Source organism: Phodopus roborovskii, unplaced genomic scaffold, assembly GCF_943737965.1.
Source record: "Phodopus roborovskii unplaced genomic scaffold, PHOROB, whole genome shotgun sequence".
Classification (NCBI taxonomy): domain Eukaryota; kingdom Metazoa; phylum Chordata; class Mammalia; order Rodentia; family Cricetidae; genus Phodopus; species Phodopus roborovskii.
In genome coordinates this window covers 22679-166857 of record NW_026126967.1, presented here as the reverse complement: position 1 = coordinate 166857, position 144179 = coordinate 22679, and the positions used below count along the sequence as shown (strand labels likewise).

At 41.5% G+C, this 144179-nt stretch overlaps 1 pseudogene; it reads right to left on the bottom strand.

Annotated features, from left to right (window-relative positions):
* Window positions 1-31947: 31947 nt before the first annotated feature.
* On the bottom strand, window positions 31948-136105 carry LOC127214739 (sodium- and chloride-dependent transporter XTRP3-like; annotated as a pseudogene).
* Window positions 136106-144179: the final 8074 nt, after the last annotated feature.

The window sequence follows — 144179 nt, the reverse complement described above, 5'->3', positions numbered from 1 at the left end:
GTCGTGTGGATATTCAGCAGTAATGGATACTGCTCAGAGTCTCTCCAGTTGCCAACACCGAAGAAGAGCTTGTTTCTGTGTATGTTTTGGAGGTAAAACAGCCTATCCACCGTGTCTCACAGAAGAGAACAAGGGTTAACTCCAAGTGTTTGCAGCAGGGCCACTGCTAGGTAGGGCTCGGTGTCAGCTGGACCAGAAGCAGGGATTTGGGAGTGTAGGTGAAAAGAAGGAAGGGTAGAAATTTTGTTCTATATAATCCTGAGATGTCAAATGAGGTATCAAAAAAGGGGTAAACATTCAAGTCCCAACCTCAACAGCTTGGTCTGGATTAGAAACAAAGCAATATGAGCATCCATGGAGGAATTTAAGCCATGGCAGAGGCAGTCTCACCAAGGGAGTGAGTAGAGATGACAACACAGGATGCCCTGTCACCATGAAATCTGGGATACGGGAGAAGCAACAAATACAAAACAGTGAAGCCTGTAAGGCTAGGGGAAGCCTCAAGCATCCTTGAGGCCTGCTCTGAAGCACATCTGGAAGGAGAGATTAGTCCAGGCAACACAGGTCCAGAGGAAGATTGACAAGTTGCCATGTCAGTTAGGCATGTGCACAGGGCATTGCTAAGACCATGCTAGCTTTGGCATCTCCCTCCCCCTCCCCCAGTGAGAATGGCCTGAGTAGTGGAGGAAGTATAAGAGAAATAGGGCTGCCACTAGGTGCACATGAGAATGTGCTCTAAGCAAGGACATGAACGCAGTAAGGGAGCTCGCCATGGGATGTCTGAAAAGAGGACACAGCAGTGTAGACATGAAGTATCGATGGAACAGCAGGTGGCATGCTGTGCCTGGAACTGTGAGCAGGGAAAATAGTGGGAAAGTTGGCCAGGGAAGCAACGAAGGGCCAGGTCACATAGCCTCTCAGAGGTCACTGCAAGTGCTTTTGTCCATTGTGCCGAAACGGGAAGCTCCTCAGAAGTTTAGGGCCCAAGGGTGACATATTTTGTCTTAATTCGATAAGCTTCAACATCATGATTAGTAGTGATGTGTCACATGCTTCCACTTTAATCTCCAGAGTACAGTGAGTTCTCCTGTTGCCCCTAAGTCCTATCAGCATTGTGCTGGGGGTCTAAGCCAGAACAGAAGGCTAGAAAACAAAATGGCCAGCATTCATAGATGGTATGGCTTAGAGATGACAGGATTGTGCATGTTAAAGGCAGCACTGCAGGGTTATAAAAAGGAGAGCCTGGCACTGCTAGAGCCTACCATACCACTTGGTGGAAGTTTCCATCTGTAGGAAAACCACAGTTTGATTTGAGTGGCCCTTACAGCACCAGTTGACACACTGATGGAAGCCCACAATCATCACAGAGGATGTAAGTTTTCTCTCTGACTGACAGATCAAACTCACAAAAGATTCGGTGGGTGGAGCAACACATTGGACCCAGTAAATGTAGCATGCACACCCTCTTTACTCAGTATCCCATCTTCTTAAGCACAGCATTGGTGTGCTATCATGGAAATCAAAGCCTAATGGCTGGTTCTAAAACAGTCTAGTTTTATAAAATCCCCCAAATGCTATGTCCAGAGTAGTGAAAATGTACAGGTTATAGCCTACATATAGCATGTCTGACAAGTAGAGAAAGTAAAAAACATAGAAAAAGATGTTATAAAATTCAGATCTACATAAACCAATGGTATGTGGGAAGGTATGGTAGTATCTTGCCTTGTTCCTGTGACCAAATACTTGACATAGCAAACCGAAAGCAACAGCAGAGAAAAACCCATAAGGGAAATAGGGCTTATTTTGGATATATAGTATGTCTTGGTAGGAAAAGCCTGGTAGCAGGAGTGTAAATCCCTTTCCATTGCCTCTGTAGTCGAAGTAAGTGAGGCTAGAGCATAAAACTTCAAAGCCTGACCCTAGTGGTCCTCTTCCTCCAGCAAGACTCCACCTCCTAGGGGTTCAACAATGTGCCAAAACAGACTACTGAGGAGCAAACTGCCCATCACACAAGTCTATGGTGGCAGTTTACATTCAAACCACAGCAGAATAAAAATCCTGAAAAAAAAGGTAATAAAATTCTAAAATCTGTATTTTAAAAAGTTGGATTATATAATCTGGGGGGGGGGAGGACTGTGTAAAGTTGAAGTAGATAGGGTATATCCTTGAACCCTGAAGGCTTTGTATTTTGTTGCATGTGTGTTAATTATGTAAACATTTGCTTTGTTAAGTTATTCAACTTAATGTGACTTTTCAGAGGTTGTGACATGCCACAAGGAAAAATACTGCATAAATGAAAACAAAACAATAGACATCAATAAAAAATAAAGAAAATGTATATGTTATATATTAAGAAATGGAAACAAAAATCAGAAGAGAAACTGTGGAAGAGTATCGTTCCTTGTAATACTGCAGGAAATATGTTTAACAAATTGCTCCTAGATAGTTCTTGAGCTATTTCCAGGCAATGTGGCATCTCAGCAAGCAGGGGAAAGTTTTGGACTCCTTGAATGCATGAGAAGAAATCTGTGTGGCATGTATAACAAAACTATCTTCAATGTAATTCAGAGTGATGGTGCACACTTATAATCCTAGAACTCCCAAGGAGAGGCAGGATATGCAATCTCTCTCTCTCACTTTCCTCTGTCTCTCTCTCATCTCTCTCTCCCTCCTTTCCTTCCCCTCCCTCCCCACTTACTTGATGATCTGAATTTATTTTGCAGAGGAAATTTTAAAAAGTAGAAAAATCAGAAGTTGACGGTAAATGGTGGCAGTGATGGTATTGGGAGATTGGAAAATGGAGGAGTGGTACAGAAGGGAAAAGTTCAATGATATGCATAAAGGTTAATAAAATGATTGATGCAGATGGTGGTGTAGCACCTTTAATCCCAGCACAGAGAGGCAAGCAGAAGGCCAGCCTGGTCTACAGAGTGAGTTCCAGGACAGCCAAGGCTTATACAGAGAAAACCCTGTCTCTAAAAACCGAAAATAATTAAAATAAGATGAGTGACAGGGAAGTACTGATAGGACTCTTGCTTCCTGAAAAGGGCAGTATGTACCTGTTGCCAAGGACATCCTTAAGATGCCAGATACTTAGGGGACAACCTATCAACCTCATTTTTCCCCCTTGAGACAAGCATCTGTAGATTTGGGATGTTGAGGTTATTGTTTTATTTTTTAAGACAAGACTGCTGTTTAATCCAGTTTGGATGTGATTGTGATGATATCTTGCTTGCACAAATAAGGGCTGTCTGAAGGTCAGAGAATGGAGCTTGCCACTAGCTAACCATAGAGATCTGGAGGTCTGTACAGACAGAAAGGAAGTGAAGTAGCTAGGCGGAAACAGGATATAAGCTGGGAGAAATTGAAATTGCTCTCTTGACTGCTGAAGCACTAAGGAGATATGGTGTGGTGGCGGCTTTCTCCTTCTCTCTGATTGCTCAGCATTTTCCTCTATATATGACTCCAGGTTTTTACTACTTAGACCAATTAAGAGCTCCATTTACAAGTATGTGATCTCTTGATTCTCCTAGTTTGACTTCCCAAGTGAGTGCTGGGAGATCAGGTGTGTGCCATCTCTCCCGGCTTGCTTTTTATTTTTAAAAAGTCTCACAAATGATTCTGATGTGCAGTCAAGTATAAAATCTAATATGCCCAGTTGGGATGCCTATGAACCGAGAGAGAGAGAAGGCCAGCCTATAATCACTAAGAGTACAAAAAGCGGCACACGTACCTTGATAGTAACCAAAAGCTCTCTAATTGAACTTACCTGCTCAACAATATAGAAAGCATGCCTGGTACTAGAAACGTAGCCAACTACCCAAGGCTTGTTAAGTTGTGGTCTTAGAGGATAAATTACAACCACCACTGTACTAAAACAACATAATTCCTAACTACATTATAAATATTTGTTCATATACTCACATATGTAAGTGTAGTCCTCACCCTCATCCAAGGAACTTCTTTTTTGCAGTCAACAGAAACCACTACATAAAAACCACAGCTAAGTAAAATGCCTAATTGTGGGAACACAATCCCAAGGAGTACATGTACAAAACAATTCCTGAAAGTAAGGCTTTTGGGGACTTTGCAGAAGGAGGGGTGGAGAGATTGATAAGAGTCAGGTGTTGAGAGAATGCTGTGAGAATGTGCCTCCTAGTAATGTCAGAAGCTACACCTATAATTTCTCTCCAACATGACTGCCTAAGTATGCAGCTACAGTGGCCTGGAGGAAGCTCCCAAGGCTTCAACTCTATACAACTACAGGCAACCAAGGAATACTGAGAAATAGTCTTCTCCAGGGAAGAGCACACCAGTTGATTATCCAATACTATGTGGTCAACACTGAAAACATAATACAAGTAACACTATACTGACTAAGCATGCTGTATTTAAGAATGTATATGTGCATGCATATTTTCTTGTATGTATGTGTGTGCATGTAGCAACCACTGATAAAAAAAGGCCATGAATTCTAAAGCTAAAGGAGGGGGTATATGGGAGGGCTTGGAGGGAGGGAAGGGTAGGAGAAATGTTTTAAATATATTGTAATTTCAAAAACTAAAAGATTTTTTTAGGCCAGTATGTTTTTAATATCTCAACATGCCTGTAAAATCCCTGGTACTCTTTAAAATGGACCTGAGTGTCTGTACAAGCCCCCCCCCCCCAACACACACACACACACACACACACACACACACACACCATGATGCCCACATTTTATGACATTTATTTTGAGTATTCAGAGGTGAAAGGGATCCAATATACTTTCAGCCCTGAGCTTGTGAAACAAAGCACATGTGTTTCCTGGCAACGTGGGTCTTACAGCTTCTGCTGTTGTGAGATGAAAGAGCAAACACACCAGCCCAGCAGGACTCAGTGATACTCCTTGGGGCTTACTAGTGGAGCCAGCATGGCCCCAACAACATTTTGACCCTGGAAAATATTTCCACAGTGTTCCAGCCATTTTCCCTAGCAGACCATGCCTTCAAGTTAGTCTTGATTCTTGTTCCCATCAAAAATAGTTGAGGTGAAGGAGTAAATTTAGCCAAGACCAACAAAATCTCTGAAGGCCTCACCACGGTTCTCTCAGTCCCCTGTTTCCATAACACGTGGCTGGGTCTTGCCAAACCCATCTCAATCAGCTGGTGGTCATGGTGAGAAGCCAGAGTGTTTTCTAAATAAGCTTATTCCTACATCTGCTTGAACTGACCTGGAAAATATATTTGTTCCATTTGGGCCTTTCTGAGCAAACAATGTCCACTTTGTGTTGTGTATACCACCTAATTATTTCAGATTCCACAGCGTCAATTCACAGAAAATGATCCAGGCTACTTATACTCTTTTCCAGTTGTCCTTTGGAGGCGAGTATACACACAAAGGAACACACTATACTGAAGTTATCTTAGTTGAAGTCTTAGAGAGCCATGCATTTTTATGTCTGTATGTTAAAGAAATAGATGTTTATTGTAGCATTTCCCCCACATTGTTTTTAGATTAAGACCTCTTTGCTTTCAATCTTATAATTGTTTGATTTTTCTTTCCTCAACTTTGTCAGTCTCACAGCAGAAACAGCAGGAAACAGCCAGAGCCTGTAGCTGTCACCCCAGACCCAACTCTGTGGTTGCCACCTTGCCTTCAGTTCTGGCTAGCAATTTCTTGCTGCCCTGGGGACTGTCTGCCTCTTAATACTTTTTTTTTACATAATCTAAATTGCTTGGAATTGTTCAGAGAAGAGTCAGGACTGACTGTCCCCCCATTTTTAAAATGCAAAATATAGACTGAGAAAGGTTATATACTTTTCAAAAAGCATGCATTTTCCCCTAAATTTTGTCAATAACAAGTACAACTATTATATAAGTGAATTTTATCCTGTCACTGTGTGCACATACATATGTCATATGAAGATTAAATTAAACAATACTCTACAAATAACCAGAGGAAAATATAGAAAGAATAATATTATCTCAAAATGAAACAATTAGACCCTAGAATCTCCTCAAATTTGGAATGATCCTTGTTCCTTTGCCTTGCTGAGTGCTGGATTACAGGCATTCCATCACACTCAACCTTTCTTTTGTTCTTTGTATTGGTGATGAATTTTTAACAATGTTTCCTTCACCAGACTATGTAAGAATATGAGCAATTTGCCAGGCATTGGTGGCTCATGCCTTTAATCCCAGCACTCAGGAGGCAGAGGCAGGCAGATCTCTGAGGTCCAGGCCAGCCTAATCTACAGAGTTAGTTCTAAGATAGGCTCCAAAGCCACAGAGAAACCTTGTCTTGAAAGACAAAACAAAACCAACAAAAAAAGCAACATTTTTCATAACAGCATGAAACTGTAAGTAATCCAAATATATGTCAGTAGCAAAGCATTTAAGTATAAAGCATTTAATTGTATAAGTACTGGCATAAAAAAGAAAGTAAGAATGAAAGAAAAACTCTAAAACTATAGCTCTAACACCAATGTAAATGTGAGGTCAGTTACCAAAGAAAAACCCACTGCCATAATGTGAAGTTTGAATGTAGATAAAATTAAGACGTTTTCAGGAGTTTGTGCTTAGTGGATTTACAGAAAAGTAAGGAAGGATCTGTAGAGACCTAGATGTCATTACCACCATATTCCTTTGTAAAATAAATAAATAAATAAATGCATAAACGGAGTGATGAACAGAGGCTACAAATGTAGGCTACAAATTTATATAAAGAGTTGGTGGCCTGTAGACCTAAGAGGTTTTAAAAGTTGTTAGTAGACCTTGAGGGTATGTGTAAACAGAGAAAGGGAGGGAACATGGAGGAGAAGGAGATCTATAAGTAATTCCACGAAGAGAAAGGTGACTGTTAGGGAGTTCCTGGAAGCCCAAGAAAGAAGTGAGAGCACATGCCGAAGATAACAGGAAAGGAAAAGTAATCTTCAGGTAGGGGAGAGAGTTTCCCCTTAGCCATCTATGTAATTATATGGGACCTTTGCTAAGCAATAAGTGGGATAAGAGATGTGGGAAGTATCATTTGAGGCACACAGAGATAAGATGACCCAGAGCCACAGGTCAACACCTCTAACAGAGATGCTGACATCTTGCACCTGGGCTTGCCCAAGGATCCAGAGCTCTTGGGGTTTGTACTGCAGAAGGAATGGGGGAAATGTGGGTAGGAGCAAGATGTTTAAACTGATGGACTACCTGTGAGGTCTAGACAGAAATGGAAACTTTGGAAAAACAGGGAGGGCCAGAAGCAGGGTTTGGTGAGACAGCAGAACCTGGAGCCCATGAGGACAGAAATGTGAAACAGGAGCCCAGGTCTGATGAAGGGACATGAATTTCCCATCCTGTAGTGATTGTTGCCTTAAGGGATGGAGTCACCTTTGATACATGTGACTGACCTTCCTGGCAGAGGATGAGGTGCTGTAGCTCTGGAGAACCCTGACATGCCCTTGGTCAGCACCCAAAGAAGGAGCAGAGGCAATGAGAAAGTCACATCCTTTTCTGAGGAAGCAGTGCAGCATGCAACATAGGGCTCCATCCCACGCAGCTGCCTGCAGTCTAAACATAGAGAGGAATACTGCATGGCAGGTGTTATCACTGAACTTCCAGGCCAGGACTGCCTAGTGGAAATTGTACAATGATGTTCTATGTCTTTCCAGTCCACACACAGAAGCCACCAGCTACAAGTGGCTAAATGGTTGCTATAATTAACAATAAATTCCAGGCTCTTTCTTGACAAAAATAGGCTGAGCTGCAAGTTTGTGGTGCTGAGGAACACTTGGCAACTGAAATTCCAAATGAAAATGCAATGTACACTAGTTACTGTAGTGAGGCTACTCTGGACGTAATATTAAAATCCTGGAGACTATAAGGATTTGGGAATACCTTCTGAAAATGTCAGAGTACCTAGTGTGAGACATATGACCTAGGAAATACAGGAGAAGAGCCATTTTAAAATTCTTAATATCTATCTAAAAATACATAAGAAAAACAATAGCCCCATATACATAATAATATCAATGTTTCAGTTTTACTTTCAAAATTTTTTATTTATTAAATGTGCATGCATTTGTTCCTGAGTGACAGGAGCCTTCCAGAACCGAGAAGAAGGTATCAGATCCCTTGTTAAAAGAATTACAGATAGTTGTGAACCACCATGTGGGTGCTAGGAACTGAACCTGGGGTCCTCTAACTGCACTTAACCACTGAGCTAGCTCTTGGTGCCCCAGGCCCTGCAGAACTGCATTTGTTCTGAAAAGTGAATTGTATGTGTTCCTTTGGGACTGTGGCTGATATGTCCTATTCATCCTTTGAGGTAGGTTTCTCACCTGCAGCAAAATGCTATGTATTTTTAGACTTAAGAGTTAAAACTCTGTTTTCTAGAACCCAGGTATGCAAGGGTCAAATTCCTCAGGGCTCATTTAAAAAAAATCCTCAAAACTTTCCAAACAAAGCTAAGGAGTGAGTTTGGACTTTATCTTGTGGGGAACTAGAAGCTCTAGATAGTAGTTAGGTAACAATGAAAATCAGCAAGATGAGCAAATTTTTGAAAGCTGCATGGCCTTCATATTAATAAGGTAAGAATTTAGAATCCCGGGATGCACTTAGTGGCCCACACCCATGCAGTCATGGCCCCTTCTTCTCCTCTTTAGGAAAGTGCATAACATGAACTTCAGTGTTGCGATTGTCATAGATGCTGTAAAAGTAAAGTCTGAAGAAAGGGTTCTCCCGCAAGCCAGAGTAGGCTTCTCTGAGCACTAAAGCTTGTCTGAAAACTCAGCTTCTGGGACACCAAGCACCCAAAGGAGAAACAAACACATCAAAGAGCTGAGTTTGCTCTACCGCCCAATCCTCTACAGAGCTCTGAGTAACCAGTTAGGGCATGTGGAGTGATTTTGAGAATTTGTTTTATTAAATACAGTCATTGCTGAGGACTAAGTTATTGTATAAATATCTAAAGCAGAAGTAAAAGTTAAAAATCATTTCCAGTTATTTGCTACTCTTTACTATAGGCTAAGCTCTTGTGGCTACCCATGTCACTGTACCTGCATGGGGAGAACTCAACATGATGGTTTGCCACTAAATGTCTTCTCCCCAACCCCAACTAGTGATATATTGGAAGCTCAAAATAGCACAGAGTTGGGGTATTTGCACAAGCAGATGAGAGATTTTTCTGCAAAAGGTAATATACATCTGTCAGTCTACCATTAATGTTCACACAGTACATCACTCTCTCCGAGTAGAGGTCCCCCACGACCACCCACTTTGTAAGTATAGTATTCCATCACTCAATGAATCATCTCAGATAAAAGTTACCAAGTGCATGTTTAGGGTGGTGTGGTGATGTGATTACTTTATTTGCATTTACTTGGACTGGGTAGTTTTTTATATTATACACACACACACACACACACACACACACACACACACACACACCCCACAGAGACACAAAGGCAGAGATTTTCAGTTACTGGGCCTCACATATTGGGATCGCTTCCCAAGGAAGGCTAAGACCAGATGCTGGCCTGGTCCCTGGGGTAAGGACTAAAAGAAGGGCACTGCCACCATTGTACCAACAAATCCCATGGTAACTGTCCTGGGTATCTTTCTGAGGTGTCCAGTTCCTAAATGTCACTATGTGGCTAAGAATCCTATAGGAGAACTTATTTGTGATACACAAAACATAAGTACATAGCTGGAGGCAGCAACAGCTGTTTTTATACAAACTATTCACCATCGTGCCATTAGGTAGACCCTCTACCAGGATGGCTGGGGCTGGAGATGGCTCATTGGGTAAAAGGTCAGGGACAGTGGCACATGACTATTTCTCCCAATACTGAGGAGAGGGAAAATATGGAGACAGGAGGATCCCTGCAGTGCATTAACCAGCCAGCCTAGCAGAATCCTTGAGATCCAGGTTCAGTGAAGGGCAGTTTGTAGGCAGTAACTCATTCACTGCTGAGATTAGCTTTGCGAAGGGTTGACTCCTCAGGAATGTCTTCATAAACTTGGACTTGATAAGGAAGAAGTTGGGCTTTTTGTTGTTGTTTGGGATTTTTTGTTTTGTTTTGTTTTTGTTTGCTTTTTGTTTTTGTTTTTTGAGACAGGATCTCTCTGTAATCACTATGTTAAACCAGGCTGGTCTCGAACTCACAGATTCTTCTGTCTCTCAAGTGCTAGAATTAAAGGCATCTACTACTCTCCTGGTAGGAAAAGATTGTGTAAAGTAAGACATGAGGGGAAAAAAAGGGTCATGAAGACAACTATTTAAAAAAGATTGATAGATTTGTGTGTTTTTAATATTTATTTTTATTTTTGTGTATATGTCTGTGTGTATATACAAGCACATGCATACAGGTGCCCTCAAAAAAAAAAAAAAAAAAAAAAAAAAAAGAAAGCCATCAGATCCCCTACTACACCTGGAGCTACAGGTGGTAGTGAGCTCATCATATGGATGCTGGAAACTAAACTCTATTCCTTCTGCTTACTTGTTTACTTTTTGAGATAGGGTCTCCAATAACAGGCTAGCCTTGAACTTGCTATGTAGCTGTGTAGCTGAGGATGACCTTGAACCTCTGATCTTCCTGTTTCTACCTCCCAAGTTCTGGGAATATAGGTATATACCACCATACATACACAGTTTATGGAGAGCTAGGAATAAATCCCAGGGTCGAATGCATATTAGGCAAGTACTCTAAACACTGAGCTACACACATCTCCAGCACAAATTGAACTTTTTTGAAGTTAAGAATTCTCTCCAACAGAATACACTTAAAATGGGCCAGAAAGGCAACACAGTAAGAAATGAAATAGTTGGTATATAAAGCAGACATAGGGCCATTAGCCAAAGTAGGGAAACAAATGCAAATCAGTAGAAAAAGACAGCCCAGTATAAACCTATCAAGGGCTCAGGCAGACATTTCAGAAACCCCGTGCTGTTTTGATGGCCCAGTAAGCAAGTGAACAGGTTGCAGACTTGTCAGTTGTCAGGGAAATCAACAGGCAAAGGAAACATCAGTGCACAGTAATAAGTCTACACAAAAGTCTAAAACTGGAACGGAACGGCAGTGCCAGTAAAATGGTAAGGTCACTTGCTTGGCTCCTACAAATTGTCTCCTGACTTCAACTCATTCTGTGGCTCCTGCCCCCAATAAATGCTTTTTTAAAACACACACACACAAACACATACACATACACAAACACACACACACACACACACATACACAGAGAGAGAGAGAGAGAGAGAGAGAGAGAAAGAGAGAGAGAGAGAGAGAGAGAGAGAGAGATAGGAACATGCTACAATGTACACACTAGTTCTGTTCATAGTAGCCGCAAACTGGAACAACACAAATATCCATCAGCAATAGACTGGAACTAGGCATGGGGGGAAGCAGACAGGGGTGGGGTGGGGAAACGTATAATCTGAAGCATAAATAGCCTGAGTGCCTTCTGCTCTTTTGTGCCTGCTTTCTTTACTGTTTGAAGGTGAAAAGTTCTGGGATAGGTAGTTTAAGCTTGTGGGGGTGGAGTAGCAGGGATTTCTTTTTGTTTTCTATTGCAGACGAAACAGTCAGAGGTATTAAATGACTTGCCCCAAGTCAGAGAACTTAACCAGTGGTGGAGTGGAGACACAGACCCAAAGCCATAGTCCCTACTTCACATGACCTGTCAGGCCTACATGACCCAAAATGGATGACATTCCCCTATATATGGAGTTCGGGTGGGGGGGATGGGGGGGAGGGTGATTAGGGTGCATGTGAGAGGGCAGAGAGGGAAAAAGGGAGGGAGGGAGAGAGGGAGAGGGGACTGGGATTGACATGTAAAATAATCAATTAAATAAAAAAATGCTTTGACTCCAAAATTTAAGGTCAAGGACAAGTTACTGGGCAAAAGGATTTCTATTTTTGTTTCCACAGAAAATGAAAAGCTGTGGATTCCTTCCAGACTAATGTGGTTTGATCAAGCCAGACTGCCTGAAACAGAGTACCAGGTGATCCTACATTCAAAACAGCTGGACAATGCAGACTTACAGACTACAGCCAGGATTTCTGCATCTTCTTAGAATCCCCCTAAGACAGCACCCCTTACCAGCAGGAAGTAGTTTGGAAAGAACGATGTCCAAATTCCCAAATATTGTCTATACATGTTTGTTTTCATTTAAATGGACTTGTTTATAAAAAATAAATAAATAGATAGATAAAAATTTAAAAATATATTATTATGCTCTATAAAACAGAAATATTGTAAAAAGAGTGAATACGGTAACTTCCTTCCACTTTTGTCATATATATCTCTCCTCCAACTAGAATGCTTCCATTTGCATTGCTAAACTCACAACATATTCCTCTGTCTTAGATCCCCACCAGCTCCCAATCACTCTGAACTGACACACCTGAAATTTGGCTTCCCTTGTAACTCACTACAAAGGGTACTCAATTCTTCCTGAAAGATGGATATTGTTGTTCATTTGCTACAGCAGTTAGCAATGAAACACAAACAAGAAACTCAATGAGGCCACCTGGAGTTCATTGTTGGAGGGAAAAGAAGGGTGGTGAAAAAAGTTAGCCAACACAGAGCAGAGAAGAGGGAGAGAAGAGGTATCCATGGTGTGGCCATGTTGGGCATGCATGTCCTGCCCATAGTTTGGGGGCAAGGTCAGCACAATGCCAAGATTGCAACATATATGCTTTTGATAAGCTGTCTCAAGAGGCTTCCCTCCTCTTCAGTAATAACCCTATCCAGAATTTCCTGTGATAAAGAAAATGGTTGGTAAAGGTCTGGAGCCAATCGGAATAAAGCAAAACTCAACACAACAAAACTAACTAGGATGTTAAAACTCACGTAAATTCAAATTTTGCAGAAAGATCTCTAAATAATCAAAATCAGGAAGAACCTGTGCTATCCCAGTAAGAATGACTAAATATTATTCTTTCTATTTATCATTATGTTTGCTCATGATGTGCATTTGATGAATGCAGATGCCATAAGATATATCTTCTATGGATGTTTTCTGGTGATTGAGCTCATGTCTTCAGGCATATATCATGGAGGTGCAGATGCCTATACCTACTAAGTTTCCCATACAAGCCCCTAAATATCTGTATGCCTGCTGTCTCAAATAAGGCAGCAACACCCGTACCTCTTGTTCTCACTGCAGAAAGATCAGTGCCATTCAATTTACCCTGATATGATTATTCAGAGCCTCAGCGATTTGTAATAACTATTCCTCATGTATCCCAAATGGTTTTATATTTCCCAAAGGTGAAAATTTAATCCCGGCCCTCAGGAGGCAGAGGCATGTAAATGTTTGAGTTCAAGTCAGACTGGTCTACAGAATAAATGCCAGGGACAGGCACTGCTATACAGAGAAACTGGGTCTTGCAAAAACAGCATATCTTTCATGGGGCTATAATTCAAACAGTGGTATGTGTTTAGTCATTGTATCCTTGTCTTTTTTCCACAGGAATTCCTTGAAAACACAGAATAGCTATGTGACATTGTGGTACTTGTTTGTGAGAAATTAAGAAAAATCAATAAAGTTTAAGCTGTGCTCATGTACACTGTTGTTTTTATGTAAAAGTTGCATGAAAAATTAAAATTGTTTCAGAGGTTAATTTGTATAAATTAATGTATTTACCATTCACTTTTTCTAGAACGTTGACAATGTTCTTTAATAGTAAATTCTTCCCAAAAGTAGCCTGAAATATAAGACCAGAATATATATCATATATTAATTGAAATAGTACAGAATGTAAGTTAATATATTAAAAAATTCTAAGAACTATGCCTTATTCAACTAATTTTGTCTTTACTCAATTGAAATTAGACAATAGTATCAATAAGCAAGGATACATGTCCCCTTATTTTCAAGCAAGAAGGAAAATGCAATCTTATCTTTAGCAGTGAGATTTCTCTAAGTGGGCAGCATCACATACTTGTAGACCATTTTCTGGGGCGTATTCAGCAAAGCCCACTCTTCCTGAGTTAAATTGATGTGCACATCATCATAGGTCACTGCATCCTAAAATAACCCATACATGTGTAAAAGAGTAAGTGTGATACTCACATTAGAAATGTCTTCTTCTTTTCCAATATAGTTATAAAATCCTGGTACTTCTCACACTTACATCATGACATGGTCTTCATGCTGTATTCACCTAGTCATTTTAGTGGGAAATGAATGGGAGTTAAACATGCACCATTTCTTGGCTCTTCAAATTGCTTATAGCCCTGAGAAAGAAATCACAATGAAGAGTCATAAAGGGAGAGGAAAGCTTGCAGAACAACACTACTGAGAACTCATCTGAGAAACTATATCATAGGCCCAGCCTATCACAGCAATACCCCAGACCCTGGTAGTAACTTCTGTCTTTGTGAGGTTTGTATTGTTGTGAAGAGACAACACAGGCCCTGACAACTTTTAAAAACAAAACAAGAACAAACAATAAAATCATTTCATTGAGGAGTCTCAGTTAAAATATCAGAGGTTCAATTAATCATCATTATGGCAGCATACAGGCAGCTAAGGTTCTGGAAGTTATAGTCCTAAAAGCTTAAGCAGTGGCAACAGGAAGTTGACTAATAACACTGTGCAACACCCTGAAGATAAGAAACCTCAATTGTGTGACCCATAGAGTCATACTTCATCTAACAGTGAAAAGCCAACTCTAAAGAAAAAAAAAAGGGGTACACTTCCTCCTACTGTCACTCGTATGATCACAGACTGTGGACTGAGAGCTGTGAAAACTTCATGGCACCAAACTAGACTCCCTGAATGTGGGTGACATTTATGTGACTGATATGCTGAGGGGCCCCTGTCAGTGAAATCAGGATCCATCGCAGGTCCATGAACTGGCTTTTTCGAGGCCACTACCTGTGGTGGGATAATTTGATCATTCTTGATCCATGATGGAGTGCCTTACTGCTTTCTCAGCTTGGTTTGTCAGAGTTAGTAGACTATTGAAAATAGGTCTTTTCCCTTTGAGGAGTAGATGGGGGACCGAAAAAGAAAAGATACTTTTCTAGATTAGGCCTTGCCTAGTATCTAACATCCAACCCTCCTTCATCCACCCCAGTTTTGAGATCACAGTGTCTAATGTCATGCATGGGCTTCTCAAATTTTTAGGAAGTTTTGAATGAAAAACCTAACTATACGGAAAAATTTTAAAAATTAACTCTTTAAAGAAACAACAAAATTGTTTTGAACATCACAAAATTTAAGCCTAAACATATATCATTTTTTACTTTTACAAAAAAGCCCCATACATTTAGGTAGCTATGTGTAGTGCAAGCTTATAATTGTAGCACTTGGAAGTATGTACCGATGACTGCTATTACCTCCAAGCTAGCCTTGGCTACAAAGCAAGACCCTGCCTCAAAACAAATAAATATAGATAAAGAAACTTAAATGTAACCATCTCATATTTAATTAGTGAAAATTACAAACCAGTGGGATGGTACACGCCTTGCTCAGCATTCATAAACTTGAGACAGGGGTCACAAGTTCAAGGCCAGAAAGGACTGCATTGCTAAGAGCCTATCTTGGAAAAAGAACAAATAAGATGAAAATAAACAAAACATATATTTACTTCACCACAGTTAAAAAGAAGAAAATCATATCTTACCATTCTGGCTGCTTCTGTTGCTGTGCTAAAACACTGACCAAACACAAAGCAGGCCAGAAAGGGGCTTACTTAGCTTACACTCCAGGTCACTGTCCCTAATGAGAATTACAGCAGTGACTCAAGCAGGACAGTGGGAAGAAACTGTGGAGGAATGCAGTTGTCAGCTCATCTCTGGTTCTCTCACTTGCTCACAGTACCTTCTTTATGCAGCGCAGTTCAACCTGGTTCACCCTATGTTGATCAACATAATCTCACACAGATGTAACCAAAGCACAATGGATGAAAACTCAGCCATTAAATTGACAGCTAATGTGAATTACAGCATATTGTAAATTTTCAGATGTCCAAAAAGACCCCAATACTAATTTGCAGCCTACAATGACATACTTCTGTGGTAATTGTCTATAACATTCTGCCTTTAAGTAACTGTCATATTTTTAAATATGTATTTACCACTCTGGAGCTCTAGCGAGGAAACCTGTTATGCTCCTTCATGCTGATAGTTTTTTCTACACATTTCAGGACACAGGACAACCTCATGTCATACTTGAGCAAGTGGGCCAGTGGACAGAGGTATTTAAACTAACAAAATATTTATGCCATACAGTCCTTCCTGTAAGCTGTTTATAAAGGTTAATCCTCTATTATCAAAGGGAGTTTTCTGTACCTCTTTGTCCTTTACAGGTGTAAGTCTAACCGACTAAGTTAAAACCAGTTACAGTCAGGCTGCAGGGCTCTGAGTAAAGCATCCCTCCACAGACTCTCACCTTTTATCCACTTTTCCAGACACATTAATTAATTACAGGGATAAACCATCACTCAGTCACCTATGTGTTTAAGGCAAGTAACTAAACACAAATTTTGTATACTAAGGTATGCTGAACAGTAAGACAGCCCTCAAATGCTTAGAGATCTAGAGAATAAGGCATTTAAAATGTTTAATTAAAAAGCTCTCATAACAGAAAGACAGGCCAGCTGCTGGCAACACACATTTCCTCCAAGACACTGATGAAGCTCCACCCACAAAAGTTGCAACACTAGCTACTGAGCAATACTGCCTTTCATCTCAACTGCTGCCAAGGGTTCTAAGGACCATGGACAAGCTGGCAGCTGACTTTCTCCACGTTGCTTGGGCCAATGGTAGGTAAGTCTTCAAGCTTCCTAATCCACATGTCTCATGCCATCAGCAGAAGGCAGACATCCTTAAAACCTCTGACTTCAACAACCGTGGAGGACCTAGGGGTAGCTGTCTATGCCACCAATAAAACTCACTGAATTTTTTTGATCTTCCCTCTTTCTCTGGAAGGGATGGGCAGAAGGGAAAACACTGTCCTTGTTGCTTCTTTTAACTCAAGAGGTTGAGAGGAAAAGATGCTTATGGAGCTGGGCAATAACTGCTCGCTCACCTTGCCTTGGTGGAAGGCCGAATAACACTGCTGTTTCTCACCATAGAAACAGCACTGGTGCAGGTCTCCAGTGAGACCACATTTTTCTGTGAAAGGGTAGCCTAGCTCAGTCCCATTTGGGTAAGTGGAGGCCCCCAGTTCTTTGCTTTGGTTTAAAAAGAACCCAAACTGGAGGAAAGGCTGTGTCACACAAACAAGTTCTCAGGTACGACTCTCACCAAGTCCAGTACATAAAGCAAGATCAGCATTAAGAGGAGAAACTAGCAAGTGTCCTGAACAATCTCAGCTCTAGAAGGTGAACCCAAGTCTGGTCGTCCAAAATTATCTTTCATTATATAAACTTTAGGGTCAGACTGGACTTCAATAGTCCATCTCTTGGAAACAAGTAAAACAAATATCAGAGGCAGCAAGGAAGGTTTCCCAGGGACACAGGCAATCACTTCACCAGAAAGAAAAAGAACAGGTGATGTGGCCCTTTGTTGTTGAAGCAAAAGCTTTGCTCCCCAATGCCTCACCACTAGCAGGATGCCAGGAATTGTCAGCATTCACCTTTCTGCCTTCAATTCAAAGGACATTCCACAGCCTCATACAGGCTCCCCTCAAGACCTGTACCAGCTCTTCATCATCCATTTGAATATCTCATCCTGCAGGTATCTCCACCTGCCCCCATGTCTATTGGAGATGCTGCTAGTGTCTTTTCCTCGGTGGGAACCTAAAATACAATTTTATCCTTATTCTGAGATTTAATGGATGAAATTTTTATATTTCTATGCAACAGACTCATTAGATTTTGCAAGGTTTACCATTATCTCCATACACACAGAGAGGATCCTGCAGGACACTCTAGAATAGCAGTTCTCAACATCTTTGTATGGACCATTTTGGGTGTTCAAATGACACTCTCAATGGGGTTGCCTATGACCATTAAAAAACACTGACATTTGTGTAGCATTCACAACTTGAATATTTACGATTGTGAAGTAGTAACAAATTATGTTATGGTTTGGGATCGGCATGCCAGGAAGAAGGAAGCATTATGAAGTTTGACAAACTCTGTTGTAGAATTACATTGGAAGAGCCTCAAGAGGGCTCTGTGGATGAATTCATTCTGCCCAGCAGAGATTCCAAGGGTTGCTTCAAGTGAGGAAAAGAATTCTCAAGGCAGGGTGGGCATTATTTCCCTGGTTTGAGTGAGCATTTACACCTTCTAACATTTTAAAAAACACATTTATTTTATTATGTGCATTGATATATTGTCTCTGATTTGACTTATGAAATAAAGAAAGGTAGAAAAAGAAAGACTGACTTTGGAATCAGAATCCGAATTTCTTCACATACTAAACCAAGTTCAAACAAGCACCACAACTTGTTTGTTCTGTGTAAGCATACACTACTAGACTAGTTCAGCTGTCCAGCAATTCAGGAAGTTTCATCTGAACCCCAGGCCAAGCTCCCTTTGATCTTCTTCATTTATTTTTGATTTTTACCTTTATGAAGGCCAGGTTAATTATTTATCTCTAGTTATTTTTGATTGTGTAGGGAGGTTGGAGGATCTGGATTTCCAGGAGTGAGCAGACAAAAACACAAAGGGGTTAAGTAATTAAAAATTAAATGGCTAGATAGAAAGACTTGAAAGGCAAAATTACTGGGCAGTGCACATGAAACAGCACTGAAGAAGCTGTGTGAGTTTGAGTTCAATGGAGCCTCAGGTCAGTAAACCTGCATAGAGAAGCCTCATCATGAAAGAGCAAAAGAAATTAAGGAGAAGAAGAAGTAAAAGAAGAAGATGATGAGAAAGATAAAGAACAAAAAGAAGTCAAAGTGGGAGAAGAAGGAGGAAAGGAAGAAGTTGATGTGGTAGAAGAAAGAAAGCAAGGAAGAAAGGAAGAAAGAAGAAAACGCAGTATGGAGCAGGAAATGTCCCCACATGCCTGGAATGTAACCACTCTGGTGGCAAGAGGACCTATGAGTTCATGGCCAGCATGGTCTACAGACTGAGTGCTGGGACAGTCAGAGCTACACAGTAAAATCATAGCTTGAAAAATTGAAATCTATCTTTTTGCACTAAATCTAACTCTAAATCTGAACATTTTCATGCTCAAACTGAGTAGGCCCGTTGGCAGGGAGGTAGATGAGATGCACACACACACACACACACACACACACACACACACACACACACACACACTCACACACACACTAAATGATATATCAAAAACAAATAAATGACAATAGTTCAGTGAAAATCTAGAGAGTGACAAGGGGACTAACAGGATTTCAATGATTTTAAAATTCACAATGTATCCATGATTACAAGTACAAGAGAATTAGGGCCAAGCTTTGTTAAGCCCTGCAGCAAGAAAGGTCCCCTTTGCTCTTTGACAGAGCTGGACTTTCATGCATAGCTTGCCCTGCCTCTGCTGTATAGTGAGAGCAACAACATTAGTAGAGGTAAACTAATTTGAAGTAGCTCAATGCTTTCATATCTGTTCTCAGAAAGAAGACCTGCTCCATGTACTAGAGTACAGATAAAGGGACACGACCTGTCTTAAAAAAACAAGTGAAAATATAAAGTAAACAAAATAAAATTTAATTTTCCTCAAAAACCTGAAAAGAACTGAATTCCTATCAGCAATGCAGGCTTTCCCTCGTCAACAAATGTTTAACTGGAAAGTGTGGCACATGCATACCTGAGTATGCCAGTGGAGATTGGTGCATAGTGTTTCTGAGGCAGAGGCAGAGAGTCTGGTTGATTTCCAACTTTCATTTCTGCCTGGCCTACAAAATGAGATTCAAGACAGCTCTAAAGGTACAAAGACAAAAAACCAGTTTCAAAAAGTAATGAAAGGAAGAAGGAAGGAAGGGAGAGACAGTGGAGGAAATGTAAATATGGAGACAAATAATACAAAAACAAACAAAAAACAAAACCAAAAACAAACAAACATCAAGACAAAAAAGGACACACAGTCCCTAAAGCAGAACACCAACTGATTCCTGAGTATTTTTCTGCTGCTATTGTTCTCAGGTCTCATATATTCAAAAAAAAAAGTAACAAAATTCCAACTTTTAGTGACAGATGATCAATCAAGCCTCTGTTCTCAAAAATCTGAAAGTGGAGATTTGTCAGCTCACCAGGACATCAGTCTGAGTTCTAGAAAAGAAATGGCAATAAAGAGAAATGCTGAAAGTAAAAAAAAAAAAAAAAGGACAGATAGTCTCTCCACTACTAAGCCATCTCCCAGGCCTTTTCTTGTTTTTTTGTTTTTATTTTTTTTTCTTTATTTTAAGTTTCATATATTTTACTTCTGCTGGAATTGAAGCCTCGTCCTTAAATTTTCACTCTATCTTTCTCTACTTTCCTCTATTAATATCACTATGAGTACAACAGAATGATTGGCTAGGTTATTTGAAAGTTGGCTTGATTCTGTGTAATGCTTTGGTTATGTAGCAGCAATTGTAAAGGCTATAACCCCAGTGAAAAGAGCTTGCCCTTTCTTGACATACTCTGCTTATAAGTTGAAATCCTTGTAAAAGTTCTTCTGCACTGGCAGGTGGTACTGAGATTTCACTGATTTTAATCATGTGCATGGCTAAACCACATGCATAATCTAAAAACTGATAATTCCAAGATCCATGGAGAAAATAATTACAGCTGATGCTTTAACACAGCAGTGTGTGAAAGAGAGAGAACAAGAAGCCTAATGCTAACACCATGTGGATTTGGCTGAGGGGATGGAGTTGTGGGAAGAAGGGAAACTGTGGTCAGAACACTTTGTATGAAATCAAACCTGAAGGATGTAAAGAAAGAAGTGATAAAGCATTCCCACCATACTCCCTTCCCCCAAAACCAAAATAAAATAAAAACTGTGGGGTTGTGTCACACATCATAAATCCCAGCCCTTGGGAGGCAGAGCCAAACTGTTTTCTGTGTGGTTGAAGCCATTCTGGTCTCAAGAGTGAGTTCCAGGACAGTCTGCAAAGATGCATAGAATCCATTTGGCCAAACAATCAAAATAAACAATAAAATGAAATAAAATAAAAACAAAAGACAAGGGAGCAGAACTCTCTGACTGTAAGTGATTCGTTTCTTTATATCCAACCGCACTCAGCTAGCAATGGCACTGTGATGACCCAGGTGAGGATATATAGGGTATTGATTTTATGCAAAGTGGGCTCCAGCTGTATGCTTATGAAAAGCCATCATCAATACTTGGTTGACTTTCCAGTGAATACAGCAACTCTCAGTCCTCCCTGAATGGTCCAGGTTCAGCAAAGAGGAATATAATCCCACACTTCCAAAGAAAACCATGTCCTAGTTAGACTATCCATTGATTTACCCTCATGAGAGGAGAAGAGAGGCATTAATTTGTAAAAGGAAGGCAGCAGGAGCCACAAGTATGATGAGGATGTTGATGAATAACAACTCTGGTTCCCTAAAAACAAGTACAATATATACTTAAATGGTTCATTCACATTCCTCAGAGATAATACCTTGCCCACTGAGATGATGTTACTTGGATATCTATCATTCAAGAATGTTTGTCTTCCTGACAGAGAACATTCTTTCTGGAAGATCAACTCTCACAGATGTCTTCTGGCACGTGTTGGAAGGAGGTAAAGGAGCCATGGAGAGTAAGAGGGAACACGGGAGTATAATGCTAAAAATCACAAGGCCAGCACAGTTGTTTGAGAAATTCTAGCAGTGATGGGCCACTTGCCGGCTACCCTGCCTACTTTGGTTTTCATTTCCACAACTTTGCGTTAGTTAACTCAACGAGATACCGAGATGGACGCAATCATATTTTGTACTTTTCAAGGTCCTTTTTGTTCTTTGTGTTTCCTAGTGAGAACGAAAAACCAATTTTCACGTGAAAAATTGTGAGGAGGCACTCATATTGAGAAAGCACATCTTACGTGTAAAGGAAAACACCACCCAGGTTTAGATTCCTATTGTGTGTGAGGGGAAAGAAAAAGAAAATAGGAGAGAAGAAATGGGAGTTTACAGAAAAAGGAAAAGGGACAAAAGGAGAACACACTATGGTCTGTTGGTGACATTGGCCTTCAATCCCATCAGCAGTAGGGAGGCAAACAAAAATTGATCTGTTTGGATTGCAAGCCTGCTTTATTACAGAGAGTGTTCTAGGACAGTTTCCAAAGGAAAGCGGTAATGTTGTCTGAAAAATAATCATAGTAAAGATAATGATGATAATAGTAATAATGATTTAAAAGTTAAATGCTCCTATATTGATTTTATGCATGAGTATTCTGTCTGCAGGTATGCCCTTTTACCTAAAGAGGGCACTACATGCTACCAAGAATTTATAGTCTATGATCCTGGGCCCTATTCTTTAATATTTGTGTGTGTGTGTGTGTGTGTTGTGTGTGTGTGTGTGTGCGTGTGTGCGTGTGTGTGTGTGTGTGTGTGTGTGTGTAAATTGGTAGAAGACTATGCACTTGTATGATACAGCAGAAGACAATGGAATGGGGTGTGTATGCACAATGCTTCCAAACCCTGTGTGCCTGGGGGACCGGCAATATAAGCTCTATGCCAACCGGTTCTCTGATTTTACTTATGAAATAAATAAAGGTGGACAAAGAAAGATTCACTTTGGAATCAGAATCTGTGTTTCTTCACATACTAACCCAAGTTCAAACAAGCACCACAACTTGTTTGTTCTGTGTAAGCATACACTACTAGACTAGTTCAGCTGTCCAGCAATTCAGGAAGTTTCATCTGAACCCCAGGCCAAGCTCCCTTTGATCTTCTTCATTTATTTTTGATTTTTACCTGTATGAAGGCCAGGTTAATTATTTATCTCTAGTTATTTTTGATTGTTTAGGGAGGTCTGAGGATCTGGATTTACATGAGTGCACAGACAAAAAGACAAAGTGGTACGTAATTAAAAAATTAAATGTCTAGATAGAAAGAATTGAAAGGCAAAATTACTGGTCAGTGGCCATGAAACAGCACTGAAGAAGCTGTGTGAGTTTGAGTTCAACGCAGACTCAGGTCAGTAAACCTGCATAGAGAAGCCTCATCATGAAAGAGCAAAAGAAACTAAGGATAAGAGGAAGTAAAAGAAGAAGGTGATGAGAAAGACAAAACAAAAAGAAGTCACAGTGGGAGAAGAAGGAGGAAAGGAAGAAGTTGATGTTGTAGAAGAAAGAAAGCAAGGAAGAAAGGAAGAAAGAAGAAAACGCAGTATGGAGCAGGAAATGTCCCCACATGTCTAGAATGTAACCACTCTATTGGCAGGAGGACCTATGAGTTCATGGCCAGCATGGTCTACAGACTGAGTGCTGGGACAGTCAGAGCTACACAGTAAAATCATAGCTTGAAAAATTGAAAGCTATCTTTTTGCACTAAATCTAACTCTAAATCTGAACATTTTCATGCTCAAACTGAGTAGGCATGTTGGCAAGGAGGCAGATGAGATGCACACACACACACACACACACACACACACACACACTAAATGATAAATCAAAAACAAACAAATGACAAGAGTTCAGTGTAAATCTAGAGAGTGACAAGGGGACTATCAGGATTTCAATGATTTTAAAATTCACAATGTATCCATGATTACAAGTACAAGAGAATTAGGGCCAAGCTTTGTTAAGCCCTGCAGCAAGAAAGGTCCCCTTTGCTCTTTGACAGAGCTGGACTTTTATGCATGGCTTGCCCTGTCTCTGCTGTATAGTGAGAGCAACAACATTAGTAGAGGTAAACTAATTTGAAGTAGCTCAATGCTTTCATATCTGTTCTCAGAAAAAAGACCTGCTCCATGTAGTGGAGGACAGATGAAGGGACAGAACATGTCTTAAAAAAACAAAAATAACACACTTCCAAAGCTAACCATATCCAAGTTAGACTATCCATTTGATTTATCCTCAGGAAAGCAGAGGCATTAATTTGTAAAATGAAGGCAGCAGGAGCCACATGTATGATGATGATGTTGATGAGCAACATCAACTCTGTTCCCCAAAAAACAAGTACAATATATACTAAAATGGTTCTTTCCCATTCCCCAGAGATAATATCTTACCAACTGAGATGATGTTACTTGGATATCTATCATTCAAGAATGTTTGCCTTCCTAACAGACATCACACTCCCTAGAAGATAAAGACCTACAGATATCTTGTGGCACGTGTTGGAAGGAGGTATAGGAGCCATGGATCTTAAGGGTGGACAAGGGATTTTAATGCTAATATTCACAAGGCCAGCATAGTTATTTGACAAATTCCAGCAATGATGGAACACATTTCGTCTTTTCTACCTACTTTGGTTTTCATTTCCAGGTCTTTCGGTTAGTTAACTCAACAAGATACTAAGATGCACCCAATCATGATATACTTTTCAATACCCTTTTTTTTTTTTTTTGTTTTGTTTTGTTTTTTGTTGTTGTTTCCTAGTGAGAACTTAAACCATTTTTCACATTAAGAATTGTGAGGAGGTTCTCATATTGAGAAAGCACAGTCTTACATGAAAATGAATTTACCACCCAGGTTTAGATTCCTATTGAGAGTGAGGAGAAAGAAAAAGAAAATAAGAGAGAAGAAATGTGAGTTTATATTCCAAGGAAAAGGGAAAAATGTAGTATAGACTAGGCAATGGTGATATTGTCCTTCAATCCCATCAGCACTAGGGAGGCAAACAAATCTTGATCTGTTTGTATTCCAAGCCTGTTTTATTACAGAGAGTGTTTTAGGACAATCTCCAAAGGAAAAAGGAAATGTTTGTCTCAAAAATAATCAGAGTAATGATAATAATATTAATGGGCCAGCAAAAAAAGCAGGCAGGATAATGGGGAAAAATATTCTACATCCAACTGAGGCAAACCAATTTTGCAGATGCTAGCTACAAAGAACAGCACTACCCCAGCAATGCCCCTGTCTCCATCTTCCCTACTCAGGCAAGCTGATCCTTCTTTGCCTATATCTGCCAATGGTAACAGCTTGTTTAACACCTGACCCTGTGCTGCTGAAAATTCACATGAGCTTCCCAGGTCGGTTATCTTAGTGCTGGAGGCTCAGGACCAGATAAACTGGAAGTCTCCTTTAGCTTCAAGGATTGATAGTAACTTCACTGGGAATGCAAGCCTGGGGCTCAGGAATGTTTAAGATTTCAGCAGCCCTGCTGGACTTTGGTGATACATCCCTTTAATCCTAGCACTAGGGAGACAGATGCAGGCAGATCTCTTCGAGTTCAAGGCAAGCCTGGTATACTTCACAAGTGCTGGGACAGGATCCAAAGCTACAGAGAACCCCTATCTCGAAAAGCAAAAAAAAAAAAAAAAAGTTTCCAGCAACCTTGACCCACAGCCCTCATTTAAGTACTCTTGGCACTTTATTTGACATAGACCTACCCAACAGCCCAGTACACCAGGGACATGGGGAGCCTACGGAAGCGGATGGGGGTGGGGGTGGAGGTGAATACAGGGGTCATTTGTTCCAGCACCCCAGCTGTAACTATGTGAGTTCTGGGCAAATGGGTGCTAATACCCAACAAAGATTTCCTACTTAGAAGCTTGCCCTGCTAGATCACTCACAGGCTCCATTGGAATTTCAGGCAATCCCCACTTCAAATTCAAAAGCAGGCTCTGTATGTCTTCCTTCGAAGATGGAAAACTTCAGGAGTAGCTCAGGTTTTGCCTGTGGGCTAGAACAGTTCAGGAAAGAAAAAAGCTGAGCAAATCTTCCCTACCCAAGCCTACCACCAGGTGCTTATACTCAGCAATCCTAGCTCAAAAGCCCAGCATGGGGCAATGAAGCAATCTACAGGAGGAGGGGGCAGGGGAGGGCCACCCCTACCACTCTTCCTTCTCCAAAAGATTCTTGGTTCCTTGCAGTCTAAGTCTCTTGCTTTTGGAGTTGTGACTTACCCCTCTACCCTAATTATCACATGGATAGCCAAATGAGATCAATCACTTTGCACAGACAGACAGAAGCCCTTCTTTCCTTATTCTTGGTGGAGGTGGAAGCTGTCTGGGCTTCTCACCAAGATTACCCTGGTTGGAGATGGTTCCTTCACTTGAGGAGAGAGTGCTGCCACAGTCTGGACATGTCCACGTCCTCCTCCACAATTTTGAATCTCGTATATGACACTATGTAGAGGTCTTCTCGAATTACATATGGGAGACTCCAAGAAATGTAACAGGTGTAGGTAAAGTGAAAGCAATAGCTTTATCCCTTTGGAATGGGGGTGGGCTTAAGGCTGTGAGCCTTTACTCCCTTTTCCCTCATTGGTACTGTTTAGATGCCCCCATCACATGCAAGCACACTCCGCACCACCACCACCTTCCTACTATTTCTCCTCACAACACCTTCTAGGAACAGGAAATAGTCATTTCAGAGCCTGCTTTGCAGAGGGGAATCCTGCTCTTTAAACACTGGGGTTTTACTTTCAGGTTGATGTTGAAGGAGGCTGAGGCCTGTGAGTATTAGTCTTAGAGACACCTGGGAGCAGGAGCCATAGCCATGTTCCCCACAGCTGTTTGGAATTGTGCTCTAACACACAAAGGTCATAAGATAGTCTAATTTTAACTCAAAGTACCAAGTAGCAACTACAGCAGGTCTGGTATGGCTCACAGCAACTTGTCTTTGTGACAGCCTGCTTGCTCTAACCAACGTGGGAGTGTGGGCACCTCTGCCTAGCAACCTTTCCATCACTTACTCAAACTTCAAGGATGTAATCCAAGCAAAAGAGCTTTGCAATCTTTTTGTCAAGAAAACAACAATACAACAACATAATATATTGAACCTCATTAGGTACCATATTTTATACACACACACACAAAAACAAGGAAGGAAAGGAAGTAAAACACAGCTTCAACAACCCTGTGGTTAAGAACTCAGAGGAGGAACAGAAAGCTTTTTTGACTTCAAGTTAGGAAAGGCAAACTTTTTTTTTTTTTTTTTTTTTTTTTTTAAGACAGCACAAAAGCACTGTCCGTGAAAGCAAAAGCAAAACCCAATCTTCCTTCTTCGCTGGGTTGTGGGCCAGCTCTTTGGGGGTGACATCCACTAGTCCTATAATTCATACAGATTCCAGGAAGGTGAAGGTTTGAGATGTGAAGCACTCAGCTACTCAGACACTGCTGTCCATGCAAACTGCACTCACCTCTGCAGTACATCTGGAACAGGTGGTGGATGGGCCACACATTGCTCAGGCCCATGGCATAGGGTATGCAGGTAAGCAAGAACTGCTGGGGTTGTCCCACTTTGGTTGCCCCTTCTCCACAACCTTAGGCTGGGCATACTTGGTTGGGCCAAGTCTTCCTGTGTGCTGGTCAGGGCATTCAGGGCTGCCCTTGGGCTGCAGCTCCTCATCTTCTGGCAGGGAGACCACATGCGCCAAGGGTGATTCCATCTTCTGAGACAACACTCAGGGTAGAATGGGCCCACTCCTGTGCTCTCTTCTGGATTCCAGTCCCTTGGGTTTCCTGTTGTTCAGCTTTCTGCACTGTCAGGCCCTGGTGTGAGTCTTCCCTGGTGGGTCGGTGCCTCCCTCGGCTTTAACCTCAGTGGTGGCCAGTTCACAGCCTCCCACTGACCTTTGGCCACATTCTTTTTTCTGTGTCATGACTCTCAAACTCCAGGATTTCTGGGCTCCTCATACTATTAAGGATTACTGAAAAATAGCTCATGAAGATACGATTGCGTCTGCTGGAGGCTGATGGTGAACTGGAAACTGCAGAAAGTCTCTGATCTATGTGCTTTTCAATTTCTATAGCATAAACGCTTCCATGATGGCACATCCTGAGCTACCAATAAGTGCAAAGGGACACTATTATTTTGGGTTCCCTCCCACCTTGCACTTACAGTCACATAGGTAGCCTCAGGAGAACAACTGACAAGGAATCATAAATCATGAGTTTTGAGCATTGTGTCTGATTTAAAATTTACACTTCACTCAGACCTTGGTCATAACTGTATTTAAAAATTATCTCAACAAAGGGGATGAATCTCAGTTCTCTGGGGTGTCCAGATTCCCAGTGCAGGTGACTCAGTCAGGCTTAGCCCCACCTGAGAGTTCTCAGGATGCAATTCTGGCTAATGGATGACTGCCGGTGGGTAGGAACTTCACTGTGCCTATCAGAAACACAATACAGAACATGATAAAGCCGATTCGCCAGAACTCCTGAGGAAGGAGAGAAAGCAGGAATAGCTCTACGCAGGGTTCTATAGTCTTACCCTGCAAACTAAGGTTATACAATTTTGAATCATTTGCTCATCCTGGTGAGTCCACTGTTAATGAATCATAAGAGTTTCTAGTTTCCCTGTATGAGAGAGTCCAAACTCCTTAGCACTGTTGGCAAGACCTTGAGAGTTTTTGTTTGTTTGTTTGTTTTGTGGTTGTGTTGCAATTCTTGTCCTTTAAAAAAAGAAAGATATGTTTTTATTTTATTTCATATTCTACATATACATATGCATATGTACATACATACATACACACCTATATTTTTGTTTTTTTAATGTATATACATAATACCTAGTTGGGACTGGGGTTGTGGATGGCTGTGAACCACCATCTGGGTGCTGGAGACTGGACCCATGGTCTCTACAAGAACAGCCAGAGCTTTTAGCTGTTGAGCCATTGCTGCAGCCTCCCCTTTTGAGATGGGGTTTAGCTAGGTTGATTGTTTAGGTCGGGTCTTTAGTCTCCCTGCTTCAGCCTCTCAAGTTGGTAGGTTACAGGTGCATCCCACCCTCCTGATTCATGTTGACGTCTAATTACCACTACATTATTTGAGATTTGATTTGGGGGAATTTCAGTGTGCTGATAAGAATGTAAATTCTACAGCTGTTATATGAGTAAGCTTTTAAACATTATAATTGATCTTTTATCATTCTACAGTGATCTTTCTTTCTCTTTTTACAGTAACAAAACAAAGCAAAGGTACGTCCCCATGGAGAAACTGGCATTTGACTGTATGTGGAGAGCTCCTTGGCTGACCAGTTCAGCTTAGTGTCTTCTGACTCTACAATGTGTGAAAGGGAAATGAAATCTGTAGAAGCTATAATTTGAGACCCAACATTTTGTGGGCAAGCAATCTGAAGAGGGTATTCTGTGGAGATGTTGGGAACCCCAGTGATCACATGGCCTCTGGGATGATCATTTGACAGCTCTGAGTGTGATGGATAGGAAGGTAGGTGTAACAAATGCATTTTTAATTTAGGGGGCTCTTCGATCTAAAGTGGGTTTAGCGGGATGTAACCACAATGTGGATGGAAGAGTATCCTAACACAATCCAAGAATGTAGTCCTGTGAGAATTCTGAGTGCTGGGGCTGGAGATAAGGCTCGGTGGTTAAGAGTACTGGCTGCTCTTCCAGAGGACATGGGTTCAATTCCCAGCACCCACAAGGCAGCTCACAACCGTCTGTAATTCCAGCTCCAGGGGAATTGACACCCATGACAAAACAACAACGCACATAAAATTAAAAAAGAAAAAAATGGAAAGGGGAAGAAACATTCTAAAGAAAGAAAAACAATTCTGAGTACCTGTGAGAAAACTCCGAAGAAAATAAGAGTCTCGTGACCTCAGTTTCTCCAAAACACCGAATTGTTCTTGGAGGATTATTCTTCTACACCCCTCCCAGGTGTATCATATAGGAGTGAGTTTTCTTCAGATTATTCATTCCAACTGGCTATTAGTACTTATTTATACACCTCTATAGAAATTCATGGGGTTTTTTTCCATGTGCAGCCTGTTATTGTGATTATATTCAGTTTGAACTCATGAGAGCTTTACTCACATGATCTTTCTTAACGCTCAAAGTGGATATTGCCTGATGTTCTTAATAAAGTTGGCTGTTGTGTGAGACTTTATTCCCCCTTTTTAGGCTCCATTCTCCCAGGTTCCACTACCTTTAGATCGGTAAACTGAGGCACATCTGTATTTCATGATAGCATTACTTCACCTGTCTGATTTCCATAAGCACAACTGTTCTGTTGAGGTGACTCCCACTCATACCTAGAGATGTTCAACAGTGCATTTATATTTGTACAAGTTGTTCTGGATGTAAGTATGTCTAAACACACTGCATACTTTCCCCTCTCCTTCAATAGGCTCTGCCCAGGCTCTCAGATTTGATTGCACATTGTATTCACCCAAGAGCACCAGACTCACTCCCAAGATTTTCTGACAAAGGCTCCTTGAATCCAGTAGCATGGACACTGCAAATTTTCAATGCTCTGATGTGTCTAGAATGGCAGAGGTGATGGGCGCACTGAAAAAGAATAGAATAATGATAACATGACAATGTTCCTCTTTTCACCTTTGAGGGTACATGATTTTTGAGACCCTGTCAGTGACTGACCCTAGGAAGGCATGACAAGTGCAGAAAGGCAGTCACTATGCCTAGGTTGAGAGTAGGGGACAGACACTTAAGTGTTCAGGAATAGACTCTGATGTATTATCACAGGGTGTACCCACTGTTCGAGCCTAAAATCCATCTGATGAGAAAACCAGGAGTAAACACTTAGGTAAATAAATGCTGCTTCTCATATATTTAAGGACAGTGATCATTTTAAAATGAAAATAAGAAGGCAGCTATGATAGTGAACAATTTGTCCTGTGAGTTATTGTCCTCTGTTAAAGGCTCAACTGTTGGAAAGACATCATCACTATCTACCTTTTTGATATGTATATTATTTTAACTTATGTGTATGTGTTTTGTGTACATGTTCATGCTGGTGAAAACAAGGATAGAAAAGGATACAACAAGGATGTTTTATCATCTGGAACTTGGATTTTCAGACACTGTAGGCTTTCCAACGTGGATTCTGGGAACCTTATTTTGTTTCTCTGCAAATGTAGCAAGTGTTTAGCCAGAGAATTTTCTCTTTACTACCACCACCTGCCACATCAAAGACCTTTCCAGTGCCTACTTTTGTCATTGGGAAAAAGAGAGAAATAAAAGATCTCTCTGGTCGATGTTCCAAGTGATGTCTAAGTGTCTTCAGAGGTGTCTGCACAGATGGATCCAAAGAAGTCCTTCAATTCCATGAGCTCGGCTTGTTAGTACAGGAGGGAACTCTCAGTCTGGATAACCTTGATCCACTTTATTATGATAAAAAAAGAAAAGAAAACAGACAAATTGACATAATGGATGAATAACAGCCATTAATATGGAGTGTTTTCAGTTATACACTGCTCTGTGTGACTTATGTACATTTTAGAAAGCATTACTATACAGAGGTGAATGAAGGTGGCTGTGAGTGATGTTTGTAGAAAAGTTACAGTTCCTTGTACCCTTGTGGATCATCTGACCCTGAAACCCCAGGGATGGGAATGTCTGTTCAGATTCCTTGTACAGTTTAGCGTTGCCACAGCCCACTGTGAGGAACCTTTGCATTCCCAACATAACTCTCCCTTCGTGGACACTAAATCCCGGTAGTATTTACAGTGTAGTACAGTGTAGTAATACAAAAATTACACACTCACTGTGGCTTCAATGAGAAGAATTGTAATGTGTTGCCCTAGGTGCTTCAAAAACCTCTGACACTGGATGAAAAGCAATTAGTATCTTGTTTTCTTTTGAGAAAAAAAAAAAAAACAAAACCAAAAATAACAACAAAAAACAAACAAACATAAACCGAAGTGCTTGTTTGGCTCCTCAGGGTTATGGTCAAGTTTCTAACGACAGCTTACCTTGAATTCTAGGACTTCCTAGAGTCTAGGTGACAATGATCTTCAGTACTGGCCTTAACCCCTGACGACAAGAAGGCTACAAGTTGTAGTCTTCAGATGGCAAATAATGGAGGGAGTCTTCTAAGGGATGTGGTCCCCTCCCCAAGGTAGTCTTCTTTTTCTAAGCTCCCTAATCCTCTTTACAGATTCAGGAGGTCCCAGACCAGCACTCCAGCCAAGGTGTCGCCACCAGCAGGCAGCAACTGTGAAACAGATAGTGGCTGACTTCCATCCCTGGGAGGTCCATTCTTAGACCACTGGGGATGAACCTCCCCTCTTGAGGCAATTCCAGATGAAAATCCCCAGGGCCAGCAGGGTGATGCACATGGTAGATGAAGCCACCAGCAAACCGATGACAGCTGGTGCATGTGGGGGGTAATCCTTGGTCACCAGCTGCCCCTGGGAGAAGAGATTGAGCATCAGGGGAAGGTCCCTCCTATCAAGTCCAAGAGAACTGTTCACCCAAGCCTTCTATGAAGGGGAAGAGGCTAAAGAGTGAAGACTGTGGTGTCTACTACCCTGCAATTCAGAGAAACCACGAAGAAAGGAAATTCTGACCTTTGCGAGCATATGTGAGAGAATGTGTGTGAAGCCTATCCAGGAATGCCATTGAAACAATTTTTCTAGTACCTTATTCTAGAGCCCTAAATGTTATGTAACCTTCAGCACAGACTAATGGTTTCTGTGGTGGTAGAAATGTTCTGTATAAATATGTACAGTGTGGCACACCAGAGGATACTGGTACTTCTAGGGAAAGGCCCACTGCGATGCTTTGGGGCATCTCTTGCTCTCTCCATGCATCATGGTTAAAAACTCATAGCCCACTTCTGCTGTGCTAAATTGAGCATCTGTGAAATACTCACATGGAGCCTTCTCACAGCACAGCAATAGTCCCCTGTGTTCTGAGTGACTGTGTGGTCTCTGCCTTATTCCCCAGCCCTGCAGGAACATCGGGTACCTGAGTGCCATCCCAGGCTTGGTACTGCAGTGTCCCTGAGAGGATATAGTCACTCAGGTAGAAGACATAGAGGCTGATGATGAGTATTGGACTCACAAACGCCCACATGGCCTTCCAGTACCAGTTGAGGGAGCGGCAAGTCATGGCCTGAAGGTCACTTTCAAATCTGTTGGGAGCACAGAGAGAGACAGATTTATTCATGCTCTGGAGGGAGGGACTCTAGTTTGCATACCTTCTGCCCTTGGGAAGATGCTGTTCTGGTTTGATGTTTGAATGTGACCCCAACCCATCTGATCCTCTCTGGGGGAGCTATTGAGGTAAAGGGAAAAGGGCTGAGGCTGCCTGAGGATGACCAATGAAGAACTGGTCATGAGACATCATCTCCCCGGTGTTGGCCTTCAGAGGTCCCAGGTGTGGACCAGAGGTTAGTTCCCAGAGAAGGTGGGGGAGGGGGTGCCAGCCCTCTCAGTCCACAGGGCTACGGTGAGATTCCCTCTGCCCTCCCACTCTGTCCATCAGTGATGGTTCCGAGTATACTCTACTGCCTCCTAGAGATGGTCACTATGTGCTTGGAAGGGCCTGGCCTTGGCATGGGAGAGCAGGCAGAGTTAGAGCAGGAACAAAGCTGCTAGGCTTAAACTCAAGACCACCCTCTGCCTTCTCATCGTGGATATATTCTATCATAATGGCTGAAAGTCTGGGAATGCTAAAGATAGCCCCTGAGACTGTGAGAAGTGGACTTAAATGTGGTGTGGGGCCCTAGATAAGGATTGGTTTGGGAAGAAACTACAATTTACATAGATGCTCTCACATGCCAGGCTCTGGTCATGTACCAGAGCAGATTAAGCCTCCAAGGTAGTAGTCAGAGATCCCTTATATACGGGGGTACCAGGGCTTAGTGTTGTCAGATAACTGCACAACATGGCAGAGTCAATATTTGACTCTTTCCAGGTTTTCTTCTGACTTCCTAAGGCTTTCCATGGTGCCTCTGAATTCATAGTAGCCCTTCCCACTGCCATACCATACAATATCAGCCACTGGGAGGCTCCCTCAGGAGAGGATTAAGTGCTGGATTGGGAGCTACATGCATTTGTACTGTGGACCACAGAGACCCAATTTCAGAAAAAAAAAAAAAAAAAAAAAAAAAACCAAGTGCTATCAGGCTTCGAGGAGCGGGGAAGAGGACACTTCCCACATGATAGCTAGGACATGTGATCAGATGTGACATTATCTATCCTGGACATAGAGCCATCAGAGGCACAGGAGGGTTCTCATGATCCTGGCTGGGTGGCAAGATGTTGAAATTAAAAATGGGTCTCTGTGGTGCACATTACATGTGCATAAAGCACCTAGAACAACTTACCCAAGTGGAACCGAGTATTACCCTAGCAGGAGCACAGCTACACCCCTGCAGCCTTTCTGGAGTTGTCTTAGAAGCACATGGCCCCTAATTAGACCCTTCCACTGATTGTCTTGCCTTTCGCCACTCTCCCATGCCCCGCCTCCACTGCCTGGTGTCCTGATCTGAAATGGCCTCCTTGGGCAGGTAGCTGGAGATGACCTTGCTGTCCGTCAGAGGGGTGAGGATGGCCGCTGTGTTTCCAAGCATGCTCCCAAAACCCATCATCAGCAGCATGAAGATGTAGAGAACTGACCAGAGCTGGGACACTTCCATGTTTTTAATGGCCTCAGTGTAGACGATGAAGGCCAGGCCCGTGCCCTGAACAGCCTGCTGATGATTAAAAGACACCAGATATACATGTGAGTCAGAGGGGACAAGAATGAAACACCATAGTTCGGATGTGGAATGTCTACCCTCCCTGTCTTGCTGCACTCTTCGAGGTGTGTAACTGTAACACCAAAAATAAAAACCCAGAGACAGATATTGGGGTTCAAGCTTCAAGCTGAGGTCAGAGAAGCAAAGCAGCTGAGCCACTAGGTCTTACATCTACCTCAGTCCAAAAGGGGTGATCCTGTCTCCACAAGGACTCCAGCAAACCTCAGACTGCTGCCTATCCTCGGGGTGGCTAGAGATTAAATCTCACAATGCTGCCTGAGACACTGGATTCCTGTCTTTCATATGCCTCTCTAGAGCAGGGATTAAAGGCATGAGCTCTGTTAAATCTTTCAGACTGATTCACTCTAGTGTATCCCTGGGAGGTCTCTAACTCACAGAAATCCACCCAAAGGCATGTGGATACTGCCTGGCTAGCTAGTATGGTTTCTGTGATTAAAGGTATGTATCACCATTGCCTGACCTCTATAGCTTGTGGCTGGCTTTGCTTTCTGAATCCTCAGGCAAGCTTTGATAAGTCATAAGTAATATATCACCACATATAACTTTCAGAGCTGGGCTCTCACTGGAGAAAGTAGATCATTGGGTAAGTGTCTTGAGATTGTATAGCCCGCTGTCATTTCCTGTCTGTTCTTTGCTTCCTTGTCCATCAATAGTTAAAATCTTAGGCTCATGAGTCTATTGTCATGAATTGTACAATCCTTCTCCACCATGTTAGATTGTGCCTTTCAATCCAGAAATAAAATAAGTGCCTCACTCATGACCATGTTAGGTATTTGGTTATAGCAACACAATTTTGTATTGACTGATACAAAAATGAAATAAGCTAAATGGTATAAGCAAAGGGGGAATAGTAGGCTTCAGGAGCAGATGAGGATAACATGACACTGAACATTTTAAGTGAATATTAGATATCACACAACAATTATTTCACTATTATTAGCAGGAGCCATCAATTCTAAACAATGTCAGTGTTAAAATACACCCTACTGGGGTACTCTGAACTCACTTTCCTGCCCATGACTACCACCGAAAGCACCACATTGTAGACAATTGGAATCAATGACTTAAAAAAATAGTGTTTTCAATGATTAACATAATTATTGGTTTAAAATGTCACTGTAATGTTAATATTGAATTAGACATGGTTGAAGAGAGAATTAGTGGGCAGGGAGTTATTTCTCAGTGTAATTCTGTTCAATAGAATGTAGTTTGACCTAAAGATGTCTTTGTACACTGTGAACCTTAAGCTAATCACATCAGCCAGCCTCTAAGAGCCAGGTAGCCAACTGCTTAAAACCAGGTTCAAAGAAAGCAAATATAAGTTTTACCCAATGAGCACTCTGTATACTTCTTTTCTATTTTCTTTTTAAAATTTTATTTTATATGAATTGGTGTTTTGCTCGCATGCATGTGGTGTTTGTGTGTGTGTGTGTGTGAGAGAGAGAGAGCGAGCAAGCGAGAGAGAGAGAGAGAGAGAGAGAGAGAGAGAGAGAGAGAGAGTCCTTTAGAGCTTGAGTTACAGGGTGCTGAGAATTGAACCCATGTCCTCTGGAAAAGCGGATAGTTTCCTGAACCACTGAGCCATCTCTCCAGCCCCCCTCATTTCCACTTTCTATATTTAATTTTCTTTTCTTTTGATATCCTGCACATGTGAGGGTAGAACATTCTGAATTTCATTTTGCCCAGTATGTTTTCTAACTACAGAATCAAGCCAATTAAAATCTATGAAAGTGATTCTGTCTTACTTTTCTGTTGTGACAAAATGCCATGACCAAGGCCACAGAAAATAAAGTGTTTAATTTGGGGTGCATGGTTACAGAGGGTTAGAGTCCATGGCCATCATGGTGAGGACATGGCAGCTGGCAGGCAGGCATGGTGTTGGCCCATGAGCGCTTATATCCCTTTCTGCAAACAGGAACCAGAGGGAGCTATTTGGGAATGGCCTGGGCTTCTGAAACCTCAGGCCCACTGCCAGCATCAGAACTCCTCCAATGAGGCCACACTTCTTAATCCTTCCCAAAGAACTGTACCAAATGGGGGGGCAAGTATTCAAACATATGCACATATGGGGGGCATTCTCATTCAAACCACCACACCCCACACCTTGTCTGCCATAGGCTTGTGGCCATATCATAATGCAAAATGACTTTCGTCCAACTCTAACAGTCCCCACAGTCTTTCATGGTGTGAACACTATTTTAAGTTTCTTCTGAGACCCAAGGCAACTTTTAATTATAACTCCTTGTAAAATCAAAAAGTAAATTATAAACTTCAATGTAAAACAGCATAGAATATACATTACCATTTCAAAAGGGAGGAATGGTAATATAGTTAGAAAATACTGGAGCAAGGCATGACAGAAATCCAGCGGGGCAATCTTCAAATCCTGTTATCTCTAATCTATTTCTAATAGGCAAATGGAAATTCAGGAGGGCAAACTCCAAATCCTATAGCTCTAATCTGCTGCCAATGGGCTTAGATGGCTCTTCCCTTCAAGTTCCGCTGGCTACAACATGTGTCTTTCTCTCTTGATTTGGTCCCAAGCTTCTTGGTAAGTCTATGATTTTGACATTTCCAAGATCTTGAGGTCTCCAATGCAATCCAGGCTTCATTTTCATAAATTCACATATAGCTTCTCTGGTTTCCTTGAAGGGATTCCCATGCCAAACACCTCGCTTCAGAGGATTTTCTTAACTGCGGAGGAAGATTCCACAACTCCTTTACTCCAGTATCATTCAGGGATCTAAAGCCAGAATGACCTGGCCAATGAAGCCAAGTTCAGCCATTTTGGTTGGAGCCTGTTCCCCTTCTTGAATTATATTTGCATAACATTTTCCCCCATTGCAGCTTTATAGAAATACAAAAGGCATTTCCTTTATGCAAGTTTTCGGGTTAGCTGGGTGGGGTCTTCACCCAAAGACAACACTCCCTTTATTCCATTTCACACTAGGCCTCTCCTTATCTCTTTCAGTACAGACATCAAATTTCTTGGTGCTTTTTCCCCTCCTCAAACTATACATTTTGTGTTTCTTTTTGCCCTGCTTATTATTTTTTATGGTAGCTCTGCATGAATGTGATTACTAATAACCATGCAACAGAGTTAATATTAGGCTGTTTTGAAATATCCTCTGCCTATAAAATTAGTCCAACTATTTCAATTTGCCCTCAGGCAGAAAGCATCCTCATTTTTTCCCCAAGCACCACAAGAATGGTTTCTAACACTGTCACTAATTTTGTTGCCCTCTGAAGTTTCTTGAGCTAAGCATCCATAACCCTCAATGATCTTAGCACTGTTGTCTCCAAGCTCTTACTAGGATGTCCATTCAGCCCTGCTTATAGCAGTCAACAGCTTTCCTAATCCAATTTCCCCAGGTTTTCCATATTCCTTCCAAAAGCAGCATGGCTAGCTTCCTGTCACAGCAATGCCCCACCCCTTAGTACCAACATTTGTCTTCCTCTTATTAAAAAGAAAGTGTTTAATTTGGGGCTGCAGAAGGTTAGAATCCATGATCATCATGAGGAAAGCATAGCAGCAGGCAGCAGGCAGGCAGGCAGGCAGGCATGCAGGCAGCAGGTAGGCAGGCAGGCAGCAGTCAGGCAGGAAGGCAGGCAGAAAGACACACCTCTTCCAACAAGGCCACACCTCTTAATCCTTCCTAAACCGTTCTACCAGCTAGGGAACAAGTATTTAAACATGTGAGTTTATGGGGACATTCTCATTAAACTACCTCAGATTCCCTTTTAACAACATAGAAGATAACCCAAAGAAATGATGACATGGATAGTGTAATATGCAATCAAAAAGTTATAAGACCTGTGGAATAGGAGGGAAAAGATTAACATAAATCTAAATGAAGATTTTCAAGGAGAAAAGAGCATTCATTGTCTGCTCTGCCAAATGACCTGGGTTCAATTCCCAGTACCCACAGTGGCTTACAGAGTGGCTAACTCTGATTCCAGAGATCTGACAGCATTTTCCGACTTCTATGGGCACTGGGAATGCACATGGTTCATGTAGACAAAATACACATAAAACAATGTTTAAAAAGACTGTTATACATTGACAGGCAGTGATAGAATACGCCTTTAATACCAGCAATCAGGAAGCAGAGGCAGGCAGATCTCTGTTTGAGGCCAGCCTGGTCTACAGAGGAAGTTCCAGGAGAGTCTAGGCTACACAGAAAAAGCCTGCCTCAAAAAGAAGCAAGCAAGTAAACAAGCAGACAAATAAAAAATAAGAAATACAGAATGAAAGAAAGAAAACAAATGGGGCCAAAAACATATGTTTATATGGAAGCAAAATCTAACAAAATTTACAATCCTTAGAACTTGCCCTTTCCAGGCATGATGGCTCAAACCTTTAATCCCAGAACTCAGGAGGCAGAGACTGTCAGATCTATGTGAGTTCAAGGCTAGCCTGGTCTACAAAACAAGTTTTAGGACAGCCAGGGGTGTTACACAGAGAAACTCTGTCTTGAGCAGACATCCTTCTCCACCCCCCAGATAAACAAACTTGCCTTATAGAACAATATTTTAAAAGAAGATTTATTTAGTTATATGTATATGTACATGTATATGTATATGTACATGTTTTTGTACCATGTCTGTGCAGGTGCCCACAAGGCCAGAAGGAAACATCAGATTCTCTGGAGTTGACTTTGAAGTACTTGATGTGAGTGTTGGGAACTAAACTCCGGTCTTCTGGAAGAACACCAAGCTTTTCTAACTGCTGAACCATCTCTTTAGCCCCACAGGAAGGTATTTTAAAGCTAGTTCCTCTCTCCCAAAGATAGCTGGAATGCAAGAAAGAGTATTTACAAATAAAATTGTGTGTGTGTGTGTGTGTGTGTGTGTGTGTGTGTGTGTGTGTGTCCATCCCTGGAGCCAGAGACTGATCTCAGTGCCTTGTGCATCCTAAGTTTGCGGTATTTAGAAAGTTATAGGCTCAAAGGGCCTGAACTGCATGACGATAATGTTTAAAATGGAAGAGGGGAACCAGGTCTGGCACACACCTGGAAGGAGATATGAAAGTCCAAATTTCAAACAGTAGAGAATATATACTAGAAAGGAAAGGAAATAAGAGAGAGAGAGAGAGAGAGAGAGAGAGAGAGAGAGAGAGAGAATGGCAGGAGCAGGGGAAATAAATAATTCTAAAACTATAAAATAAAATAAAATCAGTAATTATAACATCTTGGACATAAAGCCAATCTCAAAAAAAAAAAAAAGCGAGGAAAAACTAAGTGTCAGAACCAAAAGAAGGGAACTGAATGGATGCCAAAGTTTAGAACAGGAGCCATAGATGCACAAGTGGGATCTAGATCTCGAATCCTGGGTGTCAGCGTCTGCGTGTCTGTGTTGTGCAGGAATGGAGGGTCAGGCTATAGATCCTATAGGCAGGGCTCAGAGCTTTACAATGGTGCTGGTTAGTTTTATGTCAACTTAACACAAACTAGAGTTATCTGAAAGGAGGGGACCACAACTGAGAAGATGCTTCCATAAGTTGCAGGGCATTTTCTTAATTAGTGATGGGGAGGGGAGCAGCCCATTGTGGCTGGTGCCATCCTTGGCCTGGTGGTACTGAGTTCTTAAAGAACGTAAGCTGATCATGCCATGAGCAAGCCAGTAAGCAGCAACCCTCTGTGGCCTCTACATCAGTTCTTATCTACAGGAATCTACCTTGAGTTCCTGATGGAGGTGTAAGCCAAATAAACCCTTTCCTCCCCAACTTGCTTTGGGTCATGGCCTTTCCTCATAGCAATTATTACTCTAACTAGAACAACAAGCAAAAGGAGGAAAGTGTTGTATCTCTCCGTGGACAATGGTAAACCCCAGAAAACAAAACAAAACAAAACAAACAAACAAACAAACAAAAAAACCAACCAACTACTCCCTAACCTAACCAATAAGCAAAGGCCATGGAAACTTTATCCTGGCCTTGAAAGTATTCTCTAAAAGCAGTCTGAAAAAGCCTTTATAGTAAATCAAAGAACTAGTCAGAGTGTTCACCTAACACTTGGAATTTCACTGTGTTCAAAGTACAGGAAAACAATTGTGCCTGAGACTCCAATAAAATCAGTAATAATAGTGAAACCACAATAAAAAAGGGTTGAAATACAGACACTTAAAAGAAATGTGCTAAATCATATCCGCAGGTTATAGGATAGTTTATAGAGTAAACAGAAGCAATCTGTAGTTGTGAGAATTCATTAGGAAATGCATCAAGATTTCAAGGTACAAGACTAACATAAAAAAATGTTTGTTTCTTCTGCCACCAACATAAACAACCGTAGAAATAAGGAGAAAGACACTATTTACAATAGCAATGTAACAGAAGATATGCAAAGACATTCACAAAGGAAATTATCTGACAGAGTTAGGTGAATGAGAGAAAGCATGTTCCTAAATCAAAACCCAATCCCCTGGAACAAAGACGGAGGGAGAGATAACACTCTTCCATATCCCTACAGAGTTTAACTAAAAGGTGAGCCACAAGAGAAGGCCACAGTCAACAACAGAGAGTAAGAAAACATAAAAACCAAAAATACTTAATGTTAGATTTACAAGGCCATCCAGGGCTACATGAGAAGTGAATCAGTCTAAAAGAGAAACAGAGCTCACAGCTTTAAACCCCAGCACTAATATATAAGATAGGAGCAGGGCATTAAGGATTTAGTCTTGGCAATTTGTCTCCAGCTTGCTATGGATAATATCTCTCCAGCCCTGGTACAGGACCGAGCTCTCTGGTAGCCTAGATGCTTTGCTTCTCTGATCTTCATTGCTTTATTAGTTCATAAACAATGTATCAACCACAATCATCGTACTTGAGCAGCTTTTTATGACTATTCTTTTTGCACTTTTATAGTAATTCCTCTATTCTTACACCTCAAACATGTATTTTCCCTCTAAATTATACCAGAAAGAAGGGGTAAAGAGGGAGGATAGAGAGAGGGTGAATAAGAATAAGGAGCAATGATACTTATGTATTAAAATGCCATAATTAAATTTGGTTTTTATGTATTTACTATTTTAAAATTGTCATTACTTAGTAAAACTGCTAACAAAACAATATTATTTATTTAAGTCTCCCCCTTACTCTGTGAATGTGTGTGTGAGTTCCTAAATATTTTCTTCATGATATTGACTATTTCTTTTATTGCACAGAAAGTTCTTTCTTTGATGTAATCCTACTGGTTTTTACTTTGTTGCAAGTTTTCGGGTCTTATCCCAAAACATAGGTACACAAAAATCTAAGTCTTCAAGTGTTTCGCCTTAGACTTTTCATACTTTGGACTTTTGTACAGCATGTGAGATGTGGATCTAGCATCAGCAATTGATTTGATGGCTTTCCAATGTATTCTCGTGGTGTCTTTGACAGAAATATGTGGTTTTCCAGGTACTCTACTATGTTCTACTTGTCTCCTTGTCTTTTCTCAAGCCAATACCAGACACATTGTAGACAGACTTAAAATCAGGTATTAATATGACTTCAGTTTCGTTCTTTTATTCAATAGTGTCATGTAGATTTTAAGATTTTTTTTCTGATTCTATGAATATTATTATTGGTAAGGATTGAACTGGATCTGTAAACTGTCTTGGGTAGTATGTACACTTTAATAATAATAATAATAATAATAATAATAATAATAAATACCAACTCTGTGATGGTTTGAATGAGAATGGCCCCCACAGGCTCATATATTTGAGCCCTTGGTTCACAGTGGGTAGAACTATTTTAGAAGGTTAGGAGAAGTGGCCTTGTTGAAGGGAGTGTGTATGCCACTGAGGGAGCCCAGGTTGAACCCAATCTCTCTCTTTCTTCTCCCATCTCCTACCTCCTCCTCCTTCTCCATTCACCCTTCCCCTCCCTCTGCCTCTTGCCTGTGGATTAGATATAAGCAGGCATTCTTCCTGCCTGCCTGCTGCCACACTTCCTGCCACAATCATAGACTCAAAGAAACTGTAAGCAAAGTCTCAATTAAATTCTTCTTTTTGATAAGCATAGTACAGAGTACATAGTACATAGTACAGAGTACAGAGTACATAGAACATAGTGTCTCTTCACAGGAACAGAAAATTAACTAGGACATCTTCTGCTCCATAGAGTATCTTTCCTTTCCTGGAGTCATCTTGACATCTTTCATTAATATTTTCACAGTTTTATTGCCAATACCTCTCATTCCCTTAATTCTTTTTATTCAGAGCTCAAACAACTGGAGAGCAAAGAGTCCACCTTAAAAAATGGGCAAAGAAATGGGCTACATAGACATTTATTTAAAAAGACATGAGGGGACTTTAGGGTTGGCTCAGTGGTTAAGAGCGCCTGCTGTTCCTGCAGAGGACCTGGGTTCAGTTTCCAGCACCCACCTGGCAACTCATAACCACTGTCATAGCCCTCTTCTTATCCCTGCGAGTGTCAGACATACATGTGGCATACACATACACATGCAAGCAAAATACTCATATGTGTCAAATAAAATAAATACATCTAAAAAGTTAAGACACAAATAGCCAGCAAATATATGAACAAAAATTCAGCATCATTAATCTTCAAGGGAATACAAATAAAAACCACAATTAGATATTATTGCAAAGGGATCTTAAAAGCCATGTGTCAAGGATATAGCAGCACTCTCATTTTTACTGTGATATTCCTTTAAAAAAATCTAGGATATAAAACCATCCATGGAAAGTGAACATATAGAAATCACATGGTATGTATCCACAAAGGAATACTACTTAGCCATAAAAAGAATGAAATCTTGTCACATGTAAAGGTATAGACAAGTTCAGGCATCATGGTAAATAAAACAAATCATAGACAAATAATGCATTTTTTGCACTCATTTGTAGAAAGTGGTAAATGAACCTCCAAGAAGATGGGAAAGGCAGCGAGGGAAGACAGAGGTTAGACAAGAGTCACCAAAATACAGGAATTAGAAGCAGAAATCATTGCTTCTTTGCCCAGCACTATAGGTAACTCTAATCTACAAGAATCCATGATACATAAAAATAACTAGAAGAGTAAAAAAATGTATATATAATTCATGTATGAGGAGAAGGAAATGTTAGTGGCATTGGTCTAGCTGCTATGTGTTTCATACTTGTATCAAAGCATCAGGCCCTTCATAAGCATGCACGGATATTATGTTAATAAATAAAATTTAAAAACAATGTATCATGGGCATAAAACTGTAAGGGATTTTGCCTAGATTCATAGACAAAAACAAAACGAAACAAAACTTTTCACAAGGTTGGTTTTGTTTTATCAATCTTCTTTTAGGTTGGATCCACCTCTGAGAAACCCAGCTAGTAACCCATATCTTGATATGCTTGAATTAATCTCAGACTTCCATTTCGTCCTTGGCATGGCACCATACTTCATGAACTTCTAAGACTGTCAGAAGGACACTGAGAAAGTGGGATATATGTTTACCATGGCTGCTTACACATTTAGGGGGGTTAGTGAATTTACCCAAATATCTAATATGTCAAACCAGGTGAGATGCAAATGGATAAGAGTCTTTTTGCCAGTGATGTGAAAGAAATTCAGGGGCATGGTGGAGGTCTGATCCCGGTCCATAACACTGGGCACTTAGAAGACATTTGGGGAAAGCTCTGGACTTCCCCCCCTACCCCGCCAGTGGTCCGTGTTTCTTATGGGCTTTCTAGAGTCCTCACAAAGTGGCTTCCTTCTTTTTCTTGTGGGAAGGATGGCTGGACATGTGATCTAGCTTTAGCTTAACCTATCAGGAGAAATAACACTGACCAGTAAGTAAAACTTCAGAGGAGAATAATGTCCAGACTCTACTTATTTTCACAACTATAAGAGGCCTGGAGAGGAAAGGACTGCTTTAATATTCAAGGGTACAGACATCGCCCTTAGATCTTTTGGATCATGCTTGGTCTAGGTTGGGACAGAGAAGATGCTGCAAGGTCTGAGCTCAGCTGAGAAAGAACACCCTGATTCTTATGCTCAGCTGTGAGGCAAAGTGCTGTGGGGCTAAGATGACTATGTGGGGCTGGCCACTATGGGGACTTAGAAAACAATGTGAAATGTCACGCCAGGCACAACATTGGTGTTGTCATGCAATATCTCAATGACATAGGTTGTTCTAAGCTTGATGCCTCATGAAAGAACAAAAGCAAACAAACATGTCAGTACTGGAGAAGGCAGGCAGGTGATCAGAAGAGTGAGATCTAGGGGTCTCATGGGATTCTCAGAAGAAGACAAATTGTAAATGACTAAGTCACAAAAGATGTGAAGAGAACATTCATGCTGCATTTCACCAATAGGATGGGAAGAGCTTGGAGTAAATCTGGTCTATGTCCTGAGTGTGCAGTCCCTGGCTGTGATTTTGTGAAGAATACTTTGCCTATCTAAGCCTTTTGGGAGTGACCTCATGTATCTACTCTGAGGGGCTGTTACAAGAATAAGACACCGTGATCAACTATGGATTTGCTTTGCTGAATAGCTGAGTATGGAGCATTCACCCCAGCTTGAAACAGGTATGGGTGATGGAAATACAGCAGATACTCCAGCCCTAGGATGAATGGAAACCTGGGCATTTCAACAGAAAGAACGAGCTTAGGCAAATAAAAGGCCTTTGCTGGGTATTTTGGCATATCTGTGGCCTAAAATCCCAACACTCAGAAGGCTGAGTCAGGAGGATCACTGAGTTTGAGGCCAACTTGGGCCGTTCAGCCAGTTTCATGCCAGCCTGAAGTACATAAGGAGACACTTTAAAAATAAAAGCCAAAACAAGAACTAAAACCCCATACCACACAACAGAACAAAACAAAACAAAACAAAACAAAACAAAACAAAACAAAAAACAAGGGAGAACCCAACAGTTCTGGGTAGTATTGATTTCCTGAAAGCACTTTGAAATGGGACCCCAAATCCAACTACACAATAAAGTCCCCAGAGGCTGGCTAGTCTGATGTTGAGGTTCCCTCCACAGAATAATAGCTCTGGCATTTGAGGTGCAAGGACTGAATAGCAGGGTGTTTGAATATCTCCATGAAATGACCTGGTACAGGTGAGTGTGAGAACTGGCTGGGGCCTGTCATTTCAGATTCAGTGCTACAACTTTAATCACTTCTGACACCCTCCACTGTCAGCTAGTACAGGGACATGCCAATAACACCATCCATGCCTTCTGACCCACTGAGCCTCTACTCTGGACAGCAAGAGACAGCTCTAGCATGGACCAGATTCAGTCCCATCACACTCCCTAGCACACCTTGCTGGTTGACTCAGTGCCCCTCAGGATGCACAGATACACCATCAGCCAGGCCAGGATGAGGCACAGTGCTGGCTCCCACTGCACTCCTCCATTCTCCTGGATGGATGGTGAGATGTTGAGTGTTTTCCTGCACCAGAAGTACTGCATTGACGAAGCCTTTTCATACTCCTCATCGTAGCCTGTGCGGTTACCATTCAGTGGGCAGACAGACCACAGCAGGGGATCCTTTGGAATGAAGTGAGAATCAACAGAGAGTCAAGGGAAAGGCCAAGGGCTTGGTGGGATGATAGGAAGCATCTTTGACAGGAGGCTTCACACCTTGTCCTGAAAATATGGGCTAGCCTGGCTTGCGCGAAACAACAGAGTACAGTGGATCAGAGGCTTCCTGGCCTAGTCTTTCCAGATCCTTGTAGCTACCCTGTTCAAAACCAGTTGTAGGGCTGGAGAGATGGCTCACTAGTTAAGGGTACTGGCTGTTTTTCCCCAGGTTAGAGTCCCAGTAACTATAGGATGGCTCCCCTTCTGTAACTCTAGTCCCAGGGAATTTGACACGCTCTCCTGGCCTCTGCAGGCACCAGGCATGCATGTTGTACATAGACATTCAGGTGAAACACCCATATACATAAAATAAATAAGATAAACTTTAAAAATAATTTAAAAACAAAGCTGTGAACGTACTTGAGTTAGAATCTTGAACAGTGAGCCCATTTGGATGGACTGGCCACAGGAGGGAGACACTGTGGTATCTGATGGAACCAGCAGCAGGTCCCAGCTAAGAAACAGAAGCCCTCTAAGCTCAGTTGCCTAGCCAACATTCTCTGGGCCCTCTGCTGAGGCCACTCTAACTCACACTGTTTCACATATTTGGCTGCAAATCTGAGGATACCTCTGGGGTCCTTTGCTTGAGATGAGCTTGACTTCAGGTTTTTTTTTTGTTTGTTTGTTTGTTTTTGTTTTTATTTTTTGTTTTATAATATTCCTGCCAATGAACATGCTACATGAAGAAGCTCTAGGGCATGGAACAACTGAGAGATTTTCAGTTTTCTTCTCCCTTCATCTGCATCAGAAGGTAAAGATAGGGTCCTTACATTTGCTTGGCTAAAGGTACCCGCTAAGAAGGACGACACCCTCCCATAAAGTAGAGTCCTGTAGAGTCACTTGTAGCTCGTGGGATTGAACAAAAGCTCTTATGTCGTGTATATGGCCATGCCAGTGTAGATTTATATGTTCCGGGGACCTGCATGGCCCATAGACGTCCAAGTGAAGGTCTGCTGTGTCATTATCCTATGACCTTGGGAGAGGATTTACTGCAGAGGTAAGGGGGGGGATTTTTGTGAAGTATGGAATGCATGGATATTAGAGTGGTAATTCCTGGGTCCTTCTCTTCTTTTTCCATCTGGAAAGAGGCTGATATGGAGGCAGTGGGATTAGAGTCTCTGAGAGTAAAAAGGATGAAGATGGGGGTGGGGTGGGATAGAATATGACTGGTGAAGAGGAACATTCCAGCGCTCAGTGTGGAATTGTGGCATTTATTTATTTTCCCCAAAGCCTAGACCCTTCCAGAATATCAGTAACAAGAATTTAGATAATGCACTGTTTAAAATGCTTGTCATTGAAAATATTCCTGTAGATATTCCAATGAGTGCTGTGGACCTGCTCCTCAGAAATGAGTGTGCACATGTGTGTACGCACATGCAAACACACACGCATGTGCACGCACACACACACAGTGCATAGTTTGGCTTACATTGTGACAAGTAGTGGATCCAGATTCTGTCATCCCTGCTTGGCTTGTGGCTCCCATCACGCTCCCCCCATCACTGAGAGGGTTCCCACAGGCTGGCGTTCTCATCCTCTACCAGCTCCCCACTTGGTGAGTGGCCCTGCATTTTCTACCCTTTTTGCTTTTGCTCTGGCCAGAGGTTGGCTTACCTGGAAGGAATGGAAGAGATACCAGAAGCCCCAGGCATTGATGACGTTGTAGTACATTGAGAGGAAGGAGGAGACCACCACACTAGCAACACCTGTGAGCAAAGCAGAGGGCCATGCTGAAGATCAGATGTGTGTAATTTAACCAGTGGGACTTGAATGACACAACTATGGTGACATCCCCAAACAAGAACACTCTTCCTTTAGGCTTTCATTAGACCTGATACTACACCTATGACATCTTCTTGAGAATTACTACCCCTCAACTCTGATCATCTGAGATGGTAGATCAGTATTGGTTTTTTGACATCTAAGTGTCAGGTCCTGGGCTCAGTATTTTGTGTGCAGTTAGTTCACACAAAAGCATTATCCTCCTTCCAAAGAGCAAACTAAAGCTCAGAGCTTTCCCAAAACTACCCAGCAGAGCTATGGAGAAGGGCCAACTACATGCCTGATGTGAACTTGCTCCTTTTGGAGGTGGAGTTCCTGGAGCCAGCCCCATCCATGTGGCAGGAGTGTGACAGACAGACAACACTTACCCCCAGCCTGGTCTGATCTATGAGGTCCCACAGAGGGTATCACTGTGAGAAGTGAGAGTTTGCCATTAGGTTGCTCTAAAGTGAGTTTACTTGGGAGTGTTGTCAACCTTTGTCATCCCACACATAACCAGAAGAGTTGTAAGTTGTTGACTTTGCATGTGGCAGACTATACAGGTATCAATAGCATTACAGAGCAACTCCTCCCACTCCACTGGGAACTCAGGCCAGTAAGTGCATGTCAGTGCCCAAGGGGCCAGGCAGCCTCCCCTGTTTTCCAATATACAGCATACATTGCTGCCTCAGCACACTCTGATGGCCTTCATAGCTCTTCATCATGAGGAGGCAGTTTGAAGATGATGAGTTCTAATACCCCGGACATATTTCTTCCAAAGATGCAGGAGGTCACATCAGGTGGACCCTTCCTCATTCCTAAACAATGGCTCAGGCTTCCTGTCTGCTTCCCTTTCTTGGACATGAAAAGTACACAGAACATGTATGAACTCTGATGGCTCTAGATCCTGGTCTTTTACAAACTAGGAGAATCACATCATGGAGGTGCCAGGGGACAGTGACTGAAGGTCACTCTGGAAGGGTGCAGTAGGCCACACCTGGTATGTTCACATAGATGCTTGGCTTGTGCATCCAGGTATCACTATGATGCCCCAACGCCCCTAAGTGGTGTGGTGAAGATGAAATGACCTCACACTCGTGCATGCCATGTTCAGCACCAGGCACACATTAAGCAGGGGGTGGCATTTGTGTACATCCCCAGAGGATAGGTAGCTGGGACGAAATGAATGCTATGTCCAGCCAGTCAGAGAATATCAAGCTGAGGTCCAGAGTGGAGATGCCCTAAGGTGGAAGTTTCATTGGGGGTGGGATGGGGTACCATGTGAGGGCCAGAATCCAGGGCCCTCTCTGCCCGAGCTCCATGGTAGCCCTCTTTGGGAGTTGGTTCATCCAGTCACAGGTCCAGCCCATGCATACCAGTGATGCTCAGAAACCCACAAAATCTCTGTCAGAGGATCTGAGAAGGGTCCCACATACCGACACCACTGAGGTAGGGGCACCTCCAGGCACCGATGCTGCCTTGCCGCATGCGCTGCCCCACAGCCAGCTCCAGGTACAAGAGCAGCATCCCCTCTACAATGAGCATGACCAGGGGACCAGGAAACTCCCTGTGGGAGGCCAGACCTCAGCATCAGGTCAGTGAGGAGATATGAGATTCATGTCTCTGCAACTGTGCTTCTGTCACCCTCCTTTCCCCAACCAGCCTCTTCTGGCCACCCTTCTACCCCCTCCTTCCTCCTTTCACACACCCATCCTTCTACAATTCCTCTCACCATATATCAGCCCACCTATCTCTCTGACCACTTTTTGATTCATTTATTCATCCATCTATCCATCCTTCTTTTCTCCCTTCTGTCCCTCTGTCTGTCTATTGGAATACTAGACCAAGCATCAGAGGTTATAAAATAATCTCTTTCTCTATGTCTCTGTCTCTGTCACTGTCTCTGTCTCTCTGTCTTTGTCTCTGTATCTCTCTTTTCTCTTTTACACAAAATGTCAAACAGTAACCAAAGTAGGCCTAGTGAGTCCCATGGTCAGCTTGTCTCTGTGACAGGGCCTACTTACTTGACTACTGTTTGAGGTCAGGTGGAAACTCAAGGCCTGGTCTCAAGGGGGAATGGGAACATTTTTAGCACTGCCCAGCGAACACTTGCATATCACTGTCCCAACGCACAGTTACACAGTTCAGGAGGATAAAGTACAGCACAGTCATAATGATAAATTAAGCTCACAGAAAAAAGGATCAAGGGGTGGACATCATAAGAACAGAGAGAAGGCATGGCCATAGAGCTTAAGCCTTTACTCTATCAGAACTGAGGGGCATAGAACACCACAGACACAACAGTTGAAGTGTGTGCAATAATGAAATTTGTAAGACAATTTCTGATAGTGTGAGATTACGGAACATCACATATATTTCTGCGATACTTGAAGTGCCCAGGGTACCTAAGAATTAATAAAATCAGTCAAAAACATTCTCCATCATAGAATTAAATATCTGAAAACAATAGAAAAAAAATCTACAGATTTTGAGCAAATGAAATGACTGCCCATTGAGAGGAAAGACAGTCTCAGATATCGAGTCTTTTATTTTCTGTTCTTCAACTACTTGTTGATGAGCTGCAGCATGGGATCAGAAGAAAGAACACAAGTATGAAATTGTGTTATAAAATAAGTATCAATAGTAAATCAATAAGCAAAACAATGAAGGGCAAAAATAATGCTGTTGCTTTCACTGGACAAATAATGTAAAAGAGAAAAGGAACTCATGACTAGGGAAACATGATACCAATGGTAAAATAATCACATATGGAGTCCCAGATTATATCTTAAAGATGTGCTATGTAGAATAGGGTAAGGAAAGGAGCAAGAAGGAAAAGCATGCTGTGATTTGTAGGTATTCCTCAAGTTTCATGTGTTGGAATATGAATTAAGGTGGGACCTGTGAAAGATGATGGGGTCATGATGGCTCTGGATCAATGAATTCATGGAACATATAGATGGAGTGGCTTTGGATTAAAATGTTTTCTAGACAGAGCTCCTATGTTTCCATTGTTGTGTTACAACACGGATAAAGCAGAGCAGATACTGGGACTCTGATGTGCAAGCTTCATTGTTAAGGTGAGAAGATTCAGAATCACCATAGGGACATACCTCTGGATCTGTCAGTGACGATGTTTCCAAGAATATTTAAATGAAAAGGGAGGACTTACCTTAAATATGGTAACATTCAAAGGACTAGGGTTCTGGACTGAACTAACAGAGCAACGAAGGGTTGGGAGACTTTCAGTTTGTAAAAGGCTTGCCCTATACATGTAAAGACCTGATTTTTGATTCCCAACACCCACAGAAAAAAACTGATTATGCTTTCCATTCCAGCACTAAGGAGTCAGAGACAGTAAGTCCTTGGGGCTTGCTGGCCAGTCAGTCTGGCAGAATTGGTGAGTTCAGTCTCAAAAGGGCTAGAGATAAGACTCAGTGGTTAAAGAGTACTTAAAGGTCTTGCAAACAATATGGGTTCAACTCCCAGCACCTAAATGACAGCTAACAACTATCAGTAACTCCTGATCCAGGAGATCCAACACCCTCTATGGCCTTCATGGGCACCAGGCTTGTACATACAGATATACATGTGGACAAAACTCTCCTTGACATAAAATAAAATTAAATGTTTTTTATTTTTTTTATAATAAGGTAGAGCGCAATCGAGTAAGACACAATGTTGACTTCTTGGCCTCAACATACATGTGTATAAATAAATTGTGAACATGCAACTGTGTGTGTGTGTGTGGGTGTGTGCAAACAGATATGAGAGTTTTGGTGGTAGTAGGGAAAACAGCAGCATTGTGCCATTACTTCTTTGCCAGGAAGCATTGTACCCTAAAGCTGTGAGCCAAAATCTTCTTTCCTTAAGTTGCCCTTGTCAAGTATTAGTCGTAGCAATGGGAAAAGTAGCCTATACAGGCATCATACTCTCAGACTGTTCAGCCTTCAGATTGATGAGCTGAACACATGCCTGTGCTTTATATATTACTCACTGGGTGCTATTCAGTTATAACTATATAAAATGGAATGCTAATGTGTTAAAAGTTTGAACTACAAAGGGTGATATCAAAGATAACATTTCATTCATGATGCTGATGAAGGAAATGAATAATTTTTCAAAAATTTAATTATTAGCAGAGTAAAATGGGAACTTAAAACCTGTAATTATTTGAGAGAGAAGCAATTATATTTTGTATTATAAGAGATCAGAATGCAACAATCAAACAGCAAGAACATAAAATGACCAATAGCCAATAGGTGGTGGTACCCACCTTTACTTCCAGCACTCAGGAGGCAGAGGCAGGCAGATCTTAGTTTGAGGCCAGCCTGGTCTATAGAGTGAGTTTTAGGACAGCCAAGGCTACACAGAGAAACCCTGCCTCAATAATAATAATAATGATGATAATAATAATAATAATAATAAATCAGCAAACATAGTGTGATAATGATTATAAATGGATCCAACGCTTCCACTAGAAGTTTATAATAATTTAATAATAAAGTGTCAAACTTTAAAGAAATTAGGTTCCACAACTGGAAAATGATTAAATGTGTTGTTACCTCTATAAATGGAATGCTATTGAACCTTTAAGTTTATATTTTTAAATAATAGGATATGACTTTGAAAATTATTACAAAAGTTTTCCCCCACTCTATTGTCTCTTCCTTTCTTTCCTCCTTTATTTCTTTTACTCTCTCTCTCTTTCTCATTTTATCTTATTTTTTTGAGACAGGATCTCAGTCTGTACCATAGACTGGTCTTGAAATTAAAATCTCTTTGCCTCAGCTAAGTGAGTGCTATTACTCATCATGCCTAACCAGGTGTTTTCTCACGTATGCCAAGTCATATGTACAGAGTCAAATATCAGAGGACAGTGCTCAGGAGTTGGTTCTCTCTTTCTATCATGTGGTTCTGGGAACTGAACTCGTTATTAGGTTTAGCAGCAAGAGCCTTTACTCACTGAGCCATTTTGCTGGCCAAACTAGGCTAGGTTAATTTTAAGAGCAAAGCATCAAATGAAATGTAAAATGTAGCTCTCACTTTTAAAATAAAAAAAAATAGGAGCTATTATTACCACTGGGTAGCAGAATTTCAGGGTTTTTTGTTGTTGACTTTGTGTGTGTGTGTGTGTGTGTGTGTGTGTGTGTGTGTGTGTGTGTGTGTGCAGGATTCAACCTAGGGCCTCATTCATGCTAAGTCAATGTCTTACTACTAAACCTCACCATTAGACCCTGAGTTTGTATTTTATTCTTCATGAATTTCTCTATTTTCCAGAATTCCTACTCATAAAATAGGATATTTGGAGCGTTGCAATGACTTATCTTTATAACCGCCACAGCAGTACCCTCTTTGCAGAACACAAGGGGCTCACTGGAAGATAGACTCATTTCTATGTGACATTTATCACTATGGCCAAGGCCTTGCACTGAGTTCTATCCCTTTGGGAAGAGAGAGAGAGAGAGAGAGAGAGAGAGAGAGAGAGAGAGAGAGAGAGAGAGGGGGAACCCAATTTTAGTGGCTTACAGGAAGTCGACTCATGGTTTCTGACTATTGGACTCCCCTCCACTTACATACCTTAGTTGTCTACAAAACCCACAGCAGGTGTCCATTAGCCTGATTTCCTTCTTGAGGCCTACACTTTCTTGATTTAAGACACACATCCTGGGTTACCCTGCCGCTTGCTGTGATGGGGACCACTTGAAGAGCCACTAGCAAGTAAACGCTGGATGCAGGGCTCCATCCATCCTACTCCTTAGTTCTATTCACTTACCTCCTCCCACTTCAATTTACTCTACAGGTTCCCTTTGGGGTTGGCTCAGATTCATGATTTAGCAACAGAGCAAAAGCACAGGCGAGGAAAATTGAAGCCTTTCTTACTGTCCCAGGTCTCCTGGATCTAAAGCTTCAAGACTTTCTCTTCTAGCCCTTTCTCTATCCCCGCCATCACCCACTATCCCCTTACTCTCTGGCCACCATCCTCCTGTGTGCCTCAGTGATGACAATACCACTCTCATGGGTAACCCTGGCCTTGCCCTCAAGAGTAAAAAGCAAAGCACTTCTTCTTCTCCTCCTCCTCCTCCTCCTCTTCTTTTTCTCCTATTCTCCTCCTCCTCTTCCTCCTCTTCTTCTTCGTCTGCCTGTGAATAAGGAACCCTTAAGGACCTACTTCTCTCACCACTCCTACCACTACCTTGGTCTCTGCTTCATGTATGCATGCTCTCTATGCTTTTTCCACAGTTCCCTCTGCTTGGAGTATTCTGCCCTTAGCTCTATCTGATGTGCTCATTTAAATGATGCCATTGCCACAGGCTTTCTGGGCTCCTTCATACATATGTCCTTCTTCAATCATTTCAGTAAACAGCCTTCTGTGAAAGCTCCATCTGCATAGGATGTTTATACATTTGCTCCTTCTTGCCCCAATATAGTCTCCATCTCTGCTAGCTCACCCATAATATAGTCTTGCCTTGTGACTGATTTTTGTTTTATGCCCCTTCTTCTAAGAACAAAATATAAGACAGTGATTACTGACTGTGAACAAACCTATAGGGAAGTTTTAAAACTCTCTAGGTTTAGGACTTCTGGGGGGTGGGACATGGGGAATGCTCACACACCCACACCCACACACCCCACCCCCACATACACTTACAGCTACTGATAATTCTATCATGTATGAGAATGGAGGCTTCGCTACCAACCCATGGACACTGAGTCTTGTCACTTATCCTTTCTACCACACACATTACCACACCCATCACCACAGAGGAGAGATGGCTTAGCCTATGTACCTAGAAAGGCTACATGTGATACTTCTGATTTGGGGAGAATGAGGTTTCCAGGAGATTGTGAGGGGACCAAGTTCGTAGATAGAGGGAGGACATCAGATATTCCGATGTGCACTCAGAGAAGGACAGAACTAGAGAAGAGTTTGAAACAAAAGGTACATGGGACCTTTAAAAGAGAGCACAGAGGACACATAAGCTCTTGGCCAGGCCCGCTCCAATATTCACCCAATGCCCTGACTGAGAGAGCCTCAAGAGGAGCTCCAACCTTTATCATGTTAAATACAGAAGCAGAGTTTCACAGAGTCCCAATGTGGAGACAGGGATGGTTTAAACCTCCTTACTCCTCCTGAAGTCACTTTTGGTTCCTGGGCATGTTTTTCCTCTGTAACAGACAAGGTCAATCCTGGGAGTGCTTAAAGACTCCTTTGAACATCTGTAGAACATATTCTACAGCATGAAGCCCAGTGGAGTAGATTGTTACCAGGACTGATGCTGAAAATGCCAGGGAAGAGCAGCAGAGGGGACTTCTATGGCCTAGACCACAACTTTATGGCCTCGTAACTGGAAGCTCAATTTGGGAATTATACATGCTAGCTAGAGGCTTAATGCCTGCTCACAAATGCTCGGGTTTTGTTCTACCCAGAACTGCAGAAACAGGATAAGACACAGCCTGAATGTGTGTGCACACACTCTTAAGTAAACACTGTAGGGTGAGTCCCCATCCATTCCTGGACATTTTGGTGTGTGCCACGCCCAGGCTGAATGTTCATTTGAGCCATGGTCACCATAGAGCTTCACTCCAGTGGTGTATACAAGCCTTTCTGGTGCAGCTCACACACCTAGCCATCCTCACCTCTTTCTAGGCTTTCACCCTGCAATTGTGTGGCATTCTGGAGCCAGCCACAGTGGGACTGTTTATACTAGGATGGAAAGCTAATGCTATGATTTAGGACCCAGGGTGGCAGACTAAGCCCCCAGAATCTGACAGAATGGGGACATTTGAATAACCCTGAATCTTCTTCCAAGGTATGGTCTGTGAACTGGAAGTATCAGTCTTAACAGGCCCCGTTTAAAAAGTCAGATCCTGGTTGGGTGGTGGTAGCTCATGCCTTTACTCCCAGCCCTTGCTGAGTTTGATGGCAGCCTGATCTACAGAGTCAGTTCCAGGACAGCCAGAACTATTACACAGAGAAACCCTGTCTCAAAAAAAAAAAAGTAACATTTTGAGAATTGGCAGAATTAAAGGGACTAAAAGCACAGGAAAGAAAAGGGAATGGAATGAAAGGGAAGGAATGGAAAAGGAAGGAAAAGAAAGGAAATGAATTAAAGGGGAGGGGAAGGAATGGGAGGGGAAGGAAGGGAAGCATTAAAGAGAAATGGAACATTAACTCTGAGAATGATGACACTCTATAGAGTCAAATGCCCTCTAATTTTCCCCTTGTTCAAATATCATCTAGGGAATAATTAAGAGGGGGAATGCATAATCTATAATCTTTCTTCAGTCACATGACTGCTGCCTTTCTCCCACACATTTTACATGCATTTAAGACTCACTGTTCGTGCATGTGCATGTATGTTTTCACACATTGGTATTCAGCACATTTGCAGCCGGAAGTAATTAAGACCATGGACTTTGGTCTGCTGACTTTTTTGAAAGTGGGATTTGGTAAAATTCCTTCAGCTTCCTTGTTGGTTTTGTTTTTCATCTTTGTTGTAGGGGTTGGAGCAACAGAGTCATGAAGAGAGGAGGGACACCTGGAACATAACCCTTAGAATTAACATTCTTTGTTCAGGACTGGCTGAAGGGAGCAGTTACAGTCTGCTGGATTCCAGGTTTTTGGCGGTTTATAAACAAACTCCTTGTTAACTGGCATGATTGCATCTGTGTCCGGAGACATGTTACATCCTTCCTTTATACTCAAGAACATTGGTTCTCAAACTTCTTACAATGCTATAGTAACCCCCAACCATAAAATTATTTTCATTGCTACCTAATTGTAATTTTGATATTGGAGACAGAGGTTTGACAAAGGAGTTGTGACCTAGAGGCTGAGAATCACTGCTCTAGCGTCGACAGTTTTGCTTTTGTAGCTGGTCCATCCTTACCATGGGTTTGGGTGATACTAATAACTTGCTGGAAGTTGACTACTATGGATCCAGAGTGGTGTGGGAGTGCCTCCAGCATCTCCCATTATTGACTTTAGGTGTGTGTGTGTATGTGTGTGTGTGTGTGTGTGTGTGTGTGTATGCACGTGCACACGTTTAATAAGTCTGAAGTTGATGGTGGGTGTCTTCCTTCATCAGTCTCCACTTTGTTTACTGAGCTAAGGTCTCTTATTTGAGCTCAGAGTTCTCTGATGGGCTGGTGAAGCCACACAGCTTGCTGTAAAGATCTTGTCTCTGCTTCCTGAGTGCAGACTCTTACAACTGCCAGATGTTTGCCTGGGTTCTGGGTATCCAAACTTTCCCTCACCATTGCACTGCAAGTGCTTTAATCCACTTTAATCCACTACCTTCTTAGTCCAAATGTATGGCTTTCATTGCAGCTCTGGCTGCATTCATTTAATAAGTTTTTAATGGGATTCTTCCTCTGGCTTCCCTGCACTGGAGGACTGGATGAGCAGAGTGAGAGAGAAACTCTAAAGCTCCCAGTGTCCATGACCAAGTGCTCATCTGATTTTACAGGTAAGGAGAGTCAGAAAGACAAACACAAGATGGAAATAAGAAAGTTCCCCAAGTAAACTGACAGACAAAAATGTAAAGTTAAAGAAACCCCTCACTTGAAATGAAGGACTAACCTGTAAACCAATATCTGTTCCTTGGAATTTGCTAACTTCCCCTCACAATGGAGATAACAAGATTCCAAGAATTCACACTGCCCCTCCTTTCTTGTGAGTCAGCAGGTGGTGAGTAGGGTCCTTAGGAAACAAAGAGATAGCTGCAACTGCAGTTTGCCCAGACAAAATTAATTAGCTCATCCTGAGGCCCTAAGGTCTGTTGACCCTAATAGGGAGATCATCTGGCCTGAAAGAGTCACATACTCAATAGACAGAGGGCCCCACCCCCATCCTAAGCTTGTGGGTTTGCCTATAAAAACACCTGTGGGGGGGAGGGGAGGGGGTAGGCGGCTTATCTCTAGCTTGCCTGCTGGAGGAGCCCATTTGCTCAAATGTTTCCTGTTCATTAAAGCCTCTTGCGTGTTGCAGCAGATGTACTAGACATTGAGTTCTTGGGGGTACCGACCGAAATTAGGAGACTACTCATCCTGAGGGTCTTACAAACAAAACAAAACAAAACAAAACACAGCCAAGGTAGGGAGAAGAAGCTACCTAATGGGTAGTTGGATTCCTAACTCGTGGGTAGTTGGGGAAGGGAGGAGGTTAGTGACTGGAATGAACATGAATTGCATAGGATAGTGAAAGGCCCCCACTATGCTTATTGCCTCTTAAAATTACTCGTACTAATTTGCCAATGTCAAGTTATGAGAAAAGTACAGGAGGGAACCAGGTGCTGCTCTCATCCAACACCAACCAGATATCTGTGGTCTGCAGCTTGGACCAAAGCAAGGTCAGCAGGACAGTATCCAGGATGCTGAGATAGTCATAACTGAATTCTTTGTATTCTTTGTGCCCAACCCGAATAACCAACTGTCCTTGGTTAACTACAACTGCTACATTTAGATGAAACAATGAAATCCCTGTAACCATGCTTCTGCTTCTGTAAGCCTGCTTCTTGCCATACCAACCTTATATAAACTGCATATGCTTTAACTAGGCTCGCTCTCTCAGTCTCACGAATGACTGAAGCATCCATAGGTACCTGTGTGTAAACAATAAATAACCTCTTGCACTTGCATCCAGTGGTATGCAAGTCTTGTCTCTTGGGGGCAAGGGCCTTCCCCACTGACAGGCTCAAAACTCTTGGGGCCTCCTGGAGTCTTTCATTGGAGTTTCCACCGAGATTGGAGACCCTTCCCCCTAGAGACTGACACTGACACCCATCGGGAGGTAAGCTGGCCAGTGCTTAATTTATGTTCTTTGTTGTCTGGTTCATACTTGTTGCTTGTTGTGCAGCGATCGGTTAACGACTAGTCGTGTCTGTAGGTGGCTTGAGAAGGAGCTGACAGGCTTGGACTTCTACCCGCCACCCTGGGAGACATTCCAGGGATCTGGGGCCCCCGATGTTTCGGGGCCCACAACAAGTCCCAGGGATTCGTGGTTTTGGAGGGGCCTGGGGTTTTAAGACCCTCTGTGCCTCCAACTCAGTATCTGGTTTCGGTTTTACGCTGAAAACGCACAGTGTGTCTTTCTGCCGGCTGTCTATGTGTTTTGTCTGTTCTGTTTATCTGTCTGATTCTTTATTTTGAAGAAAATATGGAACAATCTTTAACCACCCCCTTAAGTTTACTTTAGATCATTGATGAGGTACAGAGCCGCGCTCACAATCAGTTAGTTAATATGGAAAAAAAAAAAAAAAAAAGAAAGAAAAAAAAAACGCATCTATCTGGAAGCCCGGAAAAACGTCTTAGAGGATGATGAAAAGCCCACTCTGTTGCCAAATAAAATTGAGGAAATTTTTCCTCTAAATCGTCCCTACTGGGACTTTAACACCTACTTCTTTATCATCAGTTACTCACAGCGGGTCTCTGTGGCCTGGGGCGTCGTCCTATGAATTTGGCTGAGGTAGGACAGATAACCCAGGGACTGGAGGAAACTCACACTGCATTTTTGGAGAGGCTAAAGGAAGCCTACCTTATGTATACACCCTTTGGTCCTGATAGTAATGAGCAAATGGGCAATGTTTCTACGGCTTTCATTTGTCATTCGGCTCCAGATATTAGGAATAAGTTGCAGAGACTAGATAATTTACAAGATTATAGCCTGCAGGATCTTGTAAAGGAAGCAGAAAAGATCTTTAATAATAGAGAAACACCTGACAAAAAAGAAGAAAGACTTAAAAAGTTGCAGGAGGAAAGAGAGGACAAGTGAAAAAAAAACAAAAAAACAAAAAGGAACTAGAGGAGAGAGAGAAAGAGAAGGACCATAGGAACTGGAGAGAATTAAGACAAATCCTGGTCACTTGTAGCTCAGAATAATCATAGTGCAGAAAGTCAGGAAAGGAAGGGAAAAAAGAAACGAGGACCAGGGTAGATGGAGACCAATGTGCCTACTGCAAAGAAAAAGGCCATTGAGTCAAAGATTGCCATAAGAGACCTAAAAATCAGTGGCATGGGGAAGGACCCCAAAGACCAACTCAGCTTCTAGCCCTAGATGAAGATTAGGGCGGTTGGGGCCAGGAGCCCCCTCCTCCAGCCCAGGCTAACCTTAAAAGTCGGGGGGGGGGCAACCAGTCACCTTCCTGGTGGACACTGGAGCCCAACATTCAGTTCTCACCGAAAAGAATGGGCCATTGAATACCAAAACAGCTTATGTACAAGGAGCCACCAGAGGAAAACAATACCGATGGACCATGGAGAGAAAAGTTCATCTCACATCAGGTAAAGTCTCACATTCCTTTTTGCATGTACTGGACTGTCCATATCCATAACTGGGTCGAGACCTACTGACTTAATTAAAAGCCCAGATCCATTTTGAAGGATCAGGAGCTAAAGTCTCTGGCCCACAAGGGGCTCCACTTCAAATATTGACTTTACAATTGGAAAATAAATATAGACATTAAAAAAAAAAGCCTCCTGAACAGCAGGAAGGAATGGACTTATGGATAAAACAACACCCCCTGGCCTGGGCAGAAACAGGGGGCATGGGGCTGGCCATACAACAGCCACCCCTAATAATAACCCTGAAACCAGCCACCTTGTTAAAGCTGCCGACTGTCAAGAGATCCTTACAGAGATGCATGGAATGTGGCCTGATCTGACTGATCAGCCCTTGAAAGATGCAGACTACTCCTGGTTCACGGATGGCAGCAGCTACTTGCTAAATGGTGAGAGACGGGTAGGGGCTGCAGTGATGAATGCCACAGAGGTCATATGGGCCACTGCACTCCCTGGAGGCACCTCTGCTCAGGGAGCTGAACTCATTGCTCTGACTCAGGCTCTCCAAAAGAAGCTTAACCTATACACTGATAGCCACTGCCCATGACCATGGAGAAATTTATCGGACAAGGGGCCTTTTAACATCAGAAGGCAAAAAAATTAAAAATAAAAGTGAAATCTTGACATTATTAAAGGCCCTGTTCCTTCCTAAGAAATTGAGCATAATGCATTGCCCTGGACATCAAAAGGGGGAAAGCCTGGAGGCAAAGGGAAATTGCCTGGCTGATGAAGCAGCCTAATAAGCAACCTTAGGCCCCCAACTATTGACTATAAGCATATTGACTGAAAAGGAGACAAATAAGACTCCAGATTGGGAATATGATATAACGGATTTGGACATTGTTCAGAACTGGGTGCAGATTATGACCCCAATTGACAGTGCTGGGTCTACCAAGAAAAGACTATGTTGCCTACCAAAATGGCAAGAATATTAATAGACCACCTCCATAAACTGACTCATCCAAGCGCCAAAAAAGATGAAAACTTTGCTAGATTGGCAAGAAATTGAAACTTACCTTCACCATCAGAATTTATTACTGCAACAAGTAACTGCCATCTGTCTGGCCTGTGCCCAGATCAAGCAAGAAAAAAAAAAAACTGAATTCTGGGACCCAGCTTTGTGTCCATAGGCCTGATTGTCCATTGAAAAATAGACTTTACTGAAGTCAAACCTGGAATGTATGGATATAAATATTTACTAGTTTTCACAGATACCTTTTCAGAAGGGATGAAAACTTTCCCTACCAAACATGAGACTGCATATTACCAAGAAACTCTTGGAAGAAATCTTTCCAAGATATGACATGTCACAGGTAATAGGATCAGACAATGGGCCTGCCTTCGTCTCCCAGGTAAGTCAGTTGGAGGCCAGGTTACTGGGGATAAATTGGATACTGCATTGTGCCTACAGACCCCAGAGTTAAGGACAGGTTAAAAAAAAAAAATAAAACCATTAAGGAGGCTTTATCCTAATTATGCTTGAAACTGGCTCTAAGGACTCTGTACAACTCCTACCTCTGGCCTTCTACTGGGCCAGAAACACTCCAGGCCCTCATGGCCTAACTCCCTTTAAAATCCTATATGGCAGTCCACCGCCAACTGTATCATTCTTTGATGTTGACATTTCTGATTTTGCAAACACCCCTTCCATGCAGGTGCATCTACGCGCCTTACAGATAGTCCAAGAAGAGGTCTGGAAATCTCTGGCGGCCACATATCGGGAGGAACAAAGAACCATTTGTCAGCCCCACTCTTTCCAGATTGGCGATTCTGTCTGGGTTCAGAGACATCAGACTAAGATCTTAGAGCCCCACAGGAAGGGATCCTACTCTGTGCTCCTCACAACTCCCACCGCCCTGACAGTAGACAGGATTGCTGCCTGGATGCATTTTAAATAGACTGGTACTGTTCATTAAAACACACACCACACACTTGTCAGTTATTCAGGCCCTACTTTTGACCCAGCAGTAACAGCAATTAAAACAAATAAAAACTGAGAAACAATGAATAAAGTGTTTTATTCATTTTATAGAAAAAGGGGGGAATGAAAGAACCTCACTATGCTTATTGCCTGTTTAAATTGCTCTTGCTAATTTGCCAAGGTCAAGTTATGAGAAAAGTACAGGAGGGAACCAGGTGCTGTTCTCATCCAACACCAACCAGATATCTGTGGTCTGCAGCTTGGACCAAAGCAAGGTCAGCAGGAAAGTATCCGGGATGCTGAGATAGTCATAACTGAATTCTTTGTATTCTTTGTGCCCAACCCGAATAACCAACTGTCCTTGGTTAACTACAACTGCTACAATTAGATGAAACAATGAAATCCCTGTAACCATGCTTCTGCTTCTGTAAGCCTGCTTCTTGCCACCCCAACCCTATACAAACTGCCTGAGTTTTAACCTCAGCATGCTCAGTCCCAGAAAGACTGAAGCATCCACAGGTACCTGTGTAAACAATAAATAACCTCTTACACTTCCATCCAGTGGTATGCAAGTCTTGTCTCTTGGGGGCAAGGGCCTTCCCCCCTGACAGGCTCCAAACTCTTGGTGTCTCATGGGGGCCTTTCAAAATTATAATAAAGGAGACAGATAATTAAGAATGACCTTTTAAAAAAAAATCTATATCTTAACCCTTTGTTGACTTGATTTTGGTCTGGATAGAGTAACAGGATGAGGGAGGGTGGGATTTTTCTTAAATAGGTGAAATTTTGTAATATACCAGTTTAGCATCTTGCACAGTTCTGAGGGTGAGAAGGAAGGGCTGATTAATTCCCCCAGGTGCACACACACATGCTATTAGGTAAACAAGAGCCACCCAGGGAACTACTGTAAACACTTTAGAATACTTTTTTTAGTTATCCTTTCCATGCATGCTTTTAAGTACAACTGCTTTAAAATGTTACCAGTTTTGAATCTGAGTTCCTCTCCTTCCACTTAATATATGATAAAATCTTATTAAAACTTTACCTCCAAGGCTGTCAAGGGCACCATTATGTGAATGTTCCACAATTTATTAAACCAACCCCCCTTTTCTGAAGGGCTTAGAATGTTGTTAACATTTTGATCTTATTAAAAGACAGTGATTACGTTATTTTGTGCCTCAGAATGCTGACTTGTCCTTTAGACGAGGCTTTAGAGAAATGGAGTTGGAGAGGAAATTTTTTTTAAATACATGCTGAGACTCCATGCCATACAGGCTTCAGAAAGGTACTTGACCTTAGGAAGGTCCGGGTCTGAGTCCCAGGAGTTCCCTGCTTGTTGTTCCACTAACAGGAATGCATGGTGAGTTTGCAGCTGTCTGTTGTACCCCTTCAACTCACTGTCAGAGAAAACATTGTAAAAACAAAACAACAGCAGGACCAAGAAACAAAGTATCCCTGTGTGGGATTATTTGTTTTCCCTCACATTCTGTAATTCCAAACCCAAAATAAGTCCCCACATCCACAAACCAATCTTTTTCTTTATTAATAAAAAGTAAAGAAGCAACTCACAACCCTTTTGATTTGTGTTTCAACTTGTGGTTGGGGACTTAAATTTCCGATCTGCAGGTTGCTCACTTTTACACCTCAGTAGAGGGTGAGGCGCCTGCCTGTCTTGACACAAGGGGACAGCAGGTTCCCTGCCACTGCCAGGTACCTGCTGGAGCTCCAGCTCAGGCTCTGGATAGCCTGTGCAAGCTACAGAGTCTCATTCCCTAGGCTAGGACCTAGGCTAGGCCGAAACCTAAGATTTTCATGCTTTTGCTCAACCTGACTCCACCAGTGACTTTGTGTCCTTGTCTCCCCTCCACCACTGGTTAAGCTCTCTGACTTGGGGCAAGTCATTTAACACCTCTGACAATTTCATCTGCAATAGAAAAGAAAAACAAATCCCTGCTACTCCACCCCCACCCCAACAAGCTTAAACTACCTATCCCAGAACTTTTCACCTTCAAACAGTAAAGAAAGCAGGCACAATACAGCAGAAGGCACTCAGGCTACTTAAGCTTCAGATTATGTTTCCCCACCCCCACCCCCCACCCCAACCTCTGTCTGCTTCCCCCCATGCCTAGTTCCAATCTATCACTGATGGATATTTGTGTTGTTCCAGTTTGCGGTTACTATGAACAGAACTAGTGTGTACATTCCAGCATGTTTCTCTCTCTCTCTCTCTCTCTCTCTCTCTCTCTCTCTCTCTCTCTCTCTCTCTCGTGTGTGTGTGTGTGTGTGTGTGTGTGTGTGTGTGTGGGTGTTTTAAACAAGCATTTATAGGGAGCAGGTGCCATAGCATGAGTTGAAGTCAGAGACAATTTGTGGGAGCCAGGCAAGTGACCTTACCATTTCACTGACCCTGCCGTTCCAGTTTTAAATTTTTGTGTAGACTTATGACTGTGCACTGATGTTTCCATTTGCCTGTTGATTTCCCTGACAAATGACAAGTTTGCAACCTTTCCACTTGCTCACTGGGCCATCAAAAGAGCCCGGGGGTTTCAGAAATGTCTGCCTGAGCCCTTGATTGGTTTTTCCTGGGGTGTCTTTTTCTACTGATTTGCATTTGTTTCCCTACTTTGGCTATCGGCCCTATGTCTGCTTTATATACCAACTGTTTCATTTCTTACTGTGTTGCCTTTCTGGCCCATTTTAAGTGTATTCTATTGGAGAGAATTCTTAACTTCAAGAAAGGTCAATTTGTGCTGGAGATGTATGTAGCTCAGTGTTCAGCGTGCTTGCCTAACATGCATGAGACCCTGGGCTCTATTCCTAGCTCTCCATAAAGTGGGTATGTATGGTGGTGCATAGTTATAATCCCAGAACTTGGGAGGTAGAAGCAAGAAGATCCGAGGTTCAAAGTCATCCTCAGATACACAGCTACATAGCAGGTTCAAGGCTAGCCTGTTATTGGCAACCCTAACTCAAAAAGTAAACAAGTAAGCAGAAGGATTAGAGTTTAGTTTCCAGCATCCATATGGCAAGCTCACTACCAACTGTAACTCCAGGTGTAGTAGGGGATCTGATGGCTTTTTTTTTTATGGTACCTATATGCATGTGCTTGTATATACACACAGACATATACACACAAAAAAAATAAAAATAAATATTAAAAACAAACAAATCTATCAATCGTTATAAAAAAAGTTGTCTTCATGACCATTTTTTCCCCTCATGTCTTACTTTATACAATCTTTTCCTACCAGGAGAGTAGTAGATGCCTTTAATTCTAGCAATTGGGAGACAGGAAAATCTGTGAGTTCAAGACCAGCCTGGTTTAACATAGTGATTACACAGAGATCCTGTCTCAAAAAACAAAAACAAAAAAGCAAACAAAAACAAAATAAAAGAAAAAAAACCCAAACAACAACAAAAAGCAAAACTTCTTCCCTATCAAGTCCAAGGTCATGAATATATTCCTGAGGAGTCAACCCCTTAGCAAAACTAATCTCAGCAGTGAATGAGTTACTGCCTAGAAACTGCCCTTCACCAAACCTGGTTCTCAAGGATTCTGCTAGGCTGGCTGGTTCATGCACCGCAGGGATCCTCCTGTCTTCATATTTTCCCTCTCCTCAGTATTGGGAGAAATAGTCATGTGCCACTGTCCCTGACCTTTTACTCAATGAGCCATCTCCAGTCCCAGCCGTCCTGGTAGAGGGTCTACCTAAATGGCATGATGGTGAATAGTTTGTATAAAAGAGCTGTTGCTGACTCTAGCTATATACTTATGTTTTGGGTATCACAAATCAGTTCTCCTATAGGGTTCTTAGCCACATAGCGACATTTAGGAACTGGACACCTCAGAAAGATACCCAGGACAGTTACCATGGGATTTGTTGGTACAATGGTGGCAGTGCCCTTCTTTTAGTCCTTACCCCAGGGACCAGGCCAGCATCTAGTCTTAGCTGCCTTGGGAAGCCATCCCAATATGTGAGGCCCAGTAAGTGAAAATCCTCTGCCTTTGTGTCTCTGTGGTATGTGTGTGTTTGTGTATCTGTGGTGTGTGTGTGTGTGTGTGTGTGTGTGTGTGTGTGTAATATAAAGAATCACCCAGTCCAAGTAAATGCAAATAAAGTAGTCACATCACCATACAACACTAAACATGCACTTGGTAACTTTTATCTGAAATGATTCATCGAGTGATGGACTACTACAATTACAAAGAGTGTGGTCGTGGGGGACCTCTACTCAGAGAGAGTGATGCACTGTGTGAACATTAATGGTAGACTGACAGATGTATATTACCATTTTGCAGAAAAATCTCTCCAATGCTTATAAATTTCTGTGCAAATACCTCAACTTTAGGCTATTTTGAGCTTCCAACATAGCGGGCGGCTTTGTGGAAAGGACATTTAGTGGCAAACCATCATGTTGAGTTCTCACCATGCAGGTACAGTGTCATGGGTGGCTACAAGAGCTTAGCTTGTAAAGAGTAGCAAATAACTGGAAATGATTTTTAACTTTTACTTCTGCTTTAGATAATTTATACAACAACTTAGTCCTCAGCAACGACTGTATTTAATAAAACAAATTCTGAAAATCCTTCCACATGCCCTAAGTAGTTACTCAGAGCTCTGTAGAGGATTGGGCAGTAGAGAGCACTCAGCACTTTTAGGTGTTTGCTTCTCTTTTGGGTGCTTGGTGTCCCAGGAGCAGAGTTTTCAGACAAGCTTTAGTGCTCAGAGGAGCCTACTCTGGCTTGTGGGAGAACACTTTCCTCAGACTTTACTTTTACAGCATCTATGACAATGGCAACACTGAAGTTTATGTTATGCACTTTCCTAAAAAGGAGAAGAAGGGGCCATGACTGCATGGGTGTGGGCCACTAAGTGCATCCCGGGATTCTATATTCTTTCCTTATGAAGGCCATGCAGCTTTCAATCATTTGCTCATCTTGGTGATTTCCATTGTTACCTAACTACCATCTCGAGCTTCCAGTTCCCCACAAGATAAAGTCCAAACTCACTCCTTAGCATTGTTTTGAAAGCTTTGAAAATTTTTTTTTAAATTGAGCCCTGAGGAATTTGACCCTTGCATACCTGGGTTCTAGAAAACAGAGTTGTAACTCTTAAGTCTAAAAATACACAGCATTTTGCTGCAGGTGAGAAACCTACCTCTAAGGATGAATAGGACATATCAGCCACAGTCTCAAAGAAACACATACAATTCACTTTTCAGAACAAATGCAGCTCTGCAGGGCTTGGGGCACTTAGATGACCCCAGGTTCAATTCCTAGCACGCACATGGTGGTTCACAACTATCTGTAATTCATTTAACAGGGAATCTGATACCCTCTTCTGGGTTCTGAAGGCTCCTGTCACTCAGGAACAATGCATGCACATTTAATAAATAAATAAACATTTTTGAAAATAAAACTGAAACTTTGATACTACTATGTATAAGAAGCTATTGTTTTTCTTATGTATTTTTAGATAGATATTAAGAATTTTAAAATGGCTCTTCTCCTGTATTTCCTGGGTCATATGTCTCACACTAGTTACTCTGATCTTTTCAGAAGCTGCCCACATTTTTTACAGTGTCCAGGATTTTGATATTACGTCCAGGGTAGCCTCACTACAGTAACTAGTGTACATCGCATTTTGATGTGGAATTTCAGTTGCCAAGTGTTCCTCAGCACCACAAACTTGCAGCTCAGCGTATTTTTTTGTCAAGAAAGAGCCTGGGATTTACTGTTAATTATGACAATCATTTAGGCACTTGTAGCTGGTGGCTTCTGTGTGTGGACTGGAAAGACACAGAACATCATTGTACAATTTCCACTAGGCAGTCCTGGCCTGGAAGTTCAGTGATAACACCTGCCATGCAGCATTCCTCTCTATGCTTAGACTGCAGGCAGCTGTGTGGGATGGAGTCCTATGTTGCATGCTGCACTGCTTCCTCAGAAAAGGATGTGATTTTCTCCTCCTCTCTGCTCCCTCTTTGGGTGCTGACCAAGGACATGCATGTCAGGGTTCTCCAGAGCTACAGCTCCTCATCCTCTGCCAAGAAGGTCACATGTATCAAATGTGACTCCATCCCTTGAAGCAACAATCACCACAGGATGGGAAAGTCATGTGCCTTTATCAGACCTGGGCTCCTGTTTCACCTTTATTTCTCATGAGCTCCATCCAGGTTCTGCTGTCTCACCAAACTCTGCTTTTGGCCCTCCCTGTTTTTCCAAAGTTTCCCTCTCTATCTAGACCTCACAGTTTACATATCTTGCTCCTACCCACATTTCCCCCATTCCTTCTGCAGCACAAACCCCAAGAGCTCTGGATCCTTGGGCAAGCCCAGGTGCAAGATGTCAGCAGGGCCCTGCTCCTTTATTAATCATCTCTGATTGTTGACCTGTGGCTCTGGGTCATATTATCTCTGTGTGCCTCAAATGTTTCTTCCCACACCTCTTATCCCACTGCTTGATTAGCAAAGGTCCCAAATAATTACATAGATGGCTAAGGGGAAACTCTCTCCTATCTGCAGTTTACTTTACTTTCCTTTTATCTTCGGCATGGGCTCTCACTTTTCTCTTGAGCTTCAGGAACTCACCTTCCTCTTCATGGAATTACTTATAGATCTCCTTCTCCTCCATGTTCCCTCCCTTCCTCTGTTTACACATACCCTCAAGGTCTACTAACAACTTTTAAAACCTCTTAGGTCTACAGGCCACCAACTCTTTATATAAATTTGTAGCCTACATTTGTACTAGCCTCTGTTCATCACTCTGTTTATGCCTTTATTTATTTTATGTTTTTTTTTTTTTTTTTTTTTTTTTTTTTTTTTTAAAGGAATATGGTGGTAATGATATCTAGGTCAAAATTATAATGAATCTACTCTCAAATATACTCAGAAACAAAGTAAACCCTTCTTTTTTTCCCTGTTCTGTGGGAAGGGTGGAGGAGTACCCTTCTTCCCGGCTAAGCTTCCTCTCATGCCAGGACCACAAGGTAATCTCAGATTCTCTACACATACCTACACTGTTACCACTAGGTGTACAATAATTTCTAAATAAAGGAAAGGTGACTTAACCTAAGGATGGTTTTATTTGTCTCGGAAGGGGCTACCAGCACCCCTTCCTGTCTTCTACTTTTCAATAACAGTCCTTTCCCTTTAAGCATTATCTCTACAGATCCTTCCTTAATTTTCTGTAAATCCACTAAACACAAACTCCTGAAAACGTCTTAAGTTTTTCTACGTTCAAACTTCACGTTATTTTTTTTTTTTTGGTAACTGACTTTGCCTCACATTGACATTGGTGTTAGAGCTATAGTTTTAGAGTTTTTCTTTCTTCCTTTCTTCCTTCCTTTCTTTCTTTATTTCTTTCTTCCTTCCTTTCTTTCTTTATTTCTTTCTTCCTTCCTTTCTTTCTTTCCTTCTTTATTTTTGCCAGTATTTATACAATTATAAATTACTTAAATGCTTTGCTATTGACATATATTTGGATTGATTACAGTTTCATGCTATTATGAAAAATGTTGCTTTTTTTGTTTGTTTGTTTGTTTTGTCTTTCCAGACAAGGTTTCTCTGTGGCTTTGGAGCCTATCTTAGAAATAATTCTGTAGATCAGGCTGGCCTCAAACTCACAGAGATCTGCCTGCCTCTACCTCCCGAGTTCTGGGATTTAAGGCATGAGCCACAGATGCCTGGCAAGTTGCTCATATTCTTACATAGTCTGGTGAAGGAAACATTGTTAAAAATTCATCACCAATACAAAGAATAAAAGAAAGGTTGAGTGTGATGGAATGCCTATAATCCCAGCACTCAGCAAGCAAAGGAACAAGGATCATTCCAAATTTGAGGTGAGTGTAGGGTGTAATTGTTTCATTTTGAGATAATATTCTTAATTTAATCTTCATATGACATATGTATATGCACACAGTGACAGGATGGAATTCACTTATATAATAGTTGTATTTGTTATTGACAGAATTTAGGGGAAAATGCATACTTTTTGAAAAGTATACAACCTTTATCAGTCTACATTTTGCATTTTAAAAACTGGGGGCAGTCAGTCCTGACTCTTCTCTGAACACTTCCAAGAAATTTAGATTATGTAAAAAAAAAAAATTAATAAGAGGCAGACAGTTCCCCAGGGCAGCAAGAAATTGTTAGCCAGAACTGAAGGCAAGGTGGAAACCACAGAGCTGGGTCTGTGGTGACAGCTACAGGCTCTGGCTTTTTCCTGCTGTTTCTGCTGTGAGACTGACAAAGTTGAGGAAAGAAAAATCAAACAAGTATAAGGTTTGAAAGCAAAGAGGTCTTAATCTAAAAACAATGTGGGGGAAATGCTACAATAAATATCTATTTCTTTAACATACAGAGATAAAAATGCATGGCTCCCTAAGACTTCAACTAAGATAACATCAGTATAGTTTGTTCCTTTATGTATATACTCACCTCCAAAGGACAAATGGGAAAAGAGTATAAGTAGCCTGGATCATTTTCTGTGAATGGACGTTGTGTAATCTGAAATAATTAGGTGGTATACACAACACAAAGTGGACATTGTTTGCTCAGAAAGGCCCAAATGGAACAAATATATTTTCTAGGTCAGTTCAAGCAGAAGAAGGAGTAAGCTTATTTAGAAAACACTCTGGCTTCTCACCATGACCACTAAGCTGATCGAGATGGGTTTGGCAAGACCCAGCCACGTGTTATGGAAACAGGGGCCTGAGAGAACTGTGGTGAGGCCTTCAGAGATTTTGTTGGTCTTGGCTAAATTTACTCCTTCACCTCAACTATTTTTGATGGGAACAAGAATCAAGACTAACTTGAAGGCATGGTCTGCTGGGGAAAACAGTTGGAACACTGTGGAAATATTTTCCAGGGTCAAAATGTGGTTGGGGCCATGCTGGCTCAACTAGTGAGCCCCAAGGAGTCTCACTGAGTCCTGCTGGGCTGGTGTGTTTGCTCTTTCATCTCACAACAGCAGAAGCTATGAGTCCCACGTTGCCAGGAAACACATATGCTTTGTATCACATGCTCAGGGTTCAAAGTATATTGGATCCCTTTCACCTCTGAATCCTGAAAATGTGGTCTGTCATAAAATGTGGGCATCATGGTGTGTGTGTGTGTGTGTGTGTGTGTGTGTGTGTGTGTGTGTGTGTGTGTGTGTAGGGGGGAGGTTTGTACAGACTCTCAGGTTCAATTTAAAGAATACCAGGAGTTTTACATCCATGTTGAGATCTTAAACACATACTGGCCTAAAAAAATATTTTAGTTTTTGAAATTACAATATATTTTAAACATTTTCTCCTTCCCTTCCCTCCCTCCAAGTCCTCCCATATACCCCGTCCTTTAGCTTTAGAATTCATGGCCTTTTATTTTGTATCAATATTTACTACATGCACACACATACACACAATTAAATATGCACACACATATGCATTCTTAAATATAGCATGCTTAGTTTGTATAGTATTACATTTATTATGTTTTCAGTGTTGACCACTAAGTATTGGAAAACCGATTGCCCTTCACTGGAGAAGACTATTTCTCAGTATTCCTTGGTTGTCTGGAGTTGTACAGAGTTGAACCCTTGCGAGATACCTCCAGTCCACTGTAGCAGCATGCTTAGGCAATTATGTTGGAGAGAATTTATAGGTGTAGCTTCTGACATTACTAAGAGGCACATTCTCACAGCATACTCTCAAAACCTGACTGTTAACAATCTCTCCACCCCTCCTTCTGCAAAGTCCCCCAAAGCCTTACTTTCAGGAATTGTTTTGTACATGTACTCCTTGGATTGTTTACCCACAATTCGGCATTTTACTTAGCTGTGGTTTTTCTGTATTGGTTTCTCTTCACTGCAAAAAAAGAAGTTCCTTGGATGAGGGTGAGGACTACACTTATATATGTGAGTATATGAACAAATATTTATAATGTAGTTAGGAATTATGTTGTTTTAATACAGTGGTGGTTGTAATTTATCTTCTAAGACCCACAACTGAACTAACCTTGAGTAATTGGCTAGGTTTCTAGTACCAGGCATGCTTTCTATATTGTTGAGCAGGTAAGTTCAATTAGAGAGCTTTTGGTTACTATCAAGGTACATGTGCTACTTTTGTACTCTTAGTGATTATAGGCTGGCCTTCTCTCTCTCGGTTCATAGGCATCCCAACTGGGCATATTAGATTTTATACTTGACTGCACATCAGAATCATTTGTGAGACTTTGAAAAAATAAGAGCAAGCTGGGAGAGATGGCGCATACCTGCTATTCCAGCACTCACTCCAGAAGTCAAAGTAGGAGGATCAAGAGATCACATACTTGTAAATGGAGCTCTTAATTGTTCTAAGTAATAAAAATCAGGAGTCAGATATAGAGGAAAATGTTGAACAATCAGAGAGAAGGAGCAAGCCGCCGTCACACCTTATCTCCTTAGTGCCTCAGCAGACAAGAGAGCAATTTCAGGTTTTCCCAGCTTTATGTCCTGTTTCTGCCCAGCTACTTTACTTCCTGTCTGTCTGTACAGACCTCCAGATCTCTATGGTTAGCTAGTGGCAAACTCCATTCTCTGACCTTCAGGCAGCCCTTATTTGTACAAGCAAGATATCATCACAATCACATCCAAAGGGGATTAACAGCAGTCTTGTCTAAAAAATAAAACAATAACCTCAACATCCCAAATCTACAGATGCTTGTCTCAAGGGGGGAAAATGAGGTTGATAGGTTGTCCCTAAGTATCTGGCATCTTAAGGGTGTCATGGCAACTGGAATATACTGCCCTTTTCAGGAAGCAAGAGTCCTACCAGTACTTCTGTATCACACATCTTATTTTAATTATTTTTGTTTTTTAGAGACAGGGTTTCTCTGTATAAGCCTTGGCTGTCCTGGAACTCACTCTGTAGACCAGGCTGGCCTCCACACAGAGAGATCTGCCTGCCTCCCTGTGCTGGGATTAAAGGTGTACACCACCACCTGCATCAATCATTTTATTAACCTTTATGTATATCATTGAACTTTTCCCTTCTGAAACCCTCCTCCATTTTCCAATCTCCCAATACCATCACTGCCACCATTCTGATTTTTCTACTTTTAAAATTTCCTCTGCAAAATAAATTCAGATCAAGTAAGTGGGGATGGAGGGGAAGGGAAGGAGGGAGAGAGAGAGATAAAGAGAGAGGGACAGCGAGAGAGAGAGAGAGAGAGAGAGAGAGAGAGAGATTTCATATCCTGCCTCTCCTGGGTGTGCTAGGATTATAAGTGTGCACCATCACTCTGAATTATATTGAATATAGTTTTGTTATACATGCCACACAGATTTCTTCTCATGAATTCATGGAGCCCAAAACTTTCCCCTGCTTGCTGAGATACCACATTGCCTGGAAATAGCTCAAGAACTACCTAGGAGCAGTTTTGTTATACCTATTTCCTGCAGTATTACAAGGAACGATACTCTTCCACAGTTTCTCTTCTGATTTTTGTTTCCATTTCTTAATATATAACATACACAGTTTCTTAGTTTTTATTGGTGTCTATTGTTTGTTTTCATTTATGTAGTACTTTTCCTTGTGGCATGTCACAACCTCTGAATAGTCATATTAAGTTGAATGACTTAACAAAGCAAGTGTTTACATAATTACTACACAGGCAACAAAATTCAAAGTTTTCAGAGTTCAAAGATACACCCTATCCACTTCAACTTTACACAGTGCCCCCTCCCCAGAGATTATATAATCTAACTGTTTAAAACACAGATTTTACAATTTTATTACCTTTTTTTCAGGATTTTTATTCTGCTGTGGTTTGAATGTAAACTGCCCCCATAGACTTGTGTGATGGGCAGGTTGCTCCTCAGTAGTCTGTTCTGGAACATTGTTGAACCCCTAGGAGGTGGAGTCTTGCTGGAGGAAGAGGACCACTAGGGTCAGGCTTTGAAGTTTTATGCTCTGGCCTCACTTGCTTCCTGACTACAGAGGCAATGGAAAGGATTCACACTCCTGCTACCAGGCATTTTCTACCAAGACATACTATATATCCAAAATATGCCCTCTTTCCCTTAAGTGTTTTTCTGTTGTTGCTTTCGTTTTCCTCTGTCAGGTATTTGGTCACAGGAACAAGGCAAGACACTACTATACCTTCCCACATACCATTGATTTATGTAGATCTGAATTTTATAACATCTTTTTCATGTTTTACTTTCTCTACTAGTCAGACATGCTGTATGTAGCTATAACCTGTACATTTTCACTACTCTGGACATAGCATTTGGGGATTTTATAAAACTAGACTGTTTTAGAACCAGCCATTAGGCTTTGATTTCCATGATAGCACACCAATGCTGTGCTTTAGAAGGTGGGATACCGAGCAAAGAGGGTGTGCATGCTACATTTACTGGGTCCAATGTGTTGCTCCACTCACTGAATCTTTTGTGAGTTTGATCTATCAGTCACAGAGAAAACTTACATCCTCTGTGATGATTGTGGGCTTCCGTCAGTGTGTCAACTTTTGCTGTAAAGGCCACTCAAATCAAAGTGTAGTTTTCCTACAGATGGAAACTTCCACCAAGTGGTATGGTAGGCTCTAGCAGTGCCAGGCTCTCCTTTTATAAACCTGCAGTGCTGTCTTGAACATGCACAATCCTGTCATCTCCAAGCCATACCATCCATGAACGCTGGCTGGCCATTTTGTTTTCTAGACTTCTGTTCTGGTTTAGACCTCCAGTACAATGCTGATATGACTTAGGGGCAACTGGAGAACGCACTGTGCTCTGGAGATTAAAATAGAAGCATGTGACATATCACTACTCATCATGATGTTGAAGCTTATCGAATTAAGACAAAATATGTCACCCTTTGGCCCTAAACTTCTGAGTAGCTTCCCCGTTTCGGCACAATGGACAAAAGCACTTGCAGTGACCTCTGAGAGGTTATGTGACCTGGCCCTTCGTTGCTTCCCTGGCCAACTTTCCCACTATTTTCCCTGCTCACAGTTCCAGGCACAGCATGCTACCTGCTGTTCCATCGATACTTCATGTCTACACTGCTGTGACCTCTTCTGCAGACATCCCATGGCGAGCTCCCTTACTGTGTTCACGTCCTTGCTTAGAGCACATTCTCATGTGTACCTAGTGGCAGCCCTATTTCTCTTATACTTCCTCTAGTTACTCAGGCCAATTCTCACTTTTGGAAAAAACGATACCAAAGCTAGCATGGTCTCAAGCAATGTCCTGTGCACATGCCTAACTGACAGGGTACCTTGTCAGTCTTCCTCTGGACCTTTGTGGCCCGGACAAACCTCTCCTTCCAGATGTGCTTCATGACACTTGAGGTTTCCCTGTGGCCTTACAGGCTTCTGCTGTTTTGTCTTTGCTGCTTCTCCCTTTTCCCAGATTTCATGGTGAGAGAGCATCCTGTGTTCTTATCTCTACTCACTCCCTTGTTGGGACTGCCTCTGCCATGTCTTAAAAATCGCTCTGTGGATGCTCCTATTTCTTTGTTTCTAATCCAGACCAAGCTGTTGAGGTTGAGATTGAACATTTACCCCTTTGTTGATACCTCATTTGGCAGCTCAGGATTATATAGAACAAAATTCCCACCTTTCTCTTTTTTTCAACTACACCCCAAGTCCCTATCTGATAATGAGCCTTACCTAGCAGAGGCTCAGCGGCAAACATTTGGATTTAACCCTAGTTCTCTTCAGTGAGACACAGCGGATAGGCTGTTTTACCTCCAAAACATATTCCAAAACAGAACCAAGCTCCAAGTTGGCAACTTGGAGAGACTCTGAACAATATCCACTACTGCTAAATATACACAGGACACCACACTTTATTTATATACTTCTTTGTTCTACCCCAAACTGGAAAACTCCAAATGTGCATCAGTAGTAAAGCAGATGATTAAATGATAGGCTGTTCACATAAGACAATGTTATACAACAATGAGAACAAGCAAATGATTATTCTGTGTAATAACAGAAATGAATCCTCAGAAATCTCACTCCAGGGGTGGATGGAGCAAGACTCAGTGGAGTATATAGGGTGAATGATCCCATTATAGTTACAAACTATGATAAAAACTGACAGCCCAGATGAACCACAATGCTATTAGTCAGGAGAGTGCTTTTGGAGAAAGTATGTGGGAAAGAGACAGGGGCTCTGTGGGCACAAATAATGAGTGTTTCTTCAACTGGGCTCTGGAGGAATCCTGAGGCAGGATCTCTGAACCCTATGTACTCTGTGTACTCTGTGTACTCTATGAACCCTGTGTACTCTGCAGTCTGCTGAGTCTCAGACATTCTTCCCACCTGAACACTTCTAGTGTAACCTGCTACTTCTTACTTGTATCACCTTGCTCTCAAAAGACATTTAATGTTATTGTCAAGTTTTCATTATTCGAAGGATATCCACTTGGCAAAAACTTTCCATGTCCTTAAGTCTATGTCCTGACCTCATGGCTCAGCAGTTAAGGGCACTTACTGCTCTTGCAGAGGACCTTGGTTCAGTACCCAGCACCTACATGGCAGTTCACAATATCTGTAACCCCAGTTCCAGAGGATTCAACACCCTCTTCTGCTCCCCCCAACACACCAGGCATACATGGGCACACAAAAACATGCAGGCAAAACACTCATACATGAGGCTGGAGAGATGCATAAGAGTTTAAGAGCACTGACTGCTCTTCCAGAGGCCCTGAGTTCAATTCTCAACAACCACATGGTGGCTCACAACAATCTACGATGAGATTTGGTGCCTACTTTTAGCATGAAAGAATACATGCCAGAACACTTTATATATAATAAATAAAATCTTTAAATAAAAAACACTCATACATATAAAATAAATCCCAGCTCTTGGGAGACAGAGGCAAATGGATATCTGTGAGTTTAGGTCCACCTGGTCAAAATAGCAGGTTCCCAGACAGCCAAGGCTACCCAGTGAGACCCTGTCCCTAATCAATTCTCCTTGAGTACTTACAGCTGTCCCACAGGCATTCCCTTCCCTGCCCTTTCCCGAGTGGGGGCCACTCCTGAGCAGTGCCTGCGACCTGGGGTTCTCTTGATTTCAGACAGCATTGCCCAGTGCTATTGTCCCGCTTCGTTCATCACTGGCTTGTTCAGACCACTTTACTAAAGTTACATCTACATTCCTCCAGCACTCCACCTCAAATTATTCTTCTGCTCTGTTACCACTGTTTAACACTTGGCAGGAATTTCTGTAGTAACCCCTAAAACATGTCCACCTAGAACCTAAAGGGTTTTTTTATTTTTCAGATGTAACTGAGAGCCTCAAGATGAGACCATCCTGGATTAGTAAGGACACTAAATCCAATAACAAGTGCCCTTAGAAAAGAAAACACAGAAAAGAAGGTGATGTGAGAGTAGAACAAAGCTCCAAGCGATATGGTTTTTAAGTCACCGAACAGATGGGTCCCCAGAAACCACCAGGAGAGGCCCATGGGACACATCTCGCAACACACAGCATGACCCAACTTACCAAATCTTGACCTAGGGATTCTGGCTTCTGTAAGTAAGAACTAATTTCTGTTACCTTAAGCCATCGACTGTGCAATTTGTTAGAGGAGCCATAGGAACTAATGCATGAAAGCACTCATTACTTTGTTCATGCTGGCTCTCAAATGACACCCTACAGGCACTCAAGCAAATTAAAAAAAATTGTTTTTAATTGTGAAGTTTACTAAATATTGTTGGAAATAGTCTAGATTTGGTTGGATAAACAAGTTATGATAGACTGTACACTGGATATTTCCCAACAACAAACGAGATATACTAATGGCATCCACTCAGATGCAGGCAGATCTTAAATATTAAATATACTTTGTTGATTGAAAGAAGCCACGTTTAACAACTAACTTATGATATTATTGTATGAATTCTAAAAAAATGGCACACTAAGCTATCAAAATAAAAAGCAGAACAGTGGTTGCTAAGGACTCAGGATCCAGGAGAGTTATAGCAGAGGCAGAGAGAAATAGATATGCTATTTCCCAATTGTGGTAGTAGTTATGTGGGGATGTACATTTGCCAGAAATCATCATATATTTCCTCATAATGGATACACATTACCTAAAAGCTCTGATAATAAAAAGCAATTAAAAACTTAGAATAATATATAATCATCTAAAGCAAACACTATGCTCCCTAGAATAAGCCTAAAATGTTATTTTGAAGTCCAAAAATATGGTTAAGGCTATCCAGCACAAGAAAGATGAAAATATAAAACCAAAACAGCAACAGACAGTTGCTTATTAAAAGGAACTTTACAAGACAACACAGATAACTGAATTCACACTGTAGACCTCTAGGACATTCCTCTTTTGCTATACAGAGACCCAGCACAAACAGCAGAAAGCCCAGTCATGCAAACTCTTCTGGGTTGTAAATCGTGGTAAATAAGGATCTGGGAAGCAACAAGTTGATGGATGTTTATTCGGAGAGAAATCACTTACACAAGAAACAGATGATCTCCACAGGTTCCAGTTTCAAGGATGCTTCCGGATGCTCTGTCTCCAACCAGGAAGTAAGAACACTAGCTGGGGTCCGGTACCCCAGCCCCAGCCCTCCCACTCCATGAAGGTCATGTCCACATCTGTCCCCACCCCCAAGGGGCAACAGGTGCAGGCAGGGTGGATATCTCACAATTCCCCATTTAGTCTAAAGAAGAGATTTAGGCTTGACTACATTGATGGGAGCTGTTCTGAGAGAGACAGATAGTTTGCTCACTATTCACAAACCCCACTCTCACCCTTTTCTCTATATTGTCCTTTTCTTAAAATGGATTACTTCAGATCACTGTTTGCAATTATAAACACTGGTTGAAGTATTCAAGGGTTTTGCTGAATATGATCAGAGATCAATCTTTTTTTTTTTCAAGTTAATTTATGGGCTCAGAAACATTGCTGGCAGCTTTCAAGTAACAGATGTTTACCAAGGAAGGAAAATTCCAGACCGTTTCATTGTGAATATTGTAAAACTGCTCAATACCGTGTCAGCTGACAAGGCCCAGCAAAATATATATATGGAGAAAGTGTCATAACTGAAATCATAACCCAGGGAGAGGCAGGCTGAAACAAGGATATGGTGTCATTACTTATGTGGTAGCCCCGAGGGAGAAGGGAATCAGCAGGAACCTCAGGTGCAACAGAATGTTTATAGACCCTAGGAAGACAAGATACACTGAGCCTGAGAGCAACATATTTTTTTTTTTTTTGTATTTCAGTCTGCCTTCCTTACCTCCTGAAGGGCACACAAACTTGGGTGAGGCTGCACAGCTCTCAAAGTGCAGGTGGCAGAAGGCTGGCTGTGAGTTGCTTTGACAGAAGTTACAGGATATATATATATATATATATATATATATATATATATATATATATGAGCTCTTTTTAGATTCAGGCACTTTATTACTTATATCAGTAACAACAGAGATGAAGCCAAAGGAGCCAGCTTCTCGGGTCTTCTCCCCGAATACCAAAAAGGACAACGGCTCATCAAAACAGGAAGGGTACCAGCAACAAGAGCTGTGAGATACTCTACTATTGGGAAGTCAAGCCTAGACCCCCTCCCCTAGCAAGAAGTTTTGTATTTTGCAAGTGCAAATGGAGAAGGGTGTCAGTGGGAGATAGCTTTAGATGGCTTCACATACTCCTGTGTTCTGAGAGAATCAGAAGGCAGCCTGACAAGTCTGAGATTAGCAACATTAACACTTGTCTGTAAGAGCCACTCCCCTACCCACCCACCCACTGCCATTGCTAAGAGAAGTACTATTAACAAACTCTAAAACAAACAAATAGAAAAAAAAAAACATAAAGAAAAGCACCCAGGAAATGAAGGCACTAAGATCAAGATTTCAAGGCCAGTCTACCAATTATAGCAAGACCCTGTCTTTAAAAAATAAATAAAACCTATATCCAGTCAGTGGTGGTGCACACCTTTAGTCCCAGCACTCAGGAGGCAGAGGCAAGAGGATCTCTGTGAGTTTGAGGCCAGCTGAGACTACAAAGTGAGGTACCGGGCAGTCAGTGACACTCAGAAAAACCCTGCAATTAACAACAACAACAACAAAAAAGCCATGTGCAATAAATGGGCTTGACATTGAATTGCAAAGACCTAGTCCAGGAATGTTTCTTTTTGTTTGGCCCAGGTTCAATTAATGCTTAGGTTTAGCAATCCAGGCACAATCCTCATCCCCATAAAGAGGGTACATTCCCAGTATCCTCACTCCCCAGTGGGACCGAGCAAGGTGTTCCCCAGTGCTAACATTCTTCTTTCCCACCCCTCATTCTATGCTTTTGTCCTGCTGGGATCACCTCCCAAGTACTTAAACCAAATCTCCAGGATTTGTGACAAGTCCAAATAGCAAACCTGACCCAGAAACATCCCTAGTAAAGAACTCTGGGCACCAGCACTCACAATTTAAAAATTGGGATAAAGTAAGGCAGTGGTGGTACATGCCTCTAATGTCCTCAGCACTCAGGAGGCAGAGTTTAAGGCCAGCCTGGCCTATAGAGCAAGCACGCTATATAGAAAAACCCGTGAATCACCCCCACAAAATAAAACCCAAAACACACACCACACACACACACACACACACACACACACACACACACACACACACACACACAAATGGGATGAAGATAAGGCAGATTCTGTTTAGCCACTGTTATCTCAGATGTCCCAGAAACATTTAGATGCATCGAGTGCACAGGCAGCAAAATGTGCTCAAAATCATGTCCAGGGACTATAAAGGTTATAAAGGAGACCAAATTCTCAAATGCCATGCCTAGAAGTCCTTGTCTGAACTGGTGCTCTAGGTGGGAAGGAACGAAAACCATCTGGGTAGACCTTGGTTTTCCAAATCCCCTGAACTCTGGAGTCACATTCCCTTCCTACAGGAGAGTCTCCTCCCATTACCTGGAACAGGACCTCTTTCCAGAACAGCCTAGCAAGGCTTGTTGGTCATTCTGGGTATCTGAGACTACTCTTCTCTCAATCAGTGTGGAGAGCAGTGTTTCTGGTTCCTAGTGACCCCACGTAATGCAATGGCTGCTGATCTCTTGCTTTGGACTCTTCAAGCCACTAAGAAAGCAGTCCATGAGAGGAGAGGCTACACGTTAAGAAGGTGACAGCTCAAGAATCATTAAGAGCTGGGACTAGTGCAATGTAAGGGGAAAGAAGTATTCATGGGAATGCTTGCTGATGTTTAGGGGCAAGGGCTGACCAACAGAAGGGCTCATCGAAGGGAAAATCTGTAATAAATAGAAAAGGATGGAGATTTAAAAAAAAAAATTCCCAGTGGCTTCAGTAAAGTTTCCAAAAGTAAAGAATATAGGCTGTCCTGCTAACCTTCTAGTTGCTGGCATTTTTCTTTACTTTATTGTTAAAAAAAAAAAAAAAGACTATCAGTCACTGTGCTCAGACAAAAAAGTGTAATACACAAGACGATGGAGGCTGAATGGGGTGTACTGTGGAAGATGCTTACTGGTTGCTTTAACATATCACCCCTTTTATACCCGGATGTTGAGACAGAAATCACACATCAAACCAACCCCTGTGAAATGTCTGATACAGTGGATTTTAGTATATATACTACACTGTAAAACCTCTGCTACTAATTCCCAAACACCTAAACTAAAACTAAAAATTTAACCATTTAGAATCTCTTCATCTCCCCTTGTGGCTCCCTGACTAACTGCATGCAACCTGACTAGAGGGAAAACCTGACCCTCATTTACAGGAGCATGAACACAGTATCTCGGATTTGTCACACTTCAGTAGAAGTGTTAAGAATTGTCTCTGCAAGTGTCTAAGAGTTCCAGTAGGACAGAGTTTTGGCTGCTTTTCTGGTAACTTAACCTACCTGAATACTTGCCTCCTGTAGGAATCCCTATATAAGCCACCTGCACTCAGACCCTGAACCAGCTAAAGCTTTCTTCAGTGATGTTTTCATGGCACTAGAAATCACATGCATTAATCCCCTCAGCCCCCCATCCCCCACTTACCAAGAGACAGCCTTGGTGATTTGGAAGAAACTTTACCCTTTACTCATGGAATAGCTATTGTGGTTTCTTTGCTGCACCCATTTTATTCATCTGGTGCCAAAATCCCTTCCTTACCTCTCTACCTCTCTTCCTTCCTTCCTTCCTTCCTTCCTTCCTATCTATTTGTTTATCTCTCTTTTTTTCCCATTCATCTGCCATGTCTGATGACCTGAGTTAGATCCTTGGAATCATGTGGAGAAAAACAACTACCACAAGTTGTCCTCTGATTTCCACATAAACACCATAGTATGCACACACCACACACATTCACAGAGAATAAATACATATTAAAAAAAATTCCCATGCCTTTAATCTCAGCATTTGTGAGGCAGAGGCAGGCAGAGGATCTCTGAGTTTAAGGCCAGTCTGGGATACAGAGTGAGTTCTAGGATAGGCGGGGCTACAAGGAAAGACCTTGTTTCTAAAACATAAACCAGACCAAACCAAACCAAACGCCCCACAAATTTAATATATGCCTCAATTTCTTAACCCCACTTTAAATATTTATTTACTTTATTGTATACATGTGTACTGTGTACAAGCAGGTGCTTGTGTAGGCCAGGAGAGAACATCAAATCTCCTGGAATTAGAGTTATAGCTCGTTGTAAGCCACCTCATGGGTGCTGGTACCTGAACCTTTGTCTCCTGCAAAAATAATTGCTTTGAATAGCTGAGTTATCTCTCTAGTCTCCAAAGATAGCATTGTTACTTATATGCATGCATGTGTGTCTGCTTGTGGAGGTACCTGCCAAGGTCGGAATAGGTGACTAGATGGCATAGAGCTGGAGCTATAGGCAACTGTGGGTGTCCCAGTGTGGGTGCTGGGCAAATTTGGGTCCTCTGAAAAAGCTGCAAGCACTTTTAACTGCTGAGTCATCTCTCCCAGTCCCTTTATCTCTTTACCCTTATTTCCTTCTTTCAGTATTGGAGGGTGAACCCAGGGCCTTGTACATGTAGCAAATTGCTCTACCACTTTTTATTTGGAGGAAGAGTCTTGCTAAATTGCTCAGACTGGACTTGAACTCACTCTGTAGCCCTTGAGGGCCTTGAACTTGTGCTCATCCTTCTTCAACATCTCAAGTTGAAAGGTTACCAGGCCTATGTTACCAGGCATAATTTCTTGCTAGCAAAATCCACACTGGCTCCAAGAGTTCATATTTGTTTTTCAGTGCTCATAATCTTCTATTTAACAAATTGATAGTTGGCTTCATAATGAGTTTATTGCTACATTTGAAAATTACAAAGGATGAGGATGGAGAGGTAGCTCAGCTGATAAAGTGCTTACTGTGCAAGTATGAAAACCTGTGTCCCAGTCTGCAGCACCCTTTACACTGGCAGAGTAGCAAGGCCTATAATCCCTGTGCTGGCAGGGAGAAACGGAAGAACCCGGGGGCCTGATAGTCAGGTGATAGAGCCTGTCTCAAAAGACAGAGAAAGATAGTGGAAGGTCCATACACACTCAAACAGACACACACACACACACACACACACACATGCATACACATGCTCACAAGGGCATGTATACCCACAGATGTGAATAAACATGTATGTCTTAGCACCACACAAGTGTTTGTTGCTTGTGAAAGTCAGAAGAAGTTGTCAGATCCCATGGGCCTAGAGTTACAGATGGTTGTCAGCCATCAAGTAAGTGCTGGGAATTGAACCTGGGTTTTCTGCAAGATCAAAAAGTGTTTTTAACTGATGAGTCAGCTCTCCAGCTCTGACTGTTTCTTTATTTACTTTTTAAAATAGGCAATTCTGTGGCAAGACATGCCTTCACTGGTTGACAGGATGACAGTATGAAAGATCACAGGGCCATTCCAATACCTTTCTTAACTATTTCCCTTCAGGAAATACTGAACAGATATTGTTTCTTTGTCTGGTTTGATTTTTGATGGCAGTTTAGCTTGCTAAGATTGAAAGACTTGCTTTCATCCTCAAACACTTGCTTGCAGAGATAAATCATGTTTTACATTTCTAATGCAAAGCTTACAACACAGGCACTTATGTGTAAGCAGAGGACAAAAAATAGCAAACTTTTACAAACAAATGTATTAAAAATGCAAGCATTTAAAATGTAAGGATCTATAGGAATCTCATTTAGTTTGGTTTATCAAAATGGAAACCACAAATAGTAATGGTTTTATCAAATATTATTACATATTTCAGAGAGGAAAACATTCCATATAGTTAGATTTACAACACATAAATGAATAAATATTCATTTCACACATATACAAATGTAAGAACAAATAAACATTTAGCTGTCAAATTGAAGATGATAATAACAAACCCTTTACATTTTATTTTTGATAGCAAAATGTCTATGTCATAATTCTGAAGGCTTGAATTTTAAAGTTAGGTCAAAGCTGCATATATTAGTTTTTGCTTTTGTTTTATAATGTGGGGAACAATCCCAGTGCCTCACATATAGAAGGTTAAATGCTCTCGCTGGGCAGGAGCTTCTTTAAGATGGCTTACCAGCCCTGACTTTTCAGTTACCAGTACACTAACCACTAAATCGAGGCTGGGCTAGGTTCCCAAAGGGCCAAAACGTATAGAGTGAACAGGCTTTGTTGAGTTAAATGAGATAAAACTTAAAACTGGAACGCCATGGGAAATAAACTTAAAACTGCACTCTGCTGAGTGGCCTGTGTTTAAATGCAAAGCAGGACAGTGACAAAACCAGAAACAGCCCATGGCGTGAGTGAGGGAAGCATCACACTGATTCTCGAAGCCTGTTTGTTTGTCTCACTGCTTAAGAGATTTTAAGGGCTCATAAACACTTCTGAATTATTATTCAACAAGTAAACACACTACACAGAATATTTCAAAGCCACTACCAACAAAAATAAATGAGCAAACAAATCAACTTCTACCCAGTAATGTATTACTGGCTTCTTAACAAATCTTTTCGTTCTGGCATTAAACTGAGAAAGGGGGTAGGGAGGATACAACTAAATGGTTTCTAGAAAAAAAAACATTTTCCATTTAGTGAAAAGTTCTGGATTCTGACTTCTACAGAACATGCTGGTCCACAAATGATGGAACAGAGGTAATTATGTTGAGCTAAAGAAATACAGGGTGAAAACAGAGTCCTCAAAGAAAGCCCTACAAGAAACTCATGAGTGATCTAACTACAAAGAGATGGAAGAGAAGAATATGTGTGGGAAATGTTGGCTTGTTACTATAGTTTTATTTTCTTCCTTTTCAGAGTCATTCATCTTCTAAGATTGCCTCCTTTGCCTTTTTAGGGACAAATTACCTCACTGCTATTTGTTCCTTTACAATTTTAACAAAGTTTAAGTGAAAATAACAGAGAGCAGTGCAGTCTTTTCTGGGAATAAGTTCCTTATTTGTGGAGGTTCATACACATGTGACATGTTTGCTTTGAGAAATGGGAATACGTCTTCCATGTTAACATGTGGAGAGTAAATGCTTTCTTTCTGAGTTTTAACTGCCTCATGGTCTTCATTCATTCATAACTGCACTACACACTGCAGGTATGTGTACTGTTTCTAATACTTTCTTTATGACTGGCCAAGGAAAAGCACACCAAGAGAAATATTAACGCCTCTTGTAAGCACCATTTCTCTACACATATACAAACCATAACCCAAAGTCCAACCTGGAACCCAGTCACCCACTTTCTGTTGAGTCAAATTTTGAAAGAGTTCTAATTCACATTCAGGCTAAAAGGATATTCTTGAAATAAGTCTAAAGACTGCATATACTCTCAGTCCATCTGCTATCTAAACTGTGAAAGCATAGAATATATATGTCTTTCTCCCACTCATAACATGTGACAAGTCAGGATGCAAAAAAAAAAAAAAAAAAAATGACTGCATCTCCTTTGACAAACAGCACTCATGATAGAGAGATGCAAAGTTAACTCAGTCTTCAACTGAAAGCCTTAGAACACAGAGATCCGAACTCACCCCATAGCAATAGATTGAAGGAAATAATCAACTTGAGGGCTGAAATCAATAAATAGAAACCAAGAAAACAATATGAAAAAAAATCAATGCAACGAAGAGTTGGTTTTTTGAGAAAATCAACAAGATAGACAAACCTTTATCCAAACTAACAAAAAAGCAGAGAGAGAACATGCAAATTAACAAAATCAGAAACAAAAAGGGGAACATAACAACGGACACAGAGGAAACCCAGACAATTTCAAGGTCATACTTTGAAAATCTGTATTCCACAAAAATTGAAAATTCAAAGGAAATGGACGAATTTCTGAATAACTATCAATTACCAAAATTAAATCAAGGACAAACAACTTAAATAGACCTATAAACCCCAATGAAATAGAAGCAGACATCAAAAGCCTTCAAACCAAACAAAGTCCAGGGTCAGATGGATTCAGTGTAGAATTCTACCAGACATTCAAGGAAGAACTAATACTACTACTCCTCAAAGTGTTCCACAAAATAGAAACAGATGGTTCATTGCCAAACTCTTTTTATGAAGCCACAATAACCTTGGTACCCAAGCCTCAGAAAGACACAACTAAGAAAGAAAACTACAGACCAATATCCCTGATTGATGCAAAAATACTCAATAAAATACTGGCAAACCAAATTCAAGTATACATCACAGAAATCATCCACCATGACCAAGTAGGCTTCATTCCTGGAATGCAGGGATGATTTTCATATGAAAATCTATCAACGTGATCCATCATATAAACAAACAGAAAAAGGAAAACCATATGATTATCTCCCTAGATGCGGAAAAAGCCTTCGACAAAATTCAACACCCTTTCATGATAAAGGTCTTGGAGAGGTCAGGAATAACAGGAACATACCTAAACATAATAAGAGCAATATACAGCAAACCAACTACCAACATCAGAGTGAATGGAGAGAAACTTAAAGCAATTCCTCTAAAATCATGAACAAGACAAGGCTTCCTTCTCTCTCCATATCTCTTCAATATCATACTAGAAGTTCTGGCTAATGCTATAAGACAACAAAAGGAGATCAAAGGGATGCAAATTGGAAAGGAAGAAGTCAAACTGTCTCTGTTTGCAGATGATATGATAGTTTACATAAGCGACCCAATAAAATCTACCAGGGAACTCCTACAGCGATAAACACCTTCAGCAAACTAGCAGGATACAAGATAAATTAAAAAATATCAGTAGTCCTACTTTTTTCAGACGACAAAGAGACAGAGAAAGAAATCAGAGAAACATCACCCTTTACAATAGCCACAAACAACATAAAGAATATTGGTGTAACACTCACCATACAAGTAAAAGTTCTATATAATAAGAACTTTGTGGCTGTAAAGAAAGAAATTAAAGATGATACCAGAAAATGGAAAGATCTCCCATGCTCTTGGATAGGTAGGATAAACATAGTAAAAGTGGCAATCTTGCCAAAAGCAATCTACAGATTCAATACAATCCCCATTAAATCCCACCACAAATTTTCACTGACCTTGAAAGGATAATAATCAACTTTACATGGAAAAACAAAAGACCCAGGATAGCCAAAACAACCCTATTCAATAAAAGAACTTCAGGAGGCATCACCATTCCTGACTTTAATCTCTACTACAGAGCTGTAGTTCTGAAAACAGCCTGGTAGTGGCATAAAAATAGACAGGTAGACCAATGGAATCAAATTGAAAATCATAATATTAACCCACACACCTATGAACACCTGATTTTTGACAAAACAGCTAAAATTATACAATCGGGCAAAGACAGCATCTTCAACAAATGGTGCTGGCACAATTGGATGAGGGTGTGTAGAATACTGAAGATAGACCCATGTCTGTCACCATGCACAAAACTCAAGTCCAAATGGGTCAAAGACCTCAACATCAATCCAGCCACATTGAACCTCTTAAAAGAGAAAGTAGGAGATACCCTTGAACAAATTGGTATAGTTGACCACTTCCTGAACATAACTCCAGGGGCACAGTCACTGAGAGAAATAATTAATAAATGGGACCTCTTCAAACTTAGAAGCTTCTGTAAGGCAAAGGGCACAGTGAACAAGACCAAATTGCAGCCCACATACTGGGAAAAGATTTTCAGCAATCCTATATCTGATAAAGGGCTGATCTCCAAAATATACAAAGAACTCAAGAAACTAGTCAACAAAACACCGAATAAACCTATTAAAAATGGGGTACAGAACTGAAGGAAGAATTCTCTATAGAGGAAATAAAAAAGGCCGAAAGATACTTACGAAAGTGCTCCACATCCTTAGCTATCAGGGAATGCAAATCAATGCAACTTTGAGATCCCATCTTACTCCTGCCAGAATGGCTAAAATTAGAAACACCAATGATGACTCATGTTGGAGAGGATGTGGAGAAAGGGGAACACTCCTCCACTGCTGGTGGGAATGCAAACTCACACAGCCATTTTGGAGATCAGTATGGCAGTTCCTCAGGAAAATGGGAACTAATTTACCACAGGACCCTGCAATCCCCCTCTTAGGCATATACCCAAATGATGCCCATCAATGCAACAAAGACATCTGTTCAACTATGTTCATAGCAGCACTATTTGTAATAGCAAGAACCTGGAAGCAACCTAGATGCCCCACAATTGAAGCATGGATAATGAAGACGTGGCACATCTACACAATGGAATACTACTCTGCGGAAAAAAATAATGGTATCTTGAAATTCGCAGGCAAGTGGATGGCACTAGAAGAAACCATCCTGAATGAGGTAACCCAGTCACAAAAAGAGGAACATAGTATGTACTCACTCATATATGGAATTTAGAGTTAGAGCAAAGGATCACCAGCCTATAATTCACAACACCAGAGGAACTAGGATACAAGGTGTATTCTAAGAGATTCATATTCAGTCCCTCACAGAACCGGGAAGGGACAAGTCCCCCAGAGCACAGGGGAAGAATGGAGAGAGAAGTAGTTGAAAACAAGGGGGAGGAAATGAAAACATGTGCGACCAGGACGATTGAGCCCAGTTAGGAATAGAAGACAGGAGAGAGAGAGAGAGGGGAGAGAAAGAGAGAACATAAAAGAGGGAGCCAATATTGGTTTGAAGATAAAATTGAACACAAAGAAAGGTCTAGAGAACTACAAGACTGCTGCCAACTAACAAATTGAGCTTCCTTGGAAAGGCTACCATAAATGCCCTTCACGGATAGGGAGATCAACAACTAACTTTCCATGGAGCCCTCAACCAATGCCTGTTGGAAACAGGAGCAAACACCCATACACAAATACTGAGTTGAAGTAGAATCCAGATGCAGATGGAGAAGACAAGACCAGGCTGCAGAAACACAGAGATAGCTTACCTGAATAAGGACGAGCTAACGGGCCACCATTCTGATAGCTGGGAAGCCAGCAAGGGACTGTCTCAGGCCCCCCTGAATAGGGGTCTTGGGCAGAAGGACTGAGCAGTCTAAGGGACCTGAGACAGTAGAGCCAGGATGAATCCCTTGTGCACAAAAGGACCTTGCAAACAAATATCCCATGGAGGGATAACTGCCTTAACCTAGAGACAGGAGAGAAGCCATAGTCCCTACTTCACATGACCTGTCAGACCTACATGACACAAAATAGATTACATTCCCCTACATATGGAATTCGCGTGGGGGGGATGGGAAGGGAGGGTGATTAGGGTGCATATGAGAGGGTAGAGAGAGTAAAAAGGAGGGAGGGAGAGGGAGAGGGGATGGGGATTGATATGTAAAATAATAAATTAAATAAAAAAATGCTTTGACTCCAAAATTTAAGTTCAAGGACAAGTTACTGGGGGAAAAGGATTTCTATTTTTGTTTCCACAGAAAATGAAAAGCTGTGGATTCCTTCCAGACTAATGTGGTTTGATCAAGCCAGACTGCCTGAAACAGAGTACCAGGTGATCCTACATTCAAAACAGCTGGACAATGCAGACTTACAGACTACAGCCAGGATTTCTGCATCTTCTTAGAATCCCCCAAGACAGTGCCCCTTACCAACAGGAAGTAGTTTGGAAAGAACGATGCCCAAATTCCCAAATATTGTCTATAAATGTTTGTTTTCATTTAAATGGACTTGGTTATAAAAATAAATAAATAAATTGATAAAAATTTAAAAATATATTATTATGCTCTATAAAACAGAAATATTGTAAGAGTGAATACAGTTAATTCCTTCCACATTTCTCATATGTATCCCTCCTCCAACTAGAATGCTTCCATTTGCATTGCTAAACTCACAACATATTCCTCTGGCTTAGATAACCACCAGCTCCCAATCACTCTGAACTGACACACCTGAAATTTGGCTTCCCTTGTAACTCACTACAAAGGGTACTCAATTCTTCCTGAAAGATGGATATAGTTGTTCATTTGCTACAGCAGTTAGCAATGAAACACAAACAAGAAACTCAATGAGGCCACCTGGAGTTCATTGTTGGAGGGAAAAGAAGGGTGGTGAAAAAAGTTAGCCAACACAGAGCAGAGGGAGAGAAGAGATATCCATGATGTGGCCATGTTGGGCATGCATGTCCTGCCCATAGTTTGGGGGCAAGGTCAGCACAATGCCAAGATTGCAACATATATGCTTGTGATAAGCTGTCTCAAGAGGCTTCCCTCCTCTTCGGTAATAACCCTATCCAGAAATTCCTGTGATAAAGAAAATGGTTGGTAAAGTTCTGGAGCCAATCGGAATAAGGCAAAACTCAACACAACAAAACTAACTAGGATGTTAAAACTCACATAAACTCAAATTTTGCAGAAAGATCTCTAAATAATCAAAATCAGGAAGAGCCTGTGCTATCCCAGTAAGAATGACTAAATATTATTCTTACGATTTATCATTATGTTTGCTCATGATGTGCATTTGAGGAATGCAGATGCCATAAGATATATCTTCTATGGATGTGTTCTGGTGATTGAGCTCATGTCTTCAGGCATATATCATGGAGGTGCAGATGCCTATACCTACTAAGTTTCCCATACAAGCCCCTAAATGTCTGTATGCCTGCTGTCTCAAATAAGGCAGCAACACCCGTACCTGTTGTTCTCACTGCAGAAAGATCAGTGCCATTCAATTTACCCTGATATGATTATTCAGAGCCTCAGCGATTTGTAATAACTATTCCTCATGTATCCCAAATGGTTTTATATTTCCCAAAGGTGAAACTTTAATCCCAGCCCTCAGGAGGCAGAGGCATGTAAATGTTTGAGTTCAAGGGCAGCCTGGTCTACAGAATAAATGCCAGGGACAGGCACTGCTATACAGAGAAACTGGGTCTTGCAAAAACAGCATATCTTTCATGGGGCTATAATTCAAACAGTGGTATGTGTTTAGTCATTGTATCCTTGTCTTTTTTCCACAGGAATTCCTTGAAAACACAGAATAGCTATGTGACATTGAGGTACTTGTTTGTGAGAAATTAAGAAAAATCAATAAAGTTTAAGCTGTGCTTATGTACACTGTTGTTTTTATGTAAAAGTTGCATGAAAAATTAAAATTGTTTCAGAGGTTAATTTGTATAAATTAATGTATTTACCATTCACTTTTTCTAGAACGTTGACAATGTTCTTCAATAGCAAATTCTTCCCAAATGTAGCCTGAAATATAAGACCAGAATATATATCATATATTAATCGAAATAGTACAGAATGTAAGTTAATATATTAAAAATTCTAAGAACTATGCCTTATTCAACTAATTTTGTCTTTACTCAATTGAAATTAGACAAAAGTATCAATAAGCAAGGATACCTGTCCCCTTAATTTCAAGCAAGAATGTAAATGAAATCTTATCTTTAGCAGTGAGATTTCTCTAAGTGTGCAGCATCACATACTCATAGACCATTTTCTGGGGATTATTCAGCAAAGCCCACTCTTCCTGAGTTAAATTGATGTGCACATCATCATAGGTCACTGCATCCTAAAATAACCCATACATGTGAGGAAGAGTAAGTGTGATACTCACATTAGAAATGTCTTCTTCTTTTCCAATATAGTTATAAAATCCTGGGGCTTCTCACACTTACATCATGACATGGTCTTCATGCTGTATTCACCTAGAGGGAAATGAATGGGAGTTAAACATGCACCATTTCTTGGCTCTTCAAATTGCTTATAGCCCTGAAAAAAATCACAATGAAGAGTCATAAAGGGAGAGGAAAGCTTGTAGAACAACACTACTGAGAACTCATCTAGGAAACTATATCATAGGCCCAGCCTATCATAGCAATACCCCAGGCCCTGGTAGTAACTTCTGTCTTTGTGAGATTTGTATTGTTGTGAAGAGACAACACAGGCATTTAAAATGTTTAATTAAAAAGTTCTCATAACAGAAAGACAGGCCAGCTGCTGGCAACACACATTTCCTCCAAGACACTGATGAAGCTCCACCCACAAAAGTTGCAACACTAGCTACTGAGCAATACTGCCTTTCATCTCAACTGCTGCCAAGGGTTCTAAGGTCCGTGAATCTGGTAGTCGACTTTCTCCATGTTGCTTGGGCCAATGGTAGGTAAGTCTTCCAAACTTCCTAATCCACATGTCTCATGCCATCAGCAGAAGACAGACATCCTTAAAACCTCTGAGTTCAACAACTGTGGAGGACCAAGGGGTAGCTGTCTATGCCACCAATAAAACTCACTGAATTTTTTTGAGCATCCCTCTTTCTCTGGAAGGGATGGGCAGAAGGGAAAACACTGTCCTTGTTGCTTCTTTTAACTCAAGAGGTTGAGAGAAAAGATGCTTATGGAGCTGGGCAATAACTGCTCACCTTGCCTTGGAGGAAGGCCGAATAACACTGCTGTTCCTCACCATAGAAAGAGCACTGGTGCAGGTCTCCAGTGAGACCACATTTTTCTGTTTAAGGGTAGCCTAGCTCAGTCCCATTTGGGTAAGTGGAGGCCCCCAGTTCGTTGCTACATTAAAAAGAACCCAAACTGGAGGAAAGGCTGTGTCACACAAACAAGTTCTCAGTTACGACTCTCACCAAGTCCAGTACATAAAGCAAGATCAGCATTAAGAGGAGAAACTAGCAAGTGTCCTGAACAATCTCAGCTCTAGAAGGTGAACCCAAGTCTGGTCGTCCAAAATTATCTTTCTTTATATAAACTTTAAGGTCAGACTGGACTTCAATAGTCCATCTCTTGGAAATCCACAAGTAAAAAAAAATATCAGAGGCAGCAAGGAAGGTATCCCAGGGACACAGTAATCACTTCACCAGAAAGAGAAAAGAACAGGTGAGGTGGCCCTTTGTTGTTGAAGCAAAAGCTTTGCTCCCCAATGCCTCACCACTCAGCAGGAGGCCCGGAATTGTCAGCATTCACCTTGCTCCCTTTAATTCAAAGGACCCTCCACAGCCTCATACAGGCTCCCCTCAAGACCTGTACCAGCTCTTCATCTTCCATTTTAATGTTTAATCCTGCAGGTATCTCCACCTACCCCCATGTCTATTGGAGATGCTGCTGGTGCCTTTTCCTAGTTGGGAACCTAAAATACAATTTTATCCTTATTCTGAGATTTAATGGATTAAATTTTTATATTTCTATGCAACAGATTCATTAGATTTTGCAAGGTTTTCCATTATCTCCATAAACACAGAGAGGATCATGCAGGACACTCTAGAATAGCAGTCCTCAACATCTTTGTATGGACCACTTTGGGTGATCAAAGTACACTCTCAATGGGGTTGCCTATGACCTTTAAAAAACACAGACATTTGAGTAGGATTCACAACATATCTGAACATATTCATGCTCAAACTGAGTAGGCCCGTTGGCAGGGAGGCAGATGAGATGCACACACACACACACACACACACACACACACACTCAATGACAAAGCCAAAAATAAACAGATGACAATAGTTCAGTGAAAATCTAGAGAGTGACAAGAGGACTAAAAGGATTTCAATGATTTTAAAATTGACAATGTATCCATAATTACAAGTACAAGAGAAATAGCGCCAAGCTTTGTTAAGCCCTGCAGCAAGAAAGGTCCCCTTTGCTCTTTGACAGGGCTAGACATTCATGCATGGCTTGGCCAATCTCTGCTGTATAGTGAGAACAACATTAGTAGAGGTAAACTAATTTGAAGTAGCTCAATGCTTTCATATCTGTTCTCAGATAGTAGACCTTCACCATGTAGTGGAGAACAGATAAAGGGACACGACCTGTCTTAAAAACAACCCAGTGAAAATATAAAGTACACAAAACAAAAAAAATTTTTCCTCATAAACCTGAAAATAACTGAATTCCTATCAGCCATGTATGGTTTCCCTCCTCACCCAAAGTTTAATTGGAAAGCATGGCACATGCATGTCTGAGTATTCCAGTGGAGATTGGTACACAGTTTTTCTGAGGCAGAGGCAGAGGCAGAGGCAGAGATTCTGGTTGATTTCTGCCTTTCACTTCTGCCTGGCCTACAAAATGAGATTCAAGACAGTTCTCAAGGTACAAACACAAAACCAGTTTCAAACAGAAATGAAAGGAAGAAGGAAGGAAGGGAGATACAGTGGAGGAAATGGAAATATGGAGACAGTTAATACAAAAAAAAAAAAAAAAAAAAAAAAAAATCAAGACAAAAAAGGTCTCACAGTCCCTAAGGCAGAACACCAACTGACTCCGACTCCTGAATATTGCTCTGCTACTATTGTTCTCAGGTCTCATGTACTCAAAAATATGTAACAAAATTCCAACTTTCAGCCACACATGATGAATCAAGCCTCTGTTCTCAAAAATCTGAAAGTGGAGATTTGTCACCTCACCAGGACTTCAGTCTGAGTTCTAGAAAAGAAATGGGTATACAGAGAAATGCTGAAAAAAAAAAGACAGCAAGTCTCTCAAGTACTAGGCCAACTCCCAGGCATTTTATTGATTTTTTTTTAATTTTCACATATTTGACTTCTGCTGGAAATGAAGCAATGTCCCTAAATTTATCACTCTATCTTTCTCTTCTTTCCTCTATTAATATGACTATAAGTACAACAGAATGTTGGCTACTTTATTTGAATGTTGGCTTGATCCTGTATAATGCTTTGGTTATGTAGCACCACTTGAAAAGGCTATAAACCCAGTGACAGAGAGCTTGCCCTTTCTTGACATACTCTGCCTATAAGTTGAAATCCTCATTAAAGTTCTTATGCACTGGCAGGTGGTACTCAGATTTCACTGATTTTAATCATGTGCATGGCTAAACCACATGCATAGTCTAAAAACTGATAATTCCAGGATCCATGGAGAAAAGTAATTACAGCTCTTGCATTAACACAGCAATTTGTGAAAGAGAGAGAACTAGAAGCCTAACCCTAACACCAGGTGGATTTGGCTGAGGGGAAACTGCTGTGGGAAGTAGGGAAACCTTGGTCAGAACACTTTGTATGAAATCCAACCTGAAGGATCTAAAGAAAGAACTGACAAAGCTTTCCCACCGTACACCATTCCCCAAAAACAGAAATAAAATGAAAACTGTGGACTTGTGTCACACATCATAAATCCCAGCCCTTGGGATGCTGAGCTGAGCTATTTCCTGTGTGCTTGAAGCCAGTCTGGTCTCAAGAGTGAGTTCCAGGACAGTCTGCAAAGATGCATAGTATACATTTTGCCGAACAATGAAAATCAACAGAAAAAATGAAGTAAAATAAAAAGACAAGGGAGCAGAACTCTCTGACTCTAAGTGATTCGTTTCTTTATATCCAACCACAATCAGCTAGCAATGGCCCTGTGATGACCCAGGTGAGGATATATAGGGTATTGAGTTTAGGCAAAGTGGGCTCCAGCTGTATGCTCATGAAAAGCCATTATCAATACTTGGTAGACTTTCCAGTGAATGCAGCATCTCTCAGTCCTCCCTGAATGGCCCACCTTCAGCAAAGAGCGATATATCCCACACTTGCAAAGCAAACCAAATCCAAGTTACACTTTCAATTGATTTACCCTCACAGGAGGAGAGGAGGAGAGGCATTAATTTGTAAAAGGAAGGCAGCAGGAGCCACAAGTATGATGAGGATGTTGATGAATAACAACTCTGGTCCCCTAAAAACAAGTACAATATATACTAAAATGGTTCATTCATATTCATGAGAGATAATCCCTTACCAACTGAGTTGATGTAACTTGGATATCTATCATTCAAGAATGTTCGCCTTCCTGAGAGACAACACAATTTCTTGAAAATAAACTCTTACAGATATATTGTGGCACGTGTTGGAAAGAGGTAAAGGAGCCATGGAGAGTAAGAGAGATCAGGGGAGTACAATGCTAAAATTCATAAGGTCAGCACAGTTGTTTGAGAAAATCCAGCAATGATGGGCCACTTGCCCACTGCCCTGCCTATTTGGTTTTCATTTCCACTTCTTTGCTTGAGTTACCTCAACAAGATACCAAGATGGACACAATTATATGATGTACTTTTCAAGGTCATTTTTGTTCTTTGTGTTTCCTAGTGACGAACTAAAACCAATTTTCACTTGAAGAATTGTAGGAAGCTCTTATATTGAGAAAGCACAGTCTTACATGAAAAGGAAAACACCACCCAGGTTTAGATTCCTATGGAGAGTGAAGGGAAAGAAAAAGAAAATAAGAGAGAAGAAAGGAGAGTTTACAGACAAAGGAAAAGGGAAAAAAGAAGAACACACTATGTTCTGTTCCTGACATTGGCCTTCAATCCCATCAACACTAGGGAGGCAAACATAAATTGATCTGTTTGAATTCCAAGCCTGCTTTATTACAGAGAGTGTTCAAGGACAGTCTACAAAGGAAAGACTAAATGTTTGTCTCAAAAATAATCAGAATAATAATAATGATGATAATAGTAATAATAAGTAGAAATGAAATGCTTCTGGATTGATTTTATGCACGAGTATTCTGTCTGCCCTTTCACCAGAAGAGGGCACTACATGCCACCAAGTGACCTCTGGAATTTATAGATAGTCTATGCTCCTGGGCCCTATTCTTTAATATGTGTGTGTGTTTGTTTGTGAATGTGTGCGTGTGTTTGTGTGTGTGTGTGTGTGTGTGTGTGTGTGTGTGTGTGTGTGCCTTGTGTGGGTAATTGGTAGAAGACTTTACATACTCTGCCTATATGTTGATATCCTCGTAAAACTTCTTCTGCACTGGCAGGTGGTACTCAAATTTCAATGATTTTCATCATGTGAATGGCTAAACCACATGCATGATCTAAAAACTTATAATTCCAGGGTCCATGGAGAAAAGTAATTACAGCTCTTGCATTAACACAGCAATGTGTGAAGAGAGAGAACTAGAAGCCTAACCCTAACACCAGGTGTATTTGGCTGAGTGGAAGGAGCTGTAGGAAGAAGGAAAATTGTGCTCAGAACACTTTGTATGAAATCAATCCTGAAGGATATAAATAAAGAACTGATAAAGCATTCCCACCATACCCCCTTCCCCAAAAACAAAATTAAAATAAAAACTGTGGGGTTATGTCACACATCATTAATCTCAGCCCTTGGGAGGCAGAGGTCACCTATTTTCTGTGTGCTTGAAGCTAGTCTGGTCTCAAAAGTGAGTTGCAGGAGAGTCTGCAAAGATGCATAGTATACATTTTGCCAAAAAATCAAAATAAACAATAAAATAATACAACACAAAAATACAAGGGAGCAGTACTCTCTGACTCTAAGTGATTTGTTTCTTTATATCCAACCACAATCAGCTAGCAATGGCCCGGTGATGACCCAGGTGAGGATATATAGGGTATTGAGTTTAGGCAAAGTGGGCTCCAGCTGTATGCTTATGAAAAGCCATTATCAATACTAGGTAGACTTTCAAGTTATTGCAGCATCTCTCAGTCTTCCCTGAATGGCCCAGGTTCAGCAAGAGGAATATAATCACACAATTCCAAAGCAAACCATATCCAATGATTTACCCTCAGGAGAGGAGAGGAGAGGCATTAATTTGTAAAAGGAAGGCAGCAGGAGCAACAAGTATGATGAGGATGTTGATGAATAACAACAACTCTGGTCCCCTTGAAACAAGTAGAATATATAATGAAGTGGTTCATTCATATTCCTCAGCGACAATACCTTACCCACTGAGATGATGTAACTTGGATATCTATCATTCAAGATTGGCTGTCTTCCTGAAAGACAACACAATTTCTGGAAGATAAACAATCTCAGATATCTTGTTGCACGTGTTGGAAAGATTTAAAGGAGCCATGGAGAGTAAGAGAGAGCAAGGGAGTACAATGCTAAAATTCCTAAGCTCAGCACAGTTGTTTGAGAAAATCCAGCAATGATGGGCTACTTGCTGGCTACCCTGTCTACTTTGGTTTTCATTTGCACGACTTTGCTTTAGTTATCTCAACAAGATACCAAGATGGACACAAACATATGATGTACTTTTCAAGGTCATTTTTGTTCTTTGTGTTTCTTAGTGAGGAAGTACAACCAATTTTCACTTGAAGAATTGTAGGAAGCTCTTATATTGAGAAAGCACACTCTTACATGAAAAGGAAAACACCACCCAGGTTTAGATTCCTATGGAGAGTGGAGGGAAAGAAAAATAAAACAAGAGAGAAGAAATGTGAGTTTACAGACAAAGGAAAAGGGAAAAATAGGAGAACACATTATATTGGGTTCCTGACATTGGCCGTCAATCCCATCAACACTAGGGAGGCAAACATAAATTGATCTGTTTGAATTCCAAGCCTGCTTTATTACAGAGAGTGTTCAAGGACAGTCTCCTCAGAAAAGAGTAAATGTTTGTCTCAAAAATAATCAGAATAATAATAATGATGATAATAGTAATAATAAGTATAAATGAAATGCTTCTGGATTGATTTTATGCACGAGTATTCTGTCTGCCCTTTCACCAGAAGAGGGCACTACATGCCACCAAGTGACCTCTGCAATTTATAGATAGTCTATGCTCCTGGGCCCTATTCTTTAATATGTGTGTGTGTGTTTGTGAATGTGTGACTGTGTGTGTGGTGTTTGTGTGTGTTTATGTGTGTGCGTGCATGTGTCTGTGTGTGTGTAAATTGGTAGAAGACTGGGCATTTGTATGATACAGCAGGAGACAATGGGATGGGGTGTGGAGGCAGAATGCATACAAAGCCTGTTTGCTTGTGGGACTGGCAATAAAATCTCCATGCCAACCAGGTCTCTGATTTGACTTATGAAATAAAGAAAGGAGGAAGAGAAAGACTCACTTTGGAATCAGAATCTGTGTTTCTTCACATACTAACCCAAGTTCAAACAAGCAGCACTACTTGTTTATTCTGTGTAAGCATACACCTCTAGACTAGTTCAGGTTTCCAGCAATCCATGAAGTTTCATCTGATCCCCAGGCCAAGTTCCCCTTCGATCTTCTTCATTTATATTTGATTTACACCTCTATGAAGGCCAGGTTACTTATTTTAACTCTAGTTATTTTTGATTATATAGGGAGGTCGGAGGAACTGGATTTCCAGGAGTGCGCAGACATAAAGACAAAGGGGTAAGTAATTGAAAAATTAAATTGCTAGATAGCAAGATTTGAAAGGCGAAATTACTGGGCAGTGGTCATGAGAACTTTTATCAACAGCACTCAGGAAGCTGTGTGGGTACGAGTTCAATGGAGCCTCAGGTCAGTAAAAGCAGCATAGTGAAGCCTCATGTTGATAGAGCAAAAGAAAATTAGAAGAAGAAGAAGAAGTAAAAGAGATGAAGATGACAAGAAAAATAAAGAACAAAAGGAATTCGAAGAGGTAGAAGAAGAAGGAAAAGAAGGAGTTGATGTGGTAGAAGAAAGAAAGCAAGGAAGAAAGAAGAAAACCCAGTAAGGAGCAGGGAATATCCCCACATGCCTGTAATGTAACCACTCCGGTGGCAGGAGGATCTATGAGTTCATGGCCAGCCTGGTCTACAGACTGAGTCCTGGGAGAGTCAAAGCAACACAGAAAAATCATGTCTTGAAAAATTGAAAACTATCTTTTTGCACTAAATCTAACTACAAATCTGAACATATTCATGCTCACACTGAGTGGGCCCGTTGGTAGGGAGGCAGATGAGATGCACACACACACATACACACATACACACACACACACACACACACACACACACACACACACACTCAATGATAAAGCCAAAAATAAATAAATGACAATAGTTCAGTGAAAATCTAGAGAGTGACAAGAGGACTAACAGGATATCAATGATTTTAAAATTCACAATGTATCCATAATTACAAGTACAAGAGAATTAGGGCCAAGCTTTGTTAAGCCGTGCAGCAAGAAAGGCACCATTTGCTCTTTGACAGGGCTGGATTTTCATGCATGACTTGGCCAATCTCTGCTGTATAGTGAGAACAACAATAGTAGAGGTAAACTAATTTGAAGTAGCTCAATGCTGTCATATATGTTCTAAGAGAGAAGACCTGCACCATGTAGTGGAGCACAGATAAAGGGACACGAGCTGTCCTAAAAAAAAAAAGAAAGAAAGAAAAAAATAACCACAAGTGAAAATATAAAGTAAACAAAACAAAGTTTATTTTTCCTCATAAACCTGAAAATAACTGAATTCCTCTCAGCCATGTAGGCTTTCCCTCCTCAACCAATGTTTAACTGGAAAGCATGGCACATGCATATATGAATATTCCAGCTGAGATTGGTACACAGTGTTTCTGAGGAAGAGGCAGAAGCAGAGGCAGAGGCAGAGGCAGAGAGACAGGTTGATTTCTGACTTTCACTTCTGCCTGGCCTACAAAATGAGTTTCAAGACAGCTCTCAAGGTACAAATACAAAACCAGTTTCCAAAGAAATGAAAGGAAGAAGGAAGGAAGGGAGAGACAGTGGGGGAAATGTAAATATGGAGGCAGTTAATACAAAAAACAAACTAAAAAACAAAAACAAAAACAAACAAACATCAAGACAAAAATTTCACACAGTCCCTAAGGCAGAACACCAACTGATTCCTGAGTATTGTTCTGCTTCTATAGTTCTCAGGTCTCATGTACTCAAAAATAAATAACAAAATTCCAACTTTTAGCCACAGATGATGAATCAAGCCTCTGTTCTCAAAAATCTGAAAGCGGAGATTTGTCAGCTCACCAGGACTACAGTCTGAGTTCTAGAAAAGAAATGGGTATACAGAGAAATGCTGAAAAAAAAAAAAGACAGAAAGTCTTTCAACTACTAAGTCATCTACCAGGCCTTATCTGGTTTTTTTTTTTAAGTTTCATATATTTGACTCATGGTGGAAGTGAAGCCATGTCCCTAAATTTCTCACTCTATCGTTCTCTAATTTCCTCTATTAATATGACTATCAGTACAACAGAATGATTGTCTACCTTATTTGAAAGTTGGCTTGATCCTGTGTAATGCTTTGGTTATGTATCACCAATTGTAAAGGCAATAAACCCAGTGACAGAGAGCTTGCCCTTTCTTGACATACTCTGCCTGTAAGTTGAAATCCTCGTAAAAGTTCTTTTGCACTGGCAGGTGCTACTCAGATTTCACTGATTTTAATCATGGGAATGGCTAAACCACATGCATAATCTAAAAACTGATAATTCCACGATCCATGGAGAAAAGCAATTACAGCTCTTGCATTAACACAGCAATGTGTGAAAGAGAGTGAACTAAAAGCATAACCCTAACACCAGTTGGATTTGGCTGAGGAGAAGGAGCTGTGGGAAGAATGGAAACTGTGGTAAGATCACTTTGTGTAAAATCAATCCTGAAGGATCTAAAGAAAGAACTGATAAAGCATTCCCACTCTACCCCCTTCCACAAGAACAAAATTAAATTAAAAACTGTGGGGTTGTGTCACACATCATTAATCTCAGACCTTGGGAGGCAGAGCTGAGCTATTTTCTGTGTGCTTGAAGCCAGTCTGGTCTCAAAAGTTAGCTCCAGGACAGTCTGCAAAGATGCATAGTATACATTTTGCCAAACAATTAAAATCAACAGTAAATGAAGTAAAATAAAAAGACAAGGGAGAAGAACTCTCTGACTCTAAGTGATTCATTTCTTTATATCCAACCACAATCAGCTAGCAATGGCCCTGTGATGACCCAGGTGAGGATATATAGGGTATTGAGTTTAGGCAAAGTGGGCTCCAGCTGTATGCTTATGAAAAGCCATTATCAATACTTGGTAGAATTTCCAGTGAATGCAGCATCTCTCAGTCCTCCCTGAATGGCCCAGGTTCAGCAAAGAGGTATATAATCCCACAGTTCCAAAGCAAGCTATATCCAAGTTAGACTTTCCATTCATTTACCCTCACAAGAGGAGAGGGGGAGAGGCAATTAATTTGTAAAAGGAAGGCAGCAGGAGCCTCCAGTATGATGAGGATGTTGATGAATAACAACAACTTTAGTCCCGTAAAAACAACTACAATATATACTAAAATGGTTCATTTTACCCACTGAGATGATGTAACTTGGATAGCTATCATTCAAGAATGTTTGTCTTCCTGACAGACAACACGCTTTCTGGAAGATCAACTCTCACAGATATCTTGTGGCACGTGTTGGAAGGAGGTAAAGGAGCCATGGAGAGTAAGAGAGAGCAAGGGAGTACAATGCTAAAATTCATAAGGCCAGCACAGTTGTTTGAGAGAATTAAGCAATGATGGGCCACATGCCGGCTGCCCTGCCTACTTTGGTTTTCATTTCCACGTCTTTACTTGAGTTGCCTCAACAAGATACCAAGATGGAAACAATCATATGATGTACTTTTCAAGGTCCTGTTTGTTCTTTGTGTTTCCCAGTGACAAAGTAAAATCAATTTTCACTTGAAGAATTGTAGGAAGCTCTTATATTGAGAAAGCACAGCCTTATATGAAAAGGAAAACACCGCCCAGGTTTAGATTCCTATGGAGAGTGAAGGGAAAGAAAAAGAAAACAAGAGAGAAGAAATGTGAGTTTACAGACAAAGGAAAAGGGAAAAAAGGAGAACACATTATATTGGGTTCCTGACATTGGCCGTCAATCCCATCAACACTAGGGAGGCAAACATAAATTGTTCTGTTTGAATTCCAAGCCTGCTTTATTACAGAGAGTGTTCAAGGACAGTCTCCTAAGAAAAGACTAAATGTTTGTGTCAAAAATAATCAGAATAATAATAATGATGATAATAGTAATAATAAGTAGAAATGAAATGCTTCTGGATTGATTTTATGCACGTGTATTCTGTCTGCCATTTCACCAGAAGAGGGCACTACATGCCACCAAGTGACCTCTGCAATTTATAGATAGTCTATGCTCCTGGGCCCTATTCTTTAATATGTGTGTGTGTGTTTGTGAATGTGAGAGTGTGTATGTGTGTGTGTTTGTGTGTGTGTGTGTGTGTGTGCGTGTGTGTGCGTGCATGTGTCTGTGTGTGTGTGTAAATTGGTAGAAGACTGGGCATTTGTATGATATAGCAGGAGACAATGGGATGGGGTGTGGAGGCAGAATGCATACAAAGCCTGTTGCATGTGGGACTGGCAATACAAGCTCCATGCCAACCAGGTCTCCGATTTTACTTATGAAATAAAGAAAGGTGGAAAAGAAAAACTCACTTTGGAATCAGAATCAGTGTTTCTTCACATACTAACCGAAGCAGCACTACTTGTTTGTTCTGTGTAAGCATACAGCTCTAGACTAGTTCAGCTTTCCAGCAATCCGTGAAGTTTCATCTGATCCCCAGGCCAAGTTCCCTTCGATCTTCTTCATTTATTTTTGATTTACACCTGTATGAAGGCCAGGTTACTTATTTTAACTCTAGTTATTTTTGATTATATAGGGAGGACTGAGGAACTGGATTTCCAGGAGTGCGCAGACATAAAGACAAAGGGGTAAGTAATTGAAAAATTAAATTGCTAGATAGCAAGACTTGAAAGGCAAAATTACTGGGCAGTGGCCATGAGAACTTTTATCAACAGCACTCAGGAAGCTGTGTGGGTTTGAGTTCAATGGAGCCTCAGGTCAGTAAAAGATGCATAGTGAAGCCTCATGATGAAAGAGCAAAAGAAAATTAGAAGAAGAAGAAGTAAAAGAGAAGAAGATGACGAGAAAGATAAAGAACAAAAAGAAGTTGAAGGGGTAGAAGAAGATGGAAAATAAGAAGATAAAGAACAAAAAGAAGTAGAAGGGGTAGAAGAAGAAGGAAAATAAGAAGTTGATGTGGTAGAAGAAAGAAAGCAAGGAAGAAAGAAGAAAACCCAGTATGGAGCAGGAAATATCCCCACATGGCTGTAATGTAACCACTCTGGTGGCAGGAGGATCTATGAGTTCATGGCCAGCCTGGTCTACAGACTGAGTCCTGGGAGAGTCAAAGCAACACAGAAAAATCATGTCTTGAAAAATTGAAAACTATCTTTTTGCACTAAATCTAACTACAAATCTGAACATATTCATGCTCAAACTGAGTAGGGCATTGGCAGACAGGCAGATGAGATGATCACACACACACACACACAAACACACTCAATGACAAAGCCAAAAATAAACAAATGACAATAGTTCAGTGAAAATCTAGAGAGTGACAAGAGGCTAACAGGATTTCAATGATTTTAAAATTCACAATGTATCCATAATTACAAGTACAAGGGAATTAGGGCCAAGCTTTGTTAAGCCCTGCAGCAAGAAAGGTCCCATTTGCTCTTTGACAGGGCTGGACTTTCATGCATGGCTTGTCCAATCTCTGCTGTATAGTGAGAACAACAACATTAGTACAGGTAAACTAACTTGAAGTAGCTCAATGCTTTCATATCTGTTCTCAGAAAGAAGACCTGCACCATGTAGTGGAGCAGAGAAAAAGGGACACGAGCTGTCTTAAAAAAAAAAAAAACACACACACACACGTGAAAATATAAAGTAAACAAAACAAAGTTTATTTTTCCTCATAAACCTGAAAATAACTGAATTCCTATCAGCCATGTAGGCTTTCCCTCCTCAACCAATGTTTAACTGGAAAGCATGGCACATGCATATATGAGTATTCCAGCGGAGATTGGTACACAGTGGTTCTGAGGAAGAGGCAGAAGCAGAGGCAGAGGTAGAGGCAGAGAGACAGTTTGATTTCTGACTTTCACGTCTGCCTGGCCTACAAAATGAGTTTCAAGACAGCTCTCAAGGTACAAAGACAAAACCAGTTTCCAAAATAAATGAAAGGAAGAAGGAAGGAAGGGAGAGACAGTGGAGGTAATGTAAATATGTAGACAGTTAATACAAACTAAAAAACAAAAAGAAAAACAAACAAACATCAAGACAAAAATTTCACACAGTCCCTAAGGCAGAACACCAACTGATTCCTGAGTATTGTTCTGCTACTATAGTTCTCAGGTCTCATGTACTCAAAAATAAATAACAAAATTCCAACTCTTAGCCACAGATGATGAATCAAGCCTCTGTTCTCAAAAATCTGAAAGCAGAGATTTGGCAGCTCACCAGGACTTCAGTCTGAGTTCTAGAAAAGAAATGGGTATACAGAGAAATGCTGAAAAAAAAAGACAGAAAGTCTTTCAACTACTAAGACATCTCCCAGGCCCTTTCTGGTTTGTTTTTGTTTTTGTTTTTATTTTTTTAAGTTTCATATATTTGACTCATGGTGGAAGTGAAGCCATGTCCCTAAATTTATCACTCTATCTTTCTCTAATTTCCTCTATTAATATGACTATCAGTACAACAGAATGATTGGGTACCTTAGTTGAAAGTTGGCTTGATCCTGTGTAATGCTTTGTTTATGTGTCACCAATTTTAAAGGCTATACACCCAGTGATAGAGAGCTTGCCCATTCTTGACATACTCTGCCTGTAAGTTGAAATCCTCATAAAAGTTCTTTTGCTCTGTCAGGTGGTACTCAGATTTCACTGATTTTATTCATGTGCATGGCTAAACCACATGCATAATCTAAAAACTGATAATTCCAGGATTCATGGAGAAAAGTAATTACAGCTGTTGCATTAACACAGCAATGTGTGAAAGAGAGTGAACTAGAAGCATAACCCTAACACCAGTTGGATTTGGCTGAGGAGAAGGAGCTGTCGAAGAAGGGAAACTGTGGTAAGAACACTTTGTATGAAATCAATCCTGAAGGATCTAAAGAAAGAACTGATAAAGCATTGCCACCATACCCCTTCCCCAGAAACAAAAATACAATAAAATCTGTGTGGTTGTGTCACACATCAATAATCCCAGCACTTGTGAAGCAGAGCCAAGCTATTTTCTGTGTGCTTGAAGACAGTCTGGTCCCAAGACTGAGTTCCAGGACAGTCTGCAATGATGCATAGAATCCATTTGGCCTAACAATCAAAATAAACAATAAAATGAAATAAAATAAAATAAAAAAAAACAAGGGAGCAGAACTCTCTGACTCTAAGTGATACGTTTCTTTATATCCAACCGCAATCAGCTAGCAATGGCACTGTGATGACCCAGGTGAGGATATATAGGGTATTGAGTTTAGGCAAATTGGCTCCAGCTGTATGCTTATGAAAAGCCTTCATCAATACTTGGTAGACTTTTCTGTGAATGCAGATCTCTTAGTCCCCACTGAATGGCCCAGGTTCAGCAAAGAGGAATATAATCCCACTCTTCCAAAGCAAACCAAATCCAAGTTAGAATTTGCATTGATTTACCCTCATGAGACGAGAGGAGAGGCATTAATTTGTAAAAGGAAGGCAGCAGGAGCCTCAAGTATCATGAGGACGTTGATGACTAACAACAACTCTGGTCCCCTAAAAACAAGTCCAATATATACTGAAATGATTCATTCACATTCTTCAGAGATAATACCGTACCCACTGAGGTGATGTTACTTGGATATCTATCATTCAAGAATGTTTGTCTTCCTGAGAGACAACACACTTTGTGGAAGTTAAACTCTCACAGATATCTTGTGGCATGTGTTGGAAGGTGGTAAAAGAGCAGTGGAGATTTAGAGGGAGCTAGGGAGTATAATGCTAAATTTCACAAGGCCAGCACAGTTGTTTGAGAAAATCCAGCAATGATGGTCAACGTTCCGGCTGCCCTGCCTACTTTGGTTTTCATTTCCATGTCTTTGTGTTAGTTACCTCAACAAGATACCAAGTTGGACATAATCAAATGATGTACTTTTCAAGGTCCTTTTTGTTCTTTGCGTTTCCTAGTGACAAAGTAAAACCAATTTTCACTTGAAGATTTGTAGGAAGCTCTTATATTGAGCACAGTCTTACATGAAAATGAAAACCCCCCCCAGGTTTAGACTCCCATGGAGAGTGAGGAAATAGAAATAGAAAATAAGAGAGAAGAAATGTGAGTTTACAGACAAAGTTAAAGGGAAAAAAGGTGAACAGACTAGATGTTGGTGACATTGGCCTTCAATCCCATCAACATTAGGTAGGCTAACAAAAATTGTTCTGGTTGTATTCCAAACCTGCTTTATTACAGAGAGTGTTCTAGGACAGTCTCCAAAGGAATAGAGGAAATGTTTCTCTCAAAAATAATATTAGTAATCATAATGGGTCAGCAAAAATGCAGGCAGGAATAAGTGAAATGGTAATCTATATCTAACTGTGGGAAACCAATATTGGAGATGCCAGATACAAAGAGCACGACCACCCCAGCAAAGCCCCTGTCTCCAGCTTCCCAACTCAGGCAGGCTGATCTTTCTTTGCCTGTACCTGCTTGTTTAGCACCTGACCCTGTGCTGCTGAAAATTCACATGAGCTTTAATCTTAGTGCTGGTGCCTTATGACTTAAACAACTGGAAGTCTCCTTTAGCTTCAATGATTGATAGTTACTTCACTGGGAATGCAATCCTGGGGCTCAGGAATGTTTAAGATTTCAGTAGCCCTGCTGGACTTTTGTGATGCATGCCTTTAATCCCAGCTTTAGAGAGGCAGAGGCAGGCAGATCTCTGCGAGTTCAAGGCCAGCGTGGTCTACTTAGCAAGCGCAGGGACTAGCTCCAAAGCTACACCGAAAATCCCTATCTGGAAAATCCGAAAAAAATAAATTTTTTTTCCAGCCACACAACCCTGACCCACAGCCATCAGTTAAGTAGTCTTGACACTTTCTTTGACGCGCACCCACCCAACAGCCCAGTACACCAGGGACATGGGGGGTTGTATGCAGGGGTCATTTTTTCTAGCATGCCACAGCTGTAAATACTTGAGTTCTGGGTAAATTGGTGACACCACCCAACAACGATTTCCTACTTAGAAACTTGCCCTGCTAGCTCACTCACAGGCTCCATTGGAATTTCAGGCAATCCCCACTTCAAATACAAAAGCAAGGTCGGTATCTCTTCCTTGAAGCTGGAAAACTTCATGATGAACTCAGGTTTTGCCTGTGGGCTAGAACATCTCAGGAAAGAAAAAAGCTGAGCAAATCTTCCCTACCCAAGACAGCCTACCTCAAGGTGCTAATAGTTAGCAATCCTAGCTCAAGAGGCCAGCAAGCGGCAATGAAGCAATCTAAAGGTGGAGGGTGCAGGGGATAGCCACCCCTCCCACTCTTCCTTCTCCAGAAGATTCTTGGTTCCTTGGAGTCCAAAGTCTCTTGGTTTTGGAGTTGTGACTTACCCCTCTACCCTAGTTATCACATGGATAGCCAAATGATATCAATTACTTTTTACACACAGACAGAAGCCCTACTTTCCTTATTCCTGGTAGAGGTGGAAATTGTCTCGGCTTCTCACCAAGCTTATCCTGGTTAGGGAGGGTTCCTTCACTTGAGGCGAGAGTGCTGCAACAGTCTGGACACTTCCAAGTCCTCCTCCACAATTTTGAGTCTGGTATATGAGCCTATGTAGAGGTCTTCTCAAATTACAGATGGGAGACACCCATGAGAAATGTAACAATTGCAGGGAAAGGGAAAGCAATAGCTTTATCCCTTTGGAATGGGGGTGGGCCTAAGTCTATCAGCCTTTACTCCATGAGTATTTGATAGGGTACCTGGGATCTTCCCCTTTCCCATATTGGTACTGTTTAGATGTCCCCACCCCGTGCATGCACACACCGCACCACCACCACCTTCCTAACATTTCTCCTCAAAACACCGTCCAGGAACAGGAAACATTCATCGCAGAGCCTGCTTTGCAGAGAAGAATTCTACTCTTTAAACAGTCAGGTTTAACTTTCAGCTTGATGTTGAAGGAGGCAGAGGCCTGTGAGGATTCTTAGAGACACCTGGGAGCAGGAGCCATAGCCATGTTCCCCACAGCTGTTTGGAGTTGGGCTCTAACACACAAAGGTCATAAGATAGTCTAATTTTAACCCAAAGTACCAAGTAGCAACTACAGCAGGCCTGGTATGGCCCACATCAACTTGTCTTTGTGACAGACTGCTTGCTCTTACCAAGGTGGGAGTGTGGGCACCTTCTCAGCTCTGCCGAGCAAACTTTCCATCACTTCCTCAAACCTCAAGGATATAATCCAAGCAAAAGAGCTCTGCAATCTTTTCGTCATGACAACAACAATACAACAACATAATATAATGAACCTTTTTAGATACCATATTTTATACAGAAAAAAAGGAAGGAAAGGAAGTAGAACACAGCTCCATATCCACAACCCAGTGGTTAAGAATTCAGAGGAGGAACAGAAAGGTTTCATGACTTCAAGTTAGGAAAGGGAAAGTTTTTTTTCTTTATTTTCTTTTCTTTTCTTTTTTTTTAGACAGCACAAAAGCCCTGTCTGTGAAAGCAAAGCCCAACCTTCCTTCTTTGCTGGGTTGTGGGCCAGATCTTTGGAGGTAACATCCACTAGTCCTATAATTCATACAGATTCCAGGAAGGTGAGGGTTTGAGATGTGAAGCACTCAGCTACTCAGACACTGCTGTCCCTGCAAACTGCACTCACCTCTGCAGTATGTCTGGCTCAGGTGGGGGAAGGGCCACACATTGCCCAGGACCATGGCATAGGGTATGCAGGTAAGTAAGAACTGCTGGGGTTGTCCCACTTTGGTCGCCCCTTCTCCCCAACCCCAGGCTGGGCATATTTGGTTGGGCCCAGTCTTCCTGTGTGCTGGTCAGGGCATTCAGGGCTGCCCTTGGGCTGCAGCTCCTCATCTTCTGGCAGGGAGACCACATGCGCCAAGGGTGATTCCATCTTCTGAGACAACACTCAGGGTAGAATGGACCCACTCCTGTGCTCTCTTTTGGATTCCAGTCCCTTGTGTTTCCTGTTGTTCAGCTTTCTGTCCTGTCAGGCCCTGGTGTGTGTCTTCCCTGGTTGGCTGGTGCCTCCCCCCCTGGCCTTAACCTCAGTGGTAGCCAGTTCACACCCTCCCATTGACCTTTGGCCACATTCTTTTTCTCTGTCATGAGTCTCAAATTCTAGGATTTCTGGGCTCCTCAGACTTCCACTATTAAGGGTTACTGCAAAATATCTCATGAAGATACGATTGTGTGTAAGGAGTACGGTTTTTCTGCCCGCCGCTTGGTCTTGTCCTGCCTTGTCCCGCCGCCGCACCAGCCCCAATGAAAACACCAAGACTCCATATTTGATATTATGCTGTTGGCCAGGTGCTAGTTTCTAATCGGCTAGCTCTGTCTTAATTATTAACCCATTTCTACTGATCTATGTATTTCTCTTACCAGGGAGCTGGTAGGCATACTGCTTTCTCCAGACTCTCCATCTTGACTCCTCCTTACTATTTCCTCTTCCTCCTTGTCTCCTAGTCCCTCCTATCTTCCTTTTCTATTGGCCAACAGTGCTTTATTTATTAACCAGTATGAGAAACATATATAGAATAACATCTCCCACCATTGTGTCTGCTGATGTTGAACTGGAAACTGCAGAAAAACTCCGATCTATGTGCTTGTAAATTTCTATAGTATAAACGCTCCCACGATGGCACATCCTGAGCTACCAATAAGTGCAACGGGACACTATTGTTTTGGGTTCCCTCCCACCTTGCACGTACAGTGACACATGTAGCCTCAGGAGCACAACTGACAAGCAATCATAAATCATGAATTTTGAGCGTCCTGTCTGTTTTAAAATTTACACTTCACTCAGACCTCGGTCACAACTGTATTTAAAAATCATCTCAACAAAAGGGATGAATCTCAGTTCTCTGGGGTGTCCAGATTCCCAGTGCAGGTGACTCAGTCAGGCTTAGCCCCACCTGAGTGTTCCCAGGATGCAATTCAGGCTAATGGATGACTGCCTGTGGGTAGGAACTTCACTGTGCCTATCAGAAACACGATACAGAACATGATCAAGCTGAGTCGCCAGAATTCCTGAGGAAGGAGAGAAAGCAAGGATAGCTCTACGCAGGGTTCTATAGTCTTATCCTGCAAACTAAGGTTATACAATTTTCAATTATTTGCTCATCCTGGTGAGTCCACTGTTAATTAATCATAAGAGTTTCTAGTTTCCCTGTATGAGAGAGTCCAATCTCCTTAGCACTGTTGGCAAGACCTTGAGAGTTTTTGTTTGTTTGTTTTTTGTTTGTTTGTTGCTTTTGTTTGTGTTGCAATTCTTGTCCTTTAAAAAAAGAAAGATATGTTTTTATTTTATTTGCATATTCTACATATACATATGTATATGTACACACACACACACACACACACACACACACACACACACATATATATATATGTATATATATATATATAATGTATATACATAATACCTACTTGGAACTGGGGTTCTGGATGGCTATGAACCATCAACTGGGTGCTGGAGACTGGACCCATGGTCTCTACAAGAACAGCCAGAGCTTTTAGCTGTTGAGCCATTGCTCCAGCCTCCCCTTTGGAGATGGGATTTAGCTAGGTTGATTGTTTAGGTCGGGTCTTTAGTCTCCCTGCTTCAGCCTCTCAAGTTGGTAGGTTACAGGTGCATCCCACCTTCATGATTCATGTTGACTTCTAATTACATTATTTGAGATTTGATTTGGGGGAATTTCAGTGTGCTGATAAGAATGTATATTCTACAGCTGTTATATGAGTAAGCTTTTAAACATTATAATTGATCTTTTATCATTCTACAGTGATCTTTCTCTTTTCACAGTAACAAAATAAAGCAAAGCTACGTCCCCATGGAGAAACTGGCATTTGACTGTATGTGGAGAGCTCCTTGGCTGACCTGTTCAGTTTAGTGTCTTCTCACTCTACAATGTGTGAAAGGGAAATGAATTCTGTAGAAGCTATAGTTTGAGACCCAACATTTTGTGGGCAAGCAATCTGAAGCAGGGTATTCTGTGGAGATGTTGGTAACCCCGTCAATCACATGGCCTCTGGGATGATCATTTGACAGCTCTGAGTGTGATGGATAGGAAGGCAGGTATAACAAATGCATTTTTAATTTAGGGTGCTCTTTAATCTAAAGTGGGTTTAGCAGGTTGTAACCACAATGTGGATGGAAGAGTATCCTAACACAATCCAAGAATGCATTCCTGTGAGAATTCGGAGTGCTGGGGCTAGACAGAACGCTCACTGGTCAAGAGCACTGGCTGCTCTTCCAGAGGACTTGGGTTCAATTCCCAGCACCCACAAGGCAGCTCACAACCATCTGTAATTTCAGCTCCAGGGGACCTGACACCCATGACAAAACACCAACTCACATAAAATTAAAAAAGGAAAAAATGGAAAAGGGAAGAAACATTCTCAAGAAGAAAAAACAATTCTGAGTACCTGTGAGAAAACTTCCAAGAAAATAAAAGTCTCGTGACCTCAGTTTCTCCAAAACTCTGAATTGCTCTTGGAGGATTATTCTTCTACACCTCTCCCAGGTGTATCATATAGTTTGCTTCAGATTATTCTTGCCAACTGGCTATTATTACTTATTTATACCTCTATAGAAATTCTTGTTTTTTTTTTTCCCCATGTGCAGCCTGTCATTGTGATTATACTCAGCTTGAACTCATGAGAGCTTTACTCACATGATCTTTCTTAACACTCAAAGTGGATATTTCCTGATGTTCTTAATAAAGTTGGCTGTTGTGTGAGACTTTATTCCCCCTTTTTAGGCTCCATTCTCCCAGGTTCAACTACCTTTAGATCGGTAAACAGAGGCACATTTGCATTTCCTGATAGCATTACTTCACCTTTCTGATTTCCAAGAGCACAACTGTTCTGTTTTGGTGACTCCCCCTCATAACTAGAGATGTTCAACAGAGCATTTATATTTGTACAAGTTGCTCTGGATGTAAGTATGTCTAAACACAACTCGTACTTTCCCCTCTCCTTCAATAGGTTCTGACCATGCTCTCAGATTTGATTGCACATTGGCTTCACCTAAGTGCACCAGGCTCACTCCCAAGATTTTCTGACAAAGGCTCCTTGAAGCCAGTAGCATGGACCCTGAAAATTTTCAATGCTCCAGGGTGTCTAGAATAGCAGAGATGATGGGCACACTGAAAAAAGAATAGAATAATGATATAGGACAATGTTCCTCTTTTCACCTTTGAGGGTACATGGTTTTTGAGACCCTGTCTGTGACTGACCCTAGGAAGGCATGACAAGTGCAGAAAGGCAGTCACTATGCCTAGGTTGAGAGTAGGGGGACAGACACTTAAGTGTTCAGGAATAGAATCTGATGTATTATCACAGGGTACACCCACTCTTTGAGCCTAAAATCCATCTGATGATACAAAATGGGGAAAAAAGAAAATGGAAAAGGAAAGAAAGATACAAGTAAACTGAGGAAGCAAGAGATAGCAGAGATTTGAGGGCAGAGAACAGACTGCCAGTTCTGCTATCTAAAACAGGCATGCGCACAGAGGAAAGGTGATTTTCCTATGGATGTGGACCTGCAGCTTCTCTGCCTCCTGTAGCAGGCAGGATCTGGGGTCTCCTTACCTCTTTAGCCCATACACGTAGCACACAGCTATGGTCTCCACCAGCACGATGAGCAGCAGAGACAGTGTTGCTGCATAGTCATTGAAGATGTCAAACCAGTAGTTCCCAGCCTCCATGGTGAACTTGTGCCGATGGCACAGTTGATGAGGCACACCAGACCTGGAACACAAGATCATTGCTCATCTCTCTGAGACTCCCTGACTCATCCCACATTGGATGTCAACAAGAGCCATCGATCCCTAGGTGTGCTTTGGAGGGTGAGTTCCCACATCAGCTATAGGAGCTGCTTTGTAAGGTATTTCAGAGCAGGAAAACAACAACAAAAGTCAGGGTGTTGCTCTTCGGGGGATATCATAATGGTTGAAAGTCTGGGAATGCTGAAGATACCAAAAACATAGCCCCTGAGACTGTGAGAAGTGGACTTAAATGTGGTGTGGGGCCCTAGATAAGGATTGGTTTGGGAGGAAACTGCAATTTACATTTATGTAGGTGTTCTCACTTGCCAGGCTCTGGTCATATACCAGACCAGATTAAGCCTCCAAGGTAGTAGTCAGAGATCCCTTTTATACCGGGGTTCCAGGGCTCAGTGTTGTCAGATAACTCCCTGTAGCACAACATGGCAGAGTCAATATTTGACTATTTCCAGGTTTTCTTCTGACTTCCAAAGGCTTTCCATGGTGCCTCTGAATTCTTAGTAGCCCTTCCCACTGCCATACCATACAATGTCAGCCAGTGGGAGGTTCCCTCAGGAGAGGATTAAGTGCTGGATTGGGAGCTACTTGCCTTTGTACTGTGGACCACAGAGACCCAAATTCAGAAAAAAAAATACCAGGTGCTATCAGGCTTCGAGGAACAGGGAAGAGGATGCTTCCCACATGATAGCTAGGACATGTGATCAGACATGACATTATCTATCCTGAATATAGAGCCATCGGAGGCACAGGAGTGTTCTTATGATCCTGGCTGGGTGGCAAGATGTTGAAATTAAAAATGGGTCTCTGTGGTACACATTACATGTACATACAGCTCCTAGAACAACTTACCCAAGTGGAACTGAGTATTACCCTAGCAGGAGCACAGCTACACCCATGCAGCCCTTCTGGAGTTGTCTTAGAATCACACGGCCCCTAATTAGACCCTTCCACTGATTGTCTTGCATTTTGTCACCCACCCATGCCCTGCCTCCACCTTCTGGTGTCCTGAATGAAATGGCCTCCTTGGGCAGGTAGCACGAGATGACCTTGCTGTCCGTCAGAGGGGTGAGTATGGCTGCTGTGTTTCCAAGCATGCTCCCCAAACCCAGCATCAGCAGCATGAAGATGTAGAGAACTGACCAGAGCCGGGACACTTCCATGTTTTTAATGGCCTCAGTGTAGACAATGAAGGCCAGGCCCGTGCCCTGGACAGCCTGCTGATGATTAAAAGACACCAGATACACATGTGAGTCAGAGGGGACAAGAATGAAACACCATAGTTCAAATGTGGAATGTCTATCCTCCCTGTCTTGCTGCACTCTTAGAGGTGTGTAACTGTAACACCAAAAATAAAAACCCAGAGACAGATATTGGGGTTCAAGCTCCAAGCCGAAGGTTTGAGAAGCAAAGCAGCCGAGCCACTAGCACTTACATCTACCTCAGTCTAAAAGGGGGTGATCCTGTCTCTGCAAGTTCTCCAGCAAACCTCAGACTGCTACCTCTCCTCAGGGTGGCTAGAGATTAAATCTCACAATGCACCCTGAGACATTGGGTTCCTGTCTTTTATATGCCTCTCTAGAGCTGGGATTAAAGGCCTGAGCTCTGTTAATCTTTTAGACTGATTCACTCTAGTGTATCCCTGGGAGGTCTCGAACTCACAGAAATCTACCCAAAGGTGTGTGCCACCACTGCCTGGCTAGCTAGTATCGTTTCTAGGATTAAAGATATGTATCACCATTGCCTGGCCTCTATAGTTTGTTGCTGGCTTTGCTTTCTGAATACTCAGGCAAGATTTGATGAATCATAAATAATATATCATCACATATAACTTTCAGAGCTGAGCTCTCACTGGAGAAATTAGATCATTGAGTAAGTGTCTTGAGATTTTATAGCCCGATGTCACTGATGTCACTTCCTGTCTGTTCTTTGCTTCCTTGTCCATCAATTGTTAGAGTCTTAGGCTCATGAGTCTATTGTCATGAATTGTACAATCCTTCTCCACCATGATAGATTGTACCTCTCACTCCAGAAATAAAATAAATGCCTCACTCATGACCGTGTTAGGTATTTGGTTATAGAAACACAATTTTGTATTGACTGATACAAAAATGTAAATAAGCTCAATGGTGTAAGCACAGTGGGAATAGTAGGTGTCAGGAGCAGATAAGGATAACATGACACTGTAATTTTTAAGTGAATATTAGATATCACACAACAATTATTTCACTATTATTATCAGGAGCCATCAATTCTTAACAATGTCAGTGTTAAAAATACACCCTACTGGGGTACTCTGATCTCACTTTCCTGCCCATGACTACCACAGAAAGCACCACAAATCGTAGACAATTGGAATCAATGACTTAAAAAATAGTCTTTTCAATGATTAATATTATTATTGGTTTAAAAGGTCACTGTAATGTTAATATTGGATTAGATATGGCTGAAGAGAAAATTAGTGGACAGGGAGTTATTTCTCAGGGTAATTCTGTTCAATCGAATGTAGTTTGACCTAAAGATGCACTTAAATTGGACTAATGGTGACTTTGTACACTGTGAAACTTAACCTAATCACATCAGCCAGCCTCTAAGAGCCAGGTAGTCAACTGCTTAAAACAAGGTTCAAAGAAAGCAAATATAAGTTTTACCCAACGAAAACTCTGTATACTTCTTTTCATTTTCTTTTTAAAATTTTATTTTATATGCATTGGTGTTTGGCTCACATGCATGTCTGTCTATATATGTGTGTATGTGTGTGTGTGTGTGTGTGTGTGTGTGTGTGAGAGAGAGAGAGGGAGAGAGAGAGAGAGAGAGAGAGAGAGAGATCCTTTGGAGCTTGAGTTACAGGGTGCTGAGAATTGAACCCATGTCCTCTGGAAAAACAGATAGTTTTCTGAACCACTGAGCCATCTCTCCAGCCCCCTCATTTCCACTTTCTATATATAATTTTCTTTTCTTTTGATATCCTGCACATGTGAGGGTAGAACATTCTGAATTTCATTTTGCCCAGTATGTTTTCTAACTACAGAATCAAGCCAATTAAGATCTATGAAAGTGATTCTGTCTTACTTATTTTCTGTTGTTGTGACAAAATGCCATGACCAAGGCCACAGAAAATAAAGTGTTTAATTTGGGGTGCATGGTTACAGAAGGTTGGAGTCCATGGCCATCATGGAGAGAACATGGCAGCTGGCAGGCAGACATGGTGTTTGCCCATGAGCGCTTATATCCCTTTCTGCAAACAGGAGGCAGAGGGAGCTATTTGGGAATGTCCTGGGCTTCTGAAACCTCAGGCCCACTGCCAGTATCAGTACTCCTCCAATGAGGCCACACTTCTTAATCCTTCCCAAGAAACTCTACCAACTGGGGCCAAGTATTCAAACATATGCGCATATGGGGGCATCACACCCCACACCTTGGCTGCCATAGGCTTGTGGCCAGATCATAATGTGAAATGACTTTTGTCCAACTCTAATAGTCCCATCAGTGTTAACACTTTTAAATTTCTTCTGAGAACTACGGCAGCTTTTAATTATAACTCCTTGTAAAATCAAAAAGTAAATTATATACTTAAATGTAAAACAGCATAGAATATACATTACCATTTCAAAAGGGAGGAATGAGAATATAGTTAGAAAATACTGGACCAAGACATGACAGAAATCCAGCGGGGCAAACTTCAAATCCTGTATCTCTAATCTGTTGCTAATAGGCAAATGGAAATTCAGGAGGGCAAACCCCAAATCTTAAAGCTCTAATCTGCTGCCAATGGGCTTAGATGGCTCTTCCCTTCAAGTTCTGCTGGCTACAACATGTGACTTTCTCTCTTGATTTGGTCCCAAGCTTCTTGGTAAGTATTTCCTATGATTTTGACATCTCCAACATCTTGAGGCCTCCAACCCAATCCAGGCTTCATTTTCATAAATTCACATATAGCTTCTCTGGTTTCCTTGAAGGGATTCCCATGCCAAACACCTCGCTTCAGAAGCTTTTCTTAACTGTGGAGGAAGATTCTACAACTCCTTTACTCATGTATCATTCAGGGATCTAAAGCCAGAACGACCTGGCCAATGAAGCCATGTTCAGTCATTTGAGTTGGAGCCTGTTCCCCTTCTTGAATTATATTTGCATAACATTTTCCCCCATTGCAGCTTTTTAGAAATACAAAAGGCATTTCCTTTTTACAAGTTTTAGGTTGAGCTGGAGGGGTCTTCACCCAAAGACAACACTCCCTTTATTCTGTTTCACACCAGGTATCTCCTTATATTAGTGCTCTTTCCCCTCCTCAAACTGTGCATTTTGTGTTTCTTTTTGCCCTGCTTATTATTTTTATGGTAGCTACACATGAAAGTGATTACTAAAAACCATGCAATAGAGTTAATAATTGGCTGTTTTGAAATCTCCTCTGCCTATAAAATTAGTCCAACTATTTCAATTTGCCCTCAGGCAGAAAGCATCCTCATTTTTTCCCCAAGCACCACAAGAATGGTTCCTAACACTGTCACTAATACTGTTGCCCTCTGAAGTTTCTTGAGCTGAGCATCCATAACCCACAATGATCTTAGCACTGTTTTCTCCAAGCTCTGACTAGGATGTCCATTCAACCCTGCTTATAGCAGTCATCAGCTTTCCTAATCCAATTTCCCCAGGTTTTCCATATTCCTTCCAAAAGCAGCATGGCCAGCTTCCTGTCACAGCAATACCCCACCACGTAGTACCAACTTTTGTCTTCCTCACTTTCCTGTTGTCACGAGAAAACACTATGACCAAGGCAACTTATGAAAAAGAAAGTGTTTAATTTGGGGCTCATGGCTGCAGAAGGTTAGAATCCATGATCATCATGAGGAAAGCATAGCAGCAGGCAGCAGGCAGGCAGGCCTCAGGCAGGCAGGTAGGCAGGCATGCAGGCAGGCAGGCAGGCATGCAGGGATACAGCAAGCAGCAGGCAGGCAGGCAGGCAGGCAGACACACCTCTTCCAACAAGGCCACGCCTCTTAATCCTTCCTAAACAGTTCTACCAGCTAGGGAACAAGTATTAAAACATGTGAGTTTATGGGGACATTCTCATTAAACCACCTCAGATTCCCTTTTAACAACACAGAAGGAAACCCAATGAAATGATGACATGGAGAGTGTAATATGTAATCAAAGAGGTATAAAACCTGTGGAATAGGAGGGAGAAGATTAACATAAATCTAAATGAAGATCTTCAAGGAGAAAAGACATAAACACAGGTGACAATTAAGACATAGTATGTATGAACTTGCCAAAACTGAGAAGAAATCATGGATTCATAAATCTAGCAGGTTTAATAGTGTTTAGGTTCAGGCCTGGATGAGGTAATAAAAACCCACCCATACTAAATTCACTAAAGATGCCAAAGACAAAGGGACATATTTAGGGAAGTCAGAGAAAGGACTGCTCACTTATAAAAATAAAAGAAGGGCAGACAAGACAGTTCAGCCAGTAGATTTGTTTGTAATGCAGGCCTGAACTTATGTTCAATCTCTAGAACCCATGTAAAGGTAGGAGAGAATTGAATCCACAAAGTTGTCCTTTGACCTCCACACATGCACGCGCACACACACACACACACACACACACACAATTAATTTAAATCAAAATAAAAGAAAAATTCAGCAGCAACGATTGAAACCAGAATTATAAGGCAAATGTTATCCAAGTATTGGGAGAAAATAACTGTTAACAAAAAAAAAAAAACTACTCTTGGCACAAGTTCTTTAAGAAAAGGGGCCAGGGGCTGAAAAAGTGTCTTGGTGTTTAAGAGCGTTCATATGCTTCTGTGCCGAAGGACCTGGGTTCAATTCCTAGTACCCACAGTGGCTTACAGTGTGGCTAACTCTGGTTCCAGAGATCTGACAGCATTTTCTGACTTCTATGGGCACTGGGAATGCACATGGTTCATGTAGACAAAATATACATAAAACAATGTTTAAAAAGACTCTTATACATTGCCAGGCAGTGATAGAACACGCCTTTAATCCCAGCAATCAGGAGGTAGAGGCAGGCAGATCTCTGAGTTTGAGGCCAGCCTGGTCTACAGAGGGAGTTCCAGAAGAGTCTCGGATACACCGAAAAACCCTGCCTCAAAAAGATGCAAACAAACAAACAAACAAACAAAAATAAGGAAAAAAGAATGACAGAAAACAAATGGGGCCAAATGTTTATGTGGAAGCAAAATCTAACAAAGTTTACAGTCCCTAAATCTTGCCCTGTCCAGGCATGATGGCTCACACCTTTAATCCCAGAACTCAGAAGGCAGAGGCAGGCAGATCTCTGTGAGTTCGAAACTAGCCTGGTCTACAAAATAAGTTTTAGGACAGCCAGAGCTGTTACACAGAGAAACTCTGTCTTGAAAACACATCCTTCTCCCCCCCCCCCGATAAACAAAAAAACTTGCCTTATAAGACAATATTTTAAAGAAGATTTATTTAGTTATATGCATATGTACATGTACATGTGTGTTTGTGTACCATGTGTGTGCAGGTGCCCACAAGGCCAGAAGGAAACATCGGATGCTTTGGGGGGTGACTTTGAACTACTTGATGTGAGTGTTGGGAAGTAAATTCCGGTCTTCTGGAAGAACACGAAGCTTTTCTAACTGATGAACCATCTATTTAGCCCCACAGGAAGGTATTTTAAATCTAGCTCCTCTCTCCCAAAGATAGCTGGAATGCAAGAAAGAGTATTTACAAATAAAATTGTGTGTGTGTGTGTGTGTGTATTTGTGTGTGTGTGTGTGTGTGTCCATCCCTGAGCCCAGGGACATATCTCACTGCCTTATGCATCCTAAGTTTGCGGTATTTAGAAAGTTATAGGCTCAAAGGGCCAGAACTACATGACAATAATGTTTAAAATGGAAGAGGAGAACCAGGTCTGGCACACACCTTTCATCCCAGCACTCAGGAGGCAGAGGTGGGAAGATCAGGATTTCTATATCATTCTTCTGTCTTTAAAAATGCAAAGACAGGAAAGACAGGAGAAAGTGATCTAAAATTCTTTCACTTTTTGAAAGGGAACTCATGAATACTCTCTAACATTAAGCTGTGTTAAGTTAAATATTAATTAAGAGATTTCAGGAAGGAGATATGAAAGTCCAAATTTCAAACAGTAGAGAATATATATTAGAAAGGAAAGGAAATAAGAGAGAGAGAATGGCAGGAGCAGGGGAAAGAAAGTAATTCTAAAAACATAAAATAAAATAAAATCAGTAATTATAACATCTTGGACATAAAGCCAATCTCAAAAACAAGCAAGGAAAAACTAAGTGTCAGAACCAAAAGAAGGCAACTGAATGGATGCCAAAGCTTAGAACAGGTGCCATAGTTGCCCAAGTGGGATCTAGATCTCGAAGCCTGGGTGTCAGCGTCTTGGTGTCTGAGTTGTGCAGGAATGGAGGGTCAGGCTATAGATCCTGTAGGCAGGGCCCAGAGCTCTACAACATTGCTGGTTAGTTTTATGTCAACTTAACACAAACTACAGTTATCTGAACAGAGGGGACCACAACTGAGAAGATGCTTCCATAAGTTGCAGGGCATTTTCTTAATTAGTGAGGGGGAGGGGAGCAGCCAGTAAGCAGCACACCTCGTGGCCTCTACATCAGTTCTTATCTACAGGAATCTACCTTGAGGTCCTGATGGAGGTGTAAGACAAATAAACCCTTTCCTCCCCAACTTGCTTTGGGTCATGGCCTTTCTTCATAGCAATTATAACTCTAACTAGAACAACAAGCAAAAAGAGGAAAGTGTTGTATCTCTCCGTGGACAATGGTACACCCCAGAAAACAAAAGAACAAAAAAAAAAAAAAAAAAAAAAAAAAAAACAAAACAAAACAAAAATAATGGAAAGATCTCCCATGCTCTTGCTTAGGTAGGATTAACATAGTAAAAATGGCAATCTTACCAAAAGCAATCTACAGATTCAATACAATCCCCATTAAAATCCCACCACAATTCTTCACCGATAATAATCAACTTTATATGGTAAAACAAAAGACCCAGGATAGCCAAAACAACTCTATACAATAAAAGAACTTCAGAAGGCATCACCATTCCTGACTTTAAACTCTACTACAGAGCTATAGTTCTGAAAACAGCCTGGTATTGGCATAAAAATAGACAGGTAGACCAATGGAATCGAATTGAAAATCCTGATATTAATCCACGCACCTATGAACACCTGATTTTCGACAAAACAGCTAAAATTATACAATGGGGCGAGGACAGCATCTTCAACAAATGGTGCTGGCAAAATTGGATGAGGGTGTGTAGAAGACTGCAGATAGACCCATGTCTGTTGCCATGCACAAAACTCAAGTCCAAATGGATCAAAGACCCCAACATCTATCCAGCCACATTGATCCTCTTAGAAGAGAAAGTAGGAGGTACCCTTGAACAAATTGGTATAGGAGACCACTTCTTGAACATAACTCCAGGGGCAAAGACACTGAAAGAAACAATTAATAAATGGGACCTCTTCAAACTTAGAAGCTTCTGTAAGGCAAAGGACACAGTTGACAAGAACAAATGGCAGCCCACAGACTGGGAAAAGATTTTCACTAATCCTATATCTGACAAAGGGCTGATCTCCAAAATATACAAAGAACTCAAGAAACTAGTCAACAAAACACCAAATAACCCTATTAAAAAATGGGGTACAGAACTGAAGAAAGAAATCTCAATGGAGGAAATCAAAAAGGCTGAAAGACACTTAAGAAAATGCTCCACATCCTTATCTATCAGGGAAATGCAAATCAAAACAACTTTGAGATACCATCTTACCCCTGCCAGAATGGCTAAAATTAGAAACACCAGTGATGACTTATGTTAGAGAGGATGTGGAGAAAGTGGAACACTCCTCCACTGCTGGTGGGAGTGCAAACTCATACAGCCATTTTGGAGATCAGTATGGCAGTTCCTCAGGAAAATGGGAATTAGTTTACCACAGGACCTGGCAATCCCCCTTTTAGGCATATACCCAAAGGATTCACATCCATGCAACAAAGACATCTGTTCAACTATGTTCATAGCAGCATTATTTGTAATAGCAAGAACCTGGAAGCAACCTAGATGCCCCTCAATTGAAGAATGGTTAATGAAGATGTGGCAAATCTACACAATGGTATACTACTCTGCAGAAAAAAATAATGGTATCTTGAAATTCGCAGGCAAGTGGATGGCACTTGAAGAAACCATCCTGAATGAGGTAACCCAGTCACAAAAAGAGGAACACAGTATGTACTCACTCATATATGGATTTTAGATATATATCAAATGATCACCAGCCTATAATTCACATCACCAGATGAACTAGGATACAAGGTGTATTCTAAGAGATTCATATAAAGTCCCTTACAGAACTGGGAAGGGGCAAGTCCCCCAGAGCTCAGGTGAAGTGGGGGAGGACAGCGAATGGAGAGAGAAGTAGGAGAAAATGAGGGGGAGGAAAGTAAAACATGTGCGACCAGGAAGATCGAGCCTGGTTAGGAATAGAATATAGGAAAGAGAGAGAGAGTGAGACAGAGACAGAGAGAGAGAAGATAAAAGAGGGATCCAATATTGGTTTGAAGATAAAATTGAACACAAAGAAAGGTCGAGAGAACAATAAGATTGCTCTCAACTAACAAGTTGAGCTTATGTGGAAAGACTATCATAAATGCCCTTCCCAGAGAGTGAGATCAACAACTAACTTCTCCATGGAGCCCTCAACTAATGCCTGCTGAAAAAAGGATCAAACACCCATACATAAACACTGAGTCGAACTAGAACCTACATGCAGATGGAGAGGACAAGACCATGCAGCAGAAACTCATAGAGACAGCTTAACTGAACAAGGAGGAGCTAAGGGCCACTAGACTGATAGCTGGGAAGCCAGCATGGGACTGACTCAGGCCCCCCTGATTATGGGTCTCAGCCAGAAGGACTGAGCAGTCTAAGAGACCCCAGACAGCGGAGCCAGGATGTGTCCCTGGTTCACAAAAGAACTTTGCAAACATATCTCCCATGGAGGGATAACTGCCTTAATCTAGAGACAGGAGAGAAGCCCTAGTCCCTACTTCACAGAACCTGTCAGATCTACATGACCCCAACTGGATGGCACTCCCCTACATATGGAATTGGGGTGGGGGGATGGGAGGGGGAGGGTGTTTAGAGTGCATGTGAGAGGGCAGAGAGGGTAAAAAGGGAGGGAAGGAAGGAGGGAGGGCTCAGGGGAGTGAGCGAGGGAGGGAGGAGGGAGGGAAGGAGAGGGAACTGGGATCGACATGTAAAATAATATATTAAACAAAAAAAAAAAAAGTAAAAAAGTGCTTTGACTCCAAAATTTAAGTTGAAGGACAAGTTACTGGGGAAAAGGATTTCTATTTTTGTTTCCACAGAAAATGAAAAGATGTGGATTCCTTCCAGACTAATGTGGTTTGATCATGCCAGACTGCCTGAAACAGAATACAAGCTGATCCTACATTCCAAACAGCTAGACAAAACATCCCTACAAACTACAGCCAGGATATCTGAATCTTCTTCGTATCCCCCAAGACAGCGCCCCTTATCAGCAGGAAGTAGTTTGGAAAGAACGACACCCAAATTCCCAAATATTGTATATAAATGTTTGTTTTCATTTAATGGGACTATTATATAAAATTAAATAAAATTAAAAAAAATAAAAAAGAGAAAATCAAAACAAAACAAACAAACAAACAAAAAACAAACAACTACTCCCTAACCTAACCAATAAGCAAAGGCCATGGAACCTTTATCCTGGCCTTGAAAGTATTCTCTAAAAGCAGTCTGAAAAAGTCTTTATAGTAAATCTAAGAACTAGTCAGAGTGTTCACCTAAAACTTGGAATTTCACTGTGTTCAAAGTACAGGAAAACAATTGTGCCTGAGACTCCAATAAAATCAATAATAATAGTGAAACCACAATAAAAAAAGGGTTGAAATACAGACACTGAAAAGAAATGTGCTAAATTATATCCACAGGTTATAGGATAGTTTATAGAGAAAATATGAGCAATCTGTAGTTGTGAGAATTCATTAGGAAATGCATCAAGATTTCAAGGTACAAGACTAACATACAAAAATGTTTGTTTCTTCTGCCACCAACATAAACAACCGTAGAAATAAGGAGAAAGACACTATTTACAATAGCAATGTAACAGAAGATATGCAAAGACATTCACAAAGGAAATTATCTGACAGACTTAGGTGAATGAGAGAAAGCATGTTCCTAAATCAAAACCCAATCCCCAGGAACAAAGATGGAGGGAGAGATAACACTCTTCCATATCCCTACAGAGTTTAAAGCAAATCCTGTTACAACTAAAAGGTGAGCCACAAGAGAAGGCCACAGTCAACAACAGAGAGTAAGAAAATATAAAATTCAAAAATACTTAATGTTGGATTTACAAGGCCATTCAGGGCTACACCAGAAGTGAATCAGTCTAAAAGAGAAACAGAGCTCACAGCTTTAATCCCCAGCACTAATATATAAGATAGGAGCAGGGCATTAAGTATTTACTCTTGGCAATTAGTCTCCAGCTTGCTATGAATAATATCTCTCCAGCCCTGGTACAGGACAGAGCTCTCTGGTAGCCTGGATGCTTTGCTTCTCTGATCTTCATTGCTTCATTAGTTCATAAACAATGTATCAACCACAATCATCTTACTTGAGCAGCTTTTTATGACTTCTTTTTGTATTTTTATAGTAATTCCTCTATTCTTACACCTCCAACATATACTTTCCCTCTAAATTATACCAGAAAGAAGGGGTAAAGAGGGAGGATAGAGAGAAGGTGAATAAGAATAAGGAGCAATGAAACTTATGTATTAAAATGCCATAATTAAATTTGTTTTTTATGTATTTACTATTTTAAAAATGTCATTACTTAGTACAACTGCTAACAAAACAATATTATTTATTTAAGTCTCCCCCTTACTCTGTGAATGTGTGTGTGAGTTCCTAAATATTTTCTTCATGCTACTGACTATTTCTTTTATTGCACAGAAAGATCTTTCTTTGATGTAATCCCACTGGTTTTTACTCTGTTGCAAGTTTTGGGGTCTTATCCCAAAACATAGGTACACACAAACCTATGTCTTCAAGTGTTTCCCCTGTTTCCCCTTAGACTTTTCATACTTTTGGACTTTTGTACAGCATGTGAGATGTGGATCTAGCATCAGTAATTGATATGATGGCTTTCCAATGTATTCTCTTGGTGTCTTTGATAGAAATATGTGGATTTCCAGGTACTCTACTATGTTGTACTTGTCTCCTTGTCTTTTCTCAAGCCAATACCAGACACTTTGTAGACAGCCTTAAAATCAGGTATTGATATGACTTCAGTTTCGTTCTTTTATTCAATAGTGTCATGTAGATTTTAAGATTTTTTTTCTGATTCTATGAACATTATTATTGGTAAGGATTGAGCTGAATCTGTGAACTGTCTTGGGTAGTATGAACACATTAATAATAATAATAATAACAACATTAATAATAACAAAAACAACAATAATAATAACAACAACAACAATAATAATAAGAACTCTGTGATGGTTTGAATGAGAATGGTGCCCACAGGCTCATATATTTGAGCCCTTGGTTCACAGTGGGTAGAACTATTTTAGAAGGTTAGGAGAGATGGCCTTGTTGAAGGGAGTGTGTATGCCATTGAGGGAGCCCAGACTGAACCCAATCCTCTCTTTTTTTCTACAATGTCCTACCTCTTACTCCTTCCACATTCACCCTTCCCCTCCCTCTGCCTCTTGCCTGTGGATTAGATATAAGCAGGCATTCTTCCTGCTAGCCTGCTGCCATGCTTCCTTCCACGATCATAGACTCAAAGCAACTGTAGGCAAAGCCTCAATTAAATGCTTTTTTGATAAGCATAGAACATAGTACATAGTACAGAGTACAGAGTACATAATACATAGTGTCTCTTCACAGGAACAGAAAATTAACTAGGACATCTGCTCCATAGAGTATCTTTCCTTTCCTGGAGTCATCTTGACATCTTTCATTAGCATTTTGACTCTTTTATTGTCAATACCTCTCATTCCCTTAATTCTATTTATTTAGAGCTGAAACAACTGGAGAGCAAAGAGTCCACCTTAAAAAATGGGCAAAGAAATGGGCTACATAGACATTTCTTTAAAAAGAAATGAGGGGACGTCAGGGCTGGCTCACTGGTTAAGAGCGCCTGCTGCTCCTGCAGAAGACCTGGGTTCAGTTTCCAGCACCCACGTGGCAACTCATAACCACTGTCATAGCCCTCTTCTTACCCCTGCGAGCACCAGACATACATTTGGCATACACATACACATGCAAGCAAAATACTCATATGTGTCAAATAAAATAAAAACATCTAAAAATTTAAGACACAAATAGCCAGCAAATATATGAACAAAAAGTCAGCATCATTAATCTTCAAGGGAATACAAATAAAAACCACAATTAGATATTATTGCAAAGGGATCTTAACAGCCATGTGTCAAGGATATAGCAGCACTCTCATGTTTACTGTGATATTCCTTTAAAAAAACTCTAGGATATAAAACCATCCATGGAAGAGTGAACATATACAAATCACGTGGTATGTATCCACAAAGGAATAATACTTAGCCATAAAAAGAATGAAATCTTGTCAAGTGTAAAGGTAGAGACAAGTGAAGGCATCATGGTAAATAAAACAAATCATAGACAAATAATGCATTTTTGCACTCATTTGTAGAAAGTGATAAATGAACCTCCAAGAAGATGGAAAGGCAGCGAGTGAAGACAGAGGTTAGACAAGAGTCACAAAAACACAGGAATTAGAAGCAGAAATCGCTGCTTCTGTGCCCAGAAGTGTAGGTAACTCTAATCTACAAGAATCCATGATACACAAAAATAACTAGAAGAGTAATATATATATATATATATAATCCATGTATGAGGAGAAGGAAATGCTAGGGGCATTGGTCTAGCGGCTATATATGTCATACTTGTATCAAATCATCAGGCCCTTCATAGGCATGCATGGATATTATGTTAATAAATAAAATTTAAAAACAATGTATCATGGGCACAAAACTGTAAGGGATTTTGTCTACAATGAGTAGGGAAAACTTTCTATTAATTTCAGGGACATTTAATTGTGTGTCCTTAAAATAATTTTGCTTGTCCTGTATAAAAATCTACATTTTATATAACAAAAAGTTTTATAGTGTTAATTTGAGAATTGGAAATATTGGTGTTTGAGTGCTGGATAGTTTTATGTCAACTTGGATGTAGGGAACCTCAGCTGAGAAATGCTTCCATAAGATCTGTCTGTAAAGCATTTTTTTAAATAATGATTGCTGGGAGAGTACACTGTCCGTTGTGTTGTTGGTGGTGCTGGGCTCTATTAATAAAACAGGTTGAGCAAACTGTAAGCAGCACCCATCCAAGGTCTCTGCATCAGCTCCTGCCTGCAGCTTTCTACCTTGTTCGAATTTCTGTCCCTACTTCCTACAATGATGAACAGCAATGTGAGAGTGCAGCCAAATAAACCCTCTCCTCCTCTAAGTAACCCTAAGTAAGACAGTGTGTTACCTTGTCCTTTGCCTTTCTCAAGTTTTGGAAATTTCAAAAAGACACAGGGAAATGAAAAGAATTCCTAGTAGCAGCTGGGAGAGAGCAGGAGTCCAGTCTCTCATCACTGTTGCAGGGGACCATGTCTCTCTCCACAAGTCTTCATGGACCGTGTGGAGAGAGGCAGTGCCCACCCTTTCCAGGCCTCTTACAGTGTTCAGCTCTGACTCCAAGCTGCAGTTTCTAATGTGTGGGAACACTTTACTATACTTGCTTGGGTAGGTGGATGCCAGGTAGTCCTTCACCTCCTCCAGGTTGCTGGCTGTCAGAAAGCCATCTTCTAGCTCAAAAGAATTTGTCAGCAGCAGAATCACCCTGCAGAGCAGACTATCATCTTAACATATACCACTAAAAAGCCATTGGCTCTAAAACCTGGGAGGAAGGTGGGTAGCCTCTTCCCTCCTGCCCAGTGCAGAAGAGATGAGAACAGAAACTACCTCCCAACAGGCTACTTCACATCTGGATAAGTGGCCTCCAGTGAGATTGGGTAGGATGTTGGAAGCATTCAATACTTCATAGCCAGATTCGTACCCTTTGGTGGTGACAACACAAGAATGTGGCTAATGCCATTGACCAACCGCTTAGAAATAAGTTTAGAATCACTTAAACATATTTACTTATTTTCAGGCAGGGCCTTACTATGCAACCTCGGCTGTCTTGGAATTTGTTGTGTAGACCAGGCTAGTCTCAAACTTAAGAGATTCATTTGACTCTGCCTCCATATTGGTGAGATTAAAGGCATGCACCACTACATTTGGCCTAGAATTATTAAGCTTAATTTTATATCACAGTACGAATTAAATGATTTGCATGTATACTGATTTCCATTAATTTAAGTCCTAGTTTAGAGATGGCTACTCATGTAAGTGACCTCCCTACTGGACATATTAGCATTTGTTTTGAGGGAAGCCAAAGACAGTAGACTCGGCTAGAGAGGCCTTGCTTACAAATGAGATGAAGACACTGGTGTGTTTGTTGTTGTTGTTGTTTGGTTTTGGTTTTGTTTTTTCCTGAACGCCCCTTTCTGCTAAGTGCAATGCCTACCTTAAATGTCCCATTCCCTGCAAGGCGGCCTTTGCTTTCTGGACCCTCAGTTTCTAGTGCTGGTAGAAGGCAGCAATTAGCACGTCGAGGAAACAGAACTGACCCTCACATTGCAGACCTCAATACTGGTGTCTTTAGTCTACTCCTTGACTTCTGGGAACCCAGTCCTTCCCAGTCTCCCTTTCAGCTCAGGGCTTTGGAGCCTTGCCTTCCCACTTGGGGTCCACGGTTCTGAGGGACAGCTTAGACTCACTTGTTTAAGCAGTTTTCATAGTTGAAGGTGGCCTTGAAGCCGTAGATGGAGAAGGACACGATGCTGGCATATCTGGAGGTGGGAGCTGTTGATGATGGACACAATGATGGCATGCTTCTGGCAGTTGTTGGAGGGGTCATTGTAGCTGGCAAAGGCAATCAGGCTGCCAAACCCCAAGCCCAGTGAGGAGAAGATCTGCATGGCTGCATTGATCCAGGCCTTGGGGTTGGCTAGCTGTTTCATCTAGAAGGCCAGTAGGGATAGGGCTGAGGAATCCTGAGCTCTAATCCCAAACTCTTCCCTCCCAGGAGATGAAAGCTCAGAGATGGGGAAGAAATTACTTCCAACTCACAGGTAGTCAGAATGACTTGGGGCTGAATTCTAGGTCCATGTCTCAGAATGTCTCCAGTGTATTTCCTGGCAGGTAAACTACTCAGCAATCTTCCTCTCATACCCTCTATGGCACCCTACCCATGGAGAGTGCAATTGAGTATTGCCTGGTCTAATAGTCTAAAACACATAAAACATCTAAATCACCAGCCTACCACAACAACAGTCTTACCACACAGGAAATTTAGGTGGATGTGGAGTCAAGTTCGAGATTACTCCAGTACTGACACTTAAGGCCTATGCAATAAGAGTGTCCATTTTGAAAGGATACAGTCATATGATTCCAGCCATTTGTCCAGCAAAGAATGTGCCCTACTCTAAATTCAATAACATCTACACTGAAGAACAATGGCTAGGGTGACTGGAAAAAAAAAACGTTAAGGACGGGACCATAGCATTCCCTAGAGGGAAAAGGTCTAAGAAAATATGGGATCAGATAAGGGAGATGACTGGAGAGATGTCCATGGTCCCTAGCTTAGTGGGGAGTCTGGACTGGGCTTTAGGTGAGAACTGGAGCAGGAAGACCTGAAGGAAGGCACAGGCACTAGTCACTAGTTGTAGTGAGGGATGCAGGACAGGCTACAGAGAACATAACTTCCAGGATATCTATAGTCTTTGGCCCAGTCATGGGCTCACACCAGCTCTGATGATTACAGATCTTACCCTCTTTCCCCTTCCTCCCAGGTATCCCAGAAAGTGACAGTCCCCTTCCCTTGCAAACCATACCTTGGGTGTGAACATGTACCTCAGGCCATTGGTAGCTCCGTGGATTGTGAGGCCACGGACCAAGTAGATATCAGCACACAGTAGGGCATCAACGCGATGAAGTAGACCACCTGTAGGCATCCAGGAACAGAATAAGACTGCTGGAGAGATGGGGACAGCCACTCCCACAAAAACCTTAATTCTTTGGCATTTAGGCTGCATCCACAGCTGCTAAGAGCTGTGGGTAGCACTGGTCCTGAGTAGGACACAGGTTCTGAGTATGGTCTTGAGAAAGAAAGTGTGGGACATGGCTGCTCATGTCTGTTGCCCCCATGAAATTTCTTCTCCAGTGCATGAGAGGCAACACTCCCCGAGCCCCTGTTTCTCTAAGAAAGGCTGAAAGGCTGGAGGAGCCCACACAACACGTTTTTTGTTTTTTTGTTTTGTTTTGTTTTGTTTTGTTTTTGTTTTTTTTTTTGTTTGTTTGTTTGTTCTGTTTTGTTTTTTCAGCCAGATTTGACTCAGCTTTCTGAGGTCCCAAGAAAATCAGAAAGACTAATCACTTACAGGATCTATGTTATCTCCAAAGTGAAATTAGTGTCTTAAGGGGCAGAACTGGGTTTTCTGGATGGGATCCGAGGGGAGCCTGGTTAGGCATGTCCATATGTAGAAAACAGTGCACAGGGCAAAGTCCCCACAACAAATGCAACAAATGTACTGATTTTGTGCATTCTTCATAAAAAGAAAAGTCTATTTGGTTAAGCCAATCTTCTTTCCCTGTTGACATGCATCACAATTTAAGGATGTGTTCTTAGTCTCTTTGGCAGGGGAATCTCAGACTCAGGGTCACCCTGACTTCTAAAAGCCTGAAAGTAAGGGCTTTCAGATAAACATCTGCCTACCCTGGGTGGGAAATTTTGGGTAATTCACTTTCTATGTATGCCTAGATTCATAGACAAAAACAAAACAAAACAAAACTTTTCACAAGGTTGGTTTTGTTTTATCAATCTTCTTTTAGGTTGGATCCACCTCTGAGAAACCCAGCTAGTGACCATGTCTTGATATGCTTCAATTAATCTCAGTCTTCCATTTCTTCCTTGGCATGGCACCATACTTCATGTACTTCTAAGACTGTCAGAAGGACACTGAGAATGTGGGATATATGTTTACCATGGCTTCTTACACATTTAGGGGGTTAGTGAATTTACCCAAATATCTAATATGTCAAACCAGGTGAGATGCAAATGGATAAGAGTCCTTTTGCCAGTGATGTCAAAGAAATTCAGGGGCATGGGGGAGGGCTGAACCGGGTCCATAACACTGGGCACTAAGAAGACATTCGGGGAAAGCTCTGGACTTCTACCCCACCCCCGCCAGTGGGCTGTGTTTCTTCTGGGCTTTCTAGAGTCCTCACAAAGTGGCTTCCTTCTTTTTCTTGTGGGAAGGATGGCTGGACATGTGATCTAGCTTTAGCTTAACCTATCAGGAGAAATAACTCTGACCAATAAGTAAAACTTCAGAGGAGAATAAAAGAGATTTCAAACAAAAAGGAAAAGGCAGCATCTTTCCCCATACATGGAACCCTGGGGCATTTCAGTCAGGGTGGGGGGTCATAGTATAAGGAGAGAAAATAGATGGTTAGGATTAATATGGCATCATGTCCAGACTCTACTTATTTTCACAACTATAAGAGGCCTGGAGAGGAAAGGACTGCTTTAATATTCAAGGGTACAGACATCACCATTAGATCTTTTGGATCATGCTTGGTCTAGGTTGGGACAGAGCAGATGCTGCAAGGTCTGATCTCAGCTGAGAAAGAACACCCTGATTCTTCTGCTCAGCTGTGAGGCAAAGTGCTTTGGGGCTAAGATGCTGGCCACTATGGGGACTTAGAAAATAATGTGATATGTCATACCAGAAACAACATTGGGGTTGTCATGCAATATCTCAATGACATAGGTTGTTCTAAGCTTGATGCCTCATGAAAGAACAAAACCGAACAAACATGTCAGTGCTGGAGAAGGCAGGCAGGTGATCAGGAGAGTGAGATCTAGGGGTCTCATGGGATTGTCAGAAGAAGAAAAATTGTAAATGACTAAGTCACAAAGGATGTGAAGAGAATATTCATGCTGCATGTCACCAATAGGATGGGAAGAGCTTGGAGTAAATATGGGCTATGTCCTCAGTCTGCTGTCCCTGGCTGTGATTTTGCGAATAATACTTTGCTTATCTAATCCTTTTGGGAGTGACCTCATGTATCTACTCTGAGGGGCTGTTAGAAGAATAAGACACCGTGATCCACTATGGATTTGCTTTGCCTAATAGCTGAATATGGAGCATTCACCCCAGTTTGAAACAGGTACGGGTGAAGGAAATACAGCAGATACTCCAGCCCTAGGATGAATGGAAACCTGGGCATTTCAACAGAAAGAACGAGCTTAGGCAAATAAAAGGCCTTTGCTGGGTATTTTGGCATATCTGTGGCCTAAAATCCCAACACTCAGAAGGCTGAGTCAGGAGGATCACTGAGTTTGAGGCCAACTTGGGCCGTTCAGCCAGTTTCATGCCAGCCTGAAGTACATAAGGAGACACTTTAAAAATAAAAGCCAAAACAAGAACTAAAACCCCATACCACACAACAGAACAAAACAAAACAAAACAAAACAAAACAAAACAAAAAAACAAGGGAGAACCCAACAGTTCTGGGTTGTATTGATTTCCTGAAAGCACTTTGAAATGGGACCCCAAATCCAACTACACAATAAAGTCCCCAGAGGCTGGCTAGTCTGATGTTGAGGTTCCCTCCACAGAATAATAGCTCTGGCATTTGAGGTGGAAGGACTGAATAGCAGGGTGTTTGAATATCTCCATGAAATGACCTGGTACAGGTGAGTGTGAGAACTGGCTGGGGCCTGTCATTTCAGATTCAGTGCTACAACTTTAATCACTTCTGACACCCTCCACTGTCAGCTAGTACAGGGACATGCCAATAACACCATCCATGCCTTCTGACCCACTGAGCCTCTACTCTGGACAGCAAGAGACAGCTCCTAGCATGGACCAGATTCAGTCCCATCACACTCCCTAGCACAACTTGCTGGTTGACTCAGTGCCCCTCAGGATGCACAGATACACCATCAGCCAGGCCAGGATGAGGCACAGTGCTGGCTCCCACTGCAGTCCTCCATTCTCCTGGATGGATGGTGAGATGTTGAGTGTTTTCCTGCACCAGAAGTACTGCATTGACGAAGCCTTTTCATACTCCTCGTCGTAGCCTGTGCCCTTACCATTAAGTGGGCAGACAGACCATGGCAGGGGATCCTTTTCAATGAAGTGAGAATCAACAGACAGTCAAGGGAATGGTCAAGGGCTTGGTGGGATGATAGGAAGCGTCTTTGACAGGAGGCTTCACACCTTATCCTGTAAATATGGGCTAGCCTGGCTTGCGTGAAACAACAGAGTACAGTGGATCAGAGGCTTCCTGGCCTAGTCTTTCCAGATCCTTGTAGCTACCCTGTTCAAAACCAGTTGTAGGGCTGGAGAGATGGCTCACTAGTTAAGGGTACTGGCTGTTTTTCCCCAGGTTAGATTCCCAGTAACCATAGGATGGCTCCCCTTCTGTAACTCTAGTCCCAGGGAATTTGACACGCTCTCCTGGCCTCTGCAGGCACCAGGCATGCATGTTGTACATAGACATTCAGGTGAAACACCCATATACATAAAATAAATAAGATAAACTTTAAAAATAATTTAAAAACAAAGCTGTGAAGGTACTTGAGTTAGAATCTTGAGCAGTGAGCCCATTTGTATGTACAGGCCACAGGAGGGAGACACTGTGGTGTCTGATGGAACCAGCAGCAGGTCCCAGCTAAGAAACAGAAGCCCTCTAAGCTCAGTTGCCTAGCCGATATTCTCTGGGCCCTCTGCTGAGGCCACTCTAATTCACACTGTTTCACATATTTGGCTGCAAATCTGAGGATACCTCTGGGGTCCTTTGCTTGAGATGAGCTCGACGTCAGTTTTTTTTTGTTTGTTTGTTTGTTTGTTTGTTTTTGTTTTTTTTTTTTTTAATATTCCTGCCAATGAACATGCTACATGAAGAAGCTCTAGGGCATGGAACAACTGAGAGATTTTCAGTGTTCTTCTCCCTTCATCTGCATCAGAAGGTAAAGATAGGGTCCTTATATTTGCTTTGCTAAATGTACCCACTAAGAAGGACCCACACCTTCCCATAAAGTAGAGTCCTATAGAGTCACTTGTAGCTCCTGGGATTGAACAAAAGCTCTCATGTCGTGTATATGGCCATGCCAGTGTAGATTTATATGTTCCGGGGACCTGCATGGCCCATAGAAGTGCAAGTGAAGGTCTGCTGTGTCATTATCCTGTAACCTTGGAAGAGGATTTACTGCAGGGGTAAGGGGGGGGGGGAAGTTCTGTGAAGTATGGAATGCATGGATATTAGAGTGGTAATTCCTGGGTCCTTCTCTTCTTTTTCCATCTGGAAAGAGGCTGATATGGGGGCAGTGGGATTAGAGTCTCTGAGAGTGAAAAGGATGAAGATGGGGGTGGGGTGGGATAGAATGTGACTGGTGGAGAGGAACATTCCAGCGCTTAGTGTGGAATTGTGGCTCATATTTATTTTCCACAAAGCCTAGACCCTTCCAGAATATCAGTAACAAGAATTTAGATAATGCACTGTTTAAAATGCTTGTCATTGAAAATATTCCTGTAGATATTCCAATGAGTGCTGTGGACCTGCTCCTCAGAAATGATTGTGCACATGTGTACACACATGCAAACGCACATGCATGCACACGTGCGCACACACAGTGCATAGTTTGGCTTACATTGTGATAAGTAGTGGATCCAGATTCTGTCATCCCTGCTTGGCTTGTGGCTCCCATCACGCTCCCCCCTCACTGAGAGGGTTCCCACAGGCTGGCGTTCTCATCCTCTACCAGCTCCCCACTTGGTGAGTGGACCTGCATCTTCTACCCTTTTTGCTTTTGCTCTGACCAGAGGTTGGCTTACCTGGAAGGAGTAGAAGAGATACCAGAAGTCCCAGGCATTGATGACGTTGTAGTACATTGAGAGGAAGAAGGAGACCACCACAATAGCAACACCTGTGAGCAAAGCAGAGGGCCATGCTGAAGATCAGATATGTGTCATTTAACCAGTGGGACTTGAATGACACAACTATGGTGAGATCCCCAAACAAGAACACTCTTCCTTTAGGTTTTCATTAGACCTGATACCACACCTATGACATCATCTTGGGAATTACTACCCCTCAACTCTGATCATCTGAGATGGTAGATCAGTAACGGATTTTTGACATCTAAGTGTCAGGTCCTGGGCTCAGTATTTTGTTTATGCAGTTAGTTCACACAAAAGCATTGTCCTCCTTCCAAAGAGCAAACTAAAGCTCAGAGCTTTCCCAAAACCACCCAGCAGAACTATGGAGAAGGGCCAACTACATGCCTGATGTGAACTTGCTCCTTTTGGAGGTCAAGTTCCTGGAGCCAGCCCCATCCATGTGGCAGGAGTGTGACAGACAGACAACACTTACCCCCAGCCAGGTCTGATCTATGAGGTCCCACAGTGTGTATCACTGTGAGAAGTGAGAATTTGCCATTAGGTTGCTCTAAAGTGTGTTCGCTTGGGAGTATTGTCAACCTTTGTCATCCCAAACATAACCAGAGAGCTGTAAGTTGTTGACTTTGCATGTGGCAGACTATACAGGTATCAATAGCATTACAGAGCAACTCCTCCCACTCCACTGAGAACTCAGGCCAGTAAGTGCATGTCAGTGCCCAAGGGGCCAGGCAGCCTCCCCTGTTTTCCAATATACAGCATACATTGCTGCCTCAGCACACTCTGATGGCCTTCATAGCTCTTCATCATGAGGAGGCAGTTTGAAGATGAGTTCTAATGCCCCGGACATATTTCTTCCAAAGATGGAGGAGGTCACATCAGGTGGACCCTTCCTCATTCCTTAAACAATGGCTCAGGCTTCCTGTCTGCTTCCCTTTCTTGGGCATGAAAGGTATACAGAACATGTATGAACACTGATGGCTCTAGATCCTTTGCTTTTACAAACTAGGAGAATCACATCCTGGAGGTGCCAGGGGACAGTGACTGAAGGTCACTCTGGAAGGGTGCAGTAGGCCACACCTGGTATGTTCGCATAGATGCTTGGCTTCTGCATCCAGGTATCATTACGATGGCCCAACACCCCTAAGTGGTGTGGTGATGATGAAATGACCTCACACTCGTGCATGCCATGTTCAGCACCAGACACACATTAAGCAGGGGGTGGCATTTGTGTACATCCCCAGAGGGTAGGTAGCTGGGACCAAATGAGACATCAGAGGGGAAGGGCCAGCAAGGAGCATACTTGGTGAATTAAATATGGTCACTATTCTTCATTGATCCTTGCACCAAAAGGAGAGTTCTCTCCCCTACCCTATGGGTCTGGGCTGGCCTCTTTGTCCATCAAAATATTGAAAAGAAAAATAAAGAAAGAAAGAACAGAAAAAGAAATGGCATGTGTATTCCAGAGGCTTGCAGCTTTTCATCCTCATGGAATATGGCCAGGGAACATCATGATTGGGGTCCTCCAGGGTCCCCAGGGGGAGGAGCTACATGCTGGAGAATTGTGAGCCACTAGCTTAAGTACTGGGTGTGTAGGACCTATAGCCACATGAATGGGGCCAGATGAAGCGGTCAAGCATGTTAGGTACCCCACAAAGCTGTATGAGGTGATTATTGTTGCTGTAAGTCACTACTTTCCCCTCATTTCAGTATCTCCACTTGGGTTGCATAAAATCAAGATTGTATGAAAGAAACAAAAGCAAAAGACAAAGCAACACAAACAAACAAAAAACCCAAAACCCACAAAGAAACAAAACCCAGGACATTTGCTATACAGAGCTATTGAAATTTTACTAGTTTCTCAGGATAGGTTCCAGAACATAGTCATATCTTCAGATCTGGTCTTAATGTTTCCTCAAGGGTTTTATCTTCCCCTCCACCCCCACCCACTTTATAAGTTTACCAGCAATTTATTTTGTGGAATGTCCCTCACTTGCGGTTCTGGCAGAAACAATAAAGTGACCTGATGTCCTCCTCCAGAGGTACAAGATGTCCATTTGCCCCTTCTTGGCAATTCAGACTTTGCTCATGTGGCTTACTTAGGTGGCGTCTGCTAGATTTCTCTGCTAAATCTTAACTTTTTCCTTTGAAGCAGTAAAGTAATTTGGAGGGGATACTCTTTGTTTGGTTTTGGTTTTGTTTTAAAACACTGCCTCATTGTATGGCAAAAGCTGGCAATCTTCATGCCTCAACCTCCGAAAAGCTTTGTTACAGGCTTCCTTGGCCACTGCATTAGACTTGGAGAATTTGATTCCCATTTTACTGTGCGGACGTTTTACATGAATCAATAATTCTTATCATTAGTTGTGTTTTCTCATCCCTCTGCCTGTAACCGGCATTGTCACCTTCAATGTTGGCATTTTCAATCTCTTGTCATGCACAACAGATAACTACAGCACAAATGAGCATGTTGTTGTTGTTGTTGTTGTTGTTGTTGTTGTTGTTGTTAGCACACCTGCTGCCTGTGTTTCTGTGCTAGTTCAGGTGGGTGAACACTGAGTTGAAAGATGGCTGGGAGGAAGTGACTGGCTTTTATTCCTTAGACCCCTGAAACCTGCCAATGTATCTCTACCTGCATTGTACCAAGCACCATTATATCTCCACACTGGTCTTCTGGCTCTCAGTTTATAAGTGTTTCCAAGGCTGTGTCAGAGACTGTGGCATTCTGCTTATTTTAGCCCTCAGTCTCTTACCTGGTCAAATCCTCTTTCCTTGCTCCTTACACTTGAGATAAAATTTACACACACCCCTTGATCTCCAAGGACTTCTTTCCCTCTACGACCATTGTTCCCTGGTTCAGAGGTCTTAACACCTTCATTTCTGTCTCCCCCTGTCCATTTTCTGCACACATTTGGCTTCTCCAGAGGCTTCCTTCTCTGCCCTCTAATCTGTATGACTTACTTTTTGAGTAATAAGTTACTGCCATTTTCTCTTGGTATCTGTCTCCTTACCATTGAGGGAGCTTTTACCCATTAGTTCCTCATGACACCGGGCAAAGCTGGAGTCCAGGGTGACTACAGATTAATATCTTTTAGGTATTACGGAACGTTTTACACATCCCCCCATACTTCAAATACAGAGGTGGGGTCTTCTTCATCTTTGGTCTGATAGTTCCTCCTCTCAAGGCAATTGTCCCTATACTATTTATAGCTATGCTACCCCCAGACTTCTAAGCCACTGAGGACAGAGGAAGACTTTATCTGGCTCATCACTGCCTTTAGTTCTGGCAAGGAGTAGGCCCTCCATAGACTGCTGGTGATAATGGTTCTATAGTAACGGTTCTATTTAAGAGGGTAGGTAACAAAGATATTACTGGAGGATGATGACGGAGATGTCTTGAAAGTCACTCATGTTGCTAAGAACAGTGCATCTAAAAATTCAAACCAGGCCCAGTAAGATGGTTTAGCAGCTGAAGGAAGGTGCTCTCCACCAAGCCTGATGATCTGAGTTTGATTCCTGTGACACACATGGTAGAAGGGGAGAATGAACTCTCAAAAGTTGTCCTCTGCCTGCTACGCAAACAAAATAAATAGGTTTTTAAAAAGCACAAATAATTATTTTAACTTCCTCTAACTTTACTTGCGTGTGCAATAGATAAGACAGGGGAAAGTCTATCCATAAAGATGGGCAATGATAAGTATTCTTTGAACTTATGATAAGACACTGTAGATCAACACACGTACAATAAAACTTCAGTGTTAGAACAAATGCCTTCCTGTAGAATAGACTTGCTGTGAGAAAGAGAAGAAGCAGAAAGGAATTGTGTTTATCAGATATCATCAAGCAATGATGATCAACAGTGCAAATGAAAACATGCTTCTTAAAGATGAAAAAATATGATTGTTGGATGTAAAGCCCAGTGGAGCAAGAAGTACAGCACAGTCATAATGATAAATTAAGCTCATAGAAAAAAGGATCAAGGGGTGGACATCATAAGAACAGAGAGAAGGCATGGCCAGCGAGCATAAGCCTTTATTCTATCTAGAACTGAGGGGCATAGAACACCACAGACACAACAGTTGACGTGTGTGCAATAAAGAAATTTGTAAGACAATTTCTGATAGTGTGGTTGAGATTACTGAACATCACATATATTTCTGCAATACTTGAAGAGCCCAGGGTACCTAAGAATTAATAATAAAATCAGTCAAAAACATTCTCCATCAAAGAATTAAATATCTGAAAACAATAGAAAAAAATCTACAGATTCTGAGCAAAGGAAATGACTGCCCATTGAGAGGAAAGACAGTCTCGACATCGAGTCTTTTATTTTCTGTTCTTGAACTACTTGTTGATGAGCTGCAGCATGGGATCAGAAGAAAGAACACAAGTATGAAATTGTGTTATAAAATAAGTATCAATAGTAAATCAATAAGCAAAACAATGAAGGATAAAAATAATGCTGTTGTTTTCTCTGGACAAATAATGTAAAAGAGAAAAGGAACTCATGACTAGGGAAACATGATACCAATGGTAAAATAATCACATATGGAATCCCAGATTATATCTTAAAGATGTGCTACGTAGAATAGGGTAAGGAAAGGAGCAAGAAGGAAAAGCATGCTGTGATTTGTAGGTATTCCTCAAGTTTCATGTGTTGGAATATGAATTAAGGTGGGACCTGTGAAAGATTATGGGGTTATGATGGCTCTGGATCAATGAATTCATGGGACATATAGATGGAGTGGCTTTGGATTAAAATGTTTTCTAGGCAGAGCTCCTATGTTTCCATTGTTGTGTTACAACACGGATAAAGCAGAGCAGATACTGGGACTCTGATGAGCAATCTTCATTGTTAAGGTGACAAGATTCAGAATCACCATAGGGACATACCTCTGGATCTGTCAGTGACGATGTTTCCAGGAATATTTAAATGAAAAGGGAGGACTTACCTTAAATATAGTAACATTCAAAGGACTAGGGTTCTGGACTGAACTAACAGAGCAATGAAGGGTAGGGAGACTTTCAGTTTGTAAAAGGCTTGCCCTATACATGTAAAGACCTGATTTTTGATTCCCAACACCCACAGAAAAAAACTGATTATGCCTTCCATCCCAGCACTGAGGAGTCAGAGACAGTAAGTCCTTGGGGCTTGCTGGCCAGTCAGTCTGGCAGAATTGGTGAGTTCAGTCTCAAAAGGGCTAGAGATATGACTCAGTGGTTAAAGAGTACTTGCAGCTCTTGCAAACAATATGGGTTCAATTCCCAGCACCTAAATGACAGCTAACAACTATCAGTAACTCCTGATCCAGGAGATCCAACACCCTCTCTGGCCTTCATGGGCACCAGGCTTATACATACAGATATACATGTAGACAAAACTCTCCTTGACATAAAATAAAAATAAATGTTTTTTTTAATTTTTTATAATAAGCTAGAGAGCAATCGAGTAAGACACAATGTTGACTTCTTGGCCTCTACATACATGTGTATAAATAAATTGTGAATATGCAACTGTGTGTATGTGTGTGTGTGTGTGTGCACGCAAACAGATATGGGAGAGTGTTGGTGGTAGGGTGGTAGTAGGGAAAACAGCTGCATTGTGCCATTACTTTTTTGCCAGGAAGCATTGTACCCTAAAGCTGTGAGCCAAAATCTTCTTTCCTTAAGTTGCCCTTGTCAAGCATTAGTCGTAGCAATGGGAAAAGTAGCCTATACAGGCATCATACTCTCAGAATGTTCAGCCTTCAGATTGATGAGCTGAACACATGCCTGTGCTTTATATATTACTCACTGGGTGCTATTCAGTTATAACAATATAAAATGGAATGCTAATGTGTTAAAAGTTTGAACTACAAAGGGTGATATCAAAGATAACATTTCATTCATGATGCTGATGAAGGAAATGAACAATTTTTCAAAAATTTAATTATTAGAAGAGTAAAATGGGAACTTAAAACCTGTAATCATTTGAGAGAGAAGCAATTATATTTTGTATTATAAGAGATCAGAATGCAACAATCAAACAGCAAGAACATGAAATAACCAATAGTCAATAGGTGGTGGTACCCACCTTTACTACCAGCACTCAGGAGGCAGAGGCAGGCAGATCTAAGTTTGAGGCCAGTCTGGTCTATAGAGTGAGTTTCAGGAAAGCCAAGGCTACACAGAGAAACCCTGCCTCAATAATAATAATAATAATAATAATAATAATAATAATAAATCAGCAAATATAGTGTGATAATGATTATAAATGGATCCAACTCTTCCACTAGAAGTTTTTAATTATTTAATAATAAAGTGTCAAATTTTAAAGAAATTAGCTTCCACAACTGGAAAATGCTTAAATGTGTTGTTACCTCTATAAATGGAATGCTATTGAGCCATTAAGTTTATATTTTTAAATAATAGGATATGACTTTGAAAATTATTACAAAAGTTTTCCCCCACTCTATTGTCTCTTCCTTTCTTTCCTCCTTCATTTCTTTTATCTCTCTCTCTCTCTCTCTCTCTCATTTTATCTTATTTTTTTGAGACAGGATCTCAGTCTGTACCATAGACTGGTCTTGAAATTAAAATCTCTTTGCCTCAGCTAAGTGATTGCTATTACTCATCATGCCTGACCAGGTGTTTTCTCACGTATGCCAAGTCATATGTACAGAGTCAAATATCAGAGGACAGTGTTCAGGAGTTGGTTCTCTCTTTCTATCATATGATTCTGGGAATTGAACTCGTTATTAGGTTTGGCAGCAAGAGCCTTTACTCACTGAGCCATTTTGCTGGCCAAACTAGGCTAGGTTAATTTTAAGAGCAAAGCATCAAATGAAATGTAAAATGTAGCTCTCATTTTTAAAATAAAAAAATAGGAGCTATTATTATCACTGGGTAGCAGAATTTCAGGGTTTTTTGTTGTTGATTGTGTGTGTGTGTGTGTGTGTGTGTGTGTGCAGGATTCAACCTAGGGCCTCATTCATGCTAAGTCATTGTCTTACTACTAAACCTCACCATTAGACCCTGAGTTTGAATTTTATTCTTCATGAATTTCTCTATTTTCCAGAATTCCTACTCATACAATAGCTTATTTGGAGTGTGCAATGACTTATCTTTATAACCGCCACAGCAGTACCCTGTTTGCATAACCCAAGGGTCTCACTGGAAGATAGACTCATTTCTGTGTGACATTTATCACTATGGCCAAGGCCTTGCACTGAGTTCTATCCCTTTGGGAATCTAGAGAGAGAGAGAGAGAGAGACAAAGACAGAGAGACATAGAGAGAGAGAGAGAGAGAGAACCCAAATTTAGTGGCTTACATGAAGTCGACTCATGTTTTCTGAATATTGGTCTCCCCTCCACTTACATACCTTAGTTGTCTACAAAACCCACAGCAGGTGTCCATTAGCCTGATTTCCTTCTTGAGGCCTACACTTTCTTGATTTAAGACACACACCCTGGGTTACCCTGGAGCTTGCTTTGATGGGGGAACACTTGAAGAGCTACTTGCAAGTAAACGCTGGATGCAGGGCTCCATCCATACTACTCCTTAGTTCTATTTACTTACCTCCTCCCACTTCAGTTTACTCTCCAGGTTCCCTTTGGGTTTGGCTCAGATTCATGCTTTAGCAACAAACAGCAAAAGCACAGGCGAGGAAAATTGAAGCCTTTCTTACTGTCCCTGGTCACCTGGATCTAAAGCTTCAAGCTTTCTCTTCTAGCCCTTTCTCTATCCCCGCCATCACCCACTATCCCCTTACTCTCTGGCCACCATCCTCCTGTGTGCCTCAGTGATGACAATACCACTCTCCTGCTTAACCCTGGCCTTGCCCTCAAGAGTAAAAAGCAAAGCACTTCTTCTCCTCCTCCTTTTCTTTTTCTCCTATTCTCCTCCTCCTCTTCCTCCTCTTCTTCTTCGTCTGCCTGTGAATAAGGAACCCTTAAGGACCTACTTCTCTCACCACTCCTACCACTACCTTGGTCTCTGCTTCATGTATGCATGCTCTCTATGCTTTTTCCACAGTTCCCTCTGCTTGGAGTATTCTGCCCTTAGTTCTATCTGATATGCTCATTTAAATAATGCCATTGACACAGGCTTTCTGGGCTCCTTC